General features: G+C 36.4%; 10 protein-coding genes across 15 annotated transcripts; 6 read left to right on the forward strand and 4 right to left on the reverse strand.

Annotated features, from left to right (window-relative positions):
• The first annotated feature begins 7,332 nt into the window (after positions 1-7,332).
• LOC110721877 (60S ribosomal protein L32-1) lies at positions 7,333-10,068 on the forward strand. Its single transcript, XM_021901096.1, has 4 exons — positions 7,333-7,352; positions 8,095-8,193; positions 9,504-9,685; positions 9,783-10,068. Exons 2-4 carry the CDS (start codon positions 8,104-8,106, stop codon positions 9,910-9,912), a joined length of 402 nt encoding a protein of 133 aa, XP_021756788.1. The 5' UTR covers positions 7,333-7,352; positions 8,095-8,103; the 3' UTR covers positions 9,913-10,068.
• Positions 10,069-12,688: 2,620 nt separating this feature from the next.
• On the forward strand, positions 12,689-15,799 carry LOC110721876 (60S ribosomal protein L32-1). The gene is made up of 4 exons (XM_021901095.1): positions 12,689-12,807; positions 13,711-13,809; positions 15,121-15,302; positions 15,400-15,799. The coding sequence occupies exons 2-4, from the start codon at positions 13,720-13,722 to the stop codon at positions 15,527-15,529; spliced, it is 402 nt and encodes a 133-aa protein (XP_021756787.1). The 5' UTR covers positions 12,689-12,807; positions 13,711-13,719; the 3' UTR covers positions 15,530-15,799.
• Positions 15,800-18,548: 2,749 nt separating this feature from the next.
• LOC110721878 lies at positions 18,549-22,958 on the forward strand. The gene is made up of 3 exons (XM_021901098.1): positions 18,549-19,289; positions 20,438-21,876; positions 22,676-22,958. Exons 2-3 carry the CDS (start codon positions 20,776-20,778, stop codon positions 22,697-22,699), a joined length of 1,125 nt encoding a protein of 374 aa, XP_021756790.1. The 5' UTR covers positions 18,549-19,289; positions 20,438-20,775; the 3' UTR covers positions 22,700-22,958.
• A 5,084-nt stretch (positions 22,959-28,042) lies between these two features.
• On the reverse strand, positions 28,043-31,473 carry LOC110721880 (putative leucine-rich repeat receptor-like serine/threonine-protein kinase At2g24130). Its single transcript, XM_021901101.1, has 2 exons — positions 28,935-31,473; positions 28,043-28,681 (listed from the first exon to the last, which is right to left on the reverse strand). Exons 1-2 carry the CDS (start codon positions 31,471-31,473, stop codon positions 28,284-28,286), a joined length of 2,937 nt encoding a protein of 978 aa, XP_021756793.1. The 3' UTR covers positions 28,043-28,283.
• Positions 31,474-32,808: 1,335 nt separating this feature from the next.
• LOC110721879 (DNA-directed RNA polymerase 3B, chloroplastic-like) lies at positions 32,809-46,183 on the forward strand. Of its 2 annotated transcripts, none has more exons than XM_021901099.1 (19): positions 32,809-34,194; positions 35,386-35,583; positions 35,682-35,815; positions 36,135-36,204; positions 36,408-36,469; positions 36,961-37,078; positions 38,173-38,286; positions 38,413-38,544; positions 39,981-40,397; positions 40,864-40,914; positions 41,407-41,477; positions 42,680-42,764; positions 42,924-43,076; positions 43,167-43,241; positions 43,319-43,408; positions 44,664-44,711; positions 44,802-44,916; positions 45,143-45,246; positions 45,481-46,183. In XM_021901099.1, exons 1-19 carry the CDS (start codon positions 33,169-33,171, stop codon positions 45,589-45,591), a joined length of 3,174 nt encoding a protein of 1,057 aa, XP_021756791.1. In that variant the 5' UTR covers positions 32,809-33,168; the 3' UTR covers positions 45,592-46,183. The 2 variants fall into 2 exon arrangements, with proteins under 2 accessions (XP_021756791.1, XP_021756792.1); XM_021901100.1 differs by having other exon boundaries at positions 32,810-34,194; positions 36,411-36,469.
• Positions 46,184-54,247: 8,064 nt separating this feature from the next.
• Positions 54,248-57,419, forward strand: LOC110721881 (mediator of RNA polymerase II transcription subunit 4-like). 2 transcript variants are annotated; one of them, XM_021901103.1, is made up of 2 exons: positions 54,248-54,770; positions 55,425-57,419. In XM_021901103.1, exon 2 carries the CDS (start codon positions 55,447-55,449, stop codon positions 56,662-56,664), a length of 1,218 nt encoding a protein of 405 aa, XP_021756795.1. In that variant the 5' UTR covers positions 54,248-54,770; positions 55,425-55,446; the 3' UTR covers positions 56,665-57,419. The 2 variants fall into 2 exon arrangements, with proteins under 2 accessions (XP_021756795.1, XP_021756794.1); XM_021901102.1 differs by having other exon boundaries at positions 54,250-54,770; positions 55,428-57,419.
• Positions 57,420-57,980: 561 nt separating this feature from the next.
• LOC110721882 lies at positions 57,981-66,725 on the reverse strand. 2 transcript variants are annotated; one of them, XM_021901104.1, is made up of 11 exons: positions 66,183-66,725; positions 64,925-65,440; positions 63,441-63,539; positions 62,845-62,945; positions 62,681-62,752; positions 62,405-62,495; positions 61,024-61,104; positions 60,835-60,894; positions 60,626-60,748; positions 58,583-58,621; positions 57,981-58,485 (listed from the first exon to the last, which is right to left on the reverse strand). In XM_021901104.1, exons 2-11 carry the CDS (start codon positions 65,297-65,299, stop codon positions 58,354-58,356), a joined length of 1,173 nt encoding a protein of 390 aa, XP_021756796.1. In that variant the 5' UTR covers positions 65,300-65,440; positions 66,183-66,725; the 3' UTR covers positions 57,981-58,353. The 2 variants fall into 2 exon arrangements, with proteins under 2 accessions (XP_021756796.1, XP_021756797.1); XM_021901105.1 differs by lacking the exon at positions 66,183-66,725 and adding an exon at positions 65,563-66,054.
• Positions 66,726-82,829: 16,104 nt separating this feature from the next.
• On the reverse strand, positions 82,830-91,992 carry LOC110721884 (pentatricopeptide repeat-containing protein At4g30825, chloroplastic-like). 2 transcript variants are annotated; one of them, XM_021901107.1, is made up of 4 exons: positions 89,029-91,992; positions 87,447-87,498; positions 85,725-87,145; positions 82,830-83,267 (listed from the first exon to the last, which is right to left on the reverse strand). In XM_021901107.1, the coding sequence occupies exon 1, from the start codon at positions 91,826-91,828 to the stop codon at positions 89,036-89,038; it is 2,793 nt and encodes a 930-aa protein (XP_021756799.1). In that variant the 5' UTR covers positions 91,829-91,992; the 3' UTR covers positions 82,830-83,267; positions 85,725-87,145; positions 87,447-87,498; positions 89,029-89,035. The 2 variants fall into 2 exon arrangements, with proteins under 2 accessions (XP_021756799.1, XP_021756798.1); XM_021901106.1 differs by having other exon boundaries at positions 88,384-91,992.
• LOC110721776 (pentatricopeptide repeat-containing protein At5g57250, mitochondrial-like) lies at positions 85,824-87,116 on the reverse strand. The gene has a single exon (XM_021900965.1). The coding sequence runs from the start codon at positions 87,114-87,116 to the stop codon at positions 85,824-85,826; it is 1,293 nt and encodes a 430-aa protein (XP_021756657.1).
• Positions 91,993-120,237: 28,245 nt separating the features above from the next.
• Positions 120,238-122,549, forward strand: LOC110721885 (putative GDP-L-fucose synthase 2). 2 transcript variants are annotated; one of them, XM_021901108.1, is made up of 3 exons: positions 120,238-120,395; positions 121,182-121,294; positions 121,398-122,549. In XM_021901108.1, exons 2-3 carry the CDS (start codon positions 121,276-121,278, stop codon positions 122,345-122,347), a joined length of 969 nt encoding a protein of 322 aa, XP_021756800.1. In that variant the 5' UTR covers positions 120,238-120,395; positions 121,182-121,275; the 3' UTR covers positions 122,348-122,549. The 2 variants fall into 2 exon arrangements, with proteins under 2 accessions (XP_021756800.1, XP_021756801.1); XM_021901109.1 differs by lacking the exon at positions 120,238-120,395 and adding an exon at positions 120,474-120,568.
• Positions 122,550-144,179: the final 21,630 nt, after the last annotated feature.

Here is a 144,179-nt window from a genome sequence, read left to right on the forward strand (position 1 = left end):
CCCCGGTTAATCTCTGAGATTAACATTTTAAGTTAATCTCCTCTCACAACTTTATGCATTTATTTCCGTGCCATTTTACTATTTCACTTTTATTATTTAGAAAATAAAAATAAAACACTATATTGTGAGAGGAGATATATTTCCATGTTTATCTCAAAGATAAGCTTGAATGTTCCCATTTTAAATTCTAAATTCGTGTTTTGGGGTCTAATTCGCATAACAAACTGTTAATTGAATTACACATATGAATTACAAAATTATAGAGTTGATAATAAAACTTTCTTCATATCTTTGTTGTTGTTGTTGTTATATATATATATATATATATATATATATATATATATATATATATATATATATATATATATATTCACTACTACATTTAAAAGCTAATACAACGGCTTTTTCCGTTGTATTAGGTGTCAAAAAGACAAAAACCGTTGTATTAGATCTAATACAACGGTTACCAACCGTCACATTTGCTAGGGTTGGATTAGGTCTAATACAACGGCAAAATAGACCTAATCCAACGGTTTCTTCAATCCACTGGATTAGGTCCCCTTTTGTGTTTTTGGGAATAATTGCTCACCCAATCCGTTGGATTAGGTCCTTTTTTTATTTTTTGTTTTTTTTTCTTTTGAGTACCGTTGTATTAGACCCTTTTTTCTATTTTTTTTTATTAAAATCGTTGTATTAGGTAATTTTTTTAATTTTTTTTGGAATATATAATTATGTATTATACCTATATATTATATATAATTAATTAGTTTAAATCTAAAAGGTATAATATATAATAAATATAAATTATATTAGTATATTTATAATTTTTTTTTTGGTAAATAGAAATATTATTACCAAAACGAGCTGCAAAGTAGCAAAAGAAAGTACATACAATTAGCCCTCAGGCCTAAACTCCAAGACACCTAAAGCCCCAAAGGGCACACAAGCACCGGCCCCAAAGCCCCAAGCAGTAGCGACAAAGCAAGGAAACAAAAAAACAGCAAAGAAAACAACCAACACTGGCAGCAGCTAGGAAGATGCATCATCGCACCAGCACTCAAAAGGCCAGCTGCAACATCAGACAGAAACCGAGGCAGCAGCAACAACTAAAACCCAGCAGGGCAGCAACAGCATCTGCCAGCAGCACAACACACAGCAGGCAGAGACCTGAGACCAGCCTGCACACCTTCGATTGAAAGCTTTGAATAGGCTTACTAACTAATATATTTGTTGCATTACAAAATAAACGAAGTGCCGATACTAACTAATAATAAATGAAAGTTCACTAATTAATTAACAATCGTTTGAAATAAAATTACCGACATATATATATATATATACATATTTAATTTGTCGGATGATTAAGTACTTGCAACAGTAGTCCGTACTTCATTCATCCCGGGGTAGCTCATCGTCATCAAGCACCTACATGTAAAAAACAAATAATAATATATTAGGACAAGTAAGCCACAACACAACAATAACAACAATAACAACACCAACAATAACAACGCACAACAACACGAACACACAGCAACACACAATGCAGCACACAATACAGCAGCAGCAGGCAGCAGTAGGAAGGCAGGCACCACACCACACCACACCAACCAACACAACAGCCAACACCACACCACAGCACACCAGCCAACACCACAGCACACCTGTTATGGACCCAAATACAGGTCAACGAATTCAGGTGTACACTCGGCGTCCGAGGCAACAACAACAACAACACACAGGGCAGCAGCAGCCATTCAGAGAGGAAGCAGGCAACAGCAACACAAGGCATTAAGCAACAACATACAAGAAGCAAGACTACTTTTTGGAAGAGTCCATTTTGAGCAAGGCAACAAAAGGGAGCAGCTATTTCACTAATTATTGAGATGGGTCATCTCTACCCAAGGTGGGAAGGAAGGATGTGGCTCCCAACATGTCTTACCTCAAGTCGTTATGAATATGGTAGATCCACCTTTGGATATACCGGCTATTGTCGAATGTTGTAACTTGTCAACTGGGGATCATCACATAAAACTCCCTAGTTATATAAATGATTTTAAATTTTTTACAATTCAATATTCTATGTTTGTGTCCAGCATTTTGATGCAGAGTAACACCAACTCCTCAAACAAATTAAACTAGATGGAAGAGAAATTGAGGTCAACATCTAAGTGCAATCAAATGAACTTATAAAGTTTTTGAATGGGAGTTACGAAAAAGGCTTACGGTGCGTACTCTGGAATTGTCGTCATATGGGTAGGGATACATTTGACTCATTTGATGATTTTAACTGAAACACGAGTTTCCATTCATATGGCATGGCTTATTTGTGCATATTTGAAACCTTTCGCTGTGTATGGAATATCAAACAATGAAAGCGAGGGCGGTTATGCCATGCTCACCTTTTATAGGCATATGAAGATGAAGTTGATAAGCTCAATATCTAATGAGTATTGTTGGGGATTGGATGGCGAAATGTAATCTAGAAAGTGCTATCCTATCGGCTGAATGTCGTGATTAGTATAAGCTTTGTTAAGAATCAATTAAGTAGCAGTTTAAATCCTTTGATTTGATTGCTTTGTTTCAGCTTTATTATGAAAATCGGTATCTTAATATGAGTTTTTGTATAATATTCTATTGTGTATAATATTTAACCATATAAAATTAAGAAGGCACAATGGCGATATTATTGTATTGATCATTACACAAATCAAATCACGTATTTCAATCACACATACGTCGGCCCATAGTAAAAAAATAGGAAAGAAATGAATTCGGCCCAAACATAAACCCAATAATGGAATTCTTAAAAGTCTTACAAAGGACTCCAATAATGGCAATGTCCAGGAGGCCCATTACCTAAGACCACAAAAGACAACCCCAGTATATAGCCCATTATACATGAGTCCTTTACAAATAGTCTATTAAACGTAGTCCATTATTCACATTTCAACCTAATTGTCATGTTACAAATAGGACATAATTATTCATCATGTAAACAATCTGAATTGACTGAAAATCGATCATCTTTTCAATATGTGGTTGCACTTCATATCTTTACTAATGATCACGTTGCTGGTGTTATCAGCGAAGGAAAAGCCGTTGAAGAAAAGAATTTGGATTTCTTGAACAAGTTCATCAACGTTTCCAACCTGAATTTGGGGATGACATAGTCAACAACCTACTTTGATTAACAACAGTAAAAAAGTTGATGGAATACACACTTCTTGCCTTAACCACTTACACGCTTCTTAATCACATTTATATTTGGTGCCACTGAGTTCGAGTGTATCAGAAAAAGGTCTTCCACATTTCCAAATTTGACAACAACACAGACACGAGACAACAATGGAGAGGAAAAAACTGGAGCGGCAAAAACCTATTCATATGAAGATGTCAAGAAATATAAAACCAATTACCCAAATACACCTATAGCAGCATAAACATAATGATATACGGCATAATTTATGAGGACTAAGAGGATGCTCTCGTTTAGATAGAAGTACCTCGGACACAATGGCCAAGTACGCACAGCATTGACTACGTATAAAACGCTTAATTGACCCTTTGGACTTAGACTATGCACCAATTCCACCCGGAAACAACACTACCTCACCCTGGTAAGGCAAGATTGGGTTAGGGGTAAGACATTATTGTTTGTATAATGACAAATGTTGAAATAAACAATAATAACACCACATGTAACAAACTGACAATGACGAAAAGAATGAGGGACCTGCTGCACAAGGAAAGTCCATTGAATTAACCGACCTTATAACCTAAGGCAGAACAACAGAAGTTAGCCTTTGTTATCTGAACTTCATCAATGATTGCAAATGCACACTAACCCATGACGTAATTTTTTGTAGTGTGTATACAGCTTCAACTGTTATCCACCTAATTACACCAAAGATGTCAATTAAAATTTGTTACATATACTAAATTAAACATGAAACCAAAAAACATGTTTTAGAATTAATGAATCAGTGTAAACCATACCCCTTCACATACCTCTTCAAGTTATCCATTCTAAAGCATTATGGGTCAACAGTGTTCAGCAAGCTCATCTTGTCTTTGCCAGGTGATAAGATTGTCTTCTCCCCAGTACACTCTTCATGGTAGCTGAAATCTGCCTCTGCATACTTCATATTCCTTGTGTTATACCTCTGATTCTTACTTTTGGGGGTTCGTTTTCGCGCACCCTTACTCCTATAACAAACACTAAAACTACCCAATCTCTCAACCTGTACAAGTGTACATAGGTGAAAATTGCATATTAAACAGTAGTTGCACTTTTTTAATCTCAACATAAAGTTTGTCACCACCTTCGTTGACCCCCGAGGCCCATTTCTGTCCCTTGCCTCCGTAGGATGCTTTTCACCGTATGCCACATCCAAAGTCTTATAAACAAACCTCACAATCAATATAACAAACAAATTTGATAATTAATTGCAAGTACAATAGCTAGAATCTTACCCCAAGTTATCCAAAGCCACCCCCATTTGGGAGACGATCTTCTCTAATTGCTATACTTATCTCTTCCATGTTTTAAACCTCCAACCTCGGGAAATACCCCCATTGTACAGGATGTCTATTCAATCGATCTAGATACATAACCTGTTACAACCAGAGATCTCTATTAAATGGTTACTCCAACCCAAACAAACTTACCAAGCCACTAAAAAGTCACATACCACAATAAAGATGAGGCAACCAACACATCCACTAGAAAAGCCAGATGAGTAAAACCGCCACGCAACCGTCACTACACTATCCATGAGCTTCTTTAACATAAGGCTACACCATTCATATTCAGCAGCTTTGGAAGCAGACGTTAATGATGGCACCAGATCAGTGGCCAACCTCGACGATTGATTAAGGCATAACAACATCTCAAGCGACAACAACAAGAAAATTGTCTTGAACTCATCCGCCTGATCTTCCTCCCATTTTCCCTCGACCCGACCAATCAGTTCAGCATTAACTGGAATGCCCTCAAATATGTACTCACGTCCAGTTTTAATGGACTTATTATTCCAGGATTTACCATCAATCTCCATAGTTTTTTTTTTTTTTTTTTTTACCTTTTTTGACATTTCATTGTCCAATGTATGGTATGTTGGGACAGGCAGTCCGCCATTAGGAATGCCTAAGACCCAATGAACCTAATTTTGCGACAGCCTAAAAATTCTCCCGTCTCGGCTAGTTAGAGTACAATTAAAAGGATCAATTTGAGTCATCAACTAGTATGCCAATTGTCTTGGGAGGTTCATATCACCTCCAACTTTTCACAGCCCAGCAAACCCCATTTCACCAACCTATCACTTACGTTACTTGTCGAATTTTTTGCATATTTTACCAAACGACTCTATCCGACAACTTGTATTAGCTGGCTATAATAGATATGCATCACATCAAAGGAAAACAATTCCACAAAAGCTAAGCATTTCACAAATTTCAGCCTACTTGTAGCCTACAACAGGTCAACCACATCATAACATATTAATAATGCAAATTCATATGCAATTAAGCACTTACCCTACATCGAGCCTTCAAATGTTGTACCAACACTTCACCTTTCCTTTTCACTTCCCCACCAACACTTAAAGAGTCATCCTACAGGAACATGACACTATATTAACCAATTTAATGATCATAAATACAGTTGTGCAACAAACAATACTTATAATTACCTTGAATATCTCTGGATAAAGCTTCTTTATGTGACCCGATCCTCCATCCTGACAAAATCAATTTTGATTTTATTTACTTACTTACAAACATTACCTCACTTAATTGATAGGGACGTGAATATATCAGTATATACTGTAGCATAAGTTGCATAATCTACCCAGAAATAAATCCATTTCTGCATATTTTTCGCTTCTGGTTCGAATTCCCCAATGAATCCATACTTCCTCTAATTCTTGGAAAGAAATTCCTTTCCACAATAATCATTCCAACTAAAAATTATATCAATACACTATCATTGTACAAGTTCATTCCCATGTACTGCCATACTCGATTTCAACCTAACTCACTACCACCTGTTACTGCGTTATTCATTTACACCTTCAACATGCATTTAATTCCATATCAACCCAGCTTCAACAAACCAAATTTTAAATCCATAGAAATTTAATTCATTATGCAAGCTACTTATCCATTCAATTATCAACCTTCAACAAACCAAATTTTAAATCCATAGCAATTCAATTCATTACGCCATTCAATTTATCCATTCACTAATCAACCTTCAATATACCAAATTTTAAATCCATAGCATTTTAATTCACTATGCAAGCAATTTATCCATTCACTTATCAACAACAATCCTGGGCACAATCAAATAACTAAACTATCAGCATTCTATTTCAATCCCAATTGCAACCATGCTCACTGCGAACTAAGTGTTGCTATGGAATTCCTTTTCACCATCATTGCACATTTTAACCCATAGCAATTACACCATCAATTAAACACATTTAATTCCATATCAATTACATTAAATATGATTGAGATAAACCAAATCGTGTCACATAAACAATTCAAGCCACAATCAAACCTAAACACCGGATTAACAGGTCATAATAGAGGATACGACACATACCTTCCGAAACCCTAGGCCCCCCTCCTCAATCTCCTCCCCGACCTCTTGAATTGCTCTTTTTTTTTTCAATACTACAATCGCTGCCTGAGCTCCTTACACCTTTATGTTCGGTACTGCAATTCGACTCCACAACATTTAGCAACTGAATTCGCGTCAATTCTTCACGAAGTTAGTGCTAGGTCCATTGCCAGGAGCTGAAGTAAGATGAGGAATGGGGAAGTTGGAAGGGGAAATTACCAACGGGGTCATAATAATTTCAAACGGGTTCAACATATGGGGTCTACGGACGTTAGTCTAGAAAGAATTGATGCCGCTACTCTTCAGTTAAGGAAGCAATTGTTGTTGACGAATTTACCCTTACTATACTTGAAAAAATGACGCGGATGACCCCATATAAATGGCCGCTGTTAATATGGCATATTAACAGATATTTTCTCGAGGGAGATGTAGTGGGGAAGGGTGTAGGGTGATACAGTGAGGAGGGGGTGTAGGGAATTCTACCTACAGTAGAGTGTAGGTAAAAGTTTGTATAATAATTCTAAACTATGATAAAAAGCCCATAACTAAAAATGTTCTAGGTTTATAGTTCAGGCCCATACATTAGCCCACTGCTAAAAAATTAGGGTTTTAGTCTTATAATCACTTCCCTTCTTCGTCTTCTTCACTTATCACTTCTGCACTACTTTTCTCTCTCCTCTGCTTCAATCTCAAGTTTCTCTCTCTTCTTCCTTCTCAATTTCATGTAAGATTCTTCGTTTACACTTAATTTTTGTAGTCGTTGCTGTATTTGTTGATTAAATTTGGTTTTCATTCTTTTAAATTCCTGTTTAAATAAAGAAAAATCCCTTCTTTTTTATTCGAATTTTCTGTGTTGCCTTGAATATTAGAATTGAAGATTAAGTTGTAGAATTTTTGTTAAAATTTATGGGATTTGTAGAATAACCCTTTTATTGAGTGTTTGACCTGATTGTTTTATTTTTGCAATTTACGAACTTTATTTGCTGTTTCAACCAGATTTAAAGCTAATTTTTTTTTAAAAAAATTAATGCGATTTATAGACAACCCTTTTATTTGAGAGATTGACCTAATTGTTGTTATATTTTTGCAATTTACGAATTTCATTTGCTGTTTTAACAAGATTTAAAGCTACTTTCAGTTTAAAATTATGGCTTAATTTATCTTGCAAATTATTGATTATATTATAAGGTTGCATTTTTATTTCAAGTCTTCAAGCTTCATTGTTGGTTCATGCTATGCCATGAGCCTGTTATAAACTTAGATTAATCCATTTTCGTTTGCTGCTACTAATAAGTTGTCAGAATAACCTTATACTCTGTTGAATGCATAGTGTATTTTGTAGGCTGTAATCGAATGTATAGTGCACAACTATTATATGAAATAATACATGGATTAAAATTGTGAAAAGTTGATATATATACATGGATCAATATTTATTTGTAGTATATTTTTTGTTAATTTCGTAGAAATAAGCAATGGCTGTTCCCAAACTTGATAAGAAGATAGTGAAGAAGAGGGTCAAGCAGTTCAAGAGACCCCAATCCGACCGAAAAATCTGTGTGAAGGTATAACGTTTGCAACAAAGTTTTTTTTTTTTATTTTCTATTTTAATGTTGTTTTTAGTCAATTTCTATGTGAAAATGGTAGTATTTATGCCGAGTGGTATGATTGTCGAGATGAAATTCATATGAGTTGGTTGATTAATTAAGAGGCTAGGATGATTACAAATTACAATTTGTTTGGCTGGTTGCTTAATTATTCATAAGCTAGGAAGATTACAGGATACAATTTGTTTGGTGTAGATTAGTGTATTGGTGATCTATATTGTGATGACTTAGTTGGGTATAGTGGCGTATGATGTATCGATGATGAATTATAATAAGTGGCATATGGTATATCACGGATTAATTATGACCTATGAGTGGTATATAATGATGGTGGCAAGATTTCGGGATTGAATTAGAGGCATCCTGTTTATTAATTTCTTTTTTGTGTTATAGACTTGTAGCTGATCTCTTGTATTCTTATATAGTACAAGTAATATATACTCTGTAATATTTGTAGTTAAATCCGTATCACGGGCTAGTAAATAAGTAGATGGGCCTAAACACAAAAGTATGGCATCCTTGTTCTGATTTTAATGTGTGAAGCTTGCACCTTGGTATTCTATTATGACCTGGCCTAATGTTGAAGTCCAAATTTTGGTAGTTTTTCCTGTATGTGGGTTGGCGCTTGATTATCCATGTCTACCAGTCTATCTAATCTGAAACTTTTAGTAGGCTATGCATGTTTTGACTTGTGAATTTGTGATGTTTTTATACAAAAATTCAGGGCGCGTAATGCATTTTTTGACTATGATTGGTTAGAACTTTATATTAAACTTAAACTAATTTCAATGTGAAGTTGATAGAGCCTTGTTAGGTCTTTTTTTTATCTTTTGTGATTGAATTTGTATTATCTGTAATTTAGTAACTCGGGGCTGTATTTTAAAATGTCACTTTTTGGTTCTCAAGTCAGACTTGTGTACATTAGTTTGAATTTTCCACCTAATTGTTTTGCAAAAGTAATCTATAGCACAATCGATACTGGATGCACACTCACTAAATGCTTAATAATCATGATTAGTTTCTAGCACGTGTTTTACTTTGATATGCATGCTGCCAGGATTGAGAATGTTTTGTGAAAATGCTAGCCACATGGGTTATATACCTTGTTTATATGCCCTGTTACTGGTCTAGGGTAGGGTATTTCCTTGTATGGCGCTGTTTCTTCTGAGGCCATACAAATGTATCAAAAAAACTCCGTTCTTGTGCCATTTTACTCTGAAGTTGTTTCATCAAATGTCTCATTAATCTGAATGGTTGTACATTTGCAGACTAACTGGCGTAGGCCAAAAGGTATTGATTCGCGAGTGAGAAGAAAGTTCAAGGGAGTGACTCTTATGCCAAATATTGGATATGGGTCTGACAAGAAGACACGTCACTTCCTCCCCAATGGCTTCAAGAAGTTTGTTGTGCATAATGTCGGTGACCTTGAACTTCTGATGATGCACAACAGGTAACAGATTGCCCTTTATATTCTTTGATACCTTTTGCTTTCACACCTTGTTCTCTTTTTCATGTATTTGCTGACTGGTATACATTGTATATTTCAGGACTTACTGCGCTGAGATTGCTCACAATATCTCAACCAAAAAGAGAAAAGATATTGTCGAGCGTGCTGCACAGCTTGATGTTGTTGTCACCAACAAGCTTGCAAGGCTGAGAAGCCAGGAAGATGAGTGATCATGGAACCCAAAAGTTTTGTTTACAATAGATTTAAGAGGTCTGAGCTTTCAATATTAGGCAAGAACATTACAAATCATTTTATGATTGTCTTTTCTTGTTTTAATTTCGCTGTAGTTCATGTTTCTGACTCGTTTTTTGGAAACTGGAGATTTATTTTGTTTAATGTGTTTAACAGGGACGAGATTTTGGATAGTTTTAAAAATTGGACTAAATCAAGTTTAGGAATACCAACTATCATTCTAGGGGATTTTAATTAAGTACTCTTATCGTGAAAAAAAGCTGGTAAATATATAATGAATATTAGAGGAGCGAACTGTTTTAATGAATGCAAAGGTATAAATGCTTTATATGATATCAACTTCCGGGGGATGATGTTCACTTGGACTAATGGTTGGGAAGGGGATGATCGACGAAGGATATGCAAACACAAGCTGGGCAAAGTAGTTAACTCATGCTACCATGGATCACCATCCTAATCAAATTTCTGGTTACGCTCTAGTTATCTAAATCTGAACCCAGGAAAGACAATATAAAAGTGGAATTACAAAATTGAGAGTTGGAGTGGCAACGTAGGATAGTGTACAAAAATGGAGTTTAAACAAAAGAAAGGAATGGAATGGGGAATGGGATAGTTTTGAGAAAGACCTGGTGGATGCCTCTCTTGCATTGGAAGAGGAAGGAAATGATGAGGAATGATGAGACTTCATTAAAATCATATTTTGTTGAATTAGCCATTTTAGTAAAAGCTAATTTCATGAAACTACCCAAAATCATTTGAATCAAGAAAATCAAATTCCGAAACTTAATCATCCATGTCCAAACTAAATAGGAAAAAAAAAATCCACCAACCAATTATATTTGAGGATGATGGGCAATGGAGAATGAAAATTGGAAATTGGAAGAATGAACGAGAGATTGAGTGATGAATCTATGGAATTGCAAATCGTCCTAACAATATTAACACAAAACACACGAAATGTTATGTGAGGCCTACAAAATTATAAAAGCTTGTTGATACCAATGCAGAGGTTGTAACTAGAGTTACATATAGTTTGGGAAATATAAATATGTGATGTGTGGATTAGCAGTAGTTAGCGGTCCTTGACACCTGCACCCCTTGCTTGTGCTAGGCAATGGCCATTGCTTCACCATGCAACTAACTTCAAAGCTTCAAGCGTGCACTAATAAGCACGAAGACTTGCGGGGATCATCTAAATTCCAAATTTTGACATGTTCTTTATAAATACACCTCTCATCTCAGTAATTTACTATTTCAGCACGAATACATATTTTCTATACACTTACAACAATACAACCACTAACCATGTATCAAAATTAACTTTTTATAATTCAAAGGTATTTTAAGGATTTAATGAACTAGCAAGCCGGAAAAAATTATGGTGAGGACTCTTCATTTAATATATATAAAAATCAAACCTTCTGTCAATTTGAATTCTACTCCTATTATTATTGAATCATTTAAAATTCAATAATTTCTTTGCTCCCTTAATATTGCAACGTTTGTAATTTTTACACTATTCGCATTTTACTCTTTGACACCAATAAGGTTTTGGCCTAGTGTTTTTAAGATTGAAGACTTGTATACAATATGCCACAGATTCACCCACTGTAGTTTGTATTGCTCTTGTAGCTCGTTCGCACAAAAATATTATACTACTCTTTAGCCACATATTATAATTTATAAGTAATAAATAAAATATAACTAATGTAAGCCTTTTGCATTCGTCTTGATATATTTACTTTCACAATCATCAATAACTATATACTAAAAGACACACCAGCAATGACACGTGTCATTTTCTGGTGTGTCAACAAAAAAAACAACTTTTAGGAAACAAATCTTATACGAAGTATATAAATAGAAGATTAAAAAGATTTAATGTATCCTTCCACTATATATATTGATACCATAAGCTAAAGTTACAAAAATGAAAATCAAATTCTTTACATAATTTTTGTGACATACATAGTGCTATATACTACTCTTACCAATTTTACAACAAGGATTAGTTTTTTTTTTTTTTTTTTTTTTTTATAAATATTTTTGTATTTAATTATGTTTGAAAAGCTTGCTAGAAAAGATATGAATTTTTTTCTAAGCCAGTTGATTATTGTGAAGAAAAATAAATACAGCATAAGAGGGAATGGATTAATAGTATGTAAAAAGTAAGTATTTATGAATTAGATACATAGTTGTAAGATATTCATTTGGTCAAAAGAGGAAATGATATAAATTAGTTAGTGAAATATATATATAAATATACATATATGTGTATTTTAAATTATCTATCTATTTTGCTAATAATAAACTCTTTCATAATTAATTCATTTTATAAAATAGTAACTTAAATAGATTTATTTTTATAATTATATATAGTGTTAATAATTATAGAGTAATTATTAAAAATTACCGTGCATGGCACGAGATCTAACCTAGTATCTATATAACATAATCATATCGTTCTATAGTCAAAGCTACTTATGATTCAAATATGTTTCGGAATGCTTAATCCTACCCTATGTTTCATTTCTTGGACAAAAGTGTATAATTTTTTATATTCATCTTTAATTAATTGAACGTCACTTTTATTTCATTCATTCATCATTAATTAACTAAGCTCGACTATCTTATTCAATTTTGCTCACCTCCACAAAAAAAATTAAAAATTTGCATTGTTGTAATTCTACAAACTATGATAAAAAGCCCATAACTAAAAATGTTCTTGGTTTATAGTTCAGGCCCCATACATTAGCCCACTGCTAAAAAATTAGGGTTTTAGTCTTATAATCACTTCGCAACTCCTTCTTCGTCGGCTTCACTTGTCACTCTGCGGCGGTCCACTTTTCTCTCTCCTCTGCTTCCATCACAGGGTTCTCTCTCTTCTTTCTTCTCAATTTCATATTTGATTTTTCAATTTTGCTTAATTTTTGTAGTCGTTGCTGTATTTGTTGTTTATATTTGGATTAAAGCTTTGAAATTCCTGTTAAAGTGCAGAACAATTCGTTTTTTTTTTTCGAATTTTCTGTGTTGCATTGAATATTAGAATTGATGATTAAGCTGTAGAATTTTTGTTAAAATTATGGGATTTATAGAGTAGAGTAACCCTTTTATTGAGTGTTTGACCTGATTGTTGTTATATTTTTGCAATTTACGAACTTTATCTGCTGTTTCAACCAGATTTAAAGTTAATATTTGTTAAAATTTATGCGATTTATAGTATAACCCTTTTATTTGAGTGATTGACCTAATTGTTGTTTTATTTTTGCAATTTACGAACTTTATTTGCTGTTTCAACCAGATTTAAAGCTAATTTTTTTTTTTTTTTTTTAAAATAATGCGATTTATAGACAACCCTTTTATTTGAGAGATTGACCTAATTGTTGTTATATTTTTGCAATTTACGAATTTCATTTGCTGTTTTAACAAGATTTAAAGCTACTTTCAGTTTAAAATTATGGCTTAATTTATCTTGCAAATTATTGATTATATTATAAGGTTGCATTTTTATTTCAAGTCTTCAAGCTTCATTGTTGGTTCATGCTATGCCATGAGCCTGTTATAAACTTAGATTAATCCATTTTCGTTTGCTGCTACTAATAAGTTGTCAGAATAACCTTATACTCTGTTGAATGCATAGTGTATTTTGTAGGCTGTAATCGAATGTATAGTGCACAACTATTATATGAAATAATACATGGATTAAAATTGTGAAAAGTTGATATATATACATGGATCAATATTTATTTGTAGTATATTTTTTGTTAATTTCGTAGAAATAAGCAATGGCTGTTCCCAAACTTGATAAGAAGATAGTGAAGAAGAGGGTCAAGCAGTTCAAGAGACCCCAATCCGACCGAAAAATCTGTGTGAAGGTATAACGTTTGCAACAAAGTTTTTTTTTTTTTATTTTCTATTTTAATGTTGTTTTTAGTCAATTTCTATGTGAAAATGGTAGTATTTATGCCGAGTGGTATGATTGTCGAGATGAAATTCATATGAGTTGGTTGATTAATTAAGAGGCTAGGATGATTACAAATTACAATTTGTTTGGCTGGTTGCTTAATTATTCATAAGCTAGGAAGATTACAGGATACAATTTGTTTGGTGTAGATTAGTGTATTGGTGATCTATATTGTGATGACTTAGTTGGGTATAGTGGCGTATGATGTATCGATGATGAATTATAATAAGTGGCATATGGTATATCACGGATTAATTATGACCTATGAGTGGTATATAATGATGGTGGCAAGATTTCGGGATTGAATTAGAGGCATCCTGTTTATTAATTTCTTTTTTGTGTTATAGACTTGTAGCTGATCTCTTGTATTCTTATATAGTACAAGTAATATATACTCTGTAATATTTGTAGTTAAATCCGTATCACGGGCTAGTAAATAAGTAGATGGGCCTAAACACAAAAGTATGGCATCCTTGTTCTGATTTTAATGTGTGAAGCTTGCACCTTGGTATTCTATTATGACCTGGCCTAATGTTGAAGTCCAAATTTTGGTAGTTTTTCCTGTATGTGGGTTGGCGCTTGATTATCCATGTCTACCAGTCTATCTAATCTGAAACTTTTAGTAGGCTATGCATGTTTTGACTTGTGAATTTGTGATGTTTTTATACAAAAATTCAGGGCGCGTAATGCATTTTTTGACTATGATTGGTTAGAACTTTATATTAAACTTAAACTAATTTCAATGTGAAGTTGATAGAGCCTTGTTAGGTCTTTTTTTTATCTTTTGTGATTGAATTTGTATTATCTGTAATTTAGTAACTCGGGGCTGTATTTTAAAATGTCACTTTTTGGTTCTCAAGTCAGACTTGTGTACATTAGTTTGAATTTTCCACCTAATTGTTTTGCAAAAGTAATCTATAGCACAATCGATACTGGATGCACACTCACTAAATGCTTAATAATCATGATTAGTTTCTAGCACGTGTTTTACTTTGATATGCATGCTGCCAGGATTGAGAATGTTTTGTGAAAATGCTAGCCACATGGGTTATATACCTTGTTTATATGCCCTGTTACTGGTCTAGGGTAGGGTATTTCCTTGTATGGCGCTGTTTCTTCTGAGGCCATACAAATGTATCAAAAAAACTCCGTTCTTGTGCCATTTTACTCTGAAGTTGTTTCATCAAATGTCTCATTAATCTGAATGGTTGTACATTTGCAGACTAACTGGCGTAGGCCAAAAGGTATTGATTCGCGAGTGAGAAGAAAGTTCAAGGGAGTGACTCTTATGCCAAATATTGGATATGGGTCTGACAAGAAGACACGTCACTTCCTCCCCAATGGCTTCAAGAAGTTTGTTGTGCATAATGTCGGTGACCTTGAACTTCTGATGATGCACAACAGGTAACAGATTGCCCTTTATATTCTTTGATACCTTTTGCTTTCACACCTTGTTCTCTTTTTCATGTATTTGCTGACTGGTATACATTGTATATTTCAGGACTTACTGCGCTGAGATTGCTCACAATATCTCAACCAAAAAGAGAAAAGATATTGTCGAGCGTGCTGCACAGCTTGATGTTGTTGTCACCAACAAGCTTGCAAGGCTGAGAAGCCAGGAAGATGAGTGATCATGGAACCCAAAAGTTTTGTTTACAATAGATTTAAGAGGTCTGAGCTTTCAATATTAGGCAAGAACATTACAAATCATTTTATGATTGTCTTTTCTTGTTTTAATTTCGCTGTAGTTCATGTTTCTGACTCGTTTTTTGGAAACTGGAGATTTATTTTGTTGTATTGGTAGCCCAATTGTTTATCAGGGACGAGATTTGGGAAAGTTTTAACAATTGGACTAAATTAAGTTTAGGAATACCAAATATTATTCTAGGGGATTTTAAAGTTGAGTACTCTTTTCATGAAAAAAGATGGTAAACATAAAACGAATATTAGAGGAGCGAACTGTTTTAATGAATGGAAAGATATAAATGATCTACATGATATCAACTTCCAGGGAAAGATGTTCACTTGGACTTATCGTAGGGAAGGGGATGATTGAGTGTTAGAAAGACTCGACAAAGGATAAGAGACTTGACAGAGGATAAGTTACTGTGGTAAGATATACTTCCTCCGTTTCTTTTTAGTTGACACGTTTTTTTAGTCACGTTTGCCAATGTATAACTTTAACCATTCATATCTTTAATTACCGATAAGCAAAAATTATGAAAATTTGTATTTTGAAAATATATATCGTGACGAATCTAAAAGATTATACATGACTATTTTTCATTACATATAAAGCACAAAACACGGTTAAAGGGGAGTGTGAATAGTGCTAAAGTCAAAATGTGTCATTTAAAAAAAAAACAGAGGCAGTAAAAAAATGGAGTTTAAACAAAAGAAAGGAATGGAATGAATGGGATAGTTTTGACTTTTGAGAAAGACTTGGTTGAAGCCTCTCTTGCAATGGAAGAGGAAGGAAATGAGGACTTAATTAAAAACGGATCTTTTACCAAAATGACTTTATCCATCAATTTGATTTCTACTTCTATTATTATTGAATCAATTAAAATTCAATAATTCCTTTGCTCTCTTAATATTGTAGCGTTTGTGATTTTTACACTTTTTCGCATATGCCTAGTTTTAAGATTGAAGATTTATGTACAATATGCTACAAGTTCACCCCTAATCCTAATTGTAGGTTCTTATAGCTCATTCGCACAAAAACACTATTCTTCTCTTTAGCCACATATTATAATTTATACGTAATGAAATATAATTGTAATGTGATCTTTTTGCATATGTCTTGATTTATATACTTTCACAATATCAACATAATATAATTAAACCATTCTATAATCAAAACTACTTATGATTTAAATATGTTTTGGGATGCATAATCCTCCCCTACATTGTTATTTAACATAAGATAATTAAACCTCACTTTTATTCTATTCGTCATTAAGTTACTAAACTTGGCTATCTTATTATAAATATTATTTACATTTGTAGATTCTAAATAAATAGAGTCCACAACATCAATTATAATCGATTAAACATGTTAACATCCCATCATATTGCCGACCTCGCATGGGCCAACACTTAGCTTAGAAGGAGTGGTCGGTAGATTTTGATAAGTGGGCTCCACAACATCCGACTTAGCCGTTGTAGTTGAATACGACTATATTATTCCATAACGATTTTTTAAAATTTTACCAATATTATAAATTAATAATTAGTTGAGGGTGGCTTACCGCTAATGGGGTCTTCTCTTAGCCGTTCCTAGATACAAACTTTATTATCAATGGTAATTATTTTATTATATTTTTGGGGTAAAGCATGTGTAATGATTCTTATTTCATCATCATTATGAGTGTTATTAATTTTATTTAGTGATAATCACTTCTTCAAAACATGCAGTTATAAGGGAGTTCTCTAATTGTGGGAAAGAATTGATCATTGTTTAGATAGTTATTCAATGATTTTATGAAGTTCTACTTACTCCGAAGAAGACTGGATAAATAATTTTTTAGTTTTTTTTGTCAACTAAACATATGTAATAGTTTCTATTCATGTTTAATTAATTTGTATAAGTTTGACTATATGAAAAGTGCAAAACACCAATATGTAATTTATTATAAGTGAGATTTTAAGCCATGCATAGGTTAGAAGCTACCCCAGTTAATCTCTGTGATAAACAAATTTCGTTTATCATGAAGTAAAACCGCTATTACGTGATAAACAAGTAGTGGTTTTACCCATTTTCACCGTGAAACTTGTTTATCACAAAGATAAACTTGTATTTTCTTGGTTATAAGTATGATATAAAATTATTAAGAAGTATTGGTGTACGTATAGTAGTGGTTAGATGTGGTGTCTTTGACTTTGACTTTGACTTTGACTTCGTGGAATTAAGCCCCATTATAGACATCAATTTCAAAGGTTCTGTCTCGCTAATGGTGGATTAGAGGACTTGTGATTCATTAGGGGCCGAGTTTAATCGAGTCATTTTCATTACGTACCAAATGATAGTATGACCTTAACCTTATATCAATAAGAAGAAAAAAAAATCACATAAAGGTATCAAACAACTATGTCATAAATACTATAGTAAAAGTTTGTAAAAAAGGCCATGTTACAATAATCTAAATATTTATGTTTAGCTTGATTTCTTTCCTAATAATTAAATAAGATTACAATAAATTTACTTACAGACTATGCAAAGAATATCTATATACCTCTTATATACTATTGCAATTAAAGAAAGGTCATGTAAAGTAATACTACAACCCAAGAAAATGTATAATACAAGTATATAGAAAAAATCTTAAAAACTAGATTTACTTTTCACTCTAATACAAGTAATAAAAATTGGCACTTCTCATATGTACATTATAAAAATAACATTTATACTATAAATCATTATCTTACCAATTAATTTGTCATTTGACAACTTTTTTTTCTTCTTTTGAAAATTTCTCTCTTAATGACTCCACATTTACTTGTCTTTCAACAGATGTTACAAGTCTAGATTGACAGATAGGAACTTATCCAATAATTTAATACAATCTCTTGCCTTTACATTTATATGAATCGAAATTCCCTTATATTAAATTCTTTTCAAAATTCAACGCTTGCACAACTTTATAATAAAGACGCCTTATAATTTTTCTTACCTTGATTACCTATAGTTATTTTACTTAGTATTTTTTACCTTTTTCTTTTTCATTTTCAAATATCTAAGAACTTATACCCTTATTCATCACAAATTTCTCGCATTATCCCTTCATCAAACCAAGCCAATCGCTTAGATCACTCACTAGTTTTGAATTCGAGTAATCATTCTAGACCCTCCTAATGATCAAAGATAAGAAAAACAAAGGGAGAAAAAAGAATTGAAAAGAAAAGCCACAAAGCGAAACCGTTGGAAAAGCCAAAGATAAAAAAGGTTACAGTATCATTAGGAAGATGGGAAATTTGACCCCATCGTTTCATCTAAAAGCATCTGTTAATAATTTAATAAGTCAAATTTTTGGTAATTTGTCGGTTTATTGCATCTGGTTTCCACATTTGTTTTTTCTGATAATAATAATATCTGGAGTAGAAGTACTATTTACTCATTCAATCTGCATTAAATTTTTCTTCATTTTCCTGGGGTTTTTTTCTTCTCGAAATTTGTTGCAGAAATTTCTGTCATTTTTGTAAAATAGAGGGAAAATTGAAACTGGGTTTTCTTACTCTTGAGTGATTATCAAATGGGTGTCATCTAAATTGTTGTTTTGAGATTTTATAATGGTGCGATGACGTGAAAGAAAGTGGTTTTTTTTTTTTGTTCAGGTGTTCTGGGTATTTGTCAAAGGTTGCAATTTTGGTCTGTTTTGCTGAACTTTTCAGGTATATTTTCTTCATCTTACATTTCTTTTACTTTTGATTTTTGTAGTCGATGATTTGCATTTTTCAGATTTTGGAATTTGAGAACTATGGGTGTTAATGTGTTAAATATGCCTGTTTTTTTTAGTTAAGTCTTTCTGGTAGCATGAACGTCCTGTTTAGTATGCGGTAATATATGACGAATTTTAAACGATAGAATTGGGTGGAAAATGTGTAATTGAGGGATGATGAATATATCTCTGGTATTGCTGTGTTTTTTTGCTTTACAATTTCTTGAAATTAAGTACGAGTATTCAGTGTCAGATTTGAGTATTTTATCACAATTTAGGGCCAATTTGCAAAGTTATCACAGTATGCAATTATGCATATCCGGCTTGTTTAATATAGTATATCAATATGTGGAGTATGGAATAGTTGGATTGGAATCATTTGCTGAGTTGCAACCTTTATAAGGAGAAATAGGTTTGGAAATCAATTGGATAGCGAAGACTGATTGGAGTTTCTATCATGTTTCTTGATGGTTTGGCTGTAGGTCTTTTAGAAACAGTCACTACTAATAGTCTAGTTCTTGGTGTCAGTAGTATGGTAGGATGATGCCATTTATAACTTGAATTTCCTAGATACATATTGGGTTGGACCGGATGGTGTTGTTGTAACGAACTCCTAGACTTCCAGATACACATTGGGTCGATGTTGTCACGAACCTTTAGGCTTCCAGGTACATTTTGGACTGTTGTGGCTGTTGCAAGCTCCTCCTAGGTGCGATGATGCTTTATTGTTTAGTTGATTGGTTAATAGCTTGTCATAATTAGTGTTTCCAGTAAAATCTTAGCAGGCTCAACATGTTGTTTTGAGAATCGGTTCAATTTACTGGGTAATGCCTGTAAGCGTGTTACTGAGCATAATCTTGTTATTTAAAGATGTTCGTAGAGCAAGGATTTGGTTATTTTCTAGCAGGTTGATTATTAGGGGTTCTTGAGCAGAACATTGATTGCACCTACCTTTGCAAAGCAGCAAATTGATTTAACCAGTTTACTTATTTTAGTTATACATCATTTTGCCAGAAATTCTTTTGGATCAGGTTTTTTAACGCAAACCAATATTTTATAATCATTCTGTCATGCTCAGTGAATGCTTGTGCATCTTTGCAGTTGTACAAGTAACTGTACTGATCCAAAATTGAAGTACACTATTGATGAGCCCGATGGCTGCACGTACTCTATCTCTAGCCACACCTGGGACTAATTACCTAAAGGAGACACTCCATGCTCAGCAAGAACTTTTGCAGAAACTATACAGTGAATTGGATATGGAGAGAGAATCCTCTGCTACTGCTGCTGATGAAGCTTTATCCATGATATTACGCTTGCAGGGTGAAAAGGCAGCAGTGGGAATGGAGGCTAGTCAATATAAGAGAATTGCCGAAGAAAAGATTTGTCATGCTCAAGAAACACTCGAGACTTTTCAGGAAGTAATATATTAGAAAGAAATGCAGATTGCTTCCCTTGAGTTCCAAGTTCAGGCATACAGGTTCAAACTTTTAAGCATGGGGTGTGATGATTTAGGTACCTGTGAGATACAATATCCTGATAACATGTTGTCAAGAAAAAATGCAGAAGAATCAAGCTCGCGAAGCTCTCTCAGACGGAATAGTTCACTACCACCTCCTCCAAATAATGGTGCGTTGAGTAGGCGAGCTTCTACCGAGGGAACAAAATCCTCAACACCCTCTCCACACCCATGGCAGGAAAGTAAAGGTGAAGACCCCTATATTCGAAGGGAGCAAGATTCATATTGGGAAGAGATTAAGAAGTTAGATGAACGGTTGAAGGAGTTGGATGATCTTAAGGGCTCTAGTACTTTCCCTTCAGCTGAGGATACAAATAATGTTCCACTAATAAGTGCAACTCCAATGCTGCATCCCTCCCCTGAAAATACTCCTGCAAAATCAGATATTCTTGAATCTCCTGAATCTGCAGCCAGTGTTCAAGCATGTGAAGATTCTGCTTGCTCGACAAGTGTTCAGGATATCTTTGAAGTCCCAATATGTTCTTTCGTTGATCAAGATGGTAATTCTAAGGAAGAAAGCCACAATCTGACTGTTGAAAGTGAAATTAGGAACGGAATGCTAGATTCTGTCTGGGGTAAGATATGTAAGTCTATTGTCAAGGAGAAAAATGATTGGGAGAGAAAACCATTGTTGACTCCAGATAGTGACCAAAGCTTAACTAAGACAGATGATGCCAAAGAGAAAATTGATTGGGAAAAGAAGCCATTGTTTTCCCCAGGTAGCAGTAATGATTCACTTAAACCAAAAGAGTGCAAGACTGATAAGCCATTGCTTTTTAAACAACCAACATTTGGCGTTGCTGACTTGGAATTTCAGCAGTTCAACAGAAGACTTAAGCAACTTGAGGATCAGAGGTTTGTAACAAGAGGCCATGAAATAAACGCTGATAAAGCAGAAGAAGAATTGAGAGTTTTGTGGGAGATTAGGGATAAAATTGACTCAATGCAGGCAGAGATAGCTCGCTGGAAGACTAAGAAGCCTTTGCCACCAGAAGGTCGTTCCCCTGGTTGCCTTAAAGAGGTATGCTTTCTAACTTTTCTTATGTTGATCTTAGATTGTAAAAGTCTAAATGTCATATACGATATGCATTCCTTCTCCATGTCTGCCTTTGCTAGTATCTTATTGATCATTTTTCATATTGCATAAAATCTTAAGAACTGGCCGCTGGTCGCTAGTATTCCTCTTTGAAACTTGAGTGTGACTATGCGACATTGAATTCTAGGGTGCCTGTGAACCATTATCATCCTTGTAAACTCATTCATCTACTAGTAAATTCAAGTTTAATTCCATCAATGGCCGTGTCTGAGAATTAGGGGCCCTACTTTGGAGGCCTTACTAGATATGTTTTCTAGATTCGCCAATCTTTGCAATAGTAAAAGGACTCTTTTGGTGTTAATAGTCACATATACTATATTGGAATATTTAAAACATTTCACATTCCCTAAAATAGCTGTAGCTTACGATTGAGTTGCTCCAAATTTCGCTTAGAATGAATGATGGAGAGATAATGGAAAGCCAGACAGCCATAGTTTTGTTGTATGTAATAACCGAACTGCTTTGGTGCTGTAATGTACTAATGTGATTCTCATTATGTGTTTGATATAGCTTTGCTCTACAGTGATTCACCTTCTGTTTTAATATCAAGCATATTTCTGTTTATCCAAAAAAGATTGCCCACTGAAAAATTTATTAATCACAAATTTATTATGAAGACGGTGAAAATGAATAATTTGCTGATAAGTATATTTCTGAAAGTTTTCCCCTATTTTTACTATGTATTGAAGAAGCTTTTTATGACTTTGCTTTTTTCTTTTGACAGGTGATCCTTTGCTTTTGGCCTTAATCAAATCCCTAGACAATCATGGTGTGGTAGCTCCTTATTTTTTCTAGAATTAGTATCTGGAAAAGAATGCTCACTTAGAGGATTTTTGTGTTTTCTGTTTCTTTCATAAGATGAAGTCGTGAAATCGCTTAGTTAAATGCGTTTTGAGTTCCCTGTATATCATGTATAGATAAAACAACCTATGTCGCATAGAAACATCTCTTCGAGGTGAGTTCCATACCTTAGAGCACATATATGGCTCCTTGTTTTCTTTGGTTTTCCTAGCTGTGTAAATTTCCTTCTCATACAGAATTGGATATACATGCAAGTTTGTAAATGATTGAAACAACACTAAGTCTTTGGCGCCTTGGCGGAGATTTAGATTTTTGATTGTCAAATCACTCTATCTTTTGATTTTTGATAGGAAGATGCCCTGAACTTCTGAACTTCTGAACTACTTATCTGAACTTCTGTTTGCTTAACACTTATCGGAATCTGAAATGTACTCTTTGGATGTGGAAAGAACAAAGCCTAAGTGTCAATGGTGTACGGTGTAAAAACTTTTTGAAGCCTTTTGGGTTGATGCTTGTTGCATTTTACTTAAATATGAAGTTATAGTGCTCTAAAGTTAATATGTTATTCATCTTTATTGTATCAATTTTAAGTAGCAGGAGGTTTTTTTTTTAAATTATTATTTTTATTTATTTTTAACCCTTTTAAAAATTTAGAAAGTTGATTTGCCTTAGTCATTAGATGTGCCTTATCATGCATCTAGCTAAGACAATGTTAAAAGGTGCACCCTAACTCCTTTTGATTTGTGGTTAGTTACCTCAATGAATATTTTACCCCCATAAACCTACACATTCTTTCGTTTAGCTTCACACTTGAGAAACTTGTAGCGACGGTGTTCTATCGAAGATTATTAAGTGCAATTTCCTTGTTATAGGTCTTATCAAGTCTTTGTGCCTCTCTAAACCACAAAATAAGTTATGTAGCGAATTATATTTTCATACCCATTCCACATAGCGGATTGTAGTTCCTTACTTCCTCATTGGTTTATGTGGACGTGGTACTACCAAATCCTATAAATCAATTCGATATTTAAACAATAATTGGGTGGTTATTGAGGCAATTTCAAAGCGCGACTTTAGTTTTTTTGATGGCATGTTATAATTCTTTTGATCAATTAGCTGATAGCTGGAAGTATCTAAGAATTTATACCGTGTCATCTGACCTTTATAATGTCTGCTCTGAATCCCTGCAGCTTGGTTGGTGGTTTCAATGATCAAAGTATATTTTGTCTAGATAATGACGGCAACTATCTGCTGACAAAATAGATGAGATTAATTGGAATGTTCTTGTACCAGCTTATGCTGAAGAAGTCAAAATTATTGCCAAATAGCTGAGTTAGTTGACAATTGCAGCCTCATTAGGTTGTTAAACCAGAACTGTTGTCAAACTGTAAAGCTTATTACAATAAAAAACACTTAGCCTAAGGTCAAGACTCCCTTATCCATTTATCATAATTAGAAAACTCTCCAATGTATGTAGACAGAAAATTACAGGCAAGAGAGGACTGCCACCCCGCCGGAATGATTACAACAGGTTTATTGTATTCCCATTTCCCACTATTTCTGGTCAGGAGAAAGGTAGTTTTTCAGTGTCACCAGTTGGTTTTGGGGCAACTTGTATACTGTCGTCTGTCGGCGGTGACTTTTTATGTATGCTAGGGTGCCTTTTGTTTATTAAGGGGTTACTTGTTATAATGTTGAGGAGTGATTTGATGCGTGTCTCACCTTTAAGTTGAGCGAGACCAATTGCACAACGGACCAACTATTTCTTTAAGGGGGACTTAAGACTTACTTGGGTAATAGTCAAATGTAAACCCCTTATTCATGTAAACACCTCCTTGTGTAGATTGTTTGTGAAACATTCCTTCATTTCTAGTGTGGACAATTTTATAATTTTCTTTTTACTAAATGTGGACTAAAGATAAAGAAATACCTAACAATTTTCATGGTGAGCTCTAACACTATAACTTGGCTCTACACAACTTGTTAGGCTTAGCTGTGCCCTTACCATTTTGAAGGAGAAGTGAACACTGATTAGTCTACAAAACTTAATCATGTCCTCATTCGTATTTGATTAGGCTTGACTAAGTAGAATGTACTTTTTATAACTAAGTTCGGAACATCTTGAATTTGCATGGCAATTGAAGGGTAAGGTGAAGATGACAGTTTGTCACAAACCTTTGGAAATTTTGAAGTTCTATATAAATCGGTTTATAGTAAAATCAGCAACTTTAGATAATGGGGATACGAAAACATAAGAATACATACCCCCATTCACTGTGTATTCTATTTTGCGATGTTTGAAAAAAGTTCACAAAGTTCCTAACATTTTCTTCTAAATTGTTTTTCAGATGTTCGTTTATTGTTGTTAAGGTCTGTATTACTGAGTCCGGCTAAAGCATGTCAGTCTGGCTCTGGCTGTGATTTGGCTAAGGTGCTTTTATTGACCATTTTAGCTTGTAGTAAAATTAGTCTGCAACCTTGTGCTATCTAGCCTCTCAGCTTTCCTAGATTTCAGATTGATGAACTGATCCAAAATCATCAATCTGAATTCTGGAGTAAACTGATTGCTAATACTGAAATGATCTCCCTGACCTGACTTCTGACTGTATTAGCAATGAGAATTAGTTCAGACTCTGATAATGAAGATTGAGATAGAGATTTGTGTCTGACTTTCTAATGAATTAGAATAATTATTGCTTCAGCATGACTGATATCAAATGACAAAGCCGTTCTCTTGTGATTAATATAACAAGATAATGTAAAGCTTTTGTGATTAGAAGTACAATGTTGTGCTGCCTAACTGCAATTAGGATTATAAAATATAAGAATATCGGCAGTGAAGATTTAGTAAAAACTTATCTAATAGTATGTAATATATAATATTATGCATGTCTTCAGTGCGATATCTGATTGTATATTTCTGTTCAGTGAATACAACAGAGCTAATATATTAGATCTTTGTTATGCTTGTCGCTATCAGAAGCACCTTGTTCTTCCTGCAGTCTAGCGTCTTCATTTGGTAAAGCATCGCGTGTTTATTTAAGAAACTAGTGGAGCTAGCATAAATTTCCTACTGATCTTATCAGGTAAAAGTCAGGAGCCTGGCTGTTATTCAATTGTAATGACCATTTGGTTACGACGTTACATTGATCGGACTTGGACATGTGGTTGAACTGAGAAAAGGAAACATAGTACGGAGCACTCACTGAATGATGTCTATAACGCTAGATGAATTTTATCAGGTGAATGTTTTGGTTTCAAATAGTCGGCCAAATATTTTGCAATTTGAACTGTATTGTGAGTGTGATCCATTATGCTGATGTTTTGTTAGAGGTCAATATAAGAGGAACATAAATCATGAAAGTATGCTGTTGTTCTCTTCGCCTGATATATATACTTAACTGAACTGATCAAAACCGACTTTTCTGTTTTCTGATTATTTTTGGCGCGGTCATTGAGTTATACTAAGTATTATATAGTAATATGAATTAGTTGTCCCAAGTTTACAGATCTTCCTAAATTTAGTTGTTACAGGTCAATATAGGTGGCAGATTTTCATGAAATTACGTATGAACTTTTCAAGTATGGATGGATCAGTGCCAAAAATCTGCTTTACAAATTCTTTGAAATTCCCTAATTCATTATTATTTTTAAAGGTGCTGCCTTTTTCTCTACTATGTGCCAGATTACAGGCCTTACAGAAAACAGAGAGAAAGAAGAGGGAGAAGACTGGTATTGGCACCCATTGTACATTGTCCTAAACAATTTAGGGGTCCTGTGCTTTTTCCTGAGAAAACATCGAGTCCTTATGAAATCGGAAATGTACAAATCAATAAAAAATGTCACAAATATAATATAATGTTAGAGGGAGAGGGTATTTCTTGCAAAAATAATAAGCTTTCGTATTCAGATCTTGGTAACACTTAACATATCTATAGGTGACGTTTCAATACCCAATACAGCAATACTCCTATGGTCTCGAACACATGGACACATATGATTAAACGTTCATACGAATCGTACCCACATCTTAAGGCCCCCTATGCAAAAGATTGCTTTGCAATTTCTAGTAGCCGGCCCTGTGGACCGTGGTCTCCAGGCAGGAACTAGGAAGCATTGGGGTTGGGGGGGGGGGGTCGGGGCGGTTGGGAAGGCAGGATTAGCCTATAAGTCATAAGATGAAATAGACAGTTGCTAGCCTTTTACATCTATTAATTTCAACACTTTTACTGAATTATGATTGTTTTGTTTATGGAATGGGTTGACATAGATTACATAATATATTAATTTTCCTGCAATATCTCACATTAATAAAGTAGTTAGGCAAAAAATATGATCTGGTACCTTTGAGAAGATTGGAAGAGAAAATGATAGAACTGAGGTAATCATACTTAAAGCTGCTATAAGACAAACAAATCAAAAACTTTCTTTAATCACTTTTTCTAGTTTTTTGGATTTCATTCTTCCTGTATGTTGCTGAGGGGTAGTACTGATAATGACTGTATCGCCTTGCCTGATCAAGCTAGTGAGTTGGGTAGCTTGGTTCCTCCACTGGTTTCTGAGCTTTGTCAACACATATAAGGGTAGGCAAAAAGAGAGATTATAATGTAGTGCATTTCTATTAGAGAAAGCATTAGCAAATAAGTAATGAATTAGTAGGATTGTGCTGAGTAGGTAATAAGCTTGCATAAAACAAGAAATAAGCCAAAAGAAATACTACTGATTGGATTCATCAGTTATGTTGGTCTTTTTGCACAATTATAGGCAACTTTCCAGACTTCGCTTTTAACAGAATGCAAGAGGGCGCATTTGGTCGTGAGCTAGTCTTAGATGAAATCGTCTCATGAGGAACTCCTAGTTTATCTCAAGGTTAATATATTATAGATATATAGTGCTCGTAAGATGAGTGTTGTAGTAAACTTTGAGACTGATGGAGTACATTATTTTGGTGTTACTTTGGATGGTAGCGGTGCTGTATAAAAGATCACTTAGGTAATACTTTTGAGATTTGTGGTGATTTGGGCCAATAATTTTTTTTAAAGTCCCCAATCCTTTGTCCTCAATTTTGAGAAACTCCTAGTTGATCCTGGCGGTACTTTAAAATTAAGTGGTGATTTTAATAATCCATGGGATTGACCTATCATCCCTTGTGAGACTTTTACATATGGTTGGCTGTGATAGCCTAGCCTATTAACCAATTAAGAAATAATGACAGCATTACTAGGCTTCTAGCAATGGAATGGACCACAAATCCATTAGCTTCTTCTGATTATAGGAAGAATGAGTTTCCATTAAACCAATAAAAGAAGAAAAAAAAGGCTATTAACTTTATACTTCATACATCATGATGCTAGAACCTACAAAAGATTGAAAGAACACACCCTAAAAAAGAATGGGTGATATAATCATGAACCAATAAAAAAAATCGTTTTCATGAGCAATTTTCCTTTCGTTTTTTTGTACAACTTCAAATACAAATCAATCCGAGTTGAGAAAAAGGCAAAATTTCCCAAAATGAGGACTGTACTGTATTAAACATTGGAATGAACTTCATCAATGAGTATCGAGGAAGGATTGAAGATATATTGCTTGAGCCTTCCCATCTCTTGGGCTATGTCTAGCATAGTTGGCCGTGTTGAAGCAGAGTGTTGTGTGCATATTAGGCCGAGCTCTATCAGTTCCAAGATAATTTCGCGTAACACAATCTTCTTGTTTTGTGAACCTATGCCATAAGGAGCAAATCTTTTTAGGGGAAGTTCGATTATAGGCTCTAGATTGTGTGGATAATGACTCTTAACCCATTCTTGTAAGCTTGAACCTTCATCAAAAAGAACATCTGTAGGGCGCTTTCCTGTAACAATCTCTAGCAGAAGTACCCCGAAACTGTATACATCTCCTTGTGTCGAAGCCCTCCTTCCTAGGCCATATTCTGCATGATTAATATCAGATCATTAATTAGAGAGAACATTACATGATAACATTAAACAAAAATAGATAGCAATCATATTATAAATGAGCGCGAAATCTTCTATGCAACTGTTAGCTGTTGTATTTTTTATCAGCACCACTGATCCTGAGGTGACTTTTTTTAATACAAAGTATGAAATAATTTTGAGTAATCAGAATTTTGGAATCATAAAATACAACAATTGAATTTAAGTAGAGGATATTAAGTTGCTAACCTGGAGCAATGTAGCCAACAGAGCCACATAGCAATTCATCAGTAGAGTTAAAAGAAGCAGAATCATGAACAGACAGACTCTCATCATCTTCTTTTACAAGCTTTGCAATGCCAAAATCAGTCACCAGAGCATTCATGTGATCATCCAGAAGAATATTGCTCGGCTTGAGATCACAATGAACAACCTTAACCGGTGAATGGTGGTGGAGATAAGCCATTCCTTCCGCGACATTGGTGCAGATATTGACAAGCTGTCCCAGGTCCAACCCCCGGCTTAATCCATTACATGGGTACAGATGATTTTCAAGGCTCCCATTTGACATTAAAGGGAAAACAATTGCCTTGAAATCTGGCTTACTACAGATTGTTATGATCCTGACCAGATTTCTATGCCGAATATTCTTCAGAACCTGACATTCCCTCTTGAAGCTTCCTGAAACTTTTGTATCAGCTCTGCAGTCCAAAACTTTCACGGCTACTTTGGTGTTGTCTTGAAGAGTCCCTTCATAAACACGCCCAAATCGACCTGAACCAACCAAGCTTGATGAGTTAAAACCACTGGTTGCCTCAACAAGCTGTTGGTGGGAGATTCTTGGATACTTAGGCTCTTCATACATCTGTTTCAAAGATTCTGTATCTTTCCCGTTGTAAGCTCCTTTTATTCTCCTTTCAAGTACCATAGACCGACCAAAAATGCACAGACCTACAACACCAAATGCTGATACCAGGATTGGCAAAAACATGTAATGGTGCCGAAAATTTTTGTTCTGACAACTTGGCATGCCTTTGATTGAACCACAAAGACCATTGTTTCCCAGGAAAGAATTTACATCTAGCAAGGATAACACACCCTTGTTCGACACATAACCAGAAAAGTTGTTGAAGGAGAAGTTAAGCTTGTTCAAGGTCGAAGATGCCTGAAATGAGTCAGGAATGTCACCAACCAACCCATTCCTTGATACATCGAGTGACTGCAGATAAGGCAATAGGCCCACAGTGATTGGAAGTCGCCCTTCTAAGTGATTATTCGATAGATTGAGACTCTCCAAAGCGATGCAGCTCTCAAGTTGTGAAGGTATAGTACCAGAGAGATTGTTCATGGATACATCGATTGCCAAAACCATATCCATTTTGCTAAGCTCTAGTGGTACCGGACCAGTTAAGAGGTTACTCGACAAGTTTAAGTACAACTTCAAGCTTCTCAATCCTGCGACCTCACCAGGAATTTCCCCTGAAATTCTGTTGTGTGACAGGTCTAGAATCTCCAAGTTGATGCATTCCCCTAGACTTGGAGGTATCGGTCCAGAGAGTTGATTTTCATAAAGTTGTAGCGATCTTAGCTGAGGTAAATTGGCAAAACTATCAGGTATTGAGCCTGATAGCTTGTTTTTAGACAAGTCTAAGAGACCTAAATGAGGTATGTCACCAAAAGCCGATGGGATTTCACCCGAGAGAGAATTGTTGCTTAAATATAATCTCTCTAGCTTCTTCATCTTACACAACTCTTGTGGGATTGAACCATTTAAGAGGTTACTAGACAAGTTAAGGAGGGTAAGATTAACAAGGTTCGATATTTGAGGAGGAATTGACCCATATATAAGGTTATCATCTAGGTGAAGTTGTACAAGATTTGTAAGATTACCAATATTGGTAGGTAAATTTCCACCAACATTATTCCCTGCAAGCTCAAGTTCTTGCAAGTCAGAAGCGCTGGCCAAAGAAGCAAAGAAAGGCTCGAGGTTGGTATTGCCATCATGGCCTACAAAATCATTGTAAGACAGATAAACAAACTGCAACATAGGCATCTTCCTCAACACTTTTGAGGGCACTTCCCCTGTTAGATTATTAGATTCTAGATCAACCCACTTGAGTTTCGTGGACTCGGAAAGAGCTAGAGGGACATGACCTGAGAGATAGTTAGACCAAAGCAAGAGATAAGACAACTCCCTAAGCTCACACCCTTCTTTCATGGGTATTTTCCCACTAAGAGAGTTATTAGAAAGGTCTAAATACTCCAAAGATGATGAACCATAACATAATAATGGCTCGGGTATTCGACCCACCAAGTTATTACTCCCTAAATTGAGGTAATTCAACTGCTTAAGACTACCTAATTCAGGAGGAATCTCCCCTTGAAGAAGATTTGATGCTAAGCTAATCTGTGAAAGCCCTGGAATCGAGCCTAGTTGAGGCGGAATTTGGCCTTGAAAAAAGTTCTCAGACAAATCTAGGATACTTAAAGACTTAAGATTTCCAAGAGAAGCAGAAATAGTTCCTCTTAACAACCTACCTCTAAGATCAAGCTTAGTGACACGAGTTTCGTTGATGCTGCAGGTTACTCCAGTCCAATTACAGACATGGATATGTGAAGAATTCCATGTTTTTAGAGCTCCTTGAGGGTCTAAATCGATACACGACATGAACGAAAGAAGTGCTGCTCGATCACTCGATAATGCAGCATTGGATTTAAGAGGGAAAGAGAACAACAGAACTGATAAGCAAAGCATGAAAATGTACTTGGCAAATGTGAAGAATCTCATTATGAGCAAAACTATTGGTTTAATTAATTTATTTATTTTCAAAACATTAAAAATTTTGCACAAGAAAAAGATTGTAGTGTAACAAAATGAACAAGATCAAAAGGGTAAGAAATATTCTGTGAAAGAAGTGAATTTGATGATACTGTTTATAATAAGGAAGTAATATATATAGGAAGTAGAAACAAACATTTATCATCTTTTATTTTGCTTAGTTATATTTTACTTGTTTACATGAAATTTGTACCTAACTACCGTTGAAGTTTGGAGGGATTGGAGCATGAGATATTTGATTGGGGTGATAGGTCACATAAGAGAAGTGTTTACCCATGAAATGTGAATTGGATGTAGTTAGTGGTGTACATGTCACCTGAGGCCTAACTGCATATACTTTGTTTTTAGTTGTGTGACTGCCTAATTGAGTTATCGATATTATTACTATTCCCTAATAAGTGTCTTTTATGGTTATGCATATTTGCACAAGTTAAAATAATGATTAATACAAAGTAATAGTGCATTTTTTATAAGGTAAGGTAAAGAACGTTCATCAGATCTCAATCCTCACGATTATTTGGTCCAATATTTGTGGGCCTGACAATTTGAAAGTGAGGGGGAAGGGTAAGAGATCCCCACCCTCAAAGTGTCTCTAATGGGAAACTAGGGATTAAACCCCAAAACTCAAGGTAGGAAGGTGTAATATTTTCTACTAGACCAAACTTAGCTTGGTACAAAGTAATAGTGCATTGATGTACAAAAGTTTAATACAAGCTGGTAGTACTTGTAGTATGAATTGAGAGACAAATGTTTAGATCAATTGGTAAGAGAGTGGTTCCACCTTAATAAAGGTATCTTGAGAAGGGATCAACACTTGTTAGGATTTGGGAGAACTTTCGGAGCCTAACCCGGCTCAAACCAGGATTGGTCGAAATCTAGTATGCTCTGGAGTCTGGATCTCTGGCATACTTGTATTGTATAAAAATAGTACGGAATGAGAGAATATCTAAAGTAGTCAAAAGATATGGGACGAGAGAGTAGGACTGTTTATTAGCTTAACAAAAAAGTTTAGGACCTTTACTAATAATGAACAAAGCTTGAAGTAATCAAAAGTTTTGAATCCTAAACAAAATCCCATTTGTCTCAATTTGACTTAAGACAATTCAATTTCAATCCAACTCAATATTTAACCGAGTCATCTAAATCAAACCCAAATCAAAATTAATCAGACCCGAATATGAACCGATCTAAACGACTCGTTTGCCACACCCAACATAGACAATCTATCTATTACATACTACTAAAAGCAAAACTAAAAACGACACTTGGCAACGTATTATTAAGAATTTTCCCTCTAAATTTACTTGCTTAAAAAAATTTCATTGTTATAGAAAAAGAAGGTTTTCATCTAATTTATGACGTTCACTTTATAAACTTCCTAAAATATCAAATTGCCTATTAAAACCATTTAATTTTTTTTTTCTTTAACTATTTTACTATTGTATGTTTTTATTCATACTTTTTAATATTTGGTGAATCAATTTATTATATTTTATACATTTCTCTGTAAAATTATTTTTATCATAATTATTTAACAACCGGAGTTAGCCTAGTTAGACATTACACAATAACACCCCCCTCCCAAAAAAAAAAAAAGAAATATCCAAATGAAAAAAAATAAAGATAAAAAAAAAATCAAGAGATATGGTCCCGCTATTGGCAAAGCCTGGATTATCCTCAACTTGTCGCGGCAAACAAACACCATTATCTCCATTTTCCACCATTCTTCTCTTTGCTCTGGGTTTATCTCTGGTTTTTCTACTTCCTATTGCTCTTTCTTCTCTTCAGTCTTCCTTCAAATCCAACTTTTCCTGTATAATTCTTCAACAAAACTTAGAATTTTCACCAACAATGTCTTCTACTGCTTCCTTCTCTCCAATCCCACAAATTCAAATTCAAAAACAATGGAGAAAACCATTGAAATCCCACAAAAAAGCTCAAAAAACCACCCATTTCTCTCTATTCATCCCACTTTCCAACAAACAATTGAGGGTTGAACCCCCATTTCCTTCTTCTTCTTCAACCTCTTTTCCTGCTACCCTTTTGCTGCCTTGCTTAAACCCAAAATTGGATAGGAACAGCTTTTTCCAGCCTTCTATACAATCCCAGATAATTCTAGACTCTCCTGAGGAAGAATTAGCTGAAAAAATTGATGGGTATTTTCAAAATTCAGAGAAAATTAAGGGTTCTAGTCATAGGATTTTTATGCATGACCCACCATGGGTGAATACCCTTTTTATGAAAGGATTAGTTGATAGGAATACTGGGTTGAGGTTAGAATTCAAGGAGATTGAGAGAGAGAAGTATAATTTGTTGAGGAGGAGACAGATTAAAGCCGAAACCGAGGCGTGGGAGAGTATGGTGGAGGAGTATAGGGAGTTTGTGAGAGAGATGAGGGATAAGAAATTGGCACCTAATTTGCCACAGGTTAAGGCATTGTTTTTAGGTTGGTTTGAGCCTTTGAAGAAGGCAATTGAAAAAGAACAAAAGTTGCAAAGGTCTAGGAAACAAAAGGCTATCTATGGCTATCATATTGATATGTTGCCAGCTGATAAGATGGCTGTTATTGTTATGCATAAGATGATGTCATTGCTTATGGTTGGTAACGAAGCCGGCTGTGTTCGGCTTGTTCAGGCTGCTCTTCAAATTGGGCTTGCTATTGAGCAGGAGGTGTTTGCTTAATCACTCTCCTTTTGTTATGTACTTATGTTTAGTTGATGCTTGTGCTTTGGATTTGAGTCTGCTTAGTTAATTGATTTGAATTTAGAATGATTGATAAACAATTGCGTTTGATGTGTCTGCATTTTAATTATTAGGCTTAAGTTTTTTTGGTAGATATAGTTTTTTGTTTTTGGTACTGTTGACATCGCTTGATAGTTGCTCTCTATTTGCCATTACAATTTAGTTATCTTCCATGCTTATGTTGTCCTTTTAAATTATATAATCTTCAAAGGAACATTATATTAGGGGAAGGATCTTCTTGAAGTAGTGTAGTTTAGGATTTGACATTTAGTAATTTAGTGTCTAGAATTAGTCTTTGTGGCAAGAGGCTTCTGCTGATTCTGTGAAAACCAATTACTTCTAGTCTAGAGCTATCGGCAAAACTGAAGTAGGATGCTGTAGCAAGATTACTGTTACGTATGCAAGTGTGTGAAACTTGTCTAGTCTGATGTGGGGATAAGTTAGGTCCTTAAGGGTATACCCTCTTATGGAGTATTATTTCCTCTTTAGGCTAGCTTTTACTCTTTTAGGTCTCTTTTTAAGGGAGCTCCCCACAAAGGAGGTATCTGCTAAGGACTCATAACCTTGGCATGGATGATAAGCATCATTTCTAGCAATATTCGACGGGGCCTTATGTGGGATTAATTTTTCTATTTTAATATTTGTAGGAAATAGAGAGATTATTAAGCATCCAATTTAGATTTTGCTGCATATATTCTTAACTCATTGTAGTCACTTGTCTTGTTCTTTGGAGGGTTTCTTTTAGCTGAAGTCCATATATTTAAAAGAAATCAGGACAGTGAGGCGTTTTGAATTGCAATACTTTCAATTCTATAGTGAATGGTTGGATTATGATGCTACAATATCAAGAGTGATGCACTTCCTTGCATTCTGTTTGCAGTATTTGTTGCTCACCTTGTGCAAAAGTTATGGTGGTCGTACTGAAGTTTGTAATGAGAAACATACTCTTCTTGCAGTCATTTTTGACATGCTACGTACACAACCCTTTTGTTTCCTGATTTAATTTTATTGATAGAGAATTGGTTGTATAATATATCTGGTCTTGGGTTGAAACTGTATTTCAGTCTTGCATGTTTTCTTCCATATCATTCTGTAATTTTTTCCCCATATTGGAATCAGATAAAAATTCACAGTTTCTTGGAGAAAACCAAGAATATACGTAAAAATGCAAGTGAAATGCCAGAGGATTTATTAAAGGAAAAGGAACTGCAGCGGAATCGCGTGAAGAGCTTAGTTAAGAGGAAACGACTATTTGAGGCAGCAAAGCTGGTGACTTCTGAAGATAACAAGTCTTGGAGCCAAGACACTCAAGCTAAGGTGATAACTTTTCTTCTTGTAATACTTATACTTGTAAGGCACATTCTTTTATGCCATTATCTGATTCTGATTGACATTTGCTTTCCATGATGGTGCAGCTGGGTAGTCGTTTGATTGAGTTGCTGATAGACACAGCTTATGTTCAGCATCCAAGTAAGCAATCAGCTGACAATCCACCTGATGTACGACCTGCATTTAGGCACAAATTCAAAATTTTGAACAATGACATGGGGTGAGTTGCACTAAATTTTATGCACTTCATCTTCAGGAAGCTGCTTCACCATACATGTAATTTGTATACCGCTCTGTTGATTTGCTACATTATTATTAGGGCCTTTCTGGCTAAAATTTTGAAGGTTAGTGTATGGTGGATGCCACCTCAATGGCCCATGAATAACTTTATAATTTGGAGGAAAAATGTGGATTGGACAACATATATGACAATATGACATTGTGTCATTTTGGTGAAGCTTTCTTGAAGATAGATAGTGGTTTACTTAAAATAATCTCATTAACTTCTCACACTGACTTTTTATTTTTACTTTGTGAAGACAGCAAGTGGTGAAAAGATATGGAGTTATAGAATGTGACCCGCTTGTTCTGAAGGGGATTGATAGGAGTGTAAGTTTCTCGTTCATTGTTATCTGAAATATACAAAACATATGCAATTCTTAATTGCATGTGAACGGTTCCCCAAATAATATTGCACTAAGTTATTAAAGCCAAATGCACTTGCAATAACTTTTTACATTCTGTTGTAAAAAATCATTAAGTGATTCTAGAGTTAGTTACATAACCTAACAAACTTTTACTTCTTTTTTTAGCAGGCTCGATACATGATTATTCCCTATGTTCCAATGTTGATACCTCCGAAGAACTGGAAAGGGTATACACATCTTCTTTCTTCTTGTTTTTTGAATAATTTATTTTATAATAATGTTCTCAGTAATCCTTGATTAATTATCTCTCACAGAAAAAGTATGGAAACTATGCCCCTTTTCTACCCTTCTGTATCGTTTTTAAACTTACATTGTCATCCTACTCAAAATTCCTCACCTCTGGAAGGAGTAATCTTTAAGAAATAATCTCAAAGAATAGTTTAGTGAGCTGTAAAAAATGATATTTTTGTGAAATAGATGGCAAATTTGGAAGTTGGATGGACTATAGAGTGTAAAAAAAAAAAAACTATGAGACATATATGATCAGGAGAGAAGGTGTTTTAGTATTGTATATTTCATATATGACATGATCTGTTGTCAATCAATCCTGAACAAGCTAAAAAGTATGAAACTTAGAATATGCTGTACTATTTTCCCATATATACCATTAATATATTTGCTTACTAGAATTGGCATCTTCTATATTATTTTTGTCCAGGTATGACAAGGGTGGCTACTTGTTCCTACCATCTTATGTTATGCGAACGCATGGTTCAAGAAAGCAGCAAGAGGCGATGAGGAAAACTCCACCACAGCAGATGCAGAAAGTGTTTGAGGTACAGCAGAATAGAGCCCCTTAAGTCTTTATTTATATGGTGTTTTTTTTTTTTTTTTTTTTTTTTCTTTTTCATTTATTAGTTGCTCAAAAGTTTAACTAGCCTGAGTTCATTATGGTGCAAGTTTGCAGATTTTTGTCTTTCGGTTTTGTTTGTTTGTTTGTTTGTGTGATTATACACTTGAACCTCGTGCTTCTGAATTGTATACCAATAAGTATGTCTATTTTTTCTTTTGACAATTGACTGGTTTCTTTATTTAAGTCTTATGTCTTGTCAAACAAATGCTCAAATCCTCTACAATTACTGAGTCTGTCTGTTCTAATTGAATGGATTTGTTTTAAACTTTTATGAAAATAAAATTTGAAAGATAAATTGAATACTCTATCCGTCCTCAACTAAATATTGATCATTCCTGAGCTCAAATTGGAGAGGTCAGAGGAGGGTTATAATATTCTCTTATCTATCTTGATGGCTGAAAGAGGGGATGTATGCTGTTACTCATTGAAGTGATTGAACATTTCAGCTGGTGAAATATTCATAGTGGAGTTTCCATTTGTACTAGATATGATTTTGAATTTTCTCTTGCATAGTATACAAGCTGTGCCTGTGTTATGGTTTAAGTTTAGTATTTTGGTGTTTCCTATCATCTAAGTAAAACTTAAGGAGAATTTTCCACTAAAGGTCATTCTCCTAGGCAATAAACTGAACTCTTGTCATTTTTATATTCTTAAATTCTCTTGCAAATCCTTCATAATATGAGATTGTACTGTGTGAATACGTCCAGCTTTTCATTTACACATATTCTGAACTTCTCAGCTCTGAGCATTTTGTATGTTTTATCGAACCTGTCAAAGTGTTTTTGAAAAAGGAAAAAATCATTTGAGTCTTGATAACTAGTTTCAATTTCTCTTGTAAATGTAACTTAGCTGAGTTGGGCTCACTATGTATTAAAAAATTAATTGCTAGATATTACATCTGTCAATGCCTTTTGCTGTTCACGCTGATATCATTGATAGATATCTCTGTTGAGCCACAGGCTTCTTAGGTTGTAAACTTGTAAGTTGTAACCCCATACCTACTCTGCATTTGTGCAGGCCTTAAATACTCTTGGACACACAAAATGGAGAATCAACAGAAAAGTTCTTGGTGTGGTGGAAAGTCTATGGGCTAGTGGTGGCAACATTGGCGGTCTTGTTAATTGTGAGGATGTCAGTATTCCATATTCTGTTTTCTGTTGGATGAGGCCTTTCCTTTATATCTTTATTATTCACCCCCCCTTCCCCTCTCCCTTATTCTCTAGTGTGCTAATCCTGCTTGAATTTCCAAATTTGCAGGTTCCTTTGCCTGAAAAGCCACTGACAGAAGATCCAGCAGAAATTGATACATGGAAGTGGAGTGTGAGGAAAGCAAAGAAAATCAATAGAGAGAGACATGCTTTAAGATGTGACGTTGAACTTAAACTTTCTGTACGTTTTTATTCTCTTTTATTTATAAGCTAATTATCTTTGAGCATTAGATAATTATGCTTATGGAAAGTTAATGCTGAAAGGTGTCAAAGCTAGCTTTATGTGATTATCTATTATCTGGCTTTGGGAACCAAAAATTAATAAGTGAAAGTAGTTGCATGTCTTGATAAATTATAAAAAATAAAAATAAAAAAAAGCAATCCTTGAGATTTAATAATCAATACTTGGAAATTTAAATTAACAAAAAGATAAGTTCTCAGTTTCCAACCTATTAACTTTATAATGGCTTAGAAAATAAAAACAATGATCTTTTTTCAAAAGTTCATCAACCAGTCTCTCCTTGTGAACACCAATATTGCTTGAGAGCTGAGGTTTGAATGTTGACAGCACAATTGATTGCTGCAAACTTCAAATTTTCGATATGAGGATAGTGGGAATGTGTCACTTGAGGGGAGCTGATGAGAATCTTCCAAGTGCATGCAGTGATTTTATGGAAAAGGTGTTGCTATGTTTCATCTTCAGCGTGGATTTATGATCTCTTCTTTCATAGCTATCTTCATTTTGGAGTGTCCTTCTCTTTGAAGAAAATAGCATATAGGGAGAGGTTTAGCCTTTCAGAAGATCTCTTTCTGTTGGAGCCTCAGAGATGGGAGAGTGAGAAGAGATCAACTACTGAATTGGGGATGTGGCTATACACTCTAAGAAATGGAGTTTTGATTTTTTTGGTTACTTGCTGTCTAAGAATATCACTTTGGTGTGAATATGGCTATATTGATTTCCACAAGAATCTAGCTTATTTGGCGCAGAGCAACTATCTTAAAATTACCTATGGTCGTCATAGAAATGGGTAAAATATGTCTAGAGGGAAACAAGCTTGCTACTTTCTTAATGTTAATCACTGGTAAGGAAGAAAAGGGGGTTTTGTTGCTTTTTGGGCAGGACATTGCGAGTACTTTGGTTGGATTCACTTAGGAAAATATGGAGATGGATTCCTAGTGAGGTTTCATTAATGAGAAAGGGCAGTGTTTTAGGGGTTCATGCTCATGTTTATTGGATGTGAAGTGTGATTGGACCTTTCTTTTACTTTTCCTTAATTTTGCTAGACAAATCCTCTGTAACTTGTTTAATATTAGGGGGAATTCTCCTAATCGGAAAGATAATTGTACTGGGCATCTGATTTTGGCTAGAGACAGCTGTTTGATTTTTAATGTGTGTGGCTCTGAGATTTTTCGTATGTGTGGCTTTAGCCTTTATAGGATTGAAATTGGATTTTTCTGCCTGTATGTTTTTTTATTGATGTAAAATGTCAGTTATGGATTTTTAGCATCTTTCTATAAAACAGGTGAAAGATTCAAGTAAACCTTCAATAAACAATGTCCTATCTTTTATCAGCCTGCCTGATTCTTTTGGCTGGCTTTGCCGCTTTGGTGTGCCAGGTTGCTCAGAAGATGAGAGACGAGGAAGGCTTTTATTATCCTCATAACCTTGACTTCCGTGGTCGGGCTTATCCCATGCATCCACATCTAAACCATCTAAGTTCTGATCTCTGCCGAGGTGTGCTTGAGTTTGCGGAAGGACGACCTTTGGGGAAATCTGGATTACAATGGCTGAAAATTCACTTAGCGAATGTATATGCTGGTGGTGTCGACAAGCTTTCGTACGAGGCACGTGTAGCTTTTGTAGAAAATCATCTGGCTCAAATATTTGACTCAGCAAGCAACCCTATCAATGGAAATCGATGGTGGTTAAGTGCAGAAGACCCTTTTCAATGCTTAGCTGCATGCATTGATCTTACAGGAGCCCTGAACAGCTCATCACCATATACTTTCATCTCCCATCTTCCTATACATCAGGTAAGCCATGTATAGAAGGCCTCAGTCATCATCATAAATGTTCCCGTTGCTGTTTCATAAGTTCAATAAGCAGTCTAGAAATTCTTTGGCAATTAGTTTTTCTGGGAGCTGTTTTTACCCAATGAAGTGGTTTTTCTTTTCCCATAATATTTAATGTTATCACTTCTAACTTGCTTGTTAAAGGAATGGTAACTCTGTATTTGTCATTTGCCATTATGCCCTTTAAGATAGTGGGCAAGGAAGTAATATTCTATACTTGCCCATGCTTCTATATGCTTAGAATTTGTAGGGATTCAGAGCCCTTATTATTACAAGTGATAATAATCTCTGAAATGTTATTATCCTATTTCCTATGTTCTGAGAATATTGTCCAGTGATAAAGAGGAATACTCCAAATCCTTTCTTCTCTGGATGTCACATACAATTGCATATTTACCTAAATTGTTTTCATTAATCTTTGTTTCAGGATGGTTCATGCAATGGCCTGCAGCATTATGCTGCTTTGGGAAGAGATAGTGTATGTCCTCTATGGCTCCTGTGCCTCTGCTGTGCTTTCTTTGCTTCTCTTTCCTGAAATGACTTACCTTTTGTTTTCCTAGGATCATAAAAAATTAAGGATGATAAAAAGCAAAAGTGTTTTTTGCAATATGTTTAATCCTTATATAATTATTCATTCCGTCTGGGTATTGCGTAGCTGATATGAGAAGAACATGACTACAAAAAATTAATTTATGTTATTCTCTCTCTCTCTTCCCTTTTCTTCATTTCTTCAAGGTGCAGATGGAGAAAGACTCACATACATTTATAACAAAATGAATCAAGTTTTTCTATATATCTGGCATAGTATACATCAATTCAATATGTTACTATTATATGTTATGTAAAAGTTTTGTAGTACGCGGTTGGCCTTAATTATTTTTTGAAATTTTAGGAGTGATCGTTATACTATTATTTTCTGTTGGCCGATCAAATGCCTACATGTCTCAACTATTTTTGTTACTTTTTCCAGAAGGAAGCAGCAGCTGTAAATTTGGTGGTTGGAGAGGAACCTGCTGATGTGTACTCAGAAATTGCTGCAAGGTAATTAGGTTGCACCCTGGATTGTAGCCATGTCATAAGAACTTAGGAATTATGTTGTGTTTCAGATATTTGAAAAGGATATTGTTCAATGGCATGAAAAAATACTTTTTGATTACTTGAAGGTTGTTATTATGGAACTTATAAAGTGAAGAATAAAAAGGGAATAGAAAAGAATGGTTATAACTTATATTGGAGTAATAGTCTTTTGGAAACATATTTTATGTTGATTGGCTTAGTAATATTATCTCTCAGTAAAAATTTACTAACTGAAACAAGAATAACCAACTGAAGGAAAGCTGACTATAGAAAACTTGGTAGATCTTTCATCTTCTATACTTCTGTGCTTCTTGCTCATCCTTTTTTCTTGCCAAGCTCTATGACGTGTGCCCTTTACACCTATAGTTGATTTAATTCACAGCAGAAGTTTCAAACATCTTTTTTCTTGGGCTTGGTCTACAATTTATCTCTGGTCATTCTCGATAAAACTAGTTTATTTCATGATCTGTTGTAAAATTGGTGCAACATGTATTATAAGTTTGTTGACTCTTAGTTAATTCCTTCTTGCCCTTTTACTTAGCTACCAGTGTTTTAATGTCAGGGATTTGTAGCTAGGATCACTTCGTAGTATATATTTGTTTTCCTTCTTGAGTTCATCATATTATCCAATTTCTTATTATTGTATGTCAATTTGTGATATAAATGCTCTACAGTTAAATTTTAGTGCTTGTAGAAGAGTTTCTTGACCTTCATCATTGGTTATGTTGACAATCTAAGCTGTCAGAGATTCTTCAGTGTCTATTGATGGGAGAAAAGCTTGTTAATATCAAGTCAAGATTACACATGCAAATTTTATAACACTACTATCTTAAAATATATTTTAGTAAAAATTATAAAAAGTTGATATTTGAAAGAATATTTCGAAACGAATCTAACAAGATCCTACATGACTATAATTTTTCCGATATATAAATCAAAAAAGACAATTAAAGGAGTGTATGTGAATAGTGTAAATTTCCAAATGTTGTGGTTAAAAAAAGAACAGTGGAAGTATGATTTACCAATATGTAGTTTCCTCTAAACGTTGAGAATTTCGCTATAAGACGGATGCTATGCATTAAAATGCTAGTGCTATAAACTAGTGACTAGCTACTAGGTTACTTCTGAGAAGTAATTCTTTTTTCTTTTTTTTTTTTTCCTTCCAGGGTTCGTGAAATTATGGAAAAGGATAGCAGGCAAGACCCTGAAACATACCCAAGTGCTTTGTTAGCCAAAGTCCTAGTCGATCAGGTTCTTCATTTGTACATCCTTTAAATGATCATATCTCATTGTGCTATATGTTTGTTTTGGATTTTATGTACTTTCCTGTATAAACTATGTGTTTGATAGTATTGGCTGTTCTGTGCTCTTATTAATATATGCTGATAAAGAAAGCTGTATGCATCTCAGGTGGACCGCAAACTCGTGAAGCAGACAGTAATGACATCCGTTTATGGTGTTACATTTGTTGGGGCAAGGGAGCAAATTAAGAGGAGATTAGAGGAGAAGGGTCTTATCACTGATGACAGGCTGCTTTTTTCTGCAGCCTGCTATTCAGCTAAGGTAAGAAGTCATACATACTGTTTGTAATATTTTCTTTTAACAATAATGCTTATAAAATAATTCTTACATCACAATACTATCCTTTCCTAGGTAACAATGTCTGCCCTCGGTCAATTATTTCAAGCTGCGCGTAGCATAATGGATTGGCTTGGTGATTGTGCAAAGGTAGGGTTTCTTCTATTTTAATAAATTTAGCAGAATGAAGTTTTAGTAGCTTTACCATGACTTGTCTGCCATTACAGGTTATTGCTTCTGAAAATCAACCTGTTCGCTGGACTACTCCTCTTGGTCTGCCAGTTGTACAACCATACTGTAAAAGTAAACGGCATCTTGTGAGTGTCCTGTTTCATGATTTGACTTTGGCTGGCTACTCTTTTTACTTGCAATATATTTGTATGATCAATCAAGGATTCTAATATTCAAGATGGGTCGGGTCAATAATTGTGGAATTTTCAGTGAAATGCTTCATTTTAAAATGAACTAAAACTTCATATCCATATATATGATCCTTTGATAGCAATGTATGTTGAATATATTCTAATAAGAAAGCTCAACTTTATAAGTTATCTGTGAGAGATAGGGATGCTTTATGGGTATGTGTAATGATAAGGTGTTGTCTATCCTGAAGATAAGCTTTGAGAGGGTAAAGCATATGGGCCATGATTTAGGTTGTTCCCACTTGTTATAGGTGGCATTCAGATGCTTTAATGAGGAGACGGGAGTAGCCCATATGAACTTGTGTGTGTGTGTGTGTGTTTGGGGTGGGGGGGGGGGGTGTGTAATATGCTAAGATTTGGAAAGATAGTTTTGCTCTTGCTAGGAATTGTGGTGCTTTAAGATTAATGTAACAAACGTCTAGCCTCAGGGGTCTCTTATATTAAATTTATGGTGAATTGGGCTTGAGATCGACTTCCAGTGCTCAAGTCCACGGAATAATATATTCTTATTGGAATTAATTAAAAATAAAAAGTAAAATGGATTATAGGGAAAAGACATTGAATAAGCATGATTTCTTGCTTATCATCTGTATTTCCACTATAATTTTGGTATTACTGCATATGCTGAAGGTAGGATTCCGAAATAATGATTAGATATAAAGCAATAATGTTTTGCCCAAGGTTCAACTTGTTTTACTTTTCTTTTTTCAGGGTTGGGTTGGGTTGGGTTATTTTTTTTTTTTTTTTTTTGAAAGAGGGGGGCATTCAACTTTCTATTTCAGATTCCCACCTTGAAAGAATGCATGCTTTAATGTTTACCACACCATTTTAGGTGCGAAGAAGAATACCTCTTGTTTGATCAACCAATAATTGATTTCTGCATCATTTGCTGCTAAGCCTGCATTATATATTTGTTTATTTAATGATGCTCGGTTCTTGAGTTTCTGTAAGCATTCCGTACATTTTCTAAGCTTATATCCTCATATGTAACAAGTTATTTTCTCAACCTTGAATGCAAATTATAAATGAACTATTTGTCAATTTCTGACAGTTGAAGGTTTCATTTAGTTCAATGAGCTTCTCTGACTTTATTTTATTTAGATCAATCCAGCTCCAGATCTTACTGACCACATTCTTTGCTTGTATACAGATTAAAACATCGCTTCAGGTTTTGGCCTTGCAAAAGGAAGGTGAAGGGGTAAGTTCTCGTTTCCTTATGTCTACTCCCACCCTCTCCTCTTCCCTGAGGATTTCTGCATGACTGACTATGATTTGAATTGACAAGCAGATTGAAGTCAAAAAACAAAGGACTGCATTTCCTCCAAACTATGTTCACTCGCTTGATGGAACTCATATGATGATGACTGCTGTGGCATGCAGGGATGCTGGTTTACAGTTTGCAGGTTTTTAATTTTATTATAATGTTGCCTAATTATGTTCTTAATATTATTCCTGGATTTGGTCAATGAACAGCTAGTGCTGAGAAGTTACATTGGTGTATAAATATCCATTCTAAAATGAATTTCCAGATCTCTTGTATAGCTGTACTCCTTTGGTCTTTGACTTTTGGAATGGAAAACATATTTTTTGTTGTAGATGACCTGACATATGAAATATATGTATCTGCAGGAGTGCATGATTCGTTTTGGACTCATGCATGTGATGTGGAAAAGATGAATCAAATTCTTCGAGAAAAGTTTGTGGAGCTGTATAGCATGCCCATTCTTGAAAATGTAAGGGTTTATGGCTTAATTTGAATCCCTTAAAAGTAATGTACCTGGCAGTGTTTTTATTTTCTTCAATCTCCTTGATAATAGTTAGATGCATACTTTCGTTAGGGTCGGAGCCTCAGAGGGATGCATTTAACAGTTGTCAATATGCATGACCCTAATCAATTTTCTGTTCTTCTCTGACAAGATTTCGAGTTTCTTGTTTAATTTCCCTCAAACTCTCTGGTTTGGTTGCAGTTGCTTCAAAGCTTCCAGGAATCTTATCCAGAATCTACCTTCCCACCTCTACCAGAAAGAGGGAACTTCGAATTGGAAAAAGTCCTTGAATCACCATACTTCTTCAATTGAACATACCAATCTTTCTGCAAAAGCAAAATCTGTTTGACTTCAGAAGATTGTTCTGCAACAGATGTTGGCCTCGATGTTCAGGTTCATTCCTGATCAAGCCAAGGACATGCTAACCCAGAAGTTTTTATTCATGGTAATGCTTTTGGCCTCTGAAGGGCATACGAAGCTAATAGAATCTGGGTGGAAAACTGAAAAACGGACATCTTACTTGATTGGACAATGCACACATACCATTCCCCTTATAGAGACCTAATATAGAGATATCGGAAAAAATGACCTGGCTGTCATGACTCATGAGTGCACGTAGAGTTGTTCCTGGGAATGTTACTGCTTATATTCATCTCTCATTTTTGTGATGTAGAAGCAACTTGAAGAAGCCTCATGTGCAGCCAGTCGACCTACACTTAAATGTGAATTTTGTTAAGAGCCTGTAAATAGTAGACGGTAACCTTGTATTCTATCTCGGTGTTGTACGAATCAGAAAGGTAGAAAAGATTTTGTACCAGGCAACTAGATACAAATGTATCCAAAGATTTTTGTATATTGTAATAATAATTCAGTCCGTATATAGTAAAGAAAATATCTTCTTTTCCTTGATTTTGTTCGTTGGAAATTTTTGTCTAGTAAAAAAATGCGGTCAAAATAAGTACATAAGTAGTGCTAAAAGTTGTATGATTACCATCCTCCTGCTTAACTCCAGGAAGCATACACTAAGGAATGCCTACTTAAGCATCTGCAATCCTGCACAGTAGCAAAGGCTTCCCTACTAACTCTACTTGCAATATTATCTTTCGAGACGACTCTCATATCCTTTTTTTTTGAATAGTAGACGACTCTCATATCCTTGAGTGGCCGGTTTATGTTATCATTTTGGCACTTGTTTTATGCTTTTGGTATGGATATGTCGTTCCTTTCTGCTTAAAAAAATGCAATTAGGCAAAACAAATATTTTAGGACATTGAGTAGTTTTTCTTTTAGAGTGAGGGTGAGAGACTAGGTAACAACTTGAGTAGATTTCTTAGAGATTGAACACATTTGAATTAAAATTGGGAATGAAACAACCATGAAAATATATGACACATGTAATTTTATTTAGGTTATTTTGCAAAATAACACCACAAAAACATTAAAAAAAAAAATATATGGATTATAACACCACCCAAAAAAAAAAAAAAAAAAAAACGTGTCAATAGTCTATTGGTTAAAAAAATTAATAAAAATAAAAAGAAAATTAAAAAAAAAAAAAAAAAACCCTAAACCCTAACCCAGCCAGTGTAACACCCTAGAAATTTCTTTCCTTTAAAATACCTGTTTTGCCCTTCAAAATACGAAATAGAAAATTCTAAGACATTATTGCCACCGTGAAAATGGCTAAGGCAAATATCAAAGACACACAGCTGAAAACTCTCTTGAAAACCATTCAAAACGAGTCAACTCAAAAGGTCAAATCAAACAAAAGTAAAATCAACCAAAGTCAAACAAAGTCAACCTACAACTTGGAACCATTGTAGGCCCTTAGTAAAATCGAGATAAAACATTTGAAAACCTTTTGCGTTAGTCTTAAAGCAACAAACCACATCATATTCTTATGAAAACTAAATATGATTCGCTCTTCACTCATGCCCTTCTTGAACATGCTTCATCACCTGAAAAGCTTCTCTATATTTTGTCCCCACTACTCGCCATTAAAAATGGGTCGTCGTAGGACCAAGATAAAGATAAGGCCAAACAAACATACAACACACAATCAGCATTGCTGAGTACATAGGCGCAAACAATACACACTAACATGCTTATTCCTATCAACACACAACTTACCCTATTGCACTTGTTTTCAAGCACAAAATACAACCAACAAAGAAATGGATAAACCAATTGCTTATTTAATTTGATTACGCATCGAACGGGTTTCCCACCAAATCCCTACCCCAAATAAATTGAGGTAAACTACACCGGGAGCTAACCGGATAGGCAAATGTCACATGAAGTAACTGGACATCCTGCGCATAATAATAATAAAAAGGAAAATACAGCGTCCTGTACTCCCAGTAGAAGTCATGGTTAAATATAAAACCTCATAACTCCCCTCATATGTTCATACTCAAGGTATATACGTTCCAAGAGTTTTGGTGCGTAATCTCTTTCACTTTACGTTTTTTACATATTTTTAGACTTGGTGACGACTCTTAAACCATAACACAATCAATCATAATAAATCATTCAAGCAATCAAACATACCAACTTAATTCTTGAATAATTAGTGACCACATAATTTAATGTTAAATCCTTTTTAAACTACCTCGGTGTTAAATAACACCTTAAGTGCATAAGGCACCGCAAACCTATCCCTCGGTGTTTAGAACCTCTTAAGTGCACGTAGGCACCGCACAATAATTTATTCCTGTGCATTAAGACACTTGATCGCTCAATCCTCATGCTTAAAGCATCAATAAAAATTATATGAACTACAATAAAATTCCCTTTTTATATTCCAAACCAAATTATACATTTAGTTTAATTAAACTTGCTCTCGTTCATGCCAATAATAAAAGTGTATTTCATCCTCAACATGCCAACATAATTAATTCCAATCATCTATTTACTACAAATAATTCATACTTCACAAATCAATCACTAACATCAATCCAATCAACAATTGCCTTGGAATTAATTAAACAAAGCCTAGCATGCTTTTACACACTTAAATAATTACCGAGTACGCGAACGTACCTTGAATATGATCTCAAAATCGTCACGACTACACAAAATCACTCACTTGGAAATCTCCTACAATCCCAAAATTACAAAGAGACATTAATAACTATTGAATATAAATTTTCAGCAATATATACACTCTTTAAATCACTAATAAACCCTCTAAAACAAGCTGAAAATTAATTTAAAATCCTTATTTTTCTTCCCAAATAGTGGCTAATTAAAAATCCTTTCAAGAAAACATAATTATAGCCTTTATGTAAAAATTTCAGCTTTATAAAAACATATAAAATTGTTGTAATTATGTTTAGAAACATCTAATTTAATAGTTTCAATCACCTACAATCAATTTCCATCAACATACATAAATTTAGAAACCTGGGGTTTTCAATTTGGAGCTTTTTAATTCAAAAACTAAATCTGAAAATTATATACATAATAATTATAATCAAACATCATAAAAATCATCATTACAACCCAAAAATAATAATTGAATCAAGGCTAGAATAATTTTAAAACAAAGAAGAGGTTTTTTTTTTTTTTGAAATCACACGCACAACAAGGGGGAAGGGAGAGTGGTCGGCGCCACCTCCCCGCGGCTGCTTCTGCATCCGGCCCTGTCCTGGCGGCGGCCGGCTGTGGTGGTGGCAGCCGGCCACCGTGGTGGTGGTGGTGTGTGTGTGTGGTGGTGTGTGTAAATTAAAAGGGGAGGGGGAAAATTAAAGGAGAGAGAAAGTAAGAGGAGAGAGAGAGAAAGAGAGAGTTTACCTTTAGGTATTCTCCACCTTAGGCATGATCTAACTTGCTCATAACATGAGTATTTATACCCCCTCTCTAAAACCCTCCTAAGCTTAAATTCTCTTTCTACCCTTAATGATCCCTTCTCCTATTCAAACTAGTCCTTTGACTTTCTTTAAATACCACTGACTTTAAATTTCCTTTTATAAAATACTATGCCTCAAAGTTTCTAAATAATAGAATAAAATATTTCCAAAACAATTAAAAAAATAAAAATGGACCTTTAATTAAAATAATTCTTCTTAAATTAATAAAATACTATAAATAATTCATTTTAAATTATTTAAATGCTTTATAAAATAATGATTTAAACTAAAAGTACATATAAAAATACGAGGTATTACAGCCAGCCCCACCACCGACATCATGACCTCGCCGCCGATCAGCCCAAACCCAGCCCCCGACATCCCCTGCCCCTACCTTGACTGTCGAAATCAACCCAACTACCACCCCTAAAACGACGACTCCCCCCTTCCCCTCCTCGAAAACCACCCCGTTCCATTCAAACCACCACGAAAGACAAAATGCTATTTATTACCACCGTGAAAAAAAAAATCAAGTTTCTTAACATGAACGGTTTTTTCACCATATACCCCTGAGTTTTTTTGTTTATTCACCATATACCCCTGAAATTTTTCAAACTCACCATATACCCTTAAGTTGTTGCAAAAATTCACCATATACCCCTAATGACAACAAGATGAGTGGAATTTTGTTAATTATGCATCGAAACCACAATAGATCTCTCTCCCCCATCCCCAAAACCACTCCTCTCCTTTCTCCAACCCCCAAAACCACTCCAAATCTCCATAACTATATCCGTATGATTGATTTTGAGGATGAGAAAAAGAAATTTGGGGTGGTTTTTGGGGGTGGGAAAAAGAAATGTGGGTGGTTTCGGGGGTAGGGGAATGTATTTAGGGTGGTTTCAGGTCATAATTAACCCTAATGATTGACGAAAATAACAATAATTAGTCATCAACGATATATGGTGTATTTTTGTGAAAACTCGGGGGTATATGATAAATTTAAAAAAGTTTAGGGGTATATGGTGAATAAACAAAAAACTCATGGGTATACGGTGAAAAAAACCGAAAAACAAACTATGTTTTTCAAATAACAAAGTCGTAAATAAATGCATTTTTTTACTGTTTATTGGTAAAACCGCTATTTGTTACCATAAATCGCTCATTGAAGTAGCGGTTTTACATCTACAAATTTAACTTGTTAAGAAACAAATTTTATTTTGAGAAAAAGGGGCGGCCTTTTAAAAAAAAAAGAACAATATATGCTTGTCATGAATCCTCCTCTTAAGTTTTCCTTGCTGCGATATTGCATGGAGCTTTTCACTCTTATGCTGCAGTCTTTCTCAACTCCATTGAAGCGGCATTCTGATTTCTCTCCATTAAAGCAGTTTCTTAGCCTTTTCTCCCCCATTGAAGCAGCTTCAGAGGTAACATTTTTTTTAATCCTCGAATTTTAAATTCACACTCTAGGGTTTATCGTTAATTTGGGGTTCTTTCTGTCATAGATTTCTATCGAATTAAGCTGAATTACAAATCAAAGACAATGATGATTATATGTATACTTTTATTTTTATTTTTATTTTTATTTTTTTTGAGATTTGAATTTATAGCTATTAATATCGAGATTGGAACTTTTTTTTTTGGATGGAGTCAATTAGGATGCTTGAATTTCTATTTTGGAAGTTTCCATCAAAGAATTTTCATAAAGGAAACAAAATTAATCAATCGGAGGAAATTACAGACCCATCAATTTGATTGTCAGTGTAATCAAATTAGGTTCTTCTCATAGCCGTTTCTGATATTTTGGGGGCACAAGGCAAAATGATAATATTTTTGTTGAATAAATAATTTGTTTTATAATTATAAATATTTATGTAATTTGTTAATTCATAAATAATTTTGTATAATTTGTTAATTACTTCATCCGTTATTTTAATTGCGCTATTTGGACTTTTCCACTATTCACACACCTCCTTTGAATTTCTTTTGTGATTTATTAGTTAGGAAAAAAAAATAATTAAATATCATATTTTTGTACTTTTTACTTAAATATAACGGCCAAAGAATTGTATTTGTAAATGTGAAATGACAAATAATGCAATTTAAAAAAACAGAGAAGGTATTAAATAGTTATATGTAATAAGTTATTGCCTTCGCCCCTTAATTTCGTGATTAATCAATTTATTACTTGATTATGACACGCACACAAACACATAATAATTTATACACTAATCAACAATTACCATTTAAGCTATTAATATTTTGTGAGCATGTAATATTGTATATTTTAAGTTCTTCCTTCTAAAAATGTGCATAATTACAATACTACGTTGGAATCCTTCTTTGACTCAACTCATTCTTTGAGAGAGTATTAAATTTACTACTTGTCTCAATCTATAAATATGAGTGAGTAATAAATAATAATCATATTTCATAAATAATAATTGTAGCTATTTCTAATTAAATTGAATTAAGTATTAATTTTTCTTGTTACTTATAATTAAATAATTACATGATTCGATCCACTTTTAATAAATGTATCATGTCATAATTAAATTATCAGTTCTTATCATGCTTATAAACAAGTCATTAAACAAAATTCATCAAACAATCCAAGAATCATAATATTCTTATCATGATTTCACTTCAATTTTCAAAGTCTATAAAATACCTAATATTATGATACTATACGAGTATTAAAAATTCAAAAATGTATACGTACCAAATAAAATTATGGCGAATAGTCACCATCACTAAAAATCATTTCACTTGAATTAACCTATATCGTAAAAATAAGTATTGTCAAAATAAAATTGTATAATTAAAATATTATAAGCCTAAAACAAGAAAAAATCTTCTTATGTGAGAAATAAAAACTTGTAGGAAAACTTCTGAAAATAACGACTACTATCATCCGTAACAAATACTTATCAAAATCCCTTCCAATTCAAAGTGGAATCTCAATTTTGATAACTTTGATATGAATTATTACTATAAAAAAAATAACATTTATAGATATCTTTATTTAACTATAATTATAATAAATCATTTTATAATAAATTAAGACATTTAATGCAAGAAAAATAATCCTCCATTTTTTAAAGCGCGCATCACTTTAATCGTCACAATTTTTTAGGAAATTGACTTGAATTCTATAAATAACAGGCACAAAGAAATTGATACATTGTATAAAATTTCATAGTATCAACTAATTTTAATAGATATACGATCAAAATTATTAAAGGTAAAATAAAGTTATGTATCAACAAAAATGTATATTAAAGTGTTTCAATTACTTTAGGATGATAGATTTTGTAGGGTACCCCTTCGTTTTTTTTATTGGTTATGTTCAGATTTTAAGCACTATCCATAATACTCCCCCATTTTCTTTTTATTGGTTATGTTAAGATTTTTTTAAACACTATATATTCATAATACTCCATCCGTCCTAGAATACATGAGACGCTGGACTTTTTTTATTATTCATGTATTGATTTTGATCATAATTATTTACTAACATAATAAAATATGTTGTTAAATAGGTATTAATATAAAGTTTCAAAATATAATTTTTAAAATGATTTTTATTAAAAATATTTAATTATATAAAATAAAGTCAAACTAGTGCATTGGCATGTGTGCAATGTTGACTGTATCATGTATTCTGGGACAGATGAAGTATTAGATAATCTTCAAATTTACTCACAAAAGTAAAAGAAATAATATAGTCATGTGGGGTCTTGTTTGATTCATCTCAACGAATGCTCTATTAATATTCAATCGTTATAATTTTAAAAAGTATGTAATGAAAGTTATTAATGGTCAAATAGGTGTATTGACAAACATGTAAAAGTCAAAACGTATCCAATAAAAAGGGACGGAGGGGGTATTATACTTTAGATATAGGGTAATTTTGTGAAAAATTAAGTAAATTTTACCAATAACTATCATTTAAATGACCACTTTTGAGAACAACTACCATTTTTTTTTTTGAAAAAACTACTACAAAAACCTTGAGTAACACAACTAAATTTAATTTCTTGGCAATAATATCCAATTGAAGGAGCTAAGAAATCGGCCGTTTCAGCGACGAGGAAAGGGAGAAGAGGGGGTTTTATCGGCATGAGAAGAGAGGGGTTGTTTTGGGGGTGGGGGAAGGAGGTGGTTTCGATGGTGTAGGTGGGTCGCCCGAGTGGTTTAAGGGGTTGGGAGGGGCCGGCTGGCCGTTATCAGTTGTTAGGGGAGGTTGTCGGTCGAATTTCGGTGGGGCTAGGGGTTGGGGCTAAGGTTTAACGGTGGGGCAAGGGGAGGAAGGATGGTGGCTGGCTGGGAAGGGTTTTTAATTAATTTTTTCTTTTTTTCCAAATAAAATTTGGATCAATTATGTTGCGACACATGGCTTTGACAAAATAAAAATCACTCTTTCTTTAGGTCACTGGTAAATCGACTTAGTAGAAAAAAAATCCACCTAAAAGTTTATAGTGCTCCCGAATAAACGTAAGTTGGGATTATTGAGAGTAAATCGCTGAAAATTCGGATTAATAAATTAAAGTGAATTTTTCTAATAAATAAAACTTAGATTTTGGAAGCACCCAATATAATAGATCGAAAAGCGAAAACAAGTCGAATTCAGGGTTAATTGGAGGATGAAATGGAGTCGTTTGACTCTTGGAATTGCCCTTTTTAATCTCTTTAGTTTTAATAAAAATGTGTTCTTTTAATGGAAGTGGTGTTACTTATGTTTGTTGGGAGATAGAGCAACATTTCAATTTCAGGTTTACATAAACCTTGTTGAAGGAGGATGGTAGTAGGTGTTGTTAAACCCATTTGTATGTCATGACGGTAAAAGTCATTACAACATCATGACCTTGTATGAGAATAAATACAAGATATGGTTTTGTCATATCACAAAGAAATGTGATTGACATGCATGAAGCAAAGATCTCAAGAGGATTTTATCTATTTGAATTATTAGGGCCCCTTAGGATAAGAAATACTAATTTTGGGCCATCTCTGTCATTTCAGCAACATTCATAGACTTTTAATCGTATGTTAGAAAAGACCTTACACAACATGAAACATCATCACCAACTTTCCTCGTTCTATCAATAGTCCCGTCACATGTTTATATGTATGTTGGTAAGCCTTTATTTGCGTTGTCCTCACTCGTTGTAATAGTTTAAAAGTAAATGTCGTTAATGACCTTAGTTGGTATTGTGTAAGGGTTTCTTATGCCTATAGTAACTTATGTTACTTACTTTCTTTTCGTTTGTTGTAACTCAGTTTAATTAATGTAGTTTCAGCTATTAATAAAATAAAAAAAAATAAAAAAAAAATAATCTAAAAAACTTACAAAGAATTGATACAAGTTTTGGTGTGTGAAAATAATATATGAGAAATGGAAGAATCAAGGAAAACTAATACTTTTAAAACAGGTTTATTAGATGATCATATAAAGACCCACCTCATTGATTTATTAGATGGATTTAACCCATATTATAACTGTGGCGGGTCATGGCTTTTAAAAGGCCTCCATTCCTACCTCTCTGAGTTATTTCATTGAAGCGCACTCAACGTTCTCCATTGAAGCGTTCTCCGTTGAATCTAATTCTTGTATCCCCCATTGAAGCAGCCTCTAAGGTAAGTTGTTTGTTGTTGTTATCATCATATCAATTTCACAATCTAGGGTTTATGTTTTATCTAATCTAATTTAGTTATCAGTGCTTTAAGTTTAGGGTTCGTAAATCTCAACTATTGGTTCTAAATTCTTAGATTATGAAACATCATAACCAAAATTATGAGCCTAATTTGATTATTGAAGCCTAAAATTATGAGATAATTGAATATGAAATTAGATCCTGGTTCTTCTTAGATTATCAATTTTGTAGCTACTACATTGCTATGTACAATTTACGATGATTTCGTAAAAGCTGAGAAGAATTTAAATGTGATTAGTGGGGCATAATATGGTAATTGATCCAAATTTGGTTGCTAATTTGTTGCAGAATGTTGTTTGTAACTCTTTATTGTAGTATGGAACTGTAAAAATGGAGCTTTTCTCTCCCTTGGACCTTTATTGTAGTATGTAACTGAAAAATGGACCTTTTCTCCCTTAGCCTAGGGTGGTTGCCCCTCCTGCCCTGGCTCGGGGATGGCCATCGGAATGTTTGGGTTTCGGAAACAATTGGGAATTCCCAAGCTTCCTAGCTTTTGATATATTGGTTACTACTCGTATTAGTTTTAGGCTTTTAGCAGCGTTGGATGTTTTTATGTGAATTTTTATGTTTTGTTCAGCAGGGAGCATAACGTATTGAAAATGTTACAAAGTCTTCCACACCAGGCTGTACCATCGCCGGCTAGGCTTGGCCTGTCGAACCCGAATTCACCGGCTCTTCAGAGTCCCGGTGCAACCAAGTCCTCTTCGCAACCCACCCAGTCTAACCAATCCCATCAGCAGGTTGCATTACCAACTCCAAAAACTACCTCATCCACTCTTCTGTCTCTTCTTCCTCCTCTTCAAAGGGCCCAAGCACTTCTGGTGCAAATGGCAGCCTTAGCTGCCAAGCTCTTTGAGGTATCACCTAACCGTTCTGTTTGGGTTAACTCCTTTCGTAGCTCTCTTCCAACTTTTCTCCCTTCTCAAACCCATTCTACAAGCACTCCCCCACTCGACTCTCCTACATCTACTACCAAAGAAATTATTGCCCTTTTCGCATCACTTCAAACTCAGTTATTTGAAGCTGTTGCAGAGCTACAAGAAATCCTTGATCTTCAAGATGCTAAACAAAAGTTAAACCAGGAAATCGAGGCCAAAGATTCTGCAATTCTTTCATTTGCTAAGAAGCTTAAAGAAGCAGAGCGAGTTCTTGACATTCTGGTTGATGATTATGCTGATTATCGCCGTCCAAAAAGATTAAAATCAGAAGACTCAGATAGTTCTTCCAGCAATACTACTGTTGCTTCTCAGTTAAAGTTGTCAGATGTCATATCATATGCTCACAAAATCAGCTATACGACCTTTGCACCACCTGAGTTTGGTGCAGGGGGGGCACTTCGTGGGGCTCTCCCACCGGCCCCGCAGGAGGACCAAATGCGAGCCTCACAGCTGTATGCCTTTGTTGATCTCGATGTAGGGTTACCTAAAACAGTGGAGGACGAGAAAAAGATCGAACCCCTCATCGAGGCCCCTGCTTTACCACCTCCTGACCCCATGGCTGCAATTAAGGGCCTCATGCCTCCAAATATTACAGTTCCAGCCGGCTGGAAACCTGGTATGCCTGTGGAACTTCCTATAGATATACCATTACCTCCAGCTGGATGGAAGCCTGGAGATCCGATCAATTTGCCCCCATTGGAATCTCTTCCTATGGCTGCTAGAGCTGGTGAGCTGCCACCACAGCCTGCTGCTCCACCTGTGTTTCCGAGGGCACCTGAACCAATACAAGTGCCGCATATTCGGATTGATATTTTGGATCAAGATGATGATAGTGATGAGTATACCAGTGATGAGGGAAGCTCAGATGATGAAGATTAAGAAGGTAGTGGGAATATATATTGCTGTGTTTGGCACTTTAAAGGCGTGGGAATAGATGGTTGATTGATATTTGGTAATTGGATTGAGGAGGCACGTATTCCTATCATTTCAGGAACTGTAGAGTACAGGGCTAGTATGGTAAGTGAGGCTGAGGTGGTTTCCGGATTTTTTAGGTTTTGAAGGAACTTCAAAGCCAACTGAGGAGAGGTTCACTAAGACTGAGGCAGCCTAGTCCACTTCCTGGTTGTGTCAAATTAGTCCGTGCTGCTGCCTACTAGTTGCCAGTGTCCAAGTGGTTGGGGTGACATGGATTCTTGCAATGCTTGTTCGTTTTTATGTACACTAGTTGATTCATTAGGAGATAAATTTGCATCAGTTTCTTAGATTTATTAGATTGTATTTAGATAATAGTGTTTTGCTATAAATGGGAAACATCATTTGTTTTTTAAAAAATGTTAGTTTCCTATTTTGTGTAACTCGATGTAGTGTGTTTAGAGTATTATTGTTTACTTGGAGGAGTAAAATTCTAGCCCCCATATGAATAGTGCTTAGTGTCATTAATTGTATAACACAACTTTAGGGAGAGTTTACAAACACTCTTAGGATACAAGATGTCCGGAGGTGTTGCAAGTATTTTTTTTTTTTATTTTTTTTTCGGGTGGGATCATTGTAAGAATGTATGTACTGTGGTGTTGAATTAATCTCTTTGAAATTCTTTCAAAATCCTAAAGATATGATGAAGATGTAGAGCTGAAGCCTTCAAGCCTCACTTTCTCTATGCTCTATGAGCAACACCTTTTGACAACATTATGATATGCTCTTACTGCCTTAGAACAGTAGGAAATCAAGGAGAATTGGACAAAATTATAAAAGACGAGGTTTATTTCTCACTATCATTGAGTGCAGCATTTTACACTAGTAGCCGAGAATGCAGCTATACTATAATCAAGAGTATTAGCAGCAGCATGTTAAGATCTAAATTCTGAAGTTAGCCCTCAAATGTACGAAAAAGTACAACCATACTAGGCAATGTGTCAATGACTAAAGCTGAAGAGATGTCAAGAGTTTGGCTAAGGCTAAAGAATTGTTTCGTCCCAGCCTAAGATGCAAATGCTTCGTGTTCGTTCCTTTCATAGCTCTTCTTCTCTGTTGCATTGTGGCAACGACATATGAGCCATGTGTTGAAATATTGGCAAAAGAATTACCCGATTGAGTATACATTATTCAAATGGTTGGCTTAATGTTTGGCTTACTATATAGTGTATATCCAATTGAATTCACTGTGTTACTGAATGCTGAAAGAAATTAAAAACCAATAGAGGGAAAAATACGGAGTATTAGATTAGAAACTTAACATTGCTATCATTAGCTGAAGCAAAATTCAGTAAAATCTGCAAGCTGATTCTACTATATCTATCTAAGAATTGATCCCCTCAACTGTGTCAATATCTGAGAAAATGTTTGTTACATCGGCAAAATTACAGAAGAATACTGGGGGGGAAAGAATAGACATTGAATCTTCCGAGTAGCAACCTTTGAAGAATAATACTCTTGTTCCAGGCAGCTAACATATCAGCTAGAATCAGGTCTTTGTATGGCATGGACATTTACAACGGGAAAAGCTATGTATGGGGACAAAAAGATGGTCGAAAGGCATCAATCAAAGCAAAACTCTGGTTGTTGTATTGCTTATACAGAAGCTGTGTAGTTGGAGAAGATTTGTATCAAAATGTCCAGAGTTTCCGGGTAAAATTTCCTAGCGAACAAATAACAAGGGCGTTTCACTCCATTCCATACACAAGGCTTCACAATCACTTGCTTCTGCAAATATTGAATGACAGAAATCACTCAATAAAAGAAATAAGTCGTCTAAAAGACTTATACGAAAAGGAAAAAAAAAAAAAAAAAAAAAATTTACCTTTGCTTCACTAGTTTCATGCACAGTTTCATCAATAGACTGCAATATCAATAACAAAGAGTTCAGAAAGCAAAAGCATGATAGATTGTTAGTATTCTACAATTTGATTAACTGATATACGCAAGTCATACAACTCCAATAAAGAACAGTTAACACACTGAGAGTACTAGTCATGCCTAGACACCTAGTAGATCAGAAACACACAAAAATCAGCGAGATTGTTTCCCTTGTTCTTGTTTTTAGGAAATTTTGACTTTTACCACCTCCAAAAAACCACTTATTGGCTTTTACCACCTACATAAAAAAAAAGTTCTATTTTACCACTAACAAAATTTCCAAAAATTGGATTTCACCAACTAACGGATTCTGTCCATAAATCCGTTAGTAGGGCTCACCTTTTTGACGTTTCCTCTTCATCTCCCCCAATCTTCCATGTCAACCAGCCGGCAACGAAATCCACTCACCTCAGTTGGTCGGAATTTCGGGTGCGGCAAGGGAGGGTTCGAACTTTGGTGTTGGCTAAGGAGGGGGTCGGAATTAGGTGGTGGCTAGGTTTTTAGGAGTGGTCGGAATTCGGTAGGAGGGGGCTTTATGGGTGGTCGGAATTCAGTGGCTAGGGTTTTGAGGTCGGAAATTGGTGGAAAGGGGGTCGGAATCCGTGGTTGTGGCTGGTGCGTTGTGCGGTGCGGTGGCTGGCGAGTTGGTGATGGGGCTGGTAGCTGGCCCGACGGTGGCTGGGAGCCGATTGGTGGCTGGGAGCCGATTGGTGGCTGGATTTTTATTTTATTTTATTAATTTTTTAAATTTTTTTGTTTTTTTATTATTTTTTATTTTTATTTTTTTTAAATTTTATCCAATAATACGGTGACACGTGTACATGGTAGGTCCACTAATGGATTTACGGACGAAATCCGTTAGTTGGAAGTGATTGGTGGTAAAAGCCAACTTTCATTTTTTTATGTGGTGGTAAAATAAAACTTATTTTTAATGTAGGTAATTTAAGCCAATAAGTAGTTTTTTTTTAGGTGGTAAAAGTCAAAAATTTCCTTGTTTTTATTCAAGAATCACTCTAGGGTTCTTGGAATATAAGAAATGTTAAGGTGTATTATAATCAAGGTATACTAAGATATGGGATGTTGTCATTCAATTTGTCTCTATATACTTAAAAAACATTGAAAAACTGCTTTATCTATGTTGACCTAAATATGACAAGACATTTTAACGTTCGCATACACAGAAATTCTTTCAACACCTAACATGGCCATTCAACAAATACTTCGGTATTTTCAATTCATCACAGGAGAGCTAGTTTCCAATGAAGTTCTAATACAGGTCATCTTGTTCTTGAACTAGAAAATCAAACCTCAAGGTTTTAACAAATAATACCCAAATCTCCTTCCGTTGCTCTAAAGTATATATTCCAAATGCATATATATATCTCTCTCCAAGAATTATTCTTTCGGAGCAGCATACATCCTCCGTTCTTTTGACCCGCTTTGACTTTTACACTATTCACCACCCCTCCTTTAACCATCTTTTGTGAATAATATGTAACGAAAAACATATTCATGTGGGATCTTTTTGAATTCGTCTCAATAAGTACTATCATAATATATAACTTTTAAAATTTTTACTTGTGGAGAATAAAAGTTATTGATCGTTAAAGCTTTGCATTGACAAACGTGATAAAAGAAACAGGTCAAGTAAAAAAGAACAGAGGAAGTATAAAATAATTGATTGATTAAGTTTTAAAAGTAGAAATAATCTTGCAATTAATAATAAAAATGAAATACAAACATTTCATTTTAGGAGAAATTGACCAAACAAAAACTAAGGAGTATTTCTTTTGGCAGGTCAACGGGGCATACAAATAAAGTCAGTGGGAAACATCAACATGAAAAAACTTCCATGTATGCCATGTTCGGTTGCAATATAACAAGTATATGTTCTTCAAACTTATTTTTTTCTAAGATAATTCCAATTTGTTAAGGGGATTATACGTGAAAAGGTGAACCTAATAGCATAAACAAGATAGAATCATACCGTGATTTTCTGCAAAAGTTCATAGCTGACATCCTGTGCTCTATAGGATTTTGGATGCCACTTATGTTCAGACCAATCAACATGAGTTACTGACCAATTTGCCATCCCCCCTGGATCAACAATCTATGCATTGCCAAAAAACAGACTAAGTTGGGACTGAAATGGATGATACATAGTGGTTTTGAAAGAGCATTCTTAGGGACACTCACATTGAAGAAAGTCGGCAAGTAATGTTCGTCGCAATAGCAATTGCGTCCCTCAAAGCCAGGCTGTTAAGAGAAAAGATCAATCAACATTTTGCTTCGACCTAGATAAAAGACTCATATATATTTATCTAAATGTTATGCACTTATGCATGTTACTCATGCCATGTTCTATAGCAAAAGAGAGGAGCTCACCCTGCAGTAATTTCTAAACTTCGAATAGTAAAGGGTATCAGAAATCACAATCATCGCATGCTGCCGTTTCAAGTGAAACCACTGCATAAACAAATCATCAATAATTAGTACATAGTAGATACCATGATATGAAACTTGGCATACATTAAATTGCATAATGGAAATCGGTATTGACAGAAACACCAGATAGCGAATAAATTTCAAACCAGTTGTTACAAGTTAACGTGAAACTCAGAACATGAGGCTACTTATAAATTTATAATTTCCAACAAGCCTGTAATTATTGTATAATTATTAAGTAGAATCTATGATAGAGTTACAAAACTATACAAGTAGGTAGGCCTATATCAATTGTCATAAGTTTACATGAAATTTGAAACTCGAGGCTACCTATGCTTCAGAACAAGCCTATATGCGCTGTTTAGCACAGATTTAATATTCAAATGTTCACTTTAACCATAAGTCAAATGTTCACTGAACAGATGGCATCAAATTGGATTAGAAAGAGAGTGTTGTTAAGATGCATACTTACAAGTTAAGGATAAAAAGCAACAAGCTTATACATATTTTTGCTACAATTATTACAAGAAAAGAAATTCTAGACAGAAAATATTTATGTAGATATTGTTTGAAAAAGCTGTAAAGTAAAATACTCCCCCACCCCCCTCTCCTTTTAACCCCCAGTTCGACCTTTTGCACTATGTATATAATCCACTTTGACCTGTTAGCGATTCATACATATGTAGTCATGTGGGTACTCCGTACTTGTTGGAATCGTCTCAATGTATGGTTTCTGAATATCAATTTTTTATAATCAAAGATATTAATGGTCAAAGTTCTGCATTGGCAAACTGGGCACTTGAAATAATAAAACAGGGAGGGGTAGTAAAACACAGCCATAAGTCTGTTATGTGCTTGGCATATACAAGTACAAATAAAAACTACTGTGGCAGTAAGCTTGCAAAGAATATGATTATCAAAATGACGAGATAGAAGAAATTTAGGCACCAAAGTGCATGAATACTTTACCATATCAGACAGAATCTAAAAGTGGCTAGAGAGTGTGAATGGCTTCTAAAATTGCTAAAAACTACAGAAAAATAGGCAACTAAAGCATATATAGTACTTGCCAAAAAAAAAAAAAAAAAAAAAAAAAATCAAAATAAGATTCAATATTCAGAGTAGTGAACTGTCTGCAACTTCCAAAACAGAAGATTTAATGTTAAACCTGCCAATTTCTGTGAGTGCCAGAGTTCTAGGCAGCAGTGCCATAGACCAAGAAAGTTTGACCTTTTCAACATTATTAAGTAGATTTTATAATAGTATAACCCTATAATAGTAGATTTTCAGCACTTTTCAGGAATGGAATGTGAATTCTCACCTGTGCACCCTTACGGAAGTCCTCTTTTTCTATTTCGGGTAACATATGTGGTGAGTACCTGTCATTGCCATGAGGACCTGGATCCAAGAAACTGGTAGATACAGGTATCCATTAGGCACAAGAACAGGATTAATGTACAATTCAAAACTGACTCAAATCTATTTGATTTCAAGAAGCTATGCAAAGAGTACAAGCCATAGGCTTCCTGCATAGAGACCGCACCACACAGTAACTAATGAAACATAAAAGCTCAAATGCTTAACTCACTGAGCTCACCTGTCAATGTAACTAACATTTGTGTACATCAGATAGTTGTACACATATTCAAATCTGTGCAAAGGAATACAACTGCAAGTAAAGAAAAGTATTAGATCAGAAGCCAAGGATGCTATGCTACATAATGGAACAATTTCAAACACTTGGAGGCAATCTATACACACCTATCAGAAAGCAATACAAAGTGCTGGTTATCAGGATCTCGCAATGCATTGCCCAAAAGGCGTCGTTCTGCATCTATCATTGAAACTTGACCCCAACCAACCTGTGATAAAAGCCAACAAATGTATTCACATAATTTTCAGATCTTTATATTTTCATAGATTAGGGCTGCAAAAAATGTCTCATTAAAGTATTTATTTGCCTCCTTACTTGTTGCAATTGGTCGGCCAGTACCTCTAATAAAGGTTTTAAGGTGAAATAATTTACAGATTAAATAACCAATCCCCCCCCCCTCTCTCCCCTGAAAAAAATAAATAAATAAATAAATAACGAACCCCATGCAAGAGCCTTTGGGAAGAACTATGGTGACGATATGGTATGCTTTGGGATGGAGAGGGGGGGGGGGGTGATAACAATTTGTACACAACTATGCCATCAAAAGAAATCAGGTCAACTTGGACAGCCGAAAAATGATTGATCAATTTATCTCAAAGTGACACCACTTTAATGGGTTCCATTAACTAATATAAAGATTATTAATAACCAGCACAATATTCAATTCAAATAAGAAATTAAGTGAAATCTAGAAAGTACAAACCTTGTCACTATGGATGTCTCTATCAATGAAATATTTGCTCTGGTGTACAGGTTTTCGTTGAGATGCATGCACATAAACACTGAACTTTCCCTCATGACCCTGCCATATTAGATAAGTAATCTCAGAGCACGTAATAAACAGATAGACAAATTAAAAGAGAATGCATGCACATAAACACTAAACTTGCCGTCATGAGTCATGAAACTGCTAAATAAAAAGAATAACTAAGGGTACACATATAAGAAATAGAAAAGATATGTATTGCTGTTAATAAAGTTTTGAGAAGACAGCAGAATCAATCTTATCACTATAATAGCTATCCTCTGGCAGCATTGACTAAACAAGATTTGTTAAGGTAAGATCATAACAAGCAGTCAGCTCATGCCATTCATGGGATAAGTTACATGCAAATTATGAATTGCTAATTTATTCTAGTCAGAAATTAGCTAATTATTTTTTAAAAAAAATTGTTAAGAGTTTTAAAATCCATCTCTGTTCCCATGTCATTGAAGAGAGAAGATTATTAAAATTTGTATACTGGGGAGCTCAATACCAATATTAATGCACTTATTAGCACAGTGGTCTTGTAGAATTTCATTTTCTTTTCTTTTTAGGTAAAGAAAACAAGAAATTTGGTGATCGTTTCAGAACTAATTCCATGATCCAGGAATCATTTTGTAGAATAAACTATGTAAACTGTAAACTTCTTTTCAGAAGGGTCATGGGGTTTGGTTGATCAAGGTGGAAAAAAAACAAAAGATAGTGAGGAAATGGGACTTTTTATATAGGGGTAAGATTTTGAAATGATATGGGACTATAGGGCGAAGGGAATAAGAGAACTACTAGATGCATAAATTTTCAGTACTTAAATGGTATTAAGAAATGCGAAGACAATTGTGTAGCTTAGCTTGTAGTATAGAAAAGGAAGTACATGGATTATGACTAACTAATCTAGATAACCCACAATAACCACCAACTGCATGACTTCCAAACAGTCTTCATTTAAAAAAAATGCAGACAACACAAGTTATTTATAACTGCATAGCCTCTAAGGCTCTAGAAGAATCATGCAAGAAGTGTGAAGTGCATTTTAAAACTAACATGTATCAGCTACCCTGCATTAGCTACTAGCTGTATTAACACTTCAAAATTCAAGTAGTATTATTAAGTCCTAGATACAAACTTAGTATTGTAAACTAGAAACACAGTTAGTCAGAGCTTAAATACTTGTACATTGTAAATTGATGTTTCAATCTTATAATGATTCAAGTACTATTCCTTGGTTCCCAAATTAATAAGTACAGAATAGACACTAATTGCTAAAAGCTGTGACCTATTTAGCCAGTAGCTAAACTCAGAGGCTATATAGTACAGCATAGTACTTCTTAGACAAGCCCATCCCTTAAGCTTGTCAGTGCCAAATTGAGAGCATTGCATAAATAAGGTTTACAATGAAATGTAGGACGGATAAAGAATATACTTACAGAAAAGAATACATCCCAGAGATTCTCAAAAGGCAATGATCCAGGAGTTAAGAACAAGAAAGCAATTTTAGGATTTTCAGTCTGTTGAGGAGGGGTTCTCAAAAATTCTTGAACTAAAACTTGTGATGCCAACTCTTCATCAGTCAATTCTCTTCTAGTATAAGATGGAAGCCATTCTTGAAAAGCTTTGCAGCCTCTAGGTGAAAAAACATAGCAGGCTGAGGAGTTCTCGGGAGGATATACATAACCACAAATCACAAAAAAGCTGACCAAGCAAACCAACACAATAATCCAAACTGGTCTCCTAGAAACATGTCGATGGCGGTGCATTGGCAAAATTTGCATGCTTAAGCCCCAGGCTTCTGTTGCCTTCATCTTTTAGCCAATATATCACAGCAGAATCAAAACATGACCTATTTTGGCCTCACTATCACTATTTGCTTCACTCTTAAGCAAGATGGAAATAAAACACCACCTCAACAAAATTGAGATATCCAAATGCTCAAGGAACCGATTCTGTAAAAGTGGAGTTAATTCCATTAGAAGAACTATTGCATTGTTTTTTCACAACTACCAAAAAATGAAAGCAGCAAGAGTTCATTTCAACAAACAAAGCAATGCACCCACAACATAGTTACCTAAGAACAAACAAACAATCAGAAGATTTCGGTTGAATAACGGATTGCTTCGAACAACATTCGTGACCATCTTCCGAGTTTTAATTTAAGGTTCCGCAATTAATTAATCATCGAAATGCAATCGTGAGGAATATGGGGATCCAGGATAATGAAGCAGATAGTAACACAACATAAAGAAATTACTGATTTCAAAGCTTCGATTTTGCAATTGTTAATCTTATATTAATCACGCAAACCACATGAAAACTACAAAACTTAATTGTAAATATAAACACAAATATTTCCTGCAAAATGGTCAAACCAACTTTCAACGAAAAAGCCTCTTTTTACAAAAACTGATTTCCCTCCAAAGGAGTCAAACCAACCTACCAAACGAAACACCCACAATTACGTTAAAAAAAACATCAACAATTTCACCAAAAATCTATTCATAAACAACCAATTCACTTCAATTATAATATCATACGATGATAAATTGAAAAAACAAATAATACCCAGATTCCAAAATCAATCCCAAAACTATCATAAACCAAAAAAAGCAATTCAAAAGTTACACAAAAGTAATTCAAAAGTGATGAATATTAAAAATAATAATAATAATAATGAGATGTAATTAATACCTCAAAAAGGCGAGAAATTCAAAGTACCCAGTTCAAATCTAGATTAAAAGAAACTATAGAATGTTCAAGATCTAATACCCAGAAACAAAAAACCAACGAAAAGAGATTTAAAGAGCTTGAAGAAGAAGAAGATAGTATATATATACTATTTGAAATAGTGTAAATTGGGGAAGATTGAAAGAAAGACTTGGTCTTTTTATGCTCTTTTTTCTCTCTCTTTTTGTCTATAGAATTAATTATTGGGAAATTTCCTAGCTAAATCAATCATTATTCAACTTGCAAAAAACCCAAAATTGAATTTTCTAAAAAATCCAAAAATTGATGGGTTTTTTGGTTGGGTATTGAAATTGACTTAAATTGATTTAATAAAAGAAAATTCCCAGGAATTTTCAAGGGCTGAATTTGAAATTGGTGAGGAGATTTGGGAGCTGTTTTAGGAATTGTTTAAAGAAAAAAGGATGAAAATGAAAAATAATGTGGGTTGGTCTTCTTGGTGTGACCATTGACGAAGGAATGAGTCGTTGATTGTTAATTGGCTGTTTATGTTTGGAAAAACAACAAAAATAAAAAGATTAAATTAAACAAAAAAAAAGACTGCAAAAACTAACACATTTTGATTTGGTTGTCTTCTTTTTATTCTTGTGGTTGAGTTTGACTATAACCCAAACCCGTATTAGCCACGTTGATATGGGGTTACACGGTTTATTAATTTGGTTTGTTTGTTGGGTTCAAATGCTTGAATTGTGGTTAGGGACTTAAGGATTGATAGTTGTTAGAGTTGGGCTTGAGCCGGGTCGGCCCGTGGGCGACACAGGCACATCATGGTAGCGGTGTGGCACGAGCCCGCTAGCGGTCCGGCATGACACAAGGAACGAGGGGTGGGCCATGCCGTGAAACAAATAAAAAATAAAAATCGGCACGAGTATGCGTGCAGCATGAACTTTTGGCCCGCCACCACAACCCATAATAATAAAATAATTGTTTCGGGGTTTTCTGATGTCCTGCGGGAGAGTTACAATTCCGAGACTGGAACCGGACGCCTGTACCTGCAAAACAACGGAGACTCCTGGTGGTGGGAGCTCCGCCTCCAACGGTCAAGTTAGTACTTGATTAAGGAGTAATTAATGCGGAAATTAAAGTGATTAGGTCTCTCTAGGTGAGAGTGTTTAATGTGAGTTTTTAGCGTAATCAGCCTGTAACTCTGTGTGTAATCAATGTGTTTTTTCTGTCATTAATGTGTAATCTCCCTTAATGAGGATTAAGGGAGGTATTTATAACCTTGGGAAACGTGCCAATCCTAGGTTTAGGTTAACCTAGGGCTGATTGGGCTTCCCTCGGAAGTTGGGCCTGGGTGGCCGGTTTTCCCAGGTGTCATGGGAAGGACACATGTCGTGTCGTAATTGGTCCAAGGTGGACGGATCATTGCTTGACACGTGGCAGGCTCCTATTGGCCCATGTGACGGACACATGGCGGAACCTGATTGGTCCACTTGTCAGATGGTGATTGGTGGGAGCAAAATCCCCTAATCATTTGCCCCTCACAGGTGGCACGTGACTGGTCACGTGTTACCTGTGACAGGTGTCGCACTGTAACAGGCGACGGCCTGCTACAGGTGTCAGTCGGCGAAAGGCCGAGAGATTTTCCCGCCCAAATTTTGAATTCTGAAAGTGACCCTTCGCCTTCTCACTTCGCCTATATAAGAGAGTGTTGACTTCAGTTATTTTCACACTTGAGAACTTTTTGAGAACATTCGGACCCCTGAACTTGCTCTGACATTTTGGACCTTTTCTGCCTACCGCCTGTTCTGACAAGCCGCCTGCAAAGGATTTTCAGAACTTCATCAACCGTCACTCGTTCAGGTAACTGTCGGTTCTCTTACTCTTAATTTTCTTTTTATTCTTTTTTTTGAAATGGCACCACGGAAGCACACGACACGACCTAGGTTAGTGATCAGCCGGTCACCGGGGACGGCTGAATCTAGGACTAGGAGTGTCGCCTGCCCTTTTCCGGACCCATCTTTGCCCTTTATACAAAGTCCGACTGTATCTGTGTCTATGCAGAGCAGGATGGCCAGAACAAAAAAGACTGCTAGGATCTCAAATTCAGACGGCTCCTCCCACAGGGTGCCGATTAGTGAAACATCTGACCAGGCGCCAGATGTGGAAGTGAAACAAGGCGGCCTGAAAGCCGGCAATTCTGAGGGAGGAGTCATAGTGACCCCTTCCCATTTTACAGTTAACAATTCTGCTCCTTTTCAAGGAGAGGAGGCGGGCCCCTCCGGGAGAGGGGAGGAGTCGTCCTCTTCGGACTCGTCAGAGGACGATTCCGAGTCAAGCTCTTCTGGCCATCCTTCTCTGGACACAGAAGAGAAAAACAGTCGCCTGCAAGAGGCGAGGCTTTCTCACGCAGTTGAGAAGGGGGACAATTGGGCGGAGCCATCCGCCTCTTACCGAGAGCAAAATACCCCCTACTATTGCACGGTACCTCGGGGCCGGATCACAGTCATGCAAAAGAAAGTGGAGAGCTTTATCGCAAACCACACAATGGGCCCCGAATTTTTAGTGTTTGTGCCGGATCCAGAAGACACAGTCGTCTGGCCAGCTGGTACCAGTTATGATAGCGCCTGCTTTGGCTGCTACGAGGCGGCCATCAAGGCTGGGCTGCGCTTCCCATTACATCCGGCTGTTCAGCGGATCTTGGATGGGTATGAGTTGGGGTTATGGCAGTTAGCCCCGAACTCCTGGGTCAACGTACTCGGCTATGTGGCCGGGTGCGAACTGCACGGGGTGGAGCCGAGCTTCGAGGCTTTCGTCCATATGAACTATCTCAGCCGGACCCCTAAGGCAGGCGGTACCGGCTGATATCAATTGACAAGCCACAGGGGCTACCTCATGACGAGAGGTAAAGCAAACAAGTGGAAGGTCTGGCGGAGCACCTTCCTCATCATTGAGAGTTCAGACACTGAGCTGAACAAGCGCTTCAATAGGTGGAACAGGAATCCGCCCCTTCTTGCAGGCGGCCGTAGCATGCCGCCTGTTCCCCCCAAGGCTAAGAAAGAGATCCTTGATAAAGGACTCTTTAAAGTAGAGTCGAGGGTCGACTCTACTTCAGGGGTACGAGAGCAAGTACCCCTGCACTGCATCCCGAGCTTCAAATGGCTCTACGACGAGTACTTTTTGGCCGCCTGTGGCCTCAGCAGTCGATGCTCAAGAGGTAGGCGGCCTGTCGAATACTCTGCTGTTCCGTGCATTTTTGTTATAACTTCTATTAACTTTGTTGTTTGCTTTTGCAGTGGACGCTATGAGCAAAATTACCGCCTCCAAGACTGCGGCGGCCATGTTGCGGGCCTCCATCATGCAACAAGCTTCAATCGACTCCCCCAAGAAGGGGGCACCCTTGGTGAGCTCCGAACCTTTCACCCTCTTTTTGGAGTTGTGTTTATGCATATACTGACTTTTTTCTTCTTTTTTTTTTTTTTTTTTTAAGACGGGTGCTCCAAGAGCTTCTTCTTCCCAACAGCCGGACCCCAAGGCCCGGAGGACGGCTGTTGCGAGCTCTCCTGGTTCTGCCAGGAAACATGTGGCGGCTGAGAAACAGCCGACCACTTCTTCTAAAACTCCAACTGGGCCGCCTAGAAGTATGAAGTTGTCCTTGTAAATTTTAGACTTTCTCCCTTTTTTACTAGGTTTAATCCGTTTGTTTATGCTTGATGCAGCCGGCCCTCAGGAGCCTGACTTGGTAGAGGTGGCCAAGTCTATGATCAGGGTCGTTCCTCCAGCTGAAAGGGAGGCGGTCAGGGGTGTCGGCACCCTTGACCTAGACGGGATTGCAGGGGTCCTTGCTGAGGTATACTTAGCATATTTTTGAGTATTTGAATTTCTTGACGCCTGTTTTCTTTTTTGTTTGGAAACTGACGCCTGTTCCTTTTTACTTAGGCCCTGCTCCGAGTGAACGGCCTTCGCAAGCCGCTTGACCGGAAGAACAAAGAGGTAAAGGCTGCAAAAGCCATGGCCGCCTCCAACTGTGATAAGGCAATGTTTCAAATTGCCCAAAATGAAGTTCTGACCATTGATATTCTTTATTATCAGGCGCAGGCTACCGCCGCTATTCGGGCTCAGTTAGAGGCGGCCCAAAAGAGGAATGGCGAGCTGGAGGCGACCATCACCAATCTCAAGGCCGAGCTGAAACCTCTTCGCCTAAAGATGTACTCGTACGAAGCCTTGGAGAAATCCTTGGCCAACGTAAAGGAACGCCTGGTGACCCAGGAGAAGAGTCTTACCCAGGAGCTCTCGGAAAAGGCCGAGCAAGAAAAGAAAGAGCTGGTCCGGGAGATGATGGAAGACTCCGCTCAAATCCAGCGCATGACTTGGGGCCGCCTCTTCCCCAATGCCGACTTTGCCTCATGGGAAAAAACGTACCGCCAGTGTTCTGATACATATAATCAAGAGATCCTGGCGGCTGCTGAGGAAGAGGCGTTGGAGGAAGCGTTGGAGGAGGAGGAGCCGGTAGTGGTGCTTGTGCCGCTTGGGGGTAATGCATCAAAAAAGGATGCAGCTGAAGCCGAGTCCAGCAAGAAGAGTGCTGACCAGGCGGCAGCTGCTAATATTGAAGATCTGCCCCCTTCTTAAGCTTTATGTATTCTTTCCACGGCCTGCGTGCCGTTTGTTTTGTATTTACCCGGCCAGGGGGCCGGGGCTCTGAATATTTTGCCGGTCTTTAATGACCGGCTTCTTTTTAATGAATTTTTGTTTTGATTCAAATTTGTCTAAGTATTGAATATTCTAATATCCAATTTTTCATTAGACCGACTGTTTTACATGGCCGATAGTTGCAGACAGGTACGGATAGTTAGTCACGCCGCCTATGCCCCTGGACGACTGGTTGTCTGTTTCCGGGATAGACGATCAGTCGGCCATTTATCCAATCGGTATTCGAACTATTTTAAAGACTGGATCCTTTTTAGGCAGGCGGTCCTGTCATTTGTAAATTTAACCAAGTAGGAAAGTGGTCTGACCAAGTGAACATGATTGTTACTTAGTTTCCAAGGAACTGAGTAGTAGAGGTATCAAGCGGTGGGTACCGGTTGTTCCCCTTTATTCACCAATGTTTGTTGGCTTTTAACTCATAAGTTGTTAACCTAGCAGGAGTAGTGGTTGAGAGCCCCTGTTTGCGAAAAACAGGCGGTCCATTCAAACCTTTTAAGTTCCATACCAAGTTTGAGGGAATGACTATGAGTTAACTTTGGAGTTACTCAATCGCCGTCACTCCTGCTTGAGTAGTAAAGGTACGAGGCGGCGGAGACCGGCTGATCCTTTTGATTCGCCAATGTTTGTTGGCTATTAACTCAAGAGGTACCCCCTGCATTTATCCCAAGTAATACAGGCGGTCATCTGACTCAGATGTCAACTGCTACCACTGGTTTGGTTAGTGATAGAGTTATCCTTGTCTCAAAAACAGCTACGTGGTTGCCCTTGGGGGCAGTCGTATAGGTGCCGTGTAATTAGTTTATAGAGCAATGTTCCACCCAAAAGGGAGCTGCTCTCTGCGACAAATTTCATCCGGAGGGATGCCGCCGGACGCCTGCTATGACGTTGGGACAGGTCGTATTAGTTTTGAAGATTTGATCAGTTGGCTTGGCACCTGGTCTGATCATTCGGCCTGTGGCCTTGGTAAGTTCTTGGTGAACGTAGGTGCTAAGTAAAAGGAGGGTAGCCGCCTGTTAGGCACAGGGTCGGCCAGGCCCTAATCTTTTTAGCTAAGTATTAGGGGGGTGGCTATGTGTTTGGAACCAGTCGGCCATCTTCTTATGGAGAGTAGCCGACTATATGTCCAGACGACATGCCCCTATTGTGAGTAAAATACTCAATGGAGAGTAGCCGACTGTAAAGGTACAGACGGCATGCCCCTCTGAAGATAGTAAAATACTCAATGGAAAGTAGCCGACTGTAAAGGTACAGACGGCATGCCCCTCTGAAGATAGAGTGAAAAACTCAATGGAGAGTAGCCGACTGTAAAGGTACAGACGGCATGCCCCTCTAAAGGTAGAGTAAAATACTCAATGGAGAGTAGCCGACTGTAAAGGTACAGACGACATGCCCCTCTTAAGTAAGAATAAAAATTAAACATGGAGAGTAGCCGACTATTTGTTAGTAGGCGTGCCCCTCTTAGTACAAAATTGAATAGTAAGTATGCAAACTTTTATTAAGTAGCTCTTGACTATTTACATCATTCAAAATAAATATTTCTTAAGATTGTCTACATTCCAAGTTCGAGGCAACGGTCGACCGTCTGGTGTTTCCAGACGGTAGGTACTGTCCCTGACCTCTTCACAGATTCGGTAGGGTCCTTCCCAGTTGGGAGTTAGTTTGCCAGACTCATTAGCCCTACCAACTGCTTCCATTTTTCTAAGTACAAAGTCCCCCACTTTGAGTGGACGCCTGTGTACTTTTTTGTTGTATGATCTAGTCATTCTCAGGCGGTAAATTTCATGGCGCAAGACAGCATTGCCCCTCCTTTCAGGAAGTGAGTCCAATGTCAGGCGTATGGCTTCCCAGTTTGCCTCTTCGTCATATAGCATTACTCGAAGAGTCGGCTCGTAGTGTTCTATTGGAAGAACAGCTTCCGCACCATAAGTTAGGAGGAATGGAGTTTCTCCAGTCGCCCCTTTTTCAGTCGTCCTAATGGCCCAGAGAACATGTGGTAATTCATCCGCCCATAGGCCGCCTGCTCGTTCAATCTTTTTCTTGAGACCGTCTGAGATGATTTTATTAAAGGCTTCTACCTGGCCGTTTGCTTGTGGACGGCCGACAGATGCAAAGTAGTTTGCAATTCCTTGGTCACCCAACCAGCTTTTGAGAACAGGCGTCTCAAATTGGGGACCATTATCAAAAACCATAGACATGGAAACCCCGAACCGAGTGATGACATTTTTCGAAATGAATGAAATTACATCCTTCGTCTTGATTCCCTTTACAGCCTCCGCCTCTACCCATTTAGTGAAGTAGTCGACGGCAACAAGTATGTACCTCCTTCCGCCTGTAGCAGGCGTATATGGACCCAGAATATCCATGCCCCACTTAGCAAACGGTAGTGGGCTATGAATGGTAGTGAGGTCAGTAGCCGGACGGTGAATTAGTTTGCCAAACCTTTGGCACTTGTCACATTTTTTCACCATCTTCATTGCATCTGCTTCTAAAGTAGGCCAAAAGTAGCCCTGCCGCCTTGCCCGTTGAGCAAGCGTCCTACCGCCTATATGAGAAGCACAGTAACCAGAGTGAAGATCGTCTAGTATCTCTCGTCCCTTTTCTGGAGTAACACACTTTATGAAGGGTTGAAGGTACCCCTTTTTGTGAAGTTCTCCCTTTATTATTTCAAAACTGGTGGCTCGTTTTTTCAGTGCTGCCGCCTGTTGATGATCATCCGGCAGTGTACCGTTTGTCAGATATGCCCTGATTGAATCCATCCAGGTTGAGCTCCTGTCTAGGATTCCAATAGGGTCTTCCTCGATGCTTCTCTTCTCCATTACTTCCCAAAAAACAGTTCGAGGAGTATCAGAGGAGGCGGATGATGCTACTTTTGACAGTGCATCCGCCTGGTTGTTTTCTGATCTCGGCACTTGGATCAGATGGAAATCCTCAAGGGAGCCGACTGCTTGTCGTACCGCCTGTAAATACTTGATCATGGCCGGATGGGTTGCTTCGTATTCGCCATTGTACTGACTCACTATCAATTGTGAATCGGAACAGGCGTCTATTTTTCTTGCCCCTGCCGCCTTTCACATGCGGATCCCGGCTAGTAAAGCTTCATATTCTGCCTCATTGTTTGAGGCCTGAAAACTGAAGCGTAAAGCATACTCGTACATGTCGCCCTCTGGCGACTGACATATGACGCCTGCTCCACAACCATTTGAACTAGAGCTTCCGTCAACATATACCTTCCAGACTTGGTCTGGAACTTGAGAGTCAGGAGGACGAGTCATCTCAACAATAAAGTCAGCAAAGGCTTGCCCCTTCACTGCTTTTCTAGGCTCGAAAGTAACTTCGAGGCTCTGTATTTCTATGGCCCATTTGATCATTCGGCCTGACGACTCCATGATGGTCAGTGGCCGCTTGATAGGTTGGTCTGTATACACGACGACTCCATGTGCCAAAAAGTAGGGCTTCAATTTTTTAACAGCCATGAAGAGTGCAAGACCAAATTTCTCCACTAGGGGATACCTCAACTCGGCATTTTTCAGTACATGACTGACAAAGTAGACCGGGAGCTGACAGCCGTCTCTTTCAGCAAGGAGAACAGCGCTTAACGCATGATCAGAGACGGCCAGGTACATGTAGAGTACTTCTTTGGGCAAAGGGCTGACCAGCCTCGGCAAGGAATGCAAGTGAACTTTCAATTTCTGGAAGGCGGCCTCAGCATCCGGCCCCCATTCAAACCTTGCCTTTTTCTTAATTGCCTGGAAAAAGTATAGGCATTTGTCGCCTGATCGGCTTAGAAATCTTCCCAAGGCCGCCAGACAACCTGTTAACTTCTGAACCTCTCGGATGGTACGAGGCGACTGCATGTCAATGACCGCCTGCACCTTCTCAGGGTTTGCCTCTATTCCTCTCTGATTGATAAGGAAGCCGAGAAATTTCCCAGACTCTACCCCAAATACACATTTCTTGGGATTGAGCATGACATGGTGCCGCCTGAGTGTAGCGAAAGTTTCTCGGAGGTCCGACAGATGATCTTTTTGAAGTTTAGTCTTGACAATCATATCATCAATGTATGCCTCGACATTTCTCCCAATCTGATCAAAGAACACAGTGTTTATCATTCGCTGGAAGGTAGCCGAGGCATTCTTAAGACCAAACGGCATGACCGTGTAACAGTATAACCCCTGATTAGTGACGAAAGCCGTCTTCTCCTGATCTTTCTTCCACAAAGGAATTTGATGGAAACCAGAGTAGGCGTCCATAAAGCTCATCAAAGCATGGCCGGCTGTTGAGTCAACCAGATTATCAATTTTAGGCAGAGGGTAACTGTCTTTGGGGCACGCCTTGTTTAAGTCTGTGTAGTCTACACACATTTGCCAGGTGCCATTCGGCTTTTTAACAAGCACCACATTTGCAACCCAGTCTGGGAAGTAACATTGCCGAATGAACCCTGCATCAAGTAATTTTTTAACTTCGGCGGCTGCCGCCTGACTTCTTTCTTCGCCATGGTTCCGCTTCTTCTGCCGTACTGGCTTCTTTTTCGGATCCACGACCAGTTTATGTACCGCCAGATCAGGACTAATGCCTGGCATTTCATGGACTTCGAATGCAAAGATGTCCTTGTATTCTTTCAATAGTTTGTGAAAGTCGTCACCAAGGTCTCTCAGAGCAGTCGTCCCAACTTTGACTGTTCGATCAGGACGTGAGTCGTCTAAGATCAGGTCCGTATGCTCACCAGCCGGCTGAGGGCGGAACTCATCCGACCGCTCCTCTGCCAATGATTGCTATTTTGTTTCTTTTCTTGCGGCCCCTGTCTGGGATGCCTTTCTCTTCTTGTCGCCTGCTTCTTGAACAGGCGCACTCTCCTTGACTTTGTCAAGGTCTGTTTTCCCACCAGTCAACCCAGTGGCCATAACAGTGGGCTTGACATCCGAGAGATAGCACTCTCGGGCCATCCTCTGATCTCCCTTTAGGGAGCCGACTGTTCCGTTATCCCTCTCAAACTTGAGCAACATAAGAGATGGGATTATAACAGCCTTGGAATTATTCAGGGTTGGTCGACCCAGAATCATGTTGTAGGCCGAGAGTTCTTCTACTACCAGGAACCGGACTACCATGTGTCGTCCTTCCCCTTTTTCGCCCAGGCGGATGGGTAAATCCACTCGTCCCAGTGGGTGGACGACTCCTCCTCCAAACCCTAATAAAGGGTGGGAGGCCGGATGTATGCAATCAGTCTGATATTTTAGTTTCGACAGACATTTGATACTGATGAGATCTGAGGAGCTTCCGGTATCTATGAGGATTCGGCCAACTCTCTGGTTGGCCACTTTACATTCAATAACGATAGGGTCGTCATGCGACCCTCTTACCCCTCCTAGATCTTCTTCAGTGATGACAATCTCAGGAAATGAATATTTGGACGGCCGTTCTTGGTGAACGGAATTTACATCTAAACGCCTGATATTGGCTTTGTTGCCCCTAATAGTGGGGCCGCCTCCTGAGAAGCCGCCTGCAATGGTGTAGACGACTGCATCATCTGTATCGGAGCTGTCGTCCTATTGTTTCTTTTTGGCCGACTGCTTTTTTGAGGAAGTGTTCCCCGTAGATTTCTTGACATAAGTGTCAAGATCACCTTGCTCAGCCAGGCGGTCCAGATACCGCATGAGACTGATGCAATCATTGGTGTGATGACCAACATCATCATGATAAGCACAGAATTTATCTTGGTTCCGGTTGTTTGCAGAACCCTTCATGGGGACCGACTTCTCAATTGAGATCCGTCCCTTGATTTCTTTTAGGATAAACTGGTTATCCTTGTTAAACGCATACTTTGGGGAGTATGGTTTGAATTCTTTTTTCTTTTTCTGGGCCGGCTGTTTAGAGGAATCAGCCGCCCAGACCTCTTTCCTTTTCTCGTCTTTGTTGGACGACTGCTTCTGTCTTCCTTCTTTTTTGTCGGACCTTTTACCATCCGACTATCTTCCCGTACTACAAAGATCAGTCGCCTGTATATAGGCTTCCGCTTCAATCAAGGCCTCTTGAAGAGTCGCCACCCTCTTTCGGACCAAGTCAAATTTGAAGGTCGACCCGTCCTTGAGACCTCTGAAAAAGTCAGTATAGGCTACCTCATCCGGTAACCCTTGAATCTGTATTCTCATCAGGTTAAACCGCCTGATGTAAGAACGAAGACCCTCCTTCACGCCCTGCTGAATTGTTCCTAAATCAAGGGTCGTCTTCTTCGCAGGGATGTTCATGGCGAAGTTGGAGGTGAATAAGTAAGCAAGCGTCCTGAAGTTATTTACACAACCAGTCGGCAGGTTGCCGAACCATTGTTGTGCGATTCCTTTGAGATTCGCTGGGAAACACTTGCACCAGGTGGGATCATCCAACCCTTGAAGGTACATCAGGTTGGTGAAGGCCATAAGATGGTCTTCTGGGTTAGTAGTGCCGTCATAGGCGCCTACTAATACTTTTTTTCACTTTAGCCGGCTGAGCGGCTTCAGTAATTTCCTTGGAGAAGGCCGACGGCTGTTCACCAAGTCTAAGCAACCGTAGCTGCCAGTCCATAGGTTGGACGTTTTTTGCTGCATGTCCACCAAACGGAGGTGGCTGCAAAAAATACTGTTGTTGCGGCACAAACGGTAAGTTTGGTACCGCCTGGTCGCTATGAAAGCCGGACTGACGGGAGGTACCGCCTGACTGACTCTCATGATACGACTGCGTATGCCTCATTGAGGTATTTTGCAGACTGTCTTGGAAGTTTGAAGTAGAGGCCGACTCTGACAATCGGTCACTCTTCTTCTGCTCTAGCAGTAGCCGAGCGTCTGTGAATGTTTGCTTCGACCCGTCCGCCTGAATATGACGAACAGGTTTCCTATTTCCTGTAGGAAAACGGAATTTTGTGAAATCAAGGGCAGGTGGCTCCCGCTTCCTAGATTTAGGATGAGGAGTCGCCTCTCGCCCTTGAACTGGCTTCCTCTTCAGTGAAGTGGAGGGTTTCTTAGCCGACTGCTCCTTGACCAGAGCAGGCGGCTTCTTGTTGATCAACTCTTGAATCTCTCCCTTGAAGTCCCTCATGAAGGTCATGAGTTCGTTCCTTGTGATGGGAGCAGACCCATCAGTCGGCTGTTGCCGAACAGGCGGTGCGTCTGCTGGCTCGCTTCCAGTTTGAAGATGTTCCCGTTCCCTCCTTTCGGTATGACGGGTACGTCGGGCCCTTAGGGTCCCGTCTGAAGCTGTGCGAGCTTCAACTTCAAATTCACTTTCAGTATCATGGTCCGACTGAACTTGAGGGTCGTCTAGGGGACGCCTCTCTTCAGGAGTCGGTACAGACTTGGATGCCATCTCAGAAGTACTCTCCCCACAGACGGCGCCAAATGTTTCGGGGTTTTCTGATGTCCTGCGGGAGAGTTACAATTCCGAGACTGGAACCGGACGCCTGTACCTGCAAAACAACGGAGACTCCTGGTGGTGGGAGCTCCGCCTCCAACGGTCAAGTTAGTACTTGATTAAGGAGTAATTAATGCGGAAATTAAAGTGATTAGGTCTCTCTAGGTGAGAGTGTTTAATGTGAGTTTTTAGCGTAATCAGCCTGTAACTCTGTGTAATCAATGTGTTTTTTCTGTCATTAATGTGTAATCTCCCTTAATGAGGATTAAGGGAGGTATTTATAACCTTGGGAAACGTGCCAATCCTAGGTTTAGGTTAACCTAGGGCTGATTGGCCTTCCCTCGGAAGTTGGGCCTGGGTGGCCGGTTTTCCCAGGTGTCATGGGAAGGACACATGTCGTGTCGTAATTGGTCCAAGGTGGACGGATCATTGCTTGACACGTGGCAGGCTCCTATTGGCCCATGTGACGGACACATGGCGGAACCTGATTGGTCCACTTGTCAGATGGTGATTGGTGGGAGCAAAATCCCCTAATCAATAATTATAAAAAAAAACTATAAATAATAAAAATTAATATAATAAATATAATATAAAGAACTATAAATAATAATAATAATAATAATATTAAGCAATTAATAATAAATTTATTTAAATAATAATAAAAATTTTGGGCAGGCCCGTGGTCCGGCCCGCCAGGCACGTGGGTCATGCCGTGTCATGGGCTAGGATGTGTAATTTGAAGGCCCGACCCGGCATGACCCACCTTTAACTCGGCACGGCCCGGTCCTAATTCCAACCTTAATAGTTCTATACATTATCTATTTCTAATTAATTGTAACGGAATTAGACTTGGTTATTGGGCAGGGTAGGCTAATGATAATTGGGTCAAAGCCAAGTTTAAAGGGTCTTTAATGGATAGAACCTTTAATGACAGAGCCCTTATTAGGTAAGGTCATTATAGAGATAAAATGTTTTTCTAATTTAATACTCTTTTTAATAAGTGTTACATTTATCAAACGCGACCGTGTTTTAATCAGTGTTACACTTCCTTTTTGGGGACAAAGCTACATATTAATATTATATCTTCTCCTTTTATGGACCTCACCCAAACCCAATACTATTTTTTTTAAGTATTTCTTTCCTTTCACATTTTCAGTAAATTATTACCCCACTATCTTTCTTTTATATTTTTTTAATACTCTAACTACCCCACTTACCTCTTATTTTATTTAGGTAAAAGCTAACGAACGTCCCGGGGGCATTGGATAAGATAACTAAAAAGTGGAAATATCAAATAAAAATGAACATTAATTACACCGATCGACGCATGATTTTGGCATGCATTCCCAAATTAATACCACTTTAGGAAATGTTTTAAATGCTTATCCAACGCTTCGGGAATATTCGTTAGCAAGATCCTTTTATTTAAGTCAATCAAATTGCCTAAAATTATGTGTCAGTCAAAGTGTAACACTTATTAAAACACAAAGGGAGTACATAAAGAAAATAAATAATAAAAAAAATTATATAGATATTATCATATTCATACTTAATTATGGCTTTGTCCAATATTTATTTTAGTTGATAGTTTGTTGGCCCGCCCATTATAAATCCGTGAACCGTATTGGCTCGACCTGCTATTAACCCTATAAAATGTGATCCTCTTTGACCCGACCCACAATCAACCCGCACCAACCCGCCCAATAACCATATTTAAACGGGACGTGTTCTATCTTTTTTTTTTGTAAGTGTTATGTCATGTTTTCGTCACTTTATTTTTGTTGGATTGAAATTATTTTTACTAAATTAAAATTAATTTTTCTTAACTGAAATTATTTTTACTGAATTGAATTAATTTTATTGATTCTCTGTTACATTTGTACTTATTTGAAGTTACTAATTTTTACTGATTAAAAATTATTTTACTGAACAAGACTTAGGCTCTGTTCACTTCACCTTATTTTTGCTGAACTGGAATTATTCTTACTGAAGTTAAATTATTTTTGCTGAACTGAAATTATTTTTACTGATTTTCTGTTATATTTCTTCTTTAAAGTTACTGATTTTTACTGAATTTTTTTTTTTTAAGGTGAAGTAAACAGAGTCTTATTTTAGTAGACCTAAAATTACTAAATATTATTTTTAAGGTGAAGAGGACATAACTATACTAAATTCTCTCTGTTCCAAATATAGAATTATTCAAATATAAAGGCTTGACTTAATTATTCAAATAATATAGTTATATACTTGGAGATGTCTACAAATTAAGTCCCTAATACACCATTATAAGCTTAAAATGAGATAATATTTCTAATTACTTGTAGAGTGCAACATGGGAGGTTGTATTTGGTATTACACTTTTACTACTTTATTGACATTATTAATTTATTATGCACATTATTGTGCACATACATAATTTACCAATGCCTCATGATTATGAACAGTTGCACATGCAAGACACCCAATGACCTATGATGAGGCTAATCAAGACAGAAATATACCCTTTTAAGGAGTCATCCATTCAATGTAGAAGCTGTCGATTTACATTTTAAATAATGTCAATTATTTTTCTAATATACGTATAATCAAGACATTCTCTTCTTGACTGTTTATTTGGGGAAAGCCTTTATATTTGAATAATTCTATATTCAATTCCCAATTTAGTTGGAGTCTTTTTTGGATTCTTTCTACATTTTCTTAATGTTATTCAATTATTATTTAAAATTCTACATTATAATGTTCAAAATCTAAAAAATTGAGATGTCTCTTTCTTAAATTTGAATAGAGCCTACATCATCTCATGCACATCCAATGAGATGTGTTTTTTTTATGAAAAAAAAAAAAAATTGAAAACACGTTGGAACATTGGGAAGGAGATAAGAAAAGGCAATATGTTTCCTTAAGGGGGTTGTTTTAGCTCTTTAAATAATAGTTGTATCGGTCCTTTTTCCATTTTAAATTGATAATTGTATTTGGATCTTTGAGACTTTGATTATAGATTTTGATGAAAAGCAATATGAATACTCTCTCAGTAATTTATGAGAAAAAACACATTTATGTGAAATCTTATTGATTAATTTCGATGTGTAAATTTATAATTTTAACTTTAAAGATTGTATTTGAAAATATTAATGTTTATTGATGATATGACTATTTAAAAACACGAGTATAAGTCTTTAAATTACTATAATTGTAAATTTGTAATAATACATATAAAAAGACCCTTATTTTGAACATTATACGGGTTTTTTTTAGACTTTTTGCCGTAACTATGCAATATAAGTAGGTTTATAAATTATAATGGCCTTATTTACTTACACAATACACTACCCCATTCAACTCAATCTCCTAAAACAACAATCAAAGTTAAGTACATCAAAATGTAAAATTAATGTAAAATTAATTTGTGAGCGTCAAACAGAGGAAGAAAGATAGAGATGTATGTGATGTAGAGAAAGATAAAAAACAATGATAACCTAGGTTGCACAAGAACGGGGATTGACACGGATACGAGTACAAAATGAATACGAGAAAACATCTATCTTAAAATAAGGGACACGGGTACGAGATGTTAAAATTCATAAAATATAATTAAAATAAAATAAAAAAGAATTTGACCATATATTTGTCATTCCGTCCTCTCATTAGATCATATTGTATCATATTAATAATGAGCTATATATGAAGGCACCCATATTATTTAACAATTACCTTATTTATCTTACTTTACTTAAAATTTCTTATCAAAAAAATGTTGAACATCCCATATCATAGTAGGATACGGTCCGAAACGTATCGTCGTTTGTCCTACGAGTGTCGGTGTCTGACACAGTGTCCGACACGAACACAACAATTGGATGAAGTGTCCATGCATCCAAGATGATAACTTAAAAAGAAAAGAAAATATTTGTTGCAACTTGCAAATAAAATGAAACATTACATGGGAGATTTATAGAATTTTGTCAAAGTTTACGGTGTATTTGGATAAAGAAATGGGAAAGACAAGAAGGGGAGGGAGGTAAAGGGGAGGAAAGAAAGATGAGTTTTCTTTTCAAATCTCTCCATTGTTGGAGAGATTAATTTCATACAATTTAATCCTTCCATTTCTCTCTCCTCTAATTCCCTTCCTTCCTTATTTGTTATCCAAATGAAATATAATCCATCCCTTTTCCTTCTTTTCCCTACATTTTCTTCAATCCAAACAAAGTGTTAATGAAATGGGAGAATTATAAAATTTGATAAAGTTTCAAAAAATAAAAAACAATAATTTAGCACTTAGGTTACCAAAGCAATTTTAAAGAGCCTGTTACATGGAACACATTGAAAAAGAGATGACATCTTCTTTTTTTTTTTTTCTTTTTTTCCCCTTTTTTTGGCCAAATAAAAAGTGGACAAATTACCTTCCTTATCTTAAAGCCATTTACTTTAATACTTTTAACACAATATCACGCAATAAATTAATACATTGGTACGGAGTACTTTTAAGTTTTAATGTAAGCTAAAGTCATGCCTTTTTCAATCACTAGACTAGATGTTTAATTCAAATTAATATATGAAGACTAATTACAAAAAATAATAAATAATGACGATTTCCATACATGATGTCAAGATTATCTAGATAACACTTTGTTTAATCACAATTCACAAATCACAAATCACGCATTCATAATTTTAGGAGTAATTTTCTCAAACACCCTCAAAACATACTGTATCTTCAACGAAGATTTTGCCCCCGAATTAGTCACTTCACACAGCATGTCCATGAGGCATGAGGCCTTGGTGTAAACTATAAGCGACAAGATGCCACTCCCATAGTCCCATGATGTTATATGTAAACAGTGCTAGAGTATTACCAGTCAGGCAATCACGGCAATTCTGCTAATCCAAAGGTCTGAGTCGTATGCTTCAAAATAATACTTGGACAAGTATTACCAACTCCGAAAACACATCAAAATAGGCCTACTGATGCATACCAGCCGAAATGATAGAAGAGTCATCAGCCTAGCAAGTCAGCAAAAATGATGTTACTTCTTTTTGGCAACACATATAAGTTTAATTTCAGCAAGTACTCTCATATAAACAAGTATGAGATGATATCATGATAAGTTATAACTTGCAAGGTTCCTAATTACGATTTAAGGCATATAAATTTCTTCAAAAAGCAAAACTACTCAATTGATTACCAAGTGAAAATGACCATTCAATGTCAAAATCACAAGTACTAAAGAACGAAGAAAAGAAGTAACAAAATTTTCAAAAAAAAAAAAATATATATATATATATATATTTACAATAAACTATAGATTTGTAGTTGATGGAATTGAAATACTGAGATAAACAGTAATGTTTGGCATTGTTTTTTATTTTCAATTTTTGATTTTTTTGAAAACAAAAAACCAAAAACGGGAAATAAAAAAGGTGTTTCCACTTTTTAGTTGTCAGTTAATACCACAATAAAGTACTCCCTCCGTCCCTTATTTACATGCCTACTTTCCATTTTACACGGAAATTAAGGGACTTAAAAGCCATGATTGGAAAATACAAATATGCACGTGGGGTTAGAGAGAGATAGAGAAAAAGAAAAGGTAGTTGGTAATTATTAAAGAGAGAAAGTGTTGGAAAATGATGTTAAAAGAAAAAAAAAAAAATTAATGACAACTCATCAAAAAGAGAGAATGTTGTCAAAAAGTACCTTCTTAAAATAGAAATAGGCATGTAATTTTGAAACCCCCAAAAGGAAAGTAGGGCATGTAAATAAGAGAAGGAGGGAGTATTGAACTTTAATAAAAGTTGCAGATGAGGTAGTTAACTTTCATTTGTAGCAAATAAGGTACTGGAACAGGGTAAAACCCCTCAATAAACTTGTATAACCGGTAATTTATTGACAAAAAAAAGGAAAATAAATTTCTGACATACTTAAAGGAAAGTACTTTTAAAAAAATAAAAATCATTTTTGGTGAAGCAGAGAAGATTTATTTGGGGTTTATACTTGTATTATACAAATATGCAACCAACAAAACTTGAATCAATCTGGAGTGAGAATACTCTATTAATTTAGAGAGTCAACATTGAGTTAATTAGGATGAAATAATTAATAAAGAGGGAGAAAATTGGGAGTGAAATGTATATTAGGCAATACGCCTCGTTTGGGATTGAATGAAGATTGTGAAATCAATTTTACTAATTAATTTTTAATTGGTTTCCGAATTTCATGAGTATCAGATTTGAGGTTTGGAGTATTAGAATCGATTTTTAAAGTATCATGCAATTGTAATTTTACTGGTATTTTATTTTAATTTAGTTTCCTGATAGAAGACGCAAAGGGCAGCTATAGCAACGAATTGAAGGAACAATCTACGTTTCGAATGTTCTTCACTTCGCGGAGCTGGGTATTGTCATTTAATTGTAAATTTTGGAATTATTATCAGATGTTTTGGTTTAATAATAATATTGATAGAGTTAGTGCTTTGATTTCATTAAGTATTGGCGTCAGCTGAATTTTTAGTACTTCTTATTCATGGGCTTCATGGGTCTTTGGTCTGAGGAAGCAATGGCTGCCCAACCATGGCAGGAAGGATAGAGAAAGTTTATATTTTACTAGCAGTCGCACCCTATTGTTGAGGTTCATCAATTTTTTATATTTCTAATTTTAACAAAAAGTAAAAAGTTTGGAGCATTTGATTTACCATTGTTGTTAGATCATCCTTTTTCTCTCCTCTAGACTATACCCAGGAAATCAGAATAAAGATAATAATGCTAATTTGTCCTCTAATGGAGATTATGGAGTCATAGGTGCATTAGATTCGTTATTAATATTTGGGCGATTTTTGACAAACCTCTATTTTCTACGAAAGTTTTAGTTGAGCTTGAATTATTCTCACCATTTTAATCTATACTAATAGATTTTGGATCAATGTATCTGATTTGTATTTTCAATGTATCTACAATGTGTGATCATTGTATCTACAATATATTTATGATGTATCTACAACTGTTTGTCATTGTGACATTGATATTGTTGATTGGAAGTCATTAAAAGTTTCAAGATTTTTCAAGAATTTCAGTTTTTTGTATTTTAATTGATGGTATATTGCTTTTACACTCAATATAGTGTCGTATCAAAGCCTCAAATCATTTTCACCCTCTTCCCCCAATGGCCTTCAATGCTAGAGTTTTGATGTATATGTAATATAATTTCGATGTACCTATATTGTATATTCAATGTATCTCTAATGTATTCTTGACGTATCTACATTTCTCATGCTTTTCACATTAAGCATACTTCTCACTAGATCCCAACCCTATATATATATATATATATATTCCAACCCTATATAACAAAAAAATAGAAAACCATAGCGATTTCAAACGAACCCTAAGCTATTTGTTTTGAAAGCTGTATACTGAGTGCGAACAAAGATTAAAAAGGAAATTAACTATGGCTGAAAAGGCAAATACCTGTAGGATGTAGCTGATGTGTTGCATTACTTCTCATCCATGTACAATCCCAGAAGTCCTGCATCGGTTTAGCTCAGAGCAGGTGTCATTCTGATGCCATCATTTTTTCGGAAAATCAGATATCATAGCTTTTGCCAAAGCAGTAGCACCTTGGAGATCACCTAGAGAGCAAAGAGATGTCATTTTCGAGTACAAAGCATCAAAGTCCATTTGATGGACGGAGGGAAGAGGATTAGGAGAGATTGTCTCTATATCTTCCTCACAAGACGCCATAGGTTTAAGTAAACTAGAAGCAGAAGCTCTCTTGTAAGGAAAAAACATTGATCCAATTTCATTGAGAATGATAAGAGCATTCTGAATGCTACCCTGTTCACACAGGTCAACTAGAAAGGTCTCTACAGATTCTGTTTCAATCTCGCTATTTACTCTAGCTAACAACTCAAGAACAGATTCATCTTTAAGCATTTCTCTTACAACACTCCGTGCCTCTTCCATTCTACCCTTCGCACATAGGCCCCTTACTAAATATAAGAAGCCTAAGAAGTCAGGGGAAATGCCATTTCCCTTCATATCGATGAAAAATTGAAGTGCACCCTCCATGTTTCCCTCAGAGGAAAAGCCATAAATCACAGCACTTATGGTGAATTTTTCAGGCTTAAGAGAGTGGTTCTCCAAATCATATAGAAGCCCCAATGCTTCTTCCACATTCCCAAATTTACAGTATCCATCAATTAGAGTATTGTAAATATGGGTATTTGGTTTTATATCCTTGATGATCATTCTCTCAAACAATTGCCGAGCATCCAACAAATAGCCTTCTCTAACCAAAGCATCGATTAGTGTACCATAAGTAACATCAGAAGGAATTATTTTATTCATCTCCAATGAATCAAACAACCGAAAAGCCTCGATGAGACAATTTTGACGACATAGCCCATTGAAAAGTGAGTTATAAGTGACTACATTAAGTCTAACTCCCATCTTCCTGGCAAAATTACATAGTTCTAAGGCCTTATCAATGTACCCTTCTTTGCAGAGTCCATCAACAAGGACTGAGTAGTCAACCACATTCATACTCGAAAGATCATTTTGGGCACCCATAACAAGTCTGTATGCATCCAAAGGTCTTCCTTGTGCTGTAAGCATCCCAATAACATCAACAGGAAAATTTACCTTAAAATGATTTTTGTTCAACTCATTAATGAGTATAAGGGCACCATCTACATTGTTCTCCATACACAAGTAATGCACCAACATCTTGCCTAGTGTAGGTTTAATTAAACCATATCTCTTAATAAATGACGCAAAGACAGGCTGGATATTCCCAAAATTATAGTCCTGTATAAAACCCCGCAAAATTTTGTAGTAGCACTTGGATGCCCTTTTTGCCATTCAATTATACAGCATCACAGAGAAGAAGCCTGAAATCAACCACGGGATATTAAAACATGATTTCAGGTTTTTGTCAATATTAACCTTAGCTGATACTTTACCTTTGAGACAAATTAGAACCATAATTAAGTTATTTCTTACTAATATTTCTCCTAGGTTTGGCTATGATTCTGGAAAGAAGGCAATAATAAATGTATACAAAGATCAATGGATTCATCGGAGCCTTAGATATAATAATATAGCAGATACTATACCCAGATGTCAGAAAAATGGATAATATCTTGCTAAAAGTGAAAATATGTGAGGAGCAAACAAGATAAATGGACTTACTAGCAGTAGCTGTAGTTGGGGATTAACAGAAACATTGTCATGTCTGCTTCACCTGCAAAGACAAATGTGATTAAACTATAAGTACACATTGTGTGGTCAGTTGTCACAGCGAAAAAATTAACACAAGGTTCTCATCCAACTCAGACAGCAGGAACATATGGATTTGACTCATCACAAGACTATCTAGGTTCATAGACAAGGCATAAGGATAGCAACATAACAAACATGTTCTTAATGAAAATTAAAACATTGCAAATTCAGACACTTTCAATTTTTTGGCATTTGAGTAAGTAACAGATAAATTCTAATATCTGTTTCCCAAACCCAAGGGCTAATGCATCCTGAGGTTTGATAGGGTCTTGTACGAGCATTAAATTAGTCAGAAAAGCTTTTATGAAGATAGCAGGGTCAGGCAGGAAAGGAATTCCAAGGCCACAAACAGTAAAGAAGCTTTTTTTTTTTTTTTTTGAAAGCAACAGTAAAGAAGCTAATTGATCAAGAATATGAATATTGTAAATCTAATGTTAAATGGCATTGTTCCTAAAAGGACAAAGCTTCAGCATCCTTGGCTATTTATATTCCTAGAGATAATGAAAAATATTATTGTTCCCAAATGGACATAACTTCAGCATCCTTGGCTATTTATATTCCTAAAGATATTGAAAAATATGGGTTAGTATACAAACCAAACTGCATTCTATTGGATTTTCTTCGAGTTTGAACTCTTGGAACTCTGTATTCTGTTTGACTCTGTTACTCTTGCAGAAATTAACCTAAGCCCTCTTGTAGTGATGAACTAGAAATGTGAAAATCCCTTGGGAAATACAAGTCCCAAGGGGATGGGGGTGGTATGGAAAATGATGTTACATTAAAGTGAGGGAACTCCAAAAGGAAAAAAGAGAAAAGCAATTATATAAAATGCTAACCAAACACTCACTGAGGGAATCTGGGATTTGAATTCCTGATATATATCCCGATGCCCTCCTTAGTGTCTTGTATGCTAAAACATATTACTAGGGATACAGTTACTCCAGAACTCCAGCCCATGAATTGACTGCTATAGCTAGGAGTGTGAAGCTGGGTAGATGGTTGTTCGAGCCTTTCCAACGTTGTATCTCCAAAAAAAGGAAGGGTGTCAGAAAATAGAAAAGTTTCTCACAGTTTCTTTCTCCTACAGTTCACTACTTCAGTTCCCCTTTAAGCTAAAAATTAACTTAGCTTACACAACATTAATGGCAGAAATTAAGGAAAAGGATGATGATTTTGACTAATAAGCTGAAAATTACATAAAATAAAATATATTGAAGCATTCGAGAGGCTTGATTCTCTCCCAACTTATTTATTTCAGTGAACAAATTTATTTCAAACAAATACAGAAAATATTCTGCTGAATCAAGTACCAAGAGTATCTTTATGCAGAGCAATTATTCCATGGTATATTGGTAAAAAGTATGGATTCTAAGTAACTGTGGGTCTATAGTTAACACATTAAGAGTGACAGAAACAATCAATCACGGCTAGTGATCAGAAGCAAAACAGAGCATTTATCTGTTATACAAAGAACCGAAGAAAAAGAATATACAAGTACTTCAGCTCATTCCCATTTGCTTCATCCACAATGACCATCTAACAGCCTCTAGAAACTTATCATTCCTGCGCATTGCGGTTATCAAGTTGAGATAAGTGATCCTATCAGGATCTACCCCATTGTCTCTCATTTCTTTAACCACAGAAACAGCATCTTCAATCATTCCTGCAATGCCATATGCCTTTATCAATGTATTATAGCTGCATAAATCTGGTCCCGGTCCATATTCTTTTAGCTCTTCCAACACTGCAGCAACTTCTTCAATCCATCGTTGTTCCCCATATATATTCATCAGTATATTGTACGTGTACTGGTCAGAAGTGTGACTTGATTCCTTAATACTTTGCAAGACATCTCTAAGTTTATCCATTTGACGCTTTTTTCCATAAGCAGCCAACATACAATTGTAAGCTTCAAGGGATACAGAAAACCCATTAAACTGCATCAGTTGCACAGTTTTTGTCATTTTCTCTAAGTTTGTGCTTTGACCATATGCTGCTATAAGAGTATTGTAAGTTATCACGTCTGCCGATTGCTGTTTCTTAGCCATTGAAAAGACTTTCGTAGCCTTTGTGAAAAGTTTGGACTTCCCATAAACATCAAGCATAACATTATAAGTGATAGTGTTGGGGGAAAATCCTTTTTTAATCATCTCATCAAAGACCTTGGAAAGCTCATCAACAGGCAAAGCATGAGCACAGCAATTTATGACACAATTGTACATTTCCTGGTCCCAACTAACCCCACTCTTTAAGATCTTGTAGTACAAGTCTGCCAACTTATCTAGTTTATTGCATCTTTGGTACACTCGGAGCATGTCGCGGAACAAATAAATATCAGGAACGATGTTTGTTTGCTTGTCCATATCTTCCAAAACATAGCAAGCATCTTCCAAAAGTCCAAATTTCACATACATCCTGACAACAATACTATAGGCAACCATGTCCAGAGCAAGTCCTGAAGACCTTAATAGCTGGTAAGTGTTGTCTGCATCAGCAAATTGATTCATAAGACTGTAGATGTCAATCATAGTCGAGTAAATATGCAAGTTTGGCCTTCCATCAGAATTCAGCATATGGGTAAATATTTTGACAGCACTTTCCAGATGGCCCAGTTCCTTGCAAGAACAAATAAGCAAATGGATCAAGTTGTCCTCGAAAGCTGGGTCCTTCCAGTGCTTATATTTTAGAAGTTTAATAGCATCATCCACCAAGGAGTGTTTTACATAAGCCATAGCCAAAATTGAGCATGCAGTCTGGTTATGTAGCACATGATCATAGAGAGAACCCCTCAAAATTTGTGGCAATCTATCAAACCTTTCACTCTTTTCATAAGCTTGTATGAGAGAGCCGAGAATGGAGGAGGGTTGGCAGCCCAACTTCACCATGTCATCAAGAATGATAAAAGCCCCATCGTCATCCTTGTGTTTAGCTTGCAAGTTTATTAAAGAGTAAAGATTAGAGGAAGTTGGTGTGAATCCCAAATCTTTCAGCCTCTTATAATACCATTTTGTTTTCTCATTATTCCCGGATCTAGCCCAGCCTTCAATCATGGACCTGTAAGTTGTTTCATCAGGCTCCAGGCCTACATTTTGTAGGTTCTGGAACATTTGTTCTGCAGCATCCATATTGGTTATCTTCCCGTACCCAGTTATCAGTGAGTTGTATGCAATGATACTTGGGGCACGACCTACCTCACCCATTGACACCAATACACCTTCGGCTTCTTTTAGCTTCCCTTGTTGGCTATAAGCATTCAGCATAACCAACCAGTTCTCAAGATTCATTACAACTTCATCCTTAAACAGCAGATCAATCACCTCTTCCGCTTTGGTATGCAAACCAGACCGGGTGTAAATTGTAATCATTGCTGAGTATGCAGATTGACATCTGATATTTAGTCTCCGCATTTGGGAAAATGCAAACTCTGCCTCCTCAACATTCCAACCTTTCTGGTACAAACTCATAAGCATACCAAAAGTTGCAATATTAGGCTCAACATCATACTCTAACATCATACGGAACCATTTAGCACCAATATCCACAAGCCCCTTTTTAGAACAAGCATAAATTATAGTATTAAAGACCTGAAATTGCAGCTCACACCCTGATTCCAGTCTCATCTCCTCAACCAATTTCTTTGCCGCATCCCAATCACCTCTCCTTCCCAATACCCGCAAAGCCAAATTGTAAGCAATTACATTCCCTTTTAACTTCCCATTACTCCTCATCCAGTCAAAAAATATCAATGCTTTCCTATCCTCACCCCTTTCAAGGCCTTTCAATATCTTATTGAACGAGGCTATGCTCGACTCAGGCCTAATACCATATTTGCCAACATCTAGTTCACCACAAACATCATCTTCTTTCCCATTACATTTTCCTGCATTATCAAGCTTCTTCAAGCTTTGCTTCTCTTTTCGCACTTCTCTCACACCTCCACCACCACAAAATCCCTTCCCTATATTTTTAGCACCCGCCTTATGATGACGATGCGACAAATTCGTATTATGGGAAATCAAATTCTCACTCCCTAAATCATCCTCATACGTTCCACCATTACCATCACCCTCACCAACATTCACTGAACCATCTACTAATTCCGAATCGAAACGAGAAGCTTTAACATGATTCAACTTAGAAACAGCAAAAATTACACCAAACCCACTTCCATTTGAAGAATTTAGGAAGTGGGTAACAGGTAAACGATCAAATAATTGAGCAGAAGTTGGACAAAATTTAATCTTTTTGGGTTCATGAAACTCAAGAGAAAAAGACAGATGCAATGAAGCCATGAAAATTGCACAAACCCAGAAGACAAAACTTATATTACAACAATTAAATGTAAATTAGAGCTTCTCAAAGCAGCAAACAACACATACTAAATGGGTAACACAGTGCACAGAGAAAATGAACCCTAATTATATATTACAGGAAGAGAGAGAAAGAAGTAAAGGGAACATACCTTTGAAATAGGATAACAGGAGGTTGAAGATGAGGAGGAAAATTGCCGGATTATCAGATTCCAATTCTGAAGTCAGCAATTGGAGTTGTATTGCAAATTTGGTCAGTCCCACACTCAGTGAGTGAGTGACTCCCACTATTGGTTCGGGTCATTTGATAGAGTCTGGTTCAAAGGTTCAATGGGTTTGACTTTACAGAACTGATCCATGATTACCCGATTTGAAAGTCGATATTACCCAAAACTACTTGACCCGGTTTTGACTTGAAATTATATGACCCGTAATTAGCAATATAATCAAAATCCAATTCAACTCAATTCGAACCTGAAATAAACCCAAACACATTCTATCTAAAAATAATTTAATGTTTTTTGAAAAATCTGAGTAATCTGAATATATAATACTTGTATGATCTAGAGAATCAAGAACTCAGCATGAACCTTCAGTGATTATTTTATAGTGCGTATGTATAATTGAATCAGGACATCAAGTCAGTTTTTTTTAACACTAAAATACTGATATACTAGCTTAGGCCCTGTGCCATGCACGATAAGTGTAATTTTTTTTAAAAAAAAATAAATTATTATGTCTAACAAATAAAAGTGATGCTTTAAAGTAATTTCTTTAATATCAATAATATGAATCAATTTTATTACAAAGTATTACTTTTTTAGCAAAATCTAATGTTACTCCGTCTATCAGATAATTAAAAAGGAGTTAGCTAGATTAATATTTTAGGAAGAATTATAAGCACCAAATAAAAAGGAATATTTTTGTCATAAAGATAATATAAAAAATTTGAAATGATATTATTATAATTGTATCAAATATTCACAAAAAAAAAAGGTTAAAAAGGGAAGGGGAATTTTGGGGGGAAAAAACAGCACCAGGATGTGACACGTGTCACTCCCGGTGTCTGTTTTAGTATTAAGTTATTGATTTCAAATTTGTAAAAGACAAGTATGTTGGAAGTTGTGAGAATAATTTTTTTTCGAAAATAAATAAAGAGTTTACAATATAGGGGATTAAGATTTTGGACAACCATGATAAAAAGGCATATTAAGTTAGAAAAATGAAATAATTATTTATCTATAGAATTTTCTAACTTCATTGATAACTATATGACCATCCCTTCAGTTGATTATTAACAAAATAAATAATCATCCCAATTAATTAGCAATTTAATAGATTATCATCCTAGCTGGTAAACAATCCTCATATAATAGTATTTTTTGACAACCATATTATAATAAATGATTAAATCGTTTGGTAAATAATCATCCTTTGACTAAATTGAGTATATGGTCAAATCAATACTGGTAAAAAAAATCATTCCAATTTATATATTTTGGCTACAAGAAAGCAACTATATAACAATGGCCGGGTGTATCACCCCCAAATCTCCCTCTACGGATATGCTAGTATAATACATATAATTATACCGCAGAGATAGACTTAGGCGTATTACCGCCGCGTGATTACGCAAGGCTACTCAAACTTCTAATTAAAACTACAACTTCACAGCGAAAATTCAAAATCTTTCTTTATTTATACTTAATAAAAATATTAACCAATGTTATGAGTACTCAAAATAGAAATAAGGACCAACATTCCTAGATCTAGGTGAAACATATCCCGGGACTCCCAAAATGCTCATTTATTGACTCCACCTGAAAATAGTCAACACTGCTTGCCATTAAGGTAAATAGGGCGAACCAAAACAAATAGGAAATACGAATTAGCAAAATATGCTAAGTACAATAAGTGCAAGATAAGTATATTCAATTTATTAGCAAACATGCTTTTAAAACCAATTCCAATAATTAATTCAATAATTCCAAACTCATGATTAAAAAATCAATTCTCAATATACTCAAATATAATTCCAATACTCAATAATTCAATAATAGTGATTATTAAAAATCAATTCTTGTAAAAAAACCCAATTCCTCTCTAAGTGTGCACACCCTCCAAGCTAGTATCTTTATGTTGAAAGGTTATCCGGAAGAAAAGACTAGGTCATACAAAGTCCATAGTCTTTAATGAATCCGCATAGTGGGATTAATATAATATGCATGCTTGTAAAGCTTTTATAACTCAATAAATCCTCTTTAAATCAACAATTCCAATCTTTATAATAAAACAATTCAAAACCTCCTTTTTTTATTTAATTCAACATGCTTTCAAACTCAAACCTTTTAAAACATGATAAATAGTTTAATCATTCAAAACATGATTTAAAAATCATTCCTTCAAACTTATTTGTTAAAACCAATTATTTAAACATACTTTATTTCATAAATCATAATTCAATTCAATTTAATTCAATCATCATAAAAATGATATAAAACATGCTTATTCAATCCAGTCGATTTCGAAGGTATCTAACCACCTAAACGTACCTTGATCCTTGCTTAGCAAACACACTAAAGGGACCTCGAGAACTCTTGTCAAACACACCTTACAAATAAATATAACCTTAATCAATATAAGGTTAACAAATAGCCACAACAAATAAAAATAAAACCCCCAACTATATGTACGTGAACCTAATAAATTATTTTTCATAAACTTGAATAATAAACTGATTTTATTTAATTAAAAACACTCATAATAATTTTTATAAAACCCCCATAATAATAATAATTAATTAATTAAGAGAAGTGAAGAAGAAGAGGTTGAAAACCAAGGAAAAGAGGAAGAAAGGTGGCGGCACGTGGCAGCCGGCGGTGGAGGGGGTGTTTGGTGGTGGTGGCCGGGTAAAAGCAAGAGAAAGAGAGGAGAGAATTAGAAAGAGATTAAGAGAGAAATTAGAGAATTTGGTGCGAGTATTTAGCTATGATTCAAGGGGTATTTATAGTCTATCTTATGCAAAAATTATGGTAGGAGAATGTAGGAAGAATTATGGTAAAAATGATTAAGGAAATTACTTAGAGAAGAGAGCTAAAGAATTATGGAAAGTTTAATATTAAGGTGACTAAGGAATAATTAATTTATGGAAAGTGTGTTGTCATGAAAAATAATATGGCAAATGGCTTTGCTTGGGGAATAATCAAGGATGATATAAGTAGGAAAATAAGATGATCAAATATTTAGGGAAAATTAAGAATTAAGGAAAAGCAGTAGAATTAAGGAAGATAATTAAAAATACAAACTACCAAAATAAATCACTCCAAAATCAATCAAGATGGCCGAAAAATTTGAGCTTCCATAGCTCAAATTTTCGGACCACTTTAGTAGAATTTAAGAAGTTATTTGCTAGATTTTAAGGATAAAAATGCTTGTGTAAATAATATATATTGTATAAAATAATTAATTAAGAGAATACCAATTATTCACTAAATAAATTAACTAAGAAAATCAGATTTTCCTCACTAGGAAAATCCGAAATTAATAGCCAATTATTAGGAATTTTCAGACCTCCTAATTAAATAATAAAGTATAATTTTTTTTGCTTAATTAAAATATCCGAAATATATATAAATAATCCGGTTTTTAAAATAAAATAAATGGATAATAAATCTTATCCAAAATCCAAAAATAATAATTAAGTTTTAAAATACTTTTGGCGCCAAAATTCAAATATCATTTTGGCTCCAAAATTCAAATAGTAAAATAAATTACTAAAATACCCTTTTTAGAAAATATTAATTAATTAGAAAATACGTTTAAAAAATACAGGCTATTACACTGGGTACCGTCGGTACGAAAGTGAAAAAGCGTCGGTATGGAGGTCACCGACGGCTAGCTGTCGGTGCCAGCTTGTCGATGCATCGTTGGTCGGTAATTTTGAATTCACCGAAAGTTAAGCCATCAGTTAAGATTACACTCACAGTTTTCACCAACCACACCGACAATTCATCCCTGTATAGGAAATTGAGTTGTATCGACGATATTTTTTCAAACGGAGAGACACCAACGGTTATCAGTAGTCTGCGTAATTTAAACTATCGATGGTTTATTAACTATCAGCGTCATCATAACAACCAACGACTTCTTAACTATCGATGCTATGCATCCCTCTTCAGCTGTCAATTATCGAGTTAGAAAACCGTCAGTTTAGGCTTTTTAGACAAATAAAAAAAAATCAGACTAATTAACGACAGTTTTGGCCGTCGATAACCTTTTTTTTCCGTGATTATATCTGACTAAAATATTAATGGCTCCTTCCTTTCCACACCTAAACCTATAGTTGCAATAACATTTCATAAAATAATTTCTACAAAATATTTAATAAAATTACAAAATGCAGGTTCATACACAACTATCATATCCAAGTTAAACCTACTAAACTTTACATACTAAATGCCGATAACATACAAACTAAAGTACAGGAGTCTATGTAGCACCCCACCACCGAAGCTTGGGTCATCTTCTGGGTTGTGCTGGGGTGAAGGCTCGAGAGAACAAGAGGAGTACAAGTGGCTAAAAGAAGACATGTTCTTCATCATTTCTGCGATCTCCTCACGCTCCTTTGCCAATGCTGCCTGTATACGTGGCTAAAAGGAGTACAAGTGCCCGGTTTGCTTTTGCCATCTCCTCACGCTCCTTTGCCAATGCTGCCTGTATACGTGCATCAACCCACGCCTCCATCTCAGCCATCCTCGCGACGACTTGGGCCTCTACCTGTGCCTCCACCATAGAAGCAATGGATGGCTAAAAACAACTGATTAGAGTTCGACTGTAACCCTTGAGAAGTGCATTCATGCAGCTTCTTGTATGTATCCTGCATTACATACAAACATGTGAATGTAGAATTTGTTTTACAACGAAAAATTATTGACAAAATATAGCATTTGGACTCAAATGTAATAGCTTCTAACTTATGCATGTTATTTTCATTCATTTATCCATGCTAATCACTTTGCCTAACCAATTATACTTTGTTTTAAGTGTTTGTAACTTGAAACAAGCAAATAGAACTCAAATTCATACATTTACAAGTTTACTTGTCAGAAATAGCCTTAAATGACATATAATAGCTCCGAACTTTCCTACACTTGTTACTTTCATTCAAGTCTTCACTCTAAACATTTACACTAACCAATTATAGAATGTTTATATAGTTTAATTTGTAACAATAAACAAGCAATTAGAACTCAAATTCATACATTTACAAGTGCACTCGGGCAAATATGGCATTAAATGGCATATAATAGCTTCTAACTTTCCTATACTTTTTATTTTCATCCAAAACTTCACTCTAATAATCTACACTAACCAATTATAGTATGTTAATAATTTGCAACAATAAACAAACAATTAGAACTCAAATTCAAGCATTTACAAGTTCACTTGGGCAAAAATGGCGTTAAATAACATATAATAATTTCTAACTTTCCTATACTTGTTATTTTCATTCAAAACATCACTTTAATCACTTATACTAAACTGTTATAGTTTATTTGGTTATAGTGTTTGTAACTTCAAACAACCAAATACAACTCAAATTCATGCATTTACAAGTTCACTTGGGCAAAAATGGCCTTAAATGTCATATACTAGCTTTTATAACTCTCCTAAACTCTAATCATCTAGCAAAACTTGATACTAACTTGCCAGAACTTACTATTTTCATTCAAATCTTCAAATAACAATTATAGGGTTACTTACCGAAATCTCCTTTGCTTTCCTATTTGCTGGATTTTGTGCCTTACCCGGAACATTCTTTAACAGGTCAAACAACTCCTTAGCTTGAGCATTTGGCTCTTCCTCCATACCACTAGGCTCTCCATCTCCCGACGATTTAGGCATATTCCTAAGAGCATCCAAACCATTTCATAGTGTGGATTGGGTTGCTCTTGACTTGATTGAGGGAACTCTTCTCCATGAGACAACCACTCGTAGTACTCAGGTATAAATCCCTTCTTGTACAAATGAACTTTTACCGTGTCCACGTTGTACATACGCCTATTCTTGCATAACGGACATGGGCATCTGACTTCATCTTTACCTGGGCTCTCTGGATTTGCTTTGCAAAAGTCGATGAATTCATCAACCCCTCTTAAGAATTCGGGCCTTAAGTTTCGCCCATCGTATCTGTCATACATCCACCAACGCTCCTTCCTTTTCATGTTGACCAATTCTACAATGCTATACAAAAAAAAATTCACATTACTCGATAAAAACCAATATGCTGTTATTTGTGTGGAATGTATTTATAATTAAAATGACGTCCAAAGGTCCTTATCACTCCAACCTTAACTCATCCTTCGATGTTTCCCCACTAGTATATGTATGCCCATTTTTCAATTTTACACAAAATCCGATAGCATTTCCCATTAGTTCTCCAAGTACAAGATGTAAGCTCTTATTAGCTTACATATGTACCTAGAGAACTACATAGGGAAACGACAACACATGATTTTCCGTACTATAAAGAAGGAATACATTCACCACCTAAGTGAGGTTAGAGGTCTCAAGTGGGGACTATTCAAGGCAAACTCCTAATAAGTATGTCTTCGGGTATCTAGGCACATGATGATGCAAATAGATTCAATTACACATTTGGAAAACTTAATCACACATATGATAGTAAACTTCAGTCATGATACGTATATCTAATGTCAATTATCAATCAATACAAAAATGTGCGTAGCAAAACGTAATCCTATAAATAATGAGAAGAATGAATGAGAGCTTAAATCATCGTGATAAGTCTTAATCCAAACATAACCTTTCAACTTAAATCAATTTTTATAAACATGCATAACAAAATTTTAAGAGAATATTTTTTCAACCTTCCTACATAAATTTATTAAGTTTTTTTGGTAAATAGAAATTTTATTACCAAAAGAGCAAAATTACAACTTACAAAAGAAGATAAGTTGTAACTCCGTCCAAAACTACACAAGCCCTAAGGCCAACCAACCTCCAAAACTGCCCCTAACAATATTAGTCCATTTTCTAGGAAGGATTCCTAATAGAGCAAGGGACAAAGCTATTGGACTCTAGAAAAAGAGGCACTTTCTAGGAAGGGTACTCTTATCCAGGACTAGCCAATAACTCAATTACAAATAAGCAAATGTCTGTCACTAACTGGACATCTACAAGCAACAGCAAACAAATGCCCCTGAAAACTATATCTGCAGGTTTGTAGTTTCCTGTAAAAATCACAGCATTTCTCTGCAACCAGATTTGGTACACAACTTCAGCAAAGCACATTTCCAGCACCCTGTTTTTAGCTCTGGTCTTTCTACAAATTTTAGAAATCCATTGCATCTCAGCCTCAAAAGTCCCAATTGTTCTATTGTAACTAAACAACTTCAGTACCCGCAACCAAACAATTTTGGCAAAAGAACATTAAAAGAAAAGGTGCTGAACAGTTTCCAGATTCTGAGTACATAAAAAGCAGATAGGGTCACACTGAATATTCTAGTTTTGCAGTCTGTCTTTAGTAACTAATATGTTCCTTACAACAAGCCAAGTAATGAACAGACTTTTTGGAGAGGTAGAGTTATTGCAAATGATTCTACTCCAATCAACTTTTGGTGCCTAAATAGTGATGAGCTGGTAGATTTTCTTGATCTTGACTCTGTCATCCTACATCACAGCATCCCAATTACCAATACTATCAATGATGGCTCTACATTTCATAATTCTCTTTAGCACCTAAGAACATTTCTTAGGTGCAAGCATGCCCCAGCATGGTTTATCCTTGAAGTAATATATATGAACCCATTTAACCAATAGATTGTCATTCTTATGAGCAAGGTCCCAAAGAAGTCTGGTAATAGCAGCAAGGTTCCACTCAGGGAGGGAAATCAAGTTCCACCCACCACTAACCTTAGAGAGATATACCTAAGACCAAGAAACCAGGGATTTCTTAGAAGGGTTGGCTTTCCCAGTCCAAAGAAACACTCTGAATCTTGATTCAATTTCTTTCACAATGTTTTTAGGAAGGACAATTTTATGCCCAATAGGTTTAAATACTAAAGAGAACACTTTTCACAAGTTGCAACCTGCCAGCATAAGAAAGATGCCTAGCTGTCCAACCATTGATTTGAGCAATAGTCAACTTCTTAGAAGAGAGAGGAACACCAAGGTATCTAAATGGAATAGAACCTGGTGCAACCTCAATGAAGTTTCTAAGAATAGTCTGCTCATCATCAGGAAGACCCCCAAAATACACTTCACTTTTATCCAGATAGCCCTGAAGCTTCAGAGAACTTAGTGAAAGCCTGAAATAGAATAGTGACAGAACCAGTATCTGCCTTAGATAACATCAAAAGATCATCAGCAAACAACAAATGAGTTAGCTTCAATTTTTCACATCTAGGGTGGTAGTTGAAATAAGGGTTCAAATGCAACTCAAAAAGACATCTAGAAAGGTATTCCATTCCAATTGTAAACAGGAAAGGAGAAATAGGATCTTCTTGTCTAAGACCTTTCCTAGCAGGAAAAGGCTTAGAAGGAATGCCATTGATCATAATAGAGAAGGATACTGAAGATAAACACCCTATGATCCAAGTTATAAACTGAGCAGGGAAGTTGAACTCAACCATAACAACCTCTAGAAAACTCCATTCCACTAAGTCATAAGCCTTCTTTAAGTCGATTTTCAACATGCACCTAGGAGTAATGAACTTATGATTGTAACCTTCAAGAAGCTTTGTAGCTAAGAGAATATTATCACCTCTGTGTTTCCCAGGAATAAAACCAGCTTGAGCATCATCAATAATCTCAGTAAGAACCCCAGCAAGCCTAGCAGTAAGGATTTTAGAGATCAACTTATAAAGCACAATACAACAGGCAATTGGCCTAAAATCTTTAGCATAGGAAGGGTTCTTGACCTTAGGAACTAAGGTAACAGTAGCGAAATTCCAATGCTTCAACATCACACCAGTATTAAAGAACTCCTTAACATCAACATACACATCATGCTTCACAATATCCCATGTTTTCTTAAAAAATAGAGAGTTGAAACCATCAATACCAGGAGCCTTTGTATTATCAATACCCTTAAGAGCCAAATCAACTTCCTCAGTTGTAACAGGGGCAATTACGGATTACTGAGCATCTCTAGATAGCTGCTTACCCTTTCTCATAGTACTGAGATCAATAGCAGGGATAGAGGTGGCTCTAGAGCCAAGAAGCTTCTTATAGAAGCCTGTAATTTTCTCTTCAATGACAACAAAAGTTTTTAATAGATCATCATTTTCAGTAAAAAAAAAGTATCAATCATGTTCCTTCTTTGCCTTTGTTTCGTAACAGAGAAGAAATAATGGTTATTACCATCTCCTAACTGCATCCAATCAACTCTGGATTTCTGCCTGTAAACACTCTCTTGAATGTTCAACCAGTGCTTAACATTCTATATAGCTTCCATTTCTTAAGCATGGAGATCAGCATTATTCACATCATCTAAAATTTGGTTCTAAATAGAAGAAAGATGAGCTTGAGCCTCATCAATCTTAAATTAGTAGTAATGTTACCAAATTTCTGAGTGTTCAGGCTTTTCAAAGCATTCTTCACCTACTTGCTTGCACCAAAACTTATTCATTGCATTACCAAACCCAGGGACTTGCCAAGCAGTTTCAACAGTATCAATAAAGCTATCATGCTCTGCCAGACAGTTAAGAAACCTAAAAGGTCTCATTTCCCCTGGCTGAGACTGAAAAATATCAAAAGCAAGGGGATTATGATCAGAGAGAGAGGGGGGCAGGTAGATAGCCTCAACATGCCCATAGCAATTAATCCACTCTTGATTTACAAATCCTCTATCAATCCTAGAGTATGTTCTAGGACCATCATGAGCTTTGTTACACCAAGAATTAAAAAGATCCCTTACTCTTGATTTCAACAAGAGTTAAGTCATCAATACGAAAGTCTCTAGTTTCATATTCTTAAATAGTAGCCCCATTTAGCCTATCATTAACAGACAAGATAGAGTTAAAATCACCAATACATAGCCAAGGGTGAGGAATACTAGGTAAACCTCTAAGTAGGGCTGAGTAAAACTATTTGATAATCCGAAAATCCGATCCGAAAATTTAGGATAACTTATCCGAAAACATATTCGGATCGGATATAGGATATCGGAATTTTGGATTTCGGATATCCGATATCCTAAAAAAAAGTCGGATATCGGATCGAATATCTGATCCGAATCCAAAAAAAACACTTATTGTTACGTATTACTTTTTGGGTGAAGTATTGCTTGGTTATTTAAAATACTCCCCAAAGGCCCAAGGCCCAAATCTACTAACCCTAAGTAATAACTGATTAGGGGATTTTTATCCACCAATCACCGTCTGACAAGTGGACCAACCAGGTTCCGCCACGTGTCCTTCACGAAGGCCAACAGGAGCCTGCCACGTGTCAATCACAGATACGTCCTCTACGGACCAATTTAGACACGCCACGTGTCCACTCATGCCAAATGGGAAAACCGGCCATCAAGGCCCAATTCAGTCTAGAGGCCCGATCAGCCCTAGGTTTACCTTAAACCTAGAGAGTGGCACGCTTCTCAAGGCTATAAATACTTAATTAATCCTCATTAGTTAGGTAATCGAAGAATCAAGAAATCAAGCAGAGAAGAACAGAGTTATTACGGAACATCAACAACCGGCTAATCTCGCTAACGACGCAGATTACCAACACTAAGCACTCTCACCTAGAGAGATCTTATTACTTTAATTTCCGTATTAATTACTCCTTAATCAGGTACTAACTTGACCGTTGGAGGCGGAGCTCTCAGGAGTCTCCGTTATTTTGCAGGTACAGGCGTCCGGTTCCAGTCTCGGAATTGTAACTCTCCCGCAGGACATCAGAAAACCCCGAAACATTTGGCGCCGTCTGTGGGGAGAGTACTTCAGAGATGGCATCCAAGTCTGTACCGACTCCAGAAGAGAGGCGTCCCCTAGACGACCCTCAAGTTCAGTCGGACCATGATACCGAAAGTGAATTTGAAGTTGAAACTCATACAGCTCCAGACGGGACCTTAAGGGCCCGACGTACCCGTCATACCGAAAGGAGGGAACGGGAGCATCTTCAAACAGGAAGCGAGCCAGCAGGCGCACCGCTTGCTCGGCAACAGCCGACTGATGGGTCTGCTCCCATCACAAGGAACGAACTCATGACCTTCATGAGGGACTTCAAGGGAGAGATTCAAGAGTTGATCAACAAAAAACCGCCTGCTTCAGTCAAAGAGCAGTCGGCCAAGAAACCTTCCACTTCACTGAAGAGGAAGCCAGTTCAAGGGCGAGAGGCGACTCCCCATCCTAAATCCAAGAAGCGGGAGCCACCTGCTCTTGATTTCACAAAACTCCGTTATCCTACGGGAAATAGGAAACCGGTTCGTCATATTCAGGCGGACGGGTCAAAGCAAACGTTCACAGATGCTCGGCTCCTGCTAGAGCAGAAGAAGAGTGACCGATTATCAGAGTCGGCTTCTACTTCAAATTTTCAGGACAGTTTGCGAAATGCCTCGATGAGGCATACTCAGTCGTACCATGAGAGTCAGTCAGGCGGCACCTCCCGTCAGTCCGGCTTTCATAGTGCCCAGGCGGTACCAAACTTACCATTTGTGCCGCAACAACAGTATTTTATGCAGCCACCTCCATTTGGTGGACCTGCAGCAAAAAACGTCCAACCTATGGACTGGCAGCTACGGCTGCTTAGACTTGGTGAACAGCCGTCGGCCTTCTCCAAGGAAATTACTGAAGCCGTTCAGCCGGCCAAAGTAAAAAATGTTCTAGTAGGCGCCTATGACGGCACTACTAACCCAGAAGACCATCTGATGGCATTCACCAACCTGATGTACCTTCAAGGGTTGGATGATCCCACTTGGTGCAAGTGTTTCCCAGCGACTCTCAAGGGAATTGCACAGCAATGGTTCGGCAACCTGCCGACTGGTTGTGTAAACAGCTTCAGGACGCTTGCTTACTTATTTGCCACCAACTTCGCTATGAACATCCCTGCGAAGAAAACGACCCTTGATTTGGGAACAATTCAGCAGGGCGAGAAGGAGGGGCTTCGTTCTTACATCAGGCGGTTCAACCTGATGAGAATACAGATTCAAGGGTTACCGGATGAGGTAGCTTATACTGACTTTTTTAGAGGTCTCAAAGACGGGTCTACCTTCAAATTTGATTTAGTTCGAAAAAGGGTGGCGACTCTTCAAGAGGCCTTGATTGAAGCAGAAGCCTATATACAGGCGACTGATCTGTGTACGATAAAACAGTCGGACGGGAAGAGGTTCGACAAAAGAGAGGGACGACAGAAACAGTCGTCCAACAAAGATGAGAAAAGAAAAGAGGTCTGGGCGGCTGACTCCTCTAAACAGCCGACCCAGAAAAAGAAAAAAGAATTCAAACCATACTCCCCAAAGTATGTGTTTAACAAGGATAACCAGTTTATCCTAAAAGAAATAAAGGGACGGTTCTCAATTGAGAAGCCGCTCCCCATGAAGGGTTCTGCAAGCAACCGGAACCAAGACAAAATCTGTGCTTATCATGATGACGTTGGTCATCACACCAATGACTGCATCAGTCTCATGCGGTACCTAGACCGCTTGGCTGATCAAGGTGATCTTGACACTTATGTCAAGAAATCTACGGGGAACACTTCCTCAAAAAAGCAGTCGGCCAAAAAGAATCAACAGGCCGACAGTTCTGATACAGATGATGCAGTCGTCTACACCATTGCAGGCGGCTTCTCAAGAGGCGGCCCCACTATTAGGGGCAACAAAGATAATATAAGGCGGTTAGATGTAAATTCCGTTCACCAAGAACGGCCGTCCAAATATACATTTCCTGAGATTGTCATCACTGAAGAGGGGCATGCCGTCTGTACCTTTACAGTCGGCTACTCTCCATTGAGTTTTTCACTCTATCTTCTGAGGGGCATGCCGTCTGTACCTTTACAGTCGGCTACTCTCCATTTGAGTTTCACTCAATCTTCAGAGGGGCATGCCGTCTGTTCCTTTACAGTCGGCTACTCTCCATTGAGTATTTCTCACAATACTTAGCTAAAAAGATTAGGGCCTGGCCGAACCTGTGCCTAACAGGCGGCTACCCTTCTTTTACTTAGCACCCACGTTCACCAAGAACTTACCAAGGCCACCGGCCGAATGATCAGACCAGGCGCCAAGCCAACTGATCAAATCTACAAAACTAATACGACCTGTCCCAACATCATAGCAGGCGTCCGACGGCATCCCTCCGGATGAAATTCGTCGCAGAGAGCAGCTCCCTTTTGGGTGGAACATTGTTCTATAAACTAATTACACGGCACCTATACGACTGTCCCCAAGGGCAACCACGTAGCCGTTTTTGAGACAAGGATAACTCTATCACTAACCAAACCAGTGGTAGCGGTTGACATCTGAGTCAGATGACCGCCTGTATTACTTGGGATAAATGCAGGGGGTACCTATTGAGTTAATAGCCGACAAACATTGGCGAATCAAGGGGTCTAGCCGGCCTACGCCGCCTGGCACCTCTACTTCTCAAACAAAAGTGACGGCGACTGAGTAACTCCAACGTTAACTCATAGTCACTCCTTCAAATTTGGTATAAAACCTAAAAAGTTTGAGTCGTCCGCCTGTTTCAAACAAACAAGGGCACTCAAACCCCTATTCCTACTAGATAACCTATTGAGTTAATAGCCAACAAACATTGGCAAATCAAGGGGTCTAGCCGGCCTACGCCGTCTGGTACCTCTACTACTCAATCTAGATTGTGACGAAGACTAAGTAACTCCTAAGTTAATAGTCACTCAAACTTAGTATGGAGCCTAAAAGGTATGAGTCGTCCACTTGTTTTTAATAAACAAGGGCTCTCAACCAATACTCTTGCTAGGTTAACAAATTACGAGTTAAAAGCCAACATTGGCAATAAAGGGAAACAACCGGCACCCGCCGCTTGTTATCCTACTTAATTCCTTGGCAACTAGGAAATACTATTTACTTGGTCAGACAAATTGAATAAATAGTTCGAATACCGATTGAATAAATGGCCGACTGATCATCTACCCTGGAAACAGATCACCAGTCGTCCAGGGGCATAGGCGGCATACTTACTATTTGTACCTGTCTTAACGTTCGGCCATACACAACAGTCGGTCTAGTGAACAAATTAAAATTACTTAGACAAAGTTGAACCAAAACAAAAATTTGATTAAAAATGAGCCGGCCATTAAAGACCAGCAGAATATTCAAAACCCCGGCCCCCTGGCCGGGTAATTACAAAGCAAACGGCACGCAGGCCGTGAAAAAAAAAAAAAAAAATACTTAAAGCTTAAGAAGGGGGCAGTTCAGTATCAGCAGCTGCCGCCTGGTCAGCACTCTTCTTGCTGGACTCGGCCTTAGCTGCACCCTCTTTTGATGCCTTACCCCCAAGTGGCACAAGCGCCACGACCGGCTCTTCCTCCTCCAACGCACCTTCCAATGCCTCTTCTTCAGCAGCCGCCAGGATCTGTTGATTATATGTTTCGGAACACTGGCGGTACGTTCTTTCCCATGAGGCAAAGTCGGCACTGGGGAACAGTCGTTCCCAGGTCATGCGCTGGATTTGAGCGGAGTCTTCCACCATCTCCCGGACGAGCTCTTTCTTCTCTTGCTCGGCCTTTTCCGAGAGCTCTTGGGTAAGACTCTTCTCTTGGTTCACCAGGCGTTCTTTTACGTTGGCCAAAGATTTCTCCATGGCTTCGTAAGAGTGCATTTTTTGGCGAAGAGGTTTCAGCTCGGCCTTAAGGTTGGTGACGGTCGCCTCCAGCTCGTCAACCTTCTTTTGGGCCGCCTCTAACTGAGCCCGAACAGCGGCGGTAGCCTGCGCCTGATAATAAAGAAGATCAATGGTCAGTACTTCATTTTGGGCAATTTGAAACATTGCCTTATCACAGCTGGAGGCGGCCATAGCTTTTGCGGCCTTTACCTCTTTGTTTTTCCGATCAATCGGCTTGCGAAGGCTGTTGACTCGGAGCAGGGCCTAAGTACAAAGAAAAACAGGCGTCAGTTTCCAAACAAAAAAGTTAATAGGCGTCCTGGAACTCAAAAGCTCAAAAATATGCTAAGTATACCTCAGCAAGGACCCCTGAAATCCCATCAAGGTCAAGGGTGCCGGCACCCCTGACCGCCTCCCTGTCAGATGGAGGAACTACTTTAACCATGGACTTGGCTACCTCAACCAAGTCAAGCCCCTGGGGGCCGGCTGCATTAAGCGAAAGGAAAAAACAAGTTAGACCTAGTCAAGAAGGAAGCAAGGGTGAGTTTTTACAAGTGGGTGTCCATACATCTAAGCGGCCCCGCCGGGGTTTTAGAAGAAGTGGCCGGCTGCTTCTCAGCCGCCACTGTTTTCCTGGAAGACCCAGGAGAGCTTGCAACAGTCGTCCTCCGGGCCTTGGGGTCCGGCTGTTACGAGGAAGAAGCCCTTGGAGTGCCAGACTGAAAACAAAAAGAGTTAGTATATGCATAAGACAACTAAAAGAGGAAGAGTTTTCGAAGCTTACCAAGGGTGCCTCCTTGTTGGGGGAGTCGGCATACAACTGTTTCATGAGCGAGGCCCGCAACATGGCCGCCGCAGTCTTGGATGCTGTTATCTTACTCATGGCGTCAGCTGCAAGAAATAAACAGCAAAGTTAGTAAAAATCCCAAGTAAACAAGGCGTAAAAAAACAAGTATTTGTCAGACCGGCTACCTCTAGAGCACCGACTGCTGAGGCCACAGGCGGCCAAAAAGTACTCGTCATAGAGCCACTTGAAGCTCGGGACGCAGTTTAGGGGTACTTGCTCTCGTACCCCTGAAGTAGAGTTCACCCTAGTCTCTACTTTGAAGAGTCCTTTGTCTAGGATCTCTTTTTTAGCCTTTGGGGGAACAGGCGGCATGCTGCGGCCGCCTGCGAGAAGAGGCGGATCCCTATTCCACTTGTTAAAGCGTTTGTTCAGCTCCGTGTCTGAACCCTCGATAATAAGGAAGGTGTTCCGCCAATCCTTCCATTTGTTCGCCTTACCTCTCGTCATGAGGTAACCCCTATGGCTTGTTAATTGGTACCAGCCGGTACCTCCCGACTTAGGGGTCCGGCTGAGATAGTTCATGTGGGCGAAAGCCTCAAAGCTTGGCTCCACCCCGTACATTTCGCACCCGGCCACATAGCCGAGTACGTTTACCCAAGAGTTGGGGGCTAACTGCCATAACCCCAAATCATACCCATCTAAAATCCGCTGAACAGCCGGATGTAATGGGAAGCGCAGTCCAGCTTTGATGGCCGCCACATAGCAGCCAAAGCAGCCGTCACCATAGCTGGTACCAGCCGGCCAGACGACAGTGTCTTCTGGATCCGGCACAAACAGTAAAAATTCCGGGCCCATTTTGTGGTTAGCAATAAAGCTCGCCACGTTGTCTTGCATGGTTGCGATCCGGCCCCGGGGTACCATGCAGTAGTAGGGGGCGTTTTCCTCTCTGTAAGAGGCGGACGGCTCCGCCCAATTGTCCCCCTTCTCAACTGCGTGAGAAAGTCTCGCCTCTTGTAGGCGGCTATGTTTTTCTTCTGAGCCTGGAGAACTGTGGCCAGAAGAGCTGGACTCGGACTCGTCCTCTGACGAGTCCGAAGAGGACGACTCCTCCCCTCTCCCAGAGGGGCCCGCCTCCTCTCCCTTAGAAGGGGCAGGAGGAAAATTAGACATGTCAACGGTAAGATGGGAAGGGAACACCTTGGCCCCTCTCTCAGAACTGTCGGCTTGACAGTCGCCTCGTTTCAATTCTACATCTGGCGCCTGGTCAGATGTTTCACTAAGGAGCACCCTTTGGGAGGAGCCGTCTGAGTTTGATATCATAGCAGTCTGTTTCGTTCTGGCCATCACGTTCTGCATAGACACAGATACAGTCGGACTTTGTATAAAGGGCAAAGATGGGTCCAGAAAAGGGCAGGCGGCACTCCTAGTCCTAGATTCAGCCGTCCCCGGTGACCGGCTGATCACTAACTTAGGTCGTGTCGTGTGCTTCCGTGGTGCCATTTAAAATAATAAAAAGAAAATTAAGAGTAAGAGAACTGAGTTACCTGAACGAGTGACGGTTGATGAAGTCCTGGAAGTCCGGGTCAGTCGGCTTGTCAGAACAGGCGGTAGGCAGAAAAGGTCCGAAATGTCAGAGCAAGTTCAGGGGTCCGAATGTTCTCGCAAAGTTCTCAAATGTGAAAATGACCGAAGTCAGCATTTCCTTTTATAGGCAAAGTGAGAAGGCGAAGGGTCGCTTCCAAATTCAAAATTTGGGCGGGAAAATCTCTCGGCCGTTTGCAAGGTGACACCTGTAGCAGGCCGTCGCCTGTCACCGTGCGACACCTGTCACAGGCGACACGTGACCAGTCACGTGCCACCTGTGAGGGGCAAATGATTAGGGGATTTTTATCCACCAATCACCGTCTGACAAGTGGACCAACCAGGTTCCGCCACGTGTCCTTCACGAAGGCCAACAGGAGCCTGCCACGTGTCAATCACAGATACGTCCTCTACGGACCAATTTAGACACGCCACGTGTCCACTCATGCCAAATGGGAAAACCGGCCATCAAGGCCCAATTCAGTCTAGAGGCCCGATCAGCCCTAGGTTTACCTTAAACCTAGAGAGTGGCACGCTTCTCAAGGCTATAAATACTTAATTAATCCTCATTAGTTAGGTAATCGAAGAATCAAGAAATCAAGCAGAGAAGAACAGAGTTATTACGGAACATCAACAACCGGCTAATCTCGCTAACGACGCAGATTACCAACACTAAGCACTCTCACCTAGAGAGATCTTATTACTTTAATTTCCGTATTAATTACTCCTTAATCAGGTACTAACTTGACCGTTGGAGGCGGAGCTCTCAGGAGTCTCCGTTATTTTGCAGGTACAGGCGTCCGGTTCCAGTCTCGGAATTGTAACTCTCCCGCAGGACATCAGAAAACCCCGAAACAATAACCATTCCCTCAACTCCCCCCCTATCGCCTCTGACTTTCTCTCTCCCTTTCTCATCTATCTTTCTAACTTTCTCTCTTCTCTTCATCTTCTCAAATATCAATCTAATATCTCAGATCTCATAAGTAGCTAGTTGCAACGGTAGTGCGGCTTCCTCCATAAAATAGCGGTCCTTTTCACTCAATCGGGAACTCGGAAGCTCACTGGTAGTCTCCTTCGCGCACCAGAAATCTCCATCTCACTTACTGTTGATAATTTAGAGTGTCGGAGTGGAGCGTTCGCTCTACTGAATCGCGCTCGCGCCAGATAGGCGCGACCCGCGACAAAACCGCGCATAGACCGCGACAAGTTTCTGGAAAATCTGGAAAAGTTTGGAGGCACGCCCGCGTCATGGCATGGCGCGACCCGTGCCCAAACCGCGCTAACTTTCTGGAAAAATCGAGTTTTTGGGCAAAGAAGGAGGCGCGCCCGCGCTGCTGTGGTGGCGCGCCCGCGCCTCTTCGCTCGCGCCCGCGCTTCTTGTCGTTTTGCGGTTTTATACGACGGTTGATTCTATTTTATATGGAATGAGTTTCTTTTTCGAAACATACAGAACATTATTCTCTCATCTTCTCCCCAAGAATTCTCCATTTTTCTCAAAATTTTCTTGCAAACTATTTAGAGAAAAACCTCTTGATTTTAGCCTCTTTGTGAATCATCCATCGGTTTTCGATTCTTTGTGCTAAGGACGGAAAGTGCTGTCAATTGTATCTCAAAGGGAATTTCCGGATTAACCCAAGCACCGTGTGGGGGAAATTAATCCCTTTAGGAAAGTATTCATACGCCTTTGACAGTGTATCAAGATCATAGTCTCAAGGGACGTTGCAATTCTCATGTTCATGCTTGGTTGATTGGCTTGGAGTTTAGGCAAGTATTTAAGCCTTCATATTAGTGTTTCTTTTAGAAATTTTCTGTAATTTCTTTGATATTCTAATACTTGATTGTAACACCTTGGTTGTGTTTGTTTGTATTACATTACATTGTTAGTGTGATCATATTACTTAGGTTTTGTCCCACACGTTTTATTAAGTGTTTTCTAGTTTGAATTCACTGTAAACATAACAATCTAAAGGGATTAAATCTTAGAATTGTCAAGTATGTCTAGTGTGAAGGAACTTACTACTAACTTCGTCAAACTCAAGAAGTTTGATGGTGTTGAATTTAGGAGATGGAAGAAGAAGATGTATTTTCTTCTTACATCTCTTAATGTTGCCTTTGTTATAAATACTCCAAGGCCAAATGAACATGAGAATGAGACCTTGGAATCCGTTCGGGAAAGATCGAAATGGGACAACGACGATTTCATTTGTCGTGGTCACATCTTGAATGTGATGGAGGATGACTTGTTTGATGTCTACCAAAATGTGGAATCGGCTAAGGAGTTATGGGAGTCCTTAGAGAGCAAATACATGATGGAAGACGCTTCAAGCAAGAAATTCTTGGTTAGTAATTTTAATAATTATAAATTTGTTGATGGTCGATCCATAATGGATCAATTTCATGAGTTGCAACGCATCTATGGTAGCTTAGAACAACATGGTATTTCTATGAATGAGCTGTTTGTTGTTTCTAGCATAATTGATAAATTGCCCCCTAGTTGGAAAAATGTGAAACATGATTTGAAACACAAGAAAGAGGACATGACATTGTCCAGTTTGGCCACCCACCTTCAAATTGAAGAGGGGATTCGTGCCATGGAGGGAGCTAAGGATGGAAATCCTAGCTCATCTACTGTGAATATTGTAGATGAAGGAAGGGCTAAAGCCTCTACTAGCTTCAAGAGGAAGAATGATAATTCTTCCAAAGGGAAGTCCAAAAAGCAAGCAAACAACAAAAGGTTTGCTTGTTGGGAATGCGGTAAAGTTGGACACCGCAAGAAGGACTGCTTTTCTTTTAAGAAAAGGATGGAAAAAGCCAAGGAGGGTCATGATAGCACTAGCAAGGACCAACCCACCAAAGGTAATCCAATTCATGAGGTTGAATTTAATTCCGGTTTGGATTTAAATGCAACGGATCCTAACATTTTTGTTGTGCGGGATGATGACTCATGGTGGATTGATTCGGGGGCGTCAAGGCACGTGTGCAAGAGTAAGCATTGGTTCAAAACCTTTCAAAAGGTTGTTGATGGAGAAGACCTCTACATGGGGAACAACTCTACCATCAAGGTCCTTGGAAGAGGGCAAGTTGAGCTTATGTTTAGTTCGGGGACTGCAATAGTTCTTAGGAATGTGTTGTATGCTCCGGAAATTAGTAGAAATCTTGTATCCGGACCTTCCCTGAATATTCTTGGCTATAAGTTAGTATTTGAAGCTAATAGATGCATAATTACTAGGGGTGTGATGTTTATAGGTCGTTGCTACTTGGATAATGGTTTGTTTAAGCTTTCATTAAAAGACAAGTATGTTTGTAATGATGATTTATGTTTGAATGTTGTTGACAATGTTAATCAAGTTGATTTAAGTTTGTTTAATTTATGGCACTCTTGATACCAATTGTTGAGCGACCGCGGAAGCAAAGATCGAAAAACAATAAAGCGACAACAAAGAAATTCAATGCAAACAATAAGAACAACACAAAGAATTAACGTGGTTCACTATCAATGTGATAGCTACGTCCACGGGCACCGAGATCAAAGTATTTCACTATAAACCGCAAATAATTACAAAGATGAATCAAGTCTTTCTCAAGAACGGCTCTTCTTGCCCTCTTGTTGCCCTAGCACTAATATCAGGAAGTTTTTATATTAATCCCTAATTAAAAGATACTTGGGCTACAAGATAAAATAATAAGATAACTCTAACTTTCGCAAAATCGCGTCTCTATCATATCTCCTTCCGCCCGGTCGGGCGCGCGAAGCAACGTTCAATAGAGATACTTTTGCACTGCCTACCCTCACCGCCCGGTCTTCCAGGGCATGGCATGCCCGATCGGGCAGTGGGAATTGCAAGATACATTGCACAGCCTATCCTTACTGCCCGGTCTGCCAGGGCATAGCATGCCCAGTCGGACAGAGGAAGGTTGCACTATAGTTCGAGTCACCTAACCATCTACAGTAAATATCTATAATATGCTAGTAAAGATAAAAGTTTGACACTTCTTAATTAGTCATTGACACGAATCTATATCAAAAGACCTAATATGATCATGTTTTTTCTTATATATTGAAAAGAAATTACAAGAATCTTTTTACTTGTGAATAGTTCTCGATTTCAAATGAGGACGGAGGGAATATAACAATTATGGTAGAATTCACACTACTCTTTCTCTCCTTATGATTCACTAAATAGCTTTTCTATCTAGTTAATACAATTGCCCTAATTTGCATCTCTTATGGTGTGCATTAGATTGATGCACGATATTGTTATGAAATACAAGTAGTTGGTGTTGTACATGATTTGTGCGGAACAATAGTCAATACAATGAAACAATATAAAATGAGAAAGTAATGAAGAAGATAAACGAAATACACAAGAATTTAATTATATGTGGTTCAATTAATAAAACCTAGCCAACAAATGCAAGAATCGAGAATTTTTTATAACTCTAATGGAGAAAACAAGACCAAAAAATGAGCATATTATTAATGACTTATTTAACCTACATCTCAATGGTTCCAATATAATTTATACTCTGTACTTGTAATACATAAAGAGACTTGAGAAACCCTTTAATTACTCCCCAAGTAACACATTAATAGCCACCTTAACCAATTCTTATCTTGACTATTAGTCAAACAGAACTTCGAACGATGGAGAAAAGTACACGTGGCAAAAAGCAAGGAAGCAAGCACCACAAGCACCCGAACTCACCACTCACCAATGGGTGCTTAATTGGCCTCCTTGCACGGACGCTCCATGCTCAAAAGCCTTATTTATTTACCTGTGTGTGGACGCACTCCTTTGTTAGACTGTTAGTTAATCGCTAAGAGTTTTTTCATTATCATCTATTACCACTTACTAAAGTCTAAAACATTACATTTTTGCAAATGGTCGAAAATAATTCAAATGACGAACCTGGGATACCTACTTGTGTCATCAGCCATGAGGCCAAAGAGCAAGAAAGGGTACAAAATAATGAATACTAGTAGTAGTTTCTACTTTAAATAATTATACTCGAAATACTTTTTCCCATTTTAGTGCATCAATCATTTGATTATGTTAAAGAAAAGAGGAACAAAGTAAATCTTTAGGCATTCCTTTTACCAGTTATAACAGCATTTCCGGCACGCCGTTGATTAGATTATAATGTGGCTTTAAAGCATTACTATACAGCTATACTGATTCTCTTCGCAACCTACACCTTCTCCGTGGTCTTTTCTTGCCACCCAAATATTCACGCTTTTGTCGTTTCTCGTTCTCGTTACTCCTTCTATTTCCTTTTATTGTTCCTATTTTGACTTTTTTGTCTCATAAAAAGATTTAACATTAGAAACAATAAAATAGAATAAAAAAATAAAAGCTCAGATTTTTTTTCCCTTATATTAGGCAATACAAATAATCTTTGGGCTCACAAATTTAATGGGCTAAATTTGAACAAAAGAGAATATCCACTCATGCTTCTAATTCACGTCAGGTGTAATTAGGTTTAACTCAGATTTATAATATGTGAAGTTGAGTCAATTATATCATTTTAGTTCAAGTCAAGTCTAATCAGGTTTAATTCGGATTTATGATATGTGAAGTTGAGTCAATTACGAGCTAGATTAATAATATTAGAGTATCACATCATGGGGTTAACGAATACGGTTTGTATTATTTCACAATTACTCCGTAGGAACATACACTCGTATTGTCGTTATGTATCTTCTAAGAGTTGCACTACTTAACCCTCTGAATTGCCACCATTGTGTTGAGATATACTTAAAAACTTAGTTAATAAGGTTTATCATGTTTATGTCAAGGTAAAAAAGTGATTAAGGTCTAATTTAAGATGACTTAGGTTTGGGTCATCAATAACTGGGCCATATTTGCATTGGTTTGGCACACTTAAGTGTACATAGTCAATTTCAATTTCAATAAGGCTTATTTCGGGCTCCATGTTGTCAATTTAAATCATCATATTCGGGCGAAAGTCAAATAAAATGGTACGTAATTTAACTCTCGCGATTTATGTATTAATTTTGACAGGTCTAATTTTCACATTTTAGTCGTCCTGTTATTATTCTTTTTTTTTCTTTTCTTTTAGATTATGGAGGAGATGATTCAAAAAACTTGAAAAACAAGCCTAGTTGAAAACAAAGGCTAAAACTTGATAAGTGATATTACTCTTTCATCACCAACATAATTGGCCCCCCTATATGAGCCTAGAGAGAATGCCTTTGCCTAGCATTTACGTTGCTAAAAACTTGATTTCTTGATTAAAGAGTCCATCAGAAGTCTCTAGATGTAACACACTTCACACATAAGAGTAACGTATATGCATTGGACCCAAATCAAAGTTACAAATTTTATTTTTGGGATATTTGAGTTGTATAATGAGGCTTAATTTGGAGAAGGATAACGATCGAATGAACCGTTCTATCTTAAAAGTAATCTTTTAAAAACAATGATAAAGTAATTTCAAACTGGCATAATATTTTGGGATGCACAATAAAGAATACATGTATTATATTATGAGACGTGAGAAGTATGTATAATTTAAAGAATTAAATTGAAGTTTTTTCTCATTGTTTTAGACTTTTTTAAACCTAAAACCTAAACCATATTATGATTATGCATGAGATTTTTAGCAAGTTAAGAGATGCAAAATTAGAGAAAATATATATATATTAAAGAACAAATAATTTTTTTTAAAAAAAAACCTATTAAGAAAATGAATAATAGTGGTCCACATGCATGCACAAGAAGATTGCTGGCTTATTTTGGTTTGAAAATCATTAGGCATGGAACTGATACAAGTGTGAAGCGTGAATGTGATTGTTTTCTAGTCTTTTGTTCTTGTCTATTTGAGATGTTTATCTATATAGTAGGTAATTGAATTGGTAGGATTAGGATAAGAAATCATTAGGAAACTAGCTAGCTGTGAGATTTTAATTAAAAATTGTATCCTTCAATAAAGAGAGAGAAAAAAAAAAAAAAGTTGTTACGTCCATTCTTCTTGTTATTACATTAAAGGAGAGATATATTCACCTAATTTTCACTTATTCGAACTTAATTAAACTTATATAAACTTACTTGATACCACTTAAACCTTTATATGAACTTGCATACGTAGCTAGTATATGAGCAAATTTTTTTATTTGAACTTTTCAACCCTTATCGTAACTTATTTGAGCTTATAGAGTTATAGCTATAATTAAATGGAAATAAGGGTTAATTCAATGTTACTGATCTTGTAGGATTCATGGTCCTGAGATGGAGATTGGTAATTGGTATGATATGGCGCCGAGTGCAGTAAATAATAAATAAAAATAAATAAAAAAATAAAATAAAAAAAGTAGTCAGAGGTGATGGTAAAGTAGTGCATTAGTGTTGGATAAATAGGATCAAACAATTTGACAGTAAGCATAAGAACAACACAAGGTTAAACAAATCGAAACCAAGCCTTAATCTTTTAGCCGAATCCCCACCAGTACAAGCTTCTTGCCATCAGAATAGTGCAGGGTAGTAATCCATCTAACAAGGGCTGAGCTTCAAACAGGTAGTACTAAAACTTGTATTCACATGTCATTGTTTTTTCATTTTTAATGAAACTACGAGTACATAACAAATAGGAGTACTGGATTATGGCGATATAAAATTAAGTGAAGGATATCATATGCATCAGAATAAAGCTGATAGACTATAAAACATATTCTTGGGCCTCAACCATCAGCTTAAGCTTTTGGTTAAGTTGGTCCTTTAACATGGTATAAAGTTAGATTGTTGGACATACTTAAATGTGTTATGCATGGGTTCTTACTAAAGCGACAAGTTCTCTTAAGAACAAATCTACTTCGATCTCCTAAAGTATTGTGTTTTACGAGACAGAACAATGAAGACTGATCAGTTAGCAGGATAGTGTTTTTCTAGGATCAAATTAAGGATTGAACATATTTACTTGTGCCTTGGGTTGAGGTCCTTTTTTAACTTTTCGGATATATTGGGCGAAAGAAATTGGGCCTTGAGGCAAAACAATGTGATGCATGCTTTGGTTTGGAAGACTTTTTTATGAAGCTGCATGAGCAGTTCACTACCTCACTGGTCATACAGTTCTTCGACTTGCAGACTTGAGCTTATCGAAAAGGCTTGATTAGGCTCTTTTTACTGCTGGTGATCTGTGTAATATATGCCTTGAGCCAGTTGCATAGTTGCAATCGTATCAACTACATAAACAGAGTTGTTCTATTGACCCCTAAGGAAACATTGGAGTAATTCTATTGTGGTATTTTAACATTCAATCATGTAGCATATGTATAGTGTGGGATCGTTATTCGAGGACGTACTGTCTAGTTGTTTAGTCCATGACCTTCATGTTACTAGACTAGCATGTGTAGAATGCCATGTGATACAACAAAATAAGTGCCTAATTGTCCAACTGTGTTGTATGAGAGCACAGTTTGATGTGGTTCAATTGATGAATTTTGTTTCCCGTTGTTTACAGTGAAATTGTAAAACATTTGTCACTCCCGCCGGTGAAACTGCATTGCAGTATGCTTGCGTAGGATGCAATTAGAGCAATTGTTAAAGACTATGAAGAAGCGTTCAATGCAAATTAGTAGAACAAAGACTACCACAAAGAAAACTGTTGAGGCTTGAAGTGGATGCATTCATCGCAAAGGTGGAAGATGGTGATAACTTATTGCATGCTATGTTACTAGGACTCTTCATTTGATTAACCATAATTCTTATGGTCTGATTTGATATGACATTTAACTAACCTTACTCGTATTTGTGCGCTAACATTAGAGAAAAAATAATTATCATTTGGGATCTTTAGATCTTATTACACTTAATGAATTTTCCATATACCTCATTTTCAAAAAAAAACAAAATTGCTAATACGGTCAGATATACGTATGACACTAAGAAAACGAAACTTAGATGATTGCAGGTTGTGTTTGATAAAATGTGCATCACTTATAAATCTAAACCAAAATAAACCTAACCAGTTAAATTAGCAAAGTATCCCAATATAACCTAAATCCGATATAACATAAACAATCCAAAGTGAACCTGAAAACGACCCGATACCCAATTAACACCCTGGCCCTAACCGGCTAGGAGAGAGTACAAGTTAGTAGTTACTGATTTTACTGTGGACTAAATTGCACGATAGCTTTTTAAACTTTAAAGCCCTCGTTCATAAACAATTAAATATTAATCACTAGGGGTGGGACTTCGGTCTGGCGGTTCGGTTTGACCTCGGTTTGAGTCGGTTTCGGTTTGGAGCGGTTCGGATTGAAACGGTTTAGTTTAGCTGGCGGGTCGCTTTGGTTCGGTTTGGGTTAGTCACGGCTCGGTTTGGTTTCGGTTTATTTCTTTGCGGTTTAAATTCGGTTTGGGTCATAAGCGGGTCGGCTTATAAACGATTCGGATTATGTCGGTCCGGTTTGATACGGGTCGGTTTAAGGGGCGGGTTTACCCGGGTCAATGTCAGTTCGGTTTACAAACGGTTTGGATCAAGCCGGTTTGGTTTGAAATGGGTCGGTTTAGGGGCGGATTTACCCGGGTCAATATCGGTTCGGTTTATAAACGGTGCGAATCATGTCGGCTCAGTTTGAAATGGGCCGGTTTAGTAGAGGGTTTACACAGTTCAATTGGTTCGGTTTATGAACGGTTTGGATCATGTCGGTTCGGTTTATAAGCGGTTTGGGTCATGAATTCATGATTGTTTTAAAGATCGCGTCATGACCATGATTTAATGAGTTGATACTTATAATATGATAAATCGATAATTAAGAATGTATAAGTATTCAATTAGATTAATCAACAAGTGTTTTAAACTTTTAAGTTTTAATAATCAGATATGTAAATATGTTTATCGATTGTAGTACATACCAATAATTCAATGAGACAATGATACTTATGATAGTATGATAATGATACCAACCGTACATTCGTACGATATGATATACATAATAATTAATCTATAATTACATATACATTAACAATATCGTATTGAATCAATTTCCATTTCCAAACATTGCATTTCTTATAAATTATAACTTACACGAGATTAAATGGATTCGTTATTTAGTTTGTTACTTTATTTAGATTACTAACTCAAACAACTTAATAAGTTAAATGGACGAAATCACGAAATCACTAATTAAAGTGGTGATGAAATCATATGCAATACTAATGTACAATTACAGATTTGGGATGCCTCCGTATTTAAAAATTCTTTTACTTAATATCTGGTTTAATTTAAGAAAAGCTAAAAAAATGTGTTTTATAAACATTTTAGTCCTCCCCTTTGCAAAATACTTGTATAAGAAAGTTTTATAAAGTGATAATGTGAATGATTGTACGCCTTATTGACTAGTACAGTAATATTCTAATGCTTATGCCACTTGTGTAACGCAATCTCATACTTCTCCAATCTTATGTTACCTTTGAGGCTTTGAGTGTTATTGGATGATCATGAATATCAAGGAACAATGAAGATAATTTGGGTGGACTAGCATTATTACTGGAATGAAAATGATACAAATGATATATCTTGTAATTAAAATAAATAAGTAATCTAAAACGATATTAATAATGCCGTTGGCCTAGATCTAGGTGATATAAACCTTTGTATAAACCTAAGCCGTTTGATTAGATCTACATTTATTAACATTAATTGTATTTACTATTTAGCCATTTAGGTTGTAAATAATTCAATTTGAATTAAGCAGTTTGTAATCGGATCAGTTTAAACAGGTTGCGATTCGAAAACAGTTCGATTTTAACGGTTTAACGGGTTATGGCAGTTCAGTTTAGACGGTTAGCGGATTATAACGGTTAGGTTTATACGTGCGGTTTAAACGGTTTCGGTTCATAAACGGGTCGGTTTACACGGTTAGCGGGTTACAAATGGTTCGGTTCAAACGGTTTTTTTTCGGTTTAAACGGTTTCGGTTTATAAACGGTTCGGGTCATTAACGGGTTTATAAACCATTCGGTTCGGTTTCGTTTCGATTCGGATTTGCGCAGTTTGGTTTGTTATCGGTTTACGGTCCGTAACGGGTTGACATTGAGCGGTTCAATTCGGTTTCGGTTTGATATTGAACGGTTCAGTTCGGTTTTCGGTTTATATTTATCGGTTTATAAACGGATCGGTCCGTGATGGTTCGGTTCGGTAACGGGCGGTTTCACGGTTCGGTTTGAAAAGTCCCACCCCTATTAATCACAGTTCATCAAGCTCCAAAATAGAGTATCCAATTTCATTCTATACAAAATTAAATTGTGATAATTCCCATTTATAGGAATTTCACAGAAGCATCACCACCCAATCAGGCAATCAGCAAGAACTCGGAAGCAGCACCCGCTATCACCGACACATAGGTAAAGAATTGAACTTTGAAAACCCTTCTTTCTCTCTCTTTTTGTTGCTAAATTTTGCTTGAATCTATAAAAACCCAGATTTAAATTCTTGAATATAATGCAATTTTATGTAATTCCCACAAAATTTGGAAGTGAAAGTTAAATATGGGTCTTTGAGACATAATGTCGAACAGGTAGTGTGCATATTATATTAGATGATTTAGATCAATGGGTCTGATCTATTCTCCAAAAGGGTAGCTTTTTGTCATCATGATTTCTCTATTCTTTTCTATGATCTGCTTGTAATATGAATTATTGCTTTTTGGGTGGATTGATGAAATTAGATTAGTTAAATGGTTGACTAGTTTGAATGCAGAACAGATGTGATGAAATGTAGTGATTTGAAATATGATTGTTTGGGTAGATTGATGAAATTATCAAATGGGATGAATAGAAGTGAATATTGAATGCAAAAATGTTGTTTATCAGTATTGTAACTATTAAGAAGTGGGTAATGAACACTGTGAAATCTGCTTCCATGGTTGCAAACAAAGGTTTTGACTTGGGACCAAAATCTTCATTTTGGGTTGAGATTACAAGAGTTTATTATGTAGGTTCTTCGAAATCATAGGCGATTTTCGTTAGTGTTAGTGAGATTGTTAGTAAGAAAATTTCCTATGACATAACATTATTTTTTTCCCCTGTGCTTTAACATCAACTATAGATTACAGTAATATTGATTTGTGCCGCCTGAAAATTGAAATGTCTGGATCTGCCACTGATAAACTGATTGTTGGGTGTCTGCAGATTTGGAAGTTGCCCTTTTTTATGCATTAAACATTATCTAAATCAGGGTTGAAGCTCTATCTGTGGTTGCTTCGATCCTGCCTCTTCCGTAATCATGGTTGACACCAATGCTGGTACTTTCACGCTTCATCCTTTCCTCCTTGATCTCTCGTGTTTTCTGTATGATTTGAATCATTTGATCATTTATATCGTGTTATCATCTTGTTTTTGTTTCAGGTTCCTTCTTCTCTGAAAAATCGGCTAAGATTTTTGTAGCAGGTCATCGAGGGTTAGTGGGATCTGCCATAGTTCGCAAGCTGCAATCTTTTGGATTCTCCAACCTTGTTCTCCGGACCCATTCTGAACTTGACCTTACTGTCCAATCTGCTGTTGATGCTTTCTTTGCTTCTGAGAAGCCTAAATTTGTCATACTTGCAGCTGCTAAAGTTGGGGGAATCCATGCTAATAATACTTACCCTGCTGACTTCATTGCCATTAACCTTCAGATTCAAACTAATGTCATCCACTCATCTTTCGCCCATGGTGTCGAAAAACTCCTCTTTCTTGGCTCCTCCTGCATTTACCCTAAGTTTGCTCCTCAGCCAATTACTGAGTCTGCGCTTCTAACTGGTCCTTTGGAACCCACCAATGAGTGGTATGCCATTGCTAAAATTGCAGGAATCAAGATGTGCCAAGCTTATCGAATTCAACATAATTGGGATGCAGTTTCTGGTATGCCCACTAATTTATATGGCCCTAATGACAATTTCCATCCTGAGAATTCCCATGTTTTGCCTGCGTTGATTCGGAGGTTTCACGAGGCAAAGGTGAGGGGTGATAAGGAGGTGGTTGTGTGGGGAAGTGGGTCTCCTTTGAGGGAGTTCTTGCATGTCGATGATCTTGCTGATGCTGTAGTGTTTATGATGGATAAGTATAGTGGGTTGAGCCACTTGAATGTCGGGAGTGGCAAGGAGGTGAGTATTAAGGAGTTGGCTGAGCTTGTGAAGGAGGTGGTTGGATTCGATGGGGAGCTTGTTTGGGATAAGACTAAGCCTGATGGAACCCCAAGGAAGCTTATGGACAGCTCAAAGTTGATGGAATTGGGTTGGGAACCCAAAATTTCGCTTAAAGATGGTCTTGTAGATACTTACAAATGGTATCTGGAGAATTATGCTATGAAGCAATAATGCTTGCATTACTCAGGTGAAGAACTGTCCCCCAGCTTGGCAGATATTAGTTGCTTGTTTTGATACTGTTAATTTGTATTCATTACTTGATAAAGCTATTTGTAGTACCTTTTTTGTTTAAAATTGTACCATTTCATATCATAAGTATTCTGAAAACCTTAATCTTATAAAAGAATTATGTTCCCATCCTTTTTTGAGCTAATTGCCATGTTGATCAAGCTGTTTCGTTGAGAAAACTTTTAGCTCACTAATTTTGATGCAAGGTAACCTACTTGTGCAAACTTTTTTCTTGTAGGTTGATGTAAAACTATAAATGTTAATGTTGAAATCATTACAAACATGGGGATGCAGATTTATGATTTTGATGTTGTACATTGTAAGGTGCCGTAGTAATCGGTTATTTCATCTCATATCAATTGGAGAGGACATGTTTAAAAGTTTCATGTGTTGGTTATTTGACTTTTAGTCATGCTTGTGTGCGGTGTGCCAATCAGCTTCACAGTCTCGTTAGAAGTTATGTCAATCCTACCAAGTAATTTGGCTATTTTGGTGCATAGTAGAATTCTCGGGCACATGGAATACAAGCAAATGGCCAAGTAGTAAAGGCATGGGATGGCATATATATGTACTAGTGTTGTGTACAAATGAGAACTCATAACCTCTTTTATAGGCTAGTTGTTCCTAATTTTCCTATACAAAGACCTTCTACCTAGAGCCTTTTCTAGGCAAAAAGATAGATAATCTTGCGAGAATTTTTTCTTGAACTATTACTGTAAGAAGGTTACACAAAAGTATCTTCACTATTTCTGTCAAAAATAAAAATCTTCAATATGCCCCAATAACCTCTGCTATGGAATTGAGTTCTTCTAGAGGTTTCCACAAATACATCTTGAGGAACTACTGAAATCGTAATGACACCCGTATCTGATTACCTATATGGATTCTCTTTGCCCCAAATTTCTGGATACAAAATGCCACAAAAGCCTATATTTCAAGACTATGCATCCTTAGAGTTTGTTCCTATGTTTCTGCAGTCCATAATAATCAAATGAGTGCCGTTATGGACTTATGGGGGAAATGCTGCTTAGAGGCAGCTTGGGGTTACCCGCTTGAGCTGTGATTCACATTGTTGTCTTTTGTTACAAGCTAAAGATTCAGCCTTGAAGAGGTGGCTGCTCCTTTCATAATTTGAAGTATAAGATAGTTGCGTTTCACCCTAAATCGGTGCATTGTTTCAAGAGTTTATAAACTGCAAATACAGGTAGAGACAGGGCCGAGGAATCGTGTCCTGGTGTCAAACACACTGTAGAGTCTAAGAGATATGTATCAATTCTCAACCAATTATTGAATATAATTCGAAGTTCGAACGATTAAATCACAAAGTCGGAACCCCTTGGAGCTGATCAAATTGGCCCAAGTTGGCTCCATTTCAGGCGGGTGTGGGCAAAGTAGTCAGGGAATCTAGCTCAAGAGTCTAGTTTGGCCTTAGACTTGCTTGGCTTGGCCTGAATTATGCGGATTCAGGCAGTAATTCTAAGCCTGATGCCTGGACCCATAATGAGCCTGAACCATTAAAAATAAAAGCTTTAGACTGTAAGAGGCTGGAAGCTATGGGAATTTTTGAGACATTAAGGCCATATTTAGCTCATCAAGTCATCATGAAATTTGACAAGCACATAACTTTGGGAGGTTTAATTGACTCTTTGGAAGGTATAACAAGATGCAAATGAAGTAGTTGGGTTAAAAAAGATCATCGACAGTTATGTTATTTTTGGCAGAATTGTGGACTTGTGATATTAAAAAATTGTAAGAAAAGATAGTGGAATTTATAGTTTATTTAGAATTTAAATATGTTTTTTTTTACGAGAAATTTAAATATGTTAGAAGAACGAAATAATTAAATAAAAATCACGAGAGGAAAGAGAGATATAATATTATAATGACTTTTATACTATTTATGTGCTTACTTTGACTATTCATTTTACCAATACATAAAAAACATAATTTGCCATGTAAAATATTTTTGAATTAGTCTTTAAGTATATTTTCATTATATTAATCTTTAACATTTCTTAATAATATGTAATTACAAATATTAATAGTTGTGCCGGTCAAAATATTGCGATTATTATAGAACAGAGGGAGTAATAAATTGTCAAAAATAAAAGTATAGCTAAAAAAACACCGATTAACAAGTGCAACACTTCCAAAGAAAATTGGAAATTCTTATATGCAATCAATTGCACATAAAGTTATGTGCAAGCAAGGGTGATTTTTTAGGCTCATTTGATTAGTTTTTATTTTTTTTACTCATTTTAAGATTTTAGATTGAGCAAAAGGTGTACGTGGGTGCATGTAGAAACTTTCAAAAGAAAAAATAGTGGGAATAATTAATTGATAGATGATTTTTTATTAGCAAATTGTACACAGTAATTTAACTTTCTAATGAAATTTCGAACTAGAGGATAATAGGTTATTCGTGGTAAATAATGGGACATTCATATATACCAAGTCCAATTCCAATCAGATTCAACTCATTCAAGTGATTCTTAGGGACTAGGGAGTATTGTATACCCCTCAACACTTATTTTGTCTGAATTTTTTGCGTGGAATAAGAAATATTTGATAAACCATAAAGTCCCTTTATTAAATCGAATTAAGCCAATTTCAGATCTATTGTCAATTAATTTATTACAAAAAAATTAATTTTAATCATATAATTTTTAAGACATGTTAGGTTACGACTTACGAGAAGGTTTAATAACTTGTTTATTTGTTAAAAGTAACAATAAAAACAACTTATGACACCTACATTGACCTTAAAGTATGATAAAGGTGGTCTAACCCTAGCAATTAGGAGTAGTATACTACTCATAGTTTTATACCCTATATAATTTAGAATTTAGGCGTAATCTCTAACTTAAAAATGCATTAATTATGAGATTATGATAAACTAAAGGGAAGTACTAGTACTATAGCGTCCAACATCGAAACAAATATCGAGCCAAGTGAGACACTTGAAAGGACCCCACTAAAAAAAATGAACAGTAGCACTAACACCAAAGATATTAAGTGCAAAAATACTTGTAATAATTTTGACATCAAAGAGGGAAAGAACGAAAGAAAGGTTTCACGTGCACAGAAAAAACCGAAATATAGGAGCAACCCAATGTTTAACAGTTCCTGCTTGGTGCTTTGATTTGATAGGACACTTCTATGGCTGCTCCCTCCACATTTTCTCTTGTCTTTCTTTTTGTTCTTATTTTCATGCCTCATTTCGTATAGACGCAAACGAAATTTGATCTTATGTCTTTTGGCAAATGCTGAAATTTGATCTCACGACTTTTGGCAAAAAAACAATTACGGATTAAATCTAATTTTTGTGTTTTGCTACTTGTATTGATATTACTCCATATATATTACTATACTCTGTATATACTTAAAATTACTCTACATCGGGTTCCGAATTATTGAGATCGTATATACGGAGTATAGTAAAAAATTGTAACCCAATGTGGAGTAATTTTTAAGATTTAATAGAAAATACATGTGGTCTAAATGGAAAAAAGACCCTCCCCTCTTTTTTTTAACCATTTACTGACTAGTGACGAGTCATTGCCATCAATGTACGGACTACTATTGCTATCAAATTTCAAAGACATTATGAGATACCAATCAATGCAACATACATAAAAGCCAAAGGTTAAATATTATTTTAAAAAATAAAATTAAAATTAGGAAAAATATCTAACAATGTGCATAATAATAATAATAATAATAATAATAATAATAATAATAATAATAATAATAATAATCCGTAATATCTAAATGGTTGGAATTGTGGTCAAATTTCATCATATAAGCATTGCAATAAAAAGAAAAATAAATAACCGAATATTACTTAAACAATGTGCATATGTAACAAAATAAATGTAACTAGTTCCAATGAACAAGAAAAGATACAAGAATGGTAAAAAAGACTAAAAGCCAAATAGAAAAATGACAATGGTTTTTTAGACTATGCTGCTCCACTGCTCAGAACATTGGACTCTGAATCCAACATTTTGAATCAACCATTTTTCAAACATACCTTTTTAACCAAATTTAATTAATTATAATTAATAATTTAATTAAATAATGAGATACAAGTATGATATTAAGAGTGTACAAGCGATACATTAAACATTAACTTAACATTAATAACACCGATCGATGCATGATTTTGTAATAGAATTTTTTACGAGATATGGTGTAATCCCTGGGTTGTGTATAACTTAAGTACTAAACCGTATTGTAATTAAGAGAATGGGTATGATAATTTGCTAAATGAAGCTTGAATAAAGTGCAAAAAATGTTATGAAATTGGATCGAGAAAAAGGTACAAAAGTAAATAAAGGAAAATTGAAAAACATAGCAATAATTATATCCAAATCAACTTCATATGAACAAGATTAAAATAATTAAAAACAAGGAAATAAAAAAAATTAAATAAAAAAAAGGTGGGAAATTTTACTAACAAATCATAGATTGAGCCGTCCCGCCAATATCACAACAAACACCAACCAGTAAATCAGCTATCCGCCATTAACATGGTGATGAGAGAGAAACAGGGACAAAAGAAGCTTAAGCTTATAGCGGTTACAACAAATGGGTTTTTCATAAACATGATTTTTACACAAAACCCATTTTACAAAATACTTAAAGATTGCTTCTTTTTTCTTCATTATAATCATCTTCATTCTTCAAATGAACAAAATCCAAGCTTTTTTCTTCAAACTGTGTATATAATCTGCCCTTTTTTTATTAGCCAAATCTTGTTTTTCTCTCTCCGCCTTTAACTATCAACAACCCCAAAAACAATTAGAAATTACCATTTTTTGGATTTTTGAAATTGGTAAAATGGTAAAGTTCAGATCTTGAGAACTTGGTTTGAGATTTAAAGTGCAAATTTGATGCATTTTGTAGTGAAAATGGGGGTGTGAAACAGGGGAGAAGAGGCAGGGGAAGAGAGAAAATTGAGTGTGAAAAAAAGGTTAAGTTTTTATAATACGAATGAAATGAAAGAGTAAAAAAATTGGTACAAGAAAAGTCATTTATTTCTTGCTTTGTTGGAGAGGAAGGGCTTTCATGGGATTATCTGGTTCTTAATCTTATGTCTTTTGTCTTGGAAAACTAAAAGCTAGTCTCAAAAAAAGAAGTGAATATTTAATGTCCTCTCCAATGTGAGGGGTGTTAATTCTAATTGTTGAATTGGATTATTTTAATTTACTATCACATCATATCATATGCTAAGAAAATTGGATTACGGTAATTGAGTCATGACAAGGGGATTAAAAACCTTAGTAGCTTTCATAATCAATAATTAATGTATATAAGGTGTGGCTAGAGAAATGTACTTTGTAGTTCGTATATCTTTACAATTAAGGTTTAACTCAATTGGTAAAGTCCTTATCTCACATATCAGAAATTTAAACCTTTTTGCCTACTAGTTATCAAATGAGTGAAATTGAAACATTCATTATGGACTTATATGGGTGGCCACATGGATTAGGTGATGGATTTTCTTATCTATTTAATAAATATGCAAATATAAATCTATCACTACTCAAGACATGTACTAATTTTAGCCTATAATAAGCCTTTTGGGTGTGTAGTTAAATCTTCACCATTAATACGTTTGGTAGGACTTAAATTTATTTCATTTACCTTTATTAGAAGCCATGTTTGATTTGACTAGACGGTTACATTAGATGTTTTGATTAATTGATTGTATTAGTTGTTAGCATAATTATTTAGTAAAATTAATTGTTAACTTTAAAATTGTCATTTGGCTAAAAAAATTCGCAATTAATCTTGTCAAAAGCTAACGAGCGCCTTCAGGGTGTTAAATAAGAGAACTAACAGTGGAAATATTAATGTAAAATAAACATTTATTACAATTGACGCGTGATTTTAACATGAATTTCAAACTTAATACTATTCTAAGTAATATATTAATTAGTTGTCTAATGTTCTTAGGGCACTTGTTAGCGAGATATATCTAAATAGCTCAATTTTTTAGCCTTGTACTACTACTTCTGAGTTAGTGGTTTCAGCTCAATTAGATTGGTGAAAAGCTGGTTTACTATGTTAAACTAAATACGAAATAATATCCATCAAAAAAAAATAACCGAAGTAATTATTTATGTAGTCAATGTTCTAAATTAGTCAAATCAACTATGTCACCAGTAATTATTTTCTTATCCAAATCCTCTTTACTAAACTGCCACATTTTACATATTGCATACAATTAGATGTGTTTATAAAATTAAAATTGAGTTTTTTTACTTTTTTTTTTTTTTTTTCTCTGAATTACCATGATCTCACCCTTGTAACAACATGAAGATATAAGGACTTACAATGTGCTAACTTTAATACTACATCTGGTCGCTATTATTTGCAACTTTGGGGCATTATTTATGAGATGCAAAATATTCCAAAGTTGCAAATAATAGCGACCAGAGGTAGTAGATGAATTTTGAATTTATAATGCACAATTAATTTTTTCAGCAAAATAAATTTTAACCAAAAAATACATAACTAGTAAAGTACAGTACTAAAAAGTCTAGTACGTGTATAATTAATGTTTGATGGAAGGTCGTTCAATACTTTCTACGTGACAAAATTCTATACTTCCCCACCAGGCATCCGCTAGATTTGCGCAAGCAATCTCTGTCCTCTTTCTTTTATGCTTTTACCCATTTACCCCTACATTTTCTCATAATCTCATTTCTGCCCCACCTCTTATTTTAAAATAAAATATTAATTTTCCTTTCTAAATGCTGACGTGTTAATTAAATTAGTAGAGATCTGAGTTTTCCCCTGACTTAAAAAAAGGGAGTTAAGTTTTCATCAAAAACGAGGTGTTTTCATCGAGAAGATCACCCATGTATTTAAACCTCCTATTCATATGCAAGTTATAGATTTATTAGTCGTACATAACACAAATGGGTGCTTATTGGCCTAACATTCGTTGGTGGATTCAAGGTATAGTATCTCCATTTCTTTCTTTTTCCTCACACTTAACTCTACATTTTTTTTTTGACAGGACACTTAACTCTACATTTCTTTGCCATAAACCAAGAATAATGGGATTGCACCAACTTAACGTAAATAGTTTGGGTCATCACTTATTATTATTGTTTAACTTAGGCCTTGTTTGGTTTACCTTATTTTTACTGATTTGGTCTGATCTGATCTGATCTGGTCTGATCTGATTGTCTGATTTGACCAAACTTTGACCTTAAGTGTACGATAATCTATAAGAAAAAAATATATCAAGTGGGATCTTGTTAGATTCGTAATAATGTGTAGTTTATTAATATGTAATTTTCACAATTTTTTTCATTACGAAATTAAGAATATTTAGCGATAAAAAACCGCACATAAAACGATGGTCTGATTTGAACTTATTTTTTCTAATCTGATCTGATCTGAACTTATTTTTTTTTTAAATAAGTAAAAATAAGTTGAACTAAACAAGGCTTAGTATTTGTTCTACTCACCTTATTTTTACTTATTTTAGATTTAGTAAGCTCAAACAGTGATAAAGATTGATAAGATCAGGTAATATTTTATAAGAGCTAATAAGTTTAGTTAATATAATTTAAGTTCATAAGTTGAAGTTGTTTAAGGTATTTTTGTAGCAAAAAACAAGCATGGTATATTTAAAAAGAGGTACACTGTAAAAAAAATATTATGAAAAGTTGTTCCATTGCATCCAATGAACATTTTGACCATAAATATCATCACCATGTATAAGTAAAAATCATTAAAAGTTGATATTTGTGAAATTTATTATAGGGGAATTTAATACGATCCCACACGCTAATTTATTTATATTATATATGTAAATCATAAAATGTGGTCAAAATTATATGTAAATCATAAAATGTGGTCAAAATTATTTTATTTTGACTACATGAATAATAAGTGAGTCGAATTTTCAAAACTAGTGGTGGTACATTATTTAAAAAAGAAGGGCGTAAGGTCTTGTTGTTTTGAACTTGCTTTCAGATTTATAGTTCAATTAGCTCCATTTAAATCAAATCAATTTATCCCTCGGTTTATTTCAATTCAACTATTTTTAATTCAGTTCCATATAACACTCTATTTAATTTACTACCTTGTTTCATATTATTTACAATTTTTGACAAAAATGGATGTTACACAGTATTTGCAACAAATGTTTTATTTTTAGGTCGTCATTCCTATCGCTCTTCTCCTACATGCATACCTATTTTTCTCTCTCTACCTTACTCTCACAAACAAGTTTTACCTATAAAAATTTGTGCTCCTCTAAAATTGCAAATAATATAAAACGGAGGTATTTCAATTCAACCTAATTGAGTTTAAAAATAACATATGGAGTAACTCAATATAATTGAATCTAATAATGCAGTGAATCTTTTTTTCTTCTTCTTCGGCTAATAACTTTAACACCAGTCATGTAGTCATAGAAGTCCATGTAATAAATGATTGCTCAATAACTAATGGTGTCCCAATACTCCAAATACAGTGGAAGAAAAAAGTTTAATGAAATTGGTGATAGAGTTAATTGTGAGAAAGAGAATGTTAGAAAGCTTAAATTATATTAATGAGTATACAAGATTATATATAGTGCATGAGTAAGCAATAAAATATGACTAGGGAAATTTGTTTAGACACATTAGCTAATAGGTAGGAATATCTTTGACTATCAACCTAAAGAATAAATCAATGGATTACACAATTAACACAATAACTAATAATGATTTGATTATCCTTTATAATTGGAGCACAACATTTTTATTTTATTTTTTTTTAATTTACAGTATTTTATTTTTTTAAAATAAAAGAGAGAAAGAAAGAAAAATGGTCATGTTTTAAATAGGAGGGGAAAAACAGCAAGCGACAGAGCTTTCTGACAAAATACGTCAGAGGAAAACTGAACAAAAGAGAGAATACACTTTTTATTTTTCCTCTGGAAGAAAGAGAAAACGAGGGGGGTAAAATTGTAAAAGAGTGGAGTAAAATCCTGAAAATGGAAAAGGATAGCTCAAAGTGGAAGGCATGCATCCTCTTTTGCTCTGTCCTTTTCTTAGTCCAACGCTTCTTCCTTCTCCCTCTCATTCCACATACCATATCTAAATTATGCAAATAATAATAATAATAATAATAATAATATTCCGTAATAGTAGTAATAATAATAATAATAATAATAATAAAGCAATACTCCCTCCATTTCTAAATATTTGTTCCATTTCTCTACACGTGCGGAGTTATAGAAAAAATTGAAAAAAGTAATAAAATATAGAAGTAGTGGGGTTAGTGAAAAGTAAATTGGAGGAGAGAAAATTTAAAGGTAATAAAATATAATTTTATTGGGTCCCACTAGTTGATAAAAATAAATTAAATATTGTAAAATTTTGCCAAAAAAAGAAAATGGAGCAAGTTTTTAGAAACGGTCGAAAATGAAAAGTGGAGCAAGTATTTAAAAACGGGGAGAATACTTTGAATTTTGAATAATCGATATTAAAAAAGAAAATATAGTTATAATGAGGCGTCAATTTGGGTCATAAGTTGGGTTTGGGTCGAATTCAGTTGGGTCAGTTAGTTTTTATTTCCTCAATATTTTTTGGGTACCGACTGGATATACATGCCAACATGAAACTTTGACCTAGTTATACTATCTTTAATTATCAGCACCTCCATAAGTCAAAGTGTAATAGATGGTGAAAAATGTTTAAATAGAACACTTAGAGGAAAAAAAGGGAGAATAATATTGTTTCATTCCATACAAATTGATGAATTTAGATCGGGTCACTTCAGATTAAAATAGGGTTGTTTTAATCTCAGTTAATTTTTGTTGACTAATCCGACCATTTTGTAGATCAGAGTTGACTAGAACAATTACACATTTTAAAAAGTGATGCTAAGAAAACATGACATGGACTATTTTGGTAGATAATTTTTATAAATTATAATTTACTTCGTATCACATTTGTATTTCTACCATTTCAATCATTATCATGATATGTATGGAGTAATGAAACAATTTAATGTGTAGTCTCGAGTTAAATATTCTTTTTGTAATTTTGAATTAGTTGGGAGCTAGTCTTCTTTTTAGACCATTGTAAAAAATAAAAAAAAATTAAAAAACTAAATAGATAAATAAATAATAATAATGAATTATACATGATTTTTTTTTTTAAAAAAAAAATCCAAACGTAATTAAACTCAAATGATTAAGCTTAAATAATACAGAACACTTTACTTTTTTTTTTATATATATATATATAATATATTTATACATATAGATGACATATTTGATACAAGTATTATTTTTACATTTTTCACACAAGTTACTTTGACTATATCATCTTTATTTGTGATTTATTATACATAAGTTAAATATATTACGTGATCGATATCTTGTTAATCAGATTCATCTCAATATATGTACTTGAATAATAAATACTCTTTTTGTTTTTAAATATTTGTTCTATTTTTCTATGCGCTGAGTTTTAGGAGAAATTGAAGAAAGTGATAAAATATAGAGGTAGTGGGTAGGTGGAAGAATAAAAATTATAAAAAGCAAAAGTAGTTGAAAGAATTAAGAAAAAATAATATGAAATTAAAAATATGATTTATGTTGGGTCTATCAGATGTGAGAAATGAATAAATTTTTTTTAAAAGTTTTCTAAATAAGGAATGGAGCAAGTATTTAAAAATGGAGGGAGTATTTAATTTGTATAATTTTTACAAATGTATAATTAAAGTCTTAGAGATATGACTCGTACATACTGGTATATGGACTATATATATGGATAATAACCATGTGTATGACATATTGACATTGCATGTTTTCTTTGGTGAACAAAAAAGTAAAATAATAATAATAAGAGAAGCTTTTGAGTGAGATCGGACTCACCACGAGTCTAATATTTTTGACAATAATATTCTAATAGATAACAATAATATTCTAGTATCTGACATTAATAATCTAATATTTTACATTAATAATCTAATAATCTAATGTCAGATATTAGATTATTAATGCCAAATAGTAGATTATTAATGTCATATATTAGAATATTATTGTCATATATCAGAATATTATTGTTAGATATATTGGACTCACCGTAAGTCCGACTAACCCAATTTTTTCGTAATAATAATAATTTTGGTGATGCGTAACTTTTGTACAATATATTAAGGTATTGGGTGCGGACAGCCGCACGCAATTTGGCGTGGCTGGCTTGGCTAATGTATATTTTACTTGTTGTCTGATATGTTTTATTTGTTGGCTGATATGTTTTATTTGTTGGCTTATATAGTTTTTGTGTTTGCTAATATATTCTTTTTGTTGGCTGATATATATATTTTATTTTTGATAGGTTCATTTTGTTGGCTGATATAAGACATCATTTAGCTTATATGTTTCTTTAGTTGACTGATATATTTAGTTTGTTGGCTGATATGTATATTTTAATTGTTGGCTTATATGTTTCATTTTGTTGGCTGATATGTTTATTTGTTGGCTTACCTGTTGCTTTTATTTACTGATTTCATCCTTTTGTTGGCTGATATGCTTCCTTTGTTGGTTGTATGTTTCTTCTGTTGGTTGATTTGTACCTTTTGGTAGCTGATATATTCCTCTTGTTGGCTGATATGTATCTTTTGTTGGATGATAAATCATTTTGTTGGCTGATATGTTTTTATTAATATCTGATTTGTCCTTAATATTGACTGATATTAGACAACAATTGACTGATATGTTACTTTTATAGGCTAATATGCATTATTTGGTATCTTATACGATTAACAACATATAAGATACACAAATTCTCACCATATCATATCATCATCATCATACTGTCATCATCATCACCGCTCATTAAAATTAGAGAACCAAACATGTTCGAAGCCCATTTCAACTTCATCTCGCCATTTTCGAAAATTTAACCCAGAAATTGTAGAGCCCGCATGTTCGAAGCTCCACCACCAGCCGCCGCAAATCGCCAACCACCGAACCCACCAACCACCGCATCACCAACCACGACCGCAAAGTCATCGTCATCTTCGTGGTGACATCGGAGATGCTGCCGGAGCTCCGGTGCGAGCTTGAGCCATGGCGGAGACCACGAGGAGAGAGAAGATTGTTGCGATGATTGCTCCTGCCATTGTTGATTTGATGAAATTAAAGATGAAATTAGAGATTGTTTTTGATGAAGTTGAAATGGGCTGCTTTAATTGTTGATTTGATGAAGTTGAAATTGGCTGGGTCCGTTTGTGACACAATATACTAATTATTTGTAACTTTATTAATTAGAGTCAAAACTTAAAAATATACAAATTACGTAGTTCGGTATGTGGTGACAGTCTTTCATTGAGCCTCCATTTCTTTTAAATAATCAACTTAATTAATTTATAAGTTATTACTATTTCCATTATGAGCAAACTATTCGTACATGAAAACATAAGAAAAGGAAAGGATAGCATGCTCTTCTAGTCTTCTTACAGGGTTACACACTACTGCACGAAGAGAAACATCGTTTTCTTGAGATTTTTTTTCAGATTTTATCTACAATTATTCCCCCTTATTTTTCTTTTTTGTTATTCTCTAATTTCATACGTGAATTACTCATTATGTTGACCATTACATTGAAATTTTAGATCTAATGTACTTTAATTTATCATTGGTTTGTATTCTTATTCTATGCCCGTTTGATTTTCTTTAATACTCCGTATGACCGTATCATTTATATCCCTCTATATAAAAAAAATAAAATATAAAACTTAAAGGTCTTTAAAGGCCAGGTTATCCTTTTTTCTTTAAAGGTCTAATGAAGGTTCGCATCAAGTGTACGTATGGGTTTAAAGTAATTATATACGGAGTACTCATTGTTCATGAATTAAGAGTGTGTTTTGTTTAACTTATTTAGATTTTATTATATATGTGTTGCAAACAAAATAAATTTCAATAAGTTCAAACATACACAAGTTTTTATTTTTTAATAATAAAATAAAACATACATTAGTTGAATAGCCAATTAAGTCACAACTCACAAGTTCATGCATAAAAGGTAAGTTTAGATGTTAAAATAAAGTAAAAGGAACATACCTTAAACACAAAATAATCAATTTTGTCTGAATAAATGTTTTTGTTACTCGTTTGTTTTTTTTGCAAAGTGAATTTGGAGGATCGGATGTCAATCAGTTCATATTTTATGATTGTTATTAGGGCAAGTCATTTATCTATTGTGTTTTGGGCCGAAATATTAGCTTTTATTAAACCTCTAAAAATTATTTTATAGTAATTTATGATTGGACTTTTAAATCAAGTTTAATTTATTTGCCAAGTCTAATGTTGGAGATCAGGGATTCAAGGTGGAAGTAATTACGGAGTAGTTTAAAAGGGTGTACGTTAACATCAAAAGGCCAAAATGAGTAAGAACTTTTCATAGGATAGAAGAGACTTGAGAGAGAGGTGCAAAAAAATGCTATTTGTACCACTTTGGAAGTTTATGACATGATGACATGCATTATACATGCTATACAAAGAGGAAGAAGACAAGGAAGATAATGTACATATGATAGCAAAGATAGTGTCTTAATTGTTAAAAGTTGCAAAGGAAGATCTTATGTTCAAAAGAAACTTTTTTTTTTTTTTTTTTTTTTTTTTTTTTTATTTTTATTTTTATAGTGAGTAGTATAAATAACTATATAATATAAAAGTAACAAAAAAAAAAAAGGGGGGGGGGGCTAAAGTGAATGTTCACTTTTTTTCATCTCTTCTTTTCTATTATCCTATTTTATTTTTTTATTTTATTTTTTTATTATTATTATATCAGTCATTAGTTTGGTCATATGATATGCTTGAAAAAACTTTATTTTAATTTCAGAATTTTACACTTTGTCGATAAAATAGAGCAAAGGCTTCAACTTTTCCTGATGAATGGCAAAAAGAAGCCGTTATTTTTTTTTAACTTTACTCAACTTTTTTTGTTCTTTAATTTTCTTATCTCCGGAAAAAGGAAAGTGTTTATATCCCATTTTTGCAAATCAATTGGGGAATCCAGAGGGGGCGATGCATACATGTTTTACTTTAGTATCTTAACGTAACAATAATAAAAATTGGCAGCTCAATTGCCTTTCTCTCAACATAGAGATCCTTTTGTCAAAACAAAAAAAATAAAAAAAATATAAAAATAGAGGTCCTAGGTAGCGGTACAAGAAACACGGGTTTTAGCTACTGTAAATCGTTACTTAGAAACTTTGTACAACACAATCGATATTATGGTATATATTCATGTATAAGCGAATTGTTAATATTGTAGTGTATTTGATACGAAATCCAATCATAATACAATAATCTTAGTACTCGTTTGATTGCAGTTAATTAACTTGAACATAAAAGTAAAAGATACGTATAAAAATATAAAAGAGCAAGGATATGTGTATAAAAGTATTGTGGGTAACATGTCTCAAATGATAATAGATACGAAGTGACATGTAACAATTTTTATAAACAGCAAAAACTATAAAGTGCACGTAAAATAAAATTGAGAAAAGATGTACAACATTTATAGGAATTTTTCTTTTTTTTTAAAAAAATATGTTAGTCTTGTAGAATAGTGTAATTCTCCTTGAGTGGAGGCTTCTCATTCATTCAATATATATAGGTATTTACAACCTAATTTTGAGATAACCTAAATTACACAAAGTATATCTTTACAGAATATTGACAAGATAATATAAACCTATTATCTATCACACCCCCGCAGTTGTTACGGGAGGAGGTCGAACGCTGAGACGTCTCCGAAGTCTAAGAATAGTTGCCGGAGTAAACCTTTTGTGAAAATATCTGCATACTTATATGAAGAAGGGACATGTAAGACCTTAATCTCACAAAGGGCGACCTTATCGCGTACAAAAGGTATGTCCATCTCAATATGTTTGGTACACTGGTGTTGTACCGGATTGCAAGATAAGTAGATGGCAGAAATATTATCACAATAAACCAAGGATGCTTGTCAGAGTGGACAATGTAGCTCGAGAAGAAGATTTCGGAGCAAACATATTTCGGCAACGACATTAGCGACACCCCTATATTCTGCTTCGGCACTGGATTGGGACAAAGTAGCCAGCCGTTTGGCAGACCATGAGACAAATATTAATACTAATTATAAGTCCAAAAATGTAAAAGGGTTTAATGGAAACAATTCTCCATATTAAGTGTGGACGTAGATCGTTAAGATTTGAACTTGTAACCTCTTTATCATGTCTACTCTAATTATATGTTTTAAGATCAATTCAACCAAAGAGGCCATAAATAATATGTTATATACTTTATCAAACAAACACAATCCAAATTTAATTTAAAGCCTAGTTATTATCTAAGTAATTTGTTATTACCAAAATTTGTCGTGACTCATGAGCAACTTTTACTATCAAATTGTCGTTTATTTAAATAATTGGTGTTAGACTGGTAGTAACACAAAAGGCTTATTTTCTCTTGTCTTGGAGTACTGAATTTTGCTATACTAACATATGTATTTTATTTTTACCCCGTGTTTTTCTACCCAAATTATGCGCAGATCTCGGTTAATCATAACGACAATTCCTATCATTACACTGAGCGTATGTTTTAATATTTTGAGGGGCTACATTTGAGGAATTTAGTTGATTAATATAACATCTTAATACAGAAATTTTCTCTTGATGTTCATTTCTAACAAGAGATCTCAAAACTAATAAGAAAGAAAAAGACTAAACATTTAAAAAAAAAAAATAAAAAAAAAAATTTCGGAGCCATCTTAGCTTGAAGTTCTAATATAATATCGGAGTTTAGTTGCCTGGGTGATCGGTGTGTTAACCTTAATTAAGGGTTTTCGCAAGAGATTTTTGATTGTATTGGTCGCATTGTATTTGCTTCAAAGGACAAATTAAAGGAAGTAAATATGTCACGGCGTAGTAAAATTGAGTTTTGTGGTACGTACTTTCTAATCTTTTTTCCTTTTCTTTGATTTATGGAGTAGTTATCGTATTTTTCAATGTTGATAAACGTAATGAATATTTTTTTATGGATGTTACGGCCGCTTACCAAATTATTGGTCATTACTCATGAAATCGTTAATGCACAAACAATAGCACGATGAGTTATTTCAAAAACAATTATCGATCACATACATAGCTTGTATTAGAGAAATTAGCTAGTTAAACTTCCTTAGATCGACGTTTATTTTTGTGATTTTAATTTACAACATTTAATGGGAATGCGATTTGTAACTGGAGTTTGGAGAGCCAATATCGTGGAGCAAAGGCCAATTTACATAAATGCATGGTTGGCAGGCTTAATTATTGTTTCGGTTGAAAACAATGGGACCTTGCCGAAGGTCCGCTGAAATGGAGAAGACTGGATTCGATCCAAGTTGCGTTGGGCCGAAGGTTTCCTGCACAGTGGACACACGTAAACTAGCCTCGGGGGTGTTTCCGAGGAAGGCCCCTCCGATGCTAAAGTCAGTACAATGTGTAGAAGGAAGGCACTATGCAAGAGAGTTTGTAGCTTGAGGCTTTTGTGGAATATTTCTGAATGCAAGAATGAGCATATGAATTGGAATATCAATGTATGTTGAATGTCCCCTTGAATGTGTCAATATGATGGCTTTTATACCTCATCATACATAGAGAGATTGGGCTTTAGCCCAATTGGCTTACTTTGTGGGCTGACCTTTGACTTTTGAGCAATTGGAGAGTTGAACCTTGACCTTGGGCTTTTAATTGGATCATTTAGTGCTCAGGCCCAATTTTGACTAAATTGGACCCAAACAACTTGCCCCCCAGACCCGATTTGGAAGGATGACGGGTCGGGTTTGATTTAACTCAGAAAAGGAGGGAAGTAAATGATTTAATTGATCCAAAAATTTGAATTTAAACCGTAATTAATGAGATAACAACGGTTAACGATTTGCGGAAGTTGGACGGATAATGGGCAGTTTAATCACAAGACATGTGTTTAATGGTTACTTAGTGGGTATTTAAGAGAAATTAAAGCACAGACTCTTCGTATCCCGTACCTGGAGATATAAACAGAGGCGCGTCATTCTCCTCACTTATTCACCAACACAAACCCAGAATTCTTCGAGAGAGAAACCAAGAACCCGTATCAAAACTTCGCAAATTCCCCGAGCATTGAGCTTAGAAACTGAGACTTGCCACTACGAACTCGTAAATCGGCAACTTTCGCTTCAGATTAAGGTAAATTCCTTTGATTTCAGTTTATTTTTCTTCGAATTCGAACTCCTTCCCCTTTTCTTTCGACTTTTCTCTTCGAAATAATCCATGGCAAGAGGAGTTAGAGGTAGAGCCCGTGCTCCAAGAAGAGCAAGGCCGATTCCCGATCCTAGGAACAGGATTGGGACCTGGAATGGTCAAAGGCCGGAGTCTGACCCTGCTGAAGGGATTAGGGCGACTCCCCTTTCCTCGGCTCCTCCTCAAAGAACGGGTGAGCCGAGCGCTTCTGGACGGGATGATGAAGTTCCCGCTGTCCTTTGGGATATCCTCCCTGGGTTTTCAGAGTGGGAGAATGCCGAAGTCGTTTCGGCCATGATAAAGAACCGCCCCTACTCATGGTGGGTAGAGAACGCCGATCAATATCGATTTGCCGAGAAAATTGAGTTGCATTACGGCATTTTTGAAGCTGATGGATATTGGTGCCGAATGCCCTCAGCATCTGATAGAATCCATCGTCCACCCCCGGGGTATGTGGGGGTGTACACGAGACAGCTTCAGTATGGGCTGAGGTTCCCTTTAGACGTTTTCGTCCGAGACTTGCTGATCCATTACAACATTTCCCTATGTCAGCTAACCCCCACCAGCATCCGAAGGGTGATGACATACTTATGGGTCTGCAAGTTCTTCAAGTACGTGCCGAACCTGCACTGCTTCAGAAAGCTCCATCGGCTAGTGCCAAATATTCAAAGTGGGCACGGAAGCCATGGTTCTGGGTGGTATCGGATTGAGTCCCGGCCCCAATACTTGACCATGTGGCCAAATGACTCTTCAGACAAGGACTGGAGAGGTCAATGGATTTGGGTTAGGGCACCCACAGATCCGGGCCACCCTTGCGTCTTCAGCGCTCCCCGGTACTTAGCTGAGCCTGATCCCGAAATGGGAAGTCTAGGTCCCCCCGCAGATAACGGGGCGGATCCGAACCTGGATCAGCAACATATCTTCGGCAAGCTGCCGAACCCGGGGGGGAGTGGTCGAATGCAGCATATCCCGGAGACTTGGCTCCCCGATACGCATTACGTTTTCCAAGAGAATATGCTAGCAGCTGTTGGCCTCAGCCGAAAGTTTAAGGATGGTAAGCTTCTTCGGCTGGGGCCGAGGCTTTTAACTACCTCTTTTTCTTCTCTCGCTTTGCTTTTTTATGCTGTGCCAACATATCTGAGCTAAACTTTTTCCCTTTCCTTTTTTCAGAGCGGGACGAGACCAACGTTGGTATTAACTACGCTCGTCTTGGTGTTAACCGAGAGCGAGTTGTAACTGAACGGGCCCCGTCTATCACTGAGCCGAGGCATAGGGAAGTTCATCTGGATTCTTCCCACTTCCAAATTGAGGCTGTTGCTCTGTATCAGAGGCAGAAGCCTTGGTGGAAGAAGAGAGACCCTTGGTTTCAGCTGCTGAACGAAGAAGCTGAAGCTGCCCGCACAGCCGAAGAGGTTGCACGGGTACTTGAGGCTTGCGAAGGAGGAGAAGGGTCCTCCAGAGCTGCTGAGGCCGAAGCTGCAGCTAGAGCAGCTGAAGAAGACGAGGCTTTGCTGAAAACCTCGGTGAGCTTTTTTTTTTTTTTTTTTTTTTTTTTTTTTACTCACACTCTTCTTCCCCCCTGTCTGTTACAGTCTGAAGAGAGTAACAGACACAGAGAAGGCAAAGCTCCTGTTCGTCCCGAAGATCAAATACAAGAGTCTTCAGACTCAGATATGGACGAGCAGCCCCTTCTGAAAAGGCGCCGAAGGATGGCCATCATCGGCCCTCATGACTTTCAGCAGAGGCCGATGACCATCGGCGTCGCAATAAGGGAACCTGAGGAAGGCAATGGATCGCCGAGGGTTCCCCAGCCAACACCCCAATCTCCTCAAAAGACCCCTCCGCCACCTCCTGAGATGGAGGTGGATCAGAGAACTCCCGAACCTAAGGGAGGGGTCCAAGAAGAAATCAAGAAGAGTGCTGCTGAGCACGAAAATAAAGATGCCGTGATGTCCAGTGCTGAGGGCTTCACGGCAGATATCGCAAGAGAGGTTGAGGCTTTCGTCCTCACCCCTGAAGAAGAGGAGGTCATAGTAATTGACTCCTCTGAGAAGGACGATGCTGAGACAACAAAGCTAATCAAGCTCCATCGTCGTCCTTCCCTTCTTTTCCAGACTCTGCATTCTGGAGAAATGGGTTTCTCGGCCCCCCGAATTCCAATCCCAGATCACATCTGGGACCTCATATGGGTCAAAACCGAGAAAGGAGCTGCAGCCTACTTCGGCAATTTTGCTGGCATGTCCGAAGTAGACAGGGCAAGGATCTGGTCGCTGAAGGCCACTGCTGGGATGGGCGAATCCAGCAGATCAGTTCCTGACCCAGCCAGGTCTAACCAACTGCTGATGATGCAGGTAATTTTCCTTCATTTCCTCCGAAATTCAGCTCTTTATATATATATACATATATCTTTTTTTTTTTTTTTTATTTTATATATATTTTTTTTTTGTCTTCCTGTTTTCAGTTCGTGCACAATCAGACTCTCACTGTAGAGCTGATTGATACCCTACAAGATAGGGTAGACGCTGCTGTGCACGAAAAGAAGGTGGCTGAAGAGGAAGTGAAGCTTGCTAAAGCTGAAGCAAGCAGCAGCTGAAGAGAAGCAGCAGGAGGTTGAGGAGTACGGGAAAAAGGCTGCCGAAGCCCTGAAAACTTCTGCGATGCTATGGAGAAGGAAGTTTTTCCCCCACTGATGGAAGGGGAAAAATTCCTCCAGGAGCATATGGGAGTGGACGTCTCCAAATTCAAGGCTGCCATTGAGAGCCGAATTCAAGAAGGAACTGCTGCACAAGCTGAAGTGCAGCAGCGTCTAGAGGCTCTTGAGGCCAGCCGAATGGCTGCTGAAGAGTTGCTCCTGGCCAAAGACGTCCAACTCTCAGAGGCTGCTGCTGCTGCTGAAGCTCAAAGAGCTAAATTCCAAAAGGCTGAGGATCAATTGCTGATCCAGAAAGTTGAAGTGGCCCAGGCTCAGACAAAGGCTTTCCAAATTCAGCAAGAGCTGAATGAGCTGAAAGGTTCCTCCTCCCAAGTCGCTGATGAGCTGAAGAAATCCAAGGAAGACTTGGAGGAGACCCAGAAGAAGCTGGCTGATGCTGAGGCTTTACTCAAAGTCCGTGTTTATACCCAAGAGGAATATGAGATGGGTTTCAGAAACGGATTCCGAGTATGCCGAAGAGTCTGCCTTCATGCTGAGCCGAAACTGGACTGGTCTAAATGTGCTGAGTGGGTCCAGAATCCCGAAAGACCCTCACATGAAGTATGCAACTCCAGCTGAAGCTGAAATTCTTAAGGCTGAGGAAGCCGAAGAGGAAGCTGAAAGACTGGAGTTGGAAGCTGAGCAGAGGGAAAGGGAGGCTCGGCAAAGTGCAAAGCCCGCTTCTTCTGCTGCTGGGGCTGAGGCCACCATGGGGCTCAACGCTGATCAGTCTGATCCTCCGGCTGAAGCATAGGAACTCGGGCAGTCGTCTTCAGAATCTTGCGGTTCATCATGTGCTTAACTTTAGACTTGCCGCTTTCTGAGTTTTTTGCCTTGTTTTTTGCTTCAGCTTGCCTTGTCGTACAGCAGTTTTATTTTTTTGCTTATGTACGTATTTCGGCAGCTGTTATTTTCCGCTTGTGGGCGGCTGCCGATACTGAATTATTGAACTTGTAGCTCAATTTTTGAGCATGAAATATTAATCTAATGCTCTTTTCTTCAGTTGATTTACTTTTGAATGCTTTACTGTTTCTTTTCTTCAATTCTGCCGAACATAGTTGCACTGAGTGCTTCTTGCCCCACAGAAATTGAAGTATGACTTCAGTTAAATAAGCAATTTCTGAACTTCTTCAAAATGGGTATCCGAAACACAGGGCCAACTGAAGACAATGCTTCTGGGATACAAGTCTTACTGAAGATTGACTGTCTGAAAGTTGGATATCCGAAACACAGGGCCAACTGAAGGCAATGCTTGGGATATTAGCTTTCTGGGACTAAACCTCTTTAGAACAAGTCTTACTGAAGTTTGACTGTCTGAAAGTTGGATATCGAAACACAGGGCCAACTGAAGGCAATGCTTGGATATTAGCTTTCTGGGAACTAACCTCTTTAGAACAAGTCTTACTGAAGTTTGACTTCAGCTGAAAGACCAGCGTTCTTAAAGAAGACGCATATCCGAAACACAGGGCCAACTTAAGGCAATGTTTCGGATAATGGCTCTCTGGGATACAAGGCTCAGTTAAGGCAATATCCCAGAATTGTCCATGGACTCATGTCTTTGGAGAACAGGTCTTACTGATGTTTGATTTCAGCTGAAAGACCAGTGTTCTTTAAAAAGACTGAGTTTTGTAAGCCATCTGAAACCCAGTTACCCGAAGGCGAAGGTTTCAGACGAGGCTGATTTAAAAATTTTCAACTGTTGCTGTTATCCTTGATTTTCTGTCTATCTTTGAAAAATGGATACCCGAAACACAGGGCCAACTTAAGGCAATGTTTCGGATAATGGCTCTCTGGATACAAGGCTCA

This window comes from Chenopodium quinoa, unplaced genomic scaffold, assembly GCF_001683475.1.
Source record: "Chenopodium quinoa cultivar QQ74 unplaced genomic scaffold, ASM168347v1, whole genome shotgun sequence".
NCBI lineage: Eukaryota > Viridiplantae > Streptophyta > Magnoliopsida > Caryophyllales > Amaranthaceae > Chenopodium > Chenopodium quinoa.

Bases quoted from the DNA above. Each gene is read 5' to 3' on its own strand.
- LOC110721881 (XM_021901103.1), top strand. From the start codon at position 55,447: ATGTTACAAAGTCTTCCACACCAGGCTGTACCATCGCCGGCTAGGCTT.
- LOC110721879 (XM_021901099.1), top strand. From the start codon at position 33,169: ATGGTCCCGCTATTGGCAAAGCCTGGATTATCCTCAACTTGTCGCGGC. The intron at 44,917-45,142 runs GTTTTTAATTTT...ATGTATCTGCAG, and splicing joins TGCTGGTTTACAGTTTGCAG to GAGTGCATGATTCGTTTTGG. The intron at 45,247-45,480 runs GTAAGGGTTTAT...GTTTGGTTGCAG, and splicing joins GCATGCCCATTCTTGAAAAT to TTGCTTCAAAGCTTCCAGGA.
- LOC110721776 (XM_021900965.1), bottom strand. From the start codon at position 87,116: ATGGCAAAAAGGGCATCCAAGTGCTACTACAAAATTTTGCGGGGTTTT.
- LOC110721884 (XM_021901107.1), bottom strand. From the start codon at position 91,828: ATGGCTTCATTGCATCTGTCTTTTTCTCTTGAGTTTCATGAACCCAAA.
- LOC110721880 (XM_021901101.1), bottom strand. From the start codon at position 31,473: ATGAGATTCTTCACATTTGCCAAGTACATTTTCATGCTTTGCTTATCA. The intron at 28,682-28,934 runs GTTAGCAACTTA...TTAATCATGCAG, and splicing joins TGTTGGCTACATTGCTCCAG to AATATGGCCTAGGAAGGAGG.
- LOC110721882 (XM_021901104.1), bottom strand. From the start codon at position 65,299: ATGAAGGCAACAGAAGCCTGGGGCTTAAGCATGCAAATTTTGCCAATG. The intron at 62,753-62,844 runs GTGTGTATAGAT...CTTTACTTGCAG, and splicing joins TTTGTATTGCTTTCTGATAG to TTGTATTCCTTTGCACAGAT. The intron at 58,486-58,582 runs GTAAATTTTTTT...CAATATTTGCAG, and splicing joins ATGAAACTAGTGAAGCAAAG to AAGCAAGTGATTGTGAAGCC.
- LOC110721878 (XM_021901098.1), top strand. From the start codon at position 20,776: ATGCAGATTGCTTCCCTTGAGTTCCAAGTTCAGGCATACAGGTTCAAA. The intron at 21,877-22,675 runs GTATGCTTTCTA...TTCTTTTGACAG, and splicing joins CCCCTGGTTGCCTTAAAGAG to GTGATCCTTTGCTTTTGGCC.
- LOC110721877 (XM_021901096.1), top strand. From the start codon at position 8,104: ATGGCTGTTCCCAAACTTGATAAGAAGATAGTGAAGAAGAGGGTCAAG. The intron at 8,194-9,503 runs GTATAACGTTTG...GTACATTTGCAG, and splicing joins ACCGAAAAATCTGTGTGAAG to ACTAACTGGCGTAGGCCAAA. The intron at 9,686-9,782 runs GTAACAGATTGC...TGTATATTTCAG, and splicing joins CTTCTGATGATGCACAACAG to GACTTACTGCGCTGAGATTG.
- LOC110721876 (XM_021901095.1), top strand. From the start codon at position 13,720: ATGGCTGTTCCCAAACTTGATAAGAAGATAGTGAAGAAGAGGGTCAAG. The intron at 13,810-15,120 runs GTATAACGTTTG...GTACATTTGCAG, and splicing joins ACCGAAAAATCTGTGTGAAG to ACTAACTGGCGTAGGCCAAA. The intron at 15,303-15,399 runs GTAACAGATTGC...TGTATATTTCAG, and splicing joins CTTCTGATGATGCACAACAG to GACTTACTGCGCTGAGATTG.